This window comes from Macaca fascicularis, chromosome 11 (assembly GCF_037993035.2).
Source record: "Macaca fascicularis isolate 582-1 chromosome 11, T2T-MFA8v1.1".
Lineage (NCBI taxonomy): Eukaryota > Metazoa > Chordata > Mammalia > Primates > Cercopithecidae > Macaca > Macaca fascicularis.
This window is the reverse complement of record NC_088385.1, coordinates 134,221,675-134,365,853: the sequence shown is the minus strand read 5'-3', so window position 1 is coordinate 134,365,853 and position 144,179 is coordinate 134,221,675. Positions and strand designations below refer to the sequence as shown.

Here is a 144,179-nt window from a genome sequence, read left to right as displayed (position 1 = left end):
ACAGGCTGGGTGTGGTGGCTCATGCCTGTAATCTTAGCACTTTGGAAGGCCGAGGCAGGCGGATCACCTGTGGTCAGGAGGTCGAGACCAGCCTGACCAACATGGAGAAACCCTGTCTCTACTAATAATACCAAATTAGCTGAGTGTGGTGGCACATGCCTGTAGTCCCAGCTACTCGAGAGGCTGAGGCAGGAGAATTGCTTGAATCAAGGAGGCGGAGGTTGAGGTGAGCCAAGATCACACCATTGTACTCCAGCCTGGGCAACAAGAGTGAAACTTCGTCTCAAAAAAAAAAAAAAAAAAGAACAAAAATATAAAACCTATGTTAGCCAATATTTATATTCTCCTAGAGAGTCATCCTTTTCTCCTTTGAATATAAATACCAGTTTTAATTTGCGTGCCAAATTAAAATTTATTTTGATACATTTAAGAAATATCATTAAAATTTTTAAAAGATAAATGTAAAGAGGATTTTAACATCATTAAAATGCAGAAATAACTTACTACATAGGAATTACTTCTCTGATAAGCAGATGACTATATTTAAAGTATAAAAATACAAAGTAGCTACTTTGCTTAATCTCATTTACTTTGTAGTTTATCAGATTAATATTTTGATAGTCTGCTTGTTGCTTAAAAGCAAAGCAAACTAATTTGTGTAATTGTTGCCTTGGGGTTGGATTGACAAGTTTTTCCTGTTAGTTATCTAGAAATGTGGCTTTCATATATGAACAACTGTGAATAACATTGATAATCTTGTTAGCATTAAAAATTGGCAGAGAATAAGAAATATTTCATTAACTTCTCAAAATATGCATCACTTGGGAAGTAACAGTGATAACATCAGTGCTATTAACTCTAGAAGTCCCATCATAGTATTCTAAAGTTGAGTTAAAACTTCGTAATACAGTGCTCCTGTTTATCCTGCTGATGGCCCCGACAGGCACTCTCAAGCAATCCTACCAGTGTCTGAGGTAAAATGTGCTCTCAGAATCTCTCTCATTCCCTTCCCCAAGGATACTACAACAAGGAGATAAGACTATGCAGAGGAGCTCACCCTGATACGTGCTTCTGGTCTCAGACAGTCCTGCACAGATGGCTTGCTCTGTCTTAGACAACTCAGTGTGAAAGCTATAAAATCTGGCCAGGCATAGTGCAGAGTTCACTAAGGCCTAGGAGGTCGAGGCTGCAGTGAGCCATGACCATGCCACTGCATTCCAGCCTGGCTGACAGACCCCATCTCTAAGAGATAAAAGAAAAATTTAAAAATTTAAAATTTCCCAAATAGGAGACTCAGGACATGTCAAGATGGAACAGTTCCTTTGGTATAATTTATCTAAAAAGTGCAATAGTAATATATTTTTATTTAAAAATGCCAACAAAAATTATTTGGTGCATTTAATCCCATCATAAACCTACTGCTGCCAGCTTAGTGTCCTTTCTTCGAGTTGGGGTATAGCGGCTGACAAGGGGCAGCTGTCTGCTGCTCTGTAGCTAGTCCTCCTGTGGGAGGGGTCAGCCGTGGCCAAGTAAATACATAAAAAGAATGGTACCAAAGAATATAAACACACACACAAACACACATGCACACACGTACACCAACACATGTGCACACCCATTTTTTAAAACTTGCTAACTTTCTATGACGGTTGTAAACTTTTGGTATCTTATTACCTTCAGATACTTTCAGAAGTAAGGGTGAAGAGAACCTGAGTATCTTTCCAAGTGAAGGCTGATTTTAGAAAGTTGTGTGTAAATTTTTCAAGTGCTGGGCTTTCAGCTGGATAAAATTTTTCTTGCTGTTTTCTAATTTATATCCATGGATGAGGAAACGAAGTCTGTGGGATGATAGGAGCTCAGGACACATTGGAGAGGGTTCTAGTGATTCTCATTCCAACAACTTCTGTAGTTGATGATGGTGATCAAACAATATAAACATACAAAAAGATGAAAGAGTTTTATAACATATTGTATGAGAGATGTTCAACAGCAACCCAATGCTGTGGAAAAGAAACATAAATATGCAGTTAGAGAAATGTATTTTGAGTAGGGAGTGCAAGTGTGCTATGCTATTCATTGACTGCATCGATCATCTAGGCACCTTATTTAATTTCCATCAGTCATTCTCACCAGCCTTAATTTCCTCAGAGGAAGAGGCTGTCTTGTTCATTTTGTGTCAATCACATCTAAGATAGTGTCTAGTAGGTGGATATGCTACATTAGTAAGGATGGGCTAGGTTATGCCCTTGTAACAAACAGCTCCACAATCTCAGCACCATAAAATATAAACAACATCACAAGAGATTATTTCATGTTTCTGCCATACATCCGACCTGGGATTTTTGCTATTTGGAGGGGAGGCATCCTTACTGTAGATACCCACATTGACCAAAGGCTCAATCTCAACTTGAGGTGAAGTGTGTACAGAGTTAGGGAAGAGTAAGGTGGAGAGTCAAGCCCCAGAATTGGTTTATATGTGAGTTAATTCTCACATTTCATTGGCCAGAGACAGTTTCATGGCCATGAGTAAATATAAAGTGTTTTCAGGCAGCCAGCATTTGCCTCCACAAATACATGTGATATCAGCAGCTGCCCTGTTCCAGGAACCATGCTGGGTTCTGGGGAGGAAAGAGTGGGACATGAGCCTTACAAAAGAGAAATTTACAGTAATTTCAGTAGTTAATAGTAATTATTGGGAAAGTACAGTGGCTCATGCCTATAATCCCAGTGCTTTGGGAGACCAAGGAAGGAGGATCACTTGAGCCTAGGAGTTCAACACCAGTCTGGGCAACACGGTGAAACCTCTGCTCTACAAAAAAATACAAAAATTAAGGATATGGTTTGGCTGTGTCTCCACCCAAATCTCATCTTGATTCCCATAATCCGCACGTGTTGTAGGAGGGACCTGGTGGGAGACAATTGAATTATGGGGGTTGGTTTTTTTCCTTATTGTTCTCATGATAGTGAATAAGTCTCATGAGATCTGATGGTTTTATAAAGAGCAGTTCCCCTACACACTCTCTCTTACTTGCCATCATGTAAGATGTGCCTTTGCTCCTCCTTCACCTTCCACCGTGATAGTGAGGCCTCCCCTGCCATGTGGAACCGTGACTCCATTTAACCTCTTTTTCTTTATAAATTACCCAGTCTTGAGTATGCCTTTATTAGCAATATGAGAATGGACTAATACAATTATCCAGGTGTGGTGGGTGCATCCGCAGTTCCTGTTATTTGGGAGGCTGAGTCAGGAGAATCACTTGAGCCCAGAATTTTGAGGCTGCAGTGAGCTATGTTTGCAACACTGCACTCAAGCCTGGGTGACAGAGCGAGACCCTATCTCTTGAAAAACATAAAAAATAAAACAGTATTTCTGGAGACAAATTACAGTTACTGCAAAACATTCACCATCCCACAAATATTTGTGGGGGTCCACTCTACAAATTAGTCATTGGGAATATAGTTGTGTACAAGGGGCAAAATCTCTGCTGATAAGGAGATGATCTTCTGTGCATGGGTAATGGAAAAAATAAGATGGCTTCAGAGAGTTAAAAAAAAAAAAAAACCAGGAAGACAATAATTGGAGTACTTTACTCCAATTATTTCCATCACTTTACTCCAATTATGAATCATTTTTTACTTCATAACTTCACTTTTAACTTCATAAAGTAAAGTTATGGTGTTGCTTTAATTGAGTCTTCCAAGAAGGCCTCTCTGAAGAATGGACATGTAACAGAAACCAGGAGGATGTGAAAGCCACATGTGCTAACCTCAAGGAAAACTAATTCCAGAAACAGGGAACAGGAAAGGCAAAGGCACTGCCTGGAATGTCTGAGAAAGGTGAAGAAACCCAGTTTTTGGAAGGTGAAAGAGATGAAAATGGATGGAGTAGATTGGAGAGGCTGACTATAGTTGATGGTGTTACATGCATTGAGAAACTCATGGATAGGTTTTTATGCAAGAGAGTGAGGTAATGTAGTTTAAAAAGTCACCGTAAATCCTGTGTGGATAATAGATTGCCAGGACAGGAGTAGACTTGTGGTGAACTTAAGAAGCTACTGCAACAGTCCAAGCATAAGAATAGGTGAGCAAGGAGTAGGGTGGTGGAAATTAGGTGGAGAGAGGAGGGCATTTTAGTGGCTGGAATAATAAAACTTGTTCCAGCATTGGATATAAGGGTAAGGAAACTGCAAGACTGAAGGATGACACACGACATACTAGTAAGTGGCAGAATAAAACTAAAGGGAATTTTCAGATGTGCTGTGGATGCACAGAGGAAGGATTGTGGAGGAATTCCATGCCGCAAAATTCTAAGGACTCCCAGACCTCAGGACTGAAGTTGGAAGAATGGCCAGTAGAACGACTGACAAGCCCATCACAACACAAATGATGCCCCCATTTTGGCCTCAGCAGGTACTAGTCAGAGAAGAGGACAAGGTAGAAAAATCCATGGAGAAAGGATAGAAAGACCTTTGCACCCTTGGCCACATTGTCAGCTCCTCAGAGGTCCCCTGGCAGGCTGCCCTGTCCTCTCCTCTTTGGGCCCCTCGGTCTTCTCGTTCTGCTTAGGATGGCAGCTTGTTTGCAGGCACAAGCTGATAATCTGCATTAAGATCCTAGGAGAGATTGTGCGATGAGACTTTAGGAAGTAATGAAGCTCACAGGAGAGATATTAGAGCAGAAAAGTAGAACAAGTTCCAAATAAACACCAACGGCCACTAGAGAGGAGACTCAAATTACGTAAGTGAGACAGGTGGAATGACAGGAGTAGCGACTGTGGCATCAGCAGACCAGATCCTTTGGCTGGCTGGAGCAGCTGCACACACAGCTCCGATTGGGAACATGAGCCTGGAGTTAATACATGTTTCTTCTTCTTAGGAGAAGACTGAAATATACCTTTTTTTTTTTTTTTTTTTTTTTTGAGACGGGTCTCGCTCTGTCACCCAGGCTGGAGTGCAATGGCACGATCTCAGCTCACTGCAACCTCTGCCTCTCAGGTTCAAGCCATTCTCCTGCCTCAGTCTCCTGAGTAGCTGGGACTACAGGCGCGTGCCACCACGCTTGGCTAATGTTTTGTATTTTTAGTAGAGACGGGGTTTCACCGTGTTAGCCAGGATGGTCTCAATCTCCTGACCTTGTGATCCGCCTGCCTCGGCCTCCCAAAGGGCTGGGATTACAGGTGTGAGTCACCATGCCCAGCCTGAAATATACATTTTTAAATGTTAAATGCAGGGGTTTTAAAAAAAAAATTTCTATTTTTATTTTTTAAACTTTTATTTTAGATTCAGATGGTATATATGCAGGTTTGTTACCTGGGTATATTGTGTGATGTTGAGGTCTAGGGTACAAATTTCACCACTTAGGTAGTGAGCATAGTATCCAATAGTAAGTTTTTCAACCTCTTCCTGTCTCCCTCCCTCACCCCAATGTCTTTTGTTGCATTTTTATGTATGTATGTACCTAATGCTTAGCTCCCACTTATCACTGAGAACATGTGGTATTTGGTTTTCTATTCTTGTGTTAATTTGCTTAGGATCATAGCTTCCAGCTACATCCATGTTGCCACAGGGGACATTATTTCTTTCTTTTTTATGGCTGTGTAGTATCCCATGATGTATATCTACATTTTCTTTATCTAATCCACCAATGATTGGCACATAGATTGATTCCATGTCTTTGCTATTGTGAATAGTGCTGTGATGAACGTACAAATGCATGTGTCTTTTTGATAAAATTATTTATATCAATTTGGGTATATACCCAGTAATGGAATTGCTGAGTTGAATGGTAGTTCAGTTTTTACTTCTTTGAGAAATATCCAAATTGCTTTTCACAGTGGCTGAAGTTATTTACATTCCCACCAACAGTGTATAAGCATTCCCTTTCTTTTCTCTGGAGCCTTATCAGCATCTGTTGTTTTTGACTTTTTAATAATCACCATTTTGATTGGTGTGAGATGGTATCTCATTGTGGTTTTGATTTGCATTTCTCTGATGATTAGTGATGTGGAACATTTTTTCACGTTTGTTATTTACTTGTATATCTTCTTTTGAGAAGTGTCTGTTCGTGTTCTTTGCCCATTTCTAAATGGGGTTATTTGGTTTTGGTTGTTGATTTTTTAAGTGCCCTCCAAATTCTGGGTATTAGACTTTTGTTGGATGTATAGTTTCAAATATCTTCTCTCAGTCTGCAAGTTCTCTGTTTGCTCCCTTGATGGTTTCTTTTGCTGTGCAGGAGGTCTTTAGTTTAATTAGGTTCCAGCTGTCAATTTCTGTTTTTGTTGCTATTGCTTTTGAAGAAGTTAGTCATAAATTCTTTCTGAAGGCCAATGCCCAGAATGTTGTTTCATATGTTTTCTTCTAGGATTCTTATAGCTTCAAGACTTACATATAAATATTTAATCCATCTTGAGTTAATTTTTGTATATGATGAAGGGTAGGGGTCCAGATTCATTGTTCTGCATATGGCTAGCCAGCTATCCCAGAACTATTTATTGAATAGGGAGTCTTTTCCCCATTGATTATTTTTGTTGACTTTATCAAAGATCAGATGGCTGCAGGTGCACAGGTTTGTTTCTGGGCTCTCTATTCTGTTCTACTGGTCTATGTGTCTATTTTTGTATGAGTACCATGGTGTTTTCATTACTGTAGCCTTATAGTATGGTCAGGTAATGTGATGCCTTCAGTTTTGTTCTTTTCTCTTAGAATTGCTTTGACTCTTCAGGCTCTTGTTTGGTTCCATATGGACTTTAGAATACTTTTGTTTAGTTCTGTGAAAAATGATGTTGGTAGTTTGATATTAATAGCATTGAATCTGTACATTGCTTTAAGCAGTATGGGAATTTTAAGGATACTAATTCTTCCCATCCCTGAGCATGGAGGTTTTTCCATTCGTTTGTGTCATCTATAATTTCTTTTAGCAGTGTTTGTACTGCTAAAGATTTTTTGCCTTCTTGGTTAGATGTGTTCCTTGGGTTTCTTTCTTTCTCTTTTTTTTTTTTTTTTTTTGGTGGCTATTGTAAATGAAATTGTGTTGTTGATTTGGCTCTCAGCTTGAGCATTATTGGTGTGTAGAAGTGCTACCAGCTTTTGTACATTGATTTTTGTATACTAAAACTTTACTGAAGTTGTTTATCAGATCCAGGAGGCTTTTGGCAGGATCTCTAGAGTTTCTTTTTTTTTTTTTTTTTTTTTTTTTTTTTTTTTTTTTTTTTGAGACTGAGTCTCGCTCTGTCGCCCAGGCTGGAGTGCTGTGGCCGGATCTCAGCTCACTGCAAGCTCCGCCTCCCGGGTTTACGCCATTCTCCTGCCTCAGCCTCCCGAGTAGCTGGGACTACAGGCGCCGCCACCACGCCCGGCTAATTTTTTGTATTTTTTAGTAGAGACGGAGTTTCACCGTGTTAGCCAGGATGGTCTCGATCTCCTGACCTCGTGATCCGCCCGTCTCGGCCTCCCAAAGTGCTGGGATTACAGGCTTGAGCCACCGCGCCCGGCCAGGATCTCTAGAGTTTCTAAGTGTAGAGTCATATTGTCCACCAAAAGAGATAGTTTTACTTCTTCTTTTCCTGTTTGGATCCATTTTGTTTCTTTTTCTTGCTTGTTGCTTTGGCTAGCACTTCCAGTACTATGTTGAATTGGAATGGTGAGTGTCAGCATCCTTATCTTGTTCCAGTTCTAAAGGGGAATGCTTCCAGTTTTTGTCCATTCAGTATAGTGTTGGTTGTGGGTTTGTCATAGATGACTTTTAATATTTTGAGGTGAATTTTTTCAATGCCTAGTTTCTCAAGAGTTTTTATTACGAGAGGATATTGGGTTATATCAAAAGCTTTTTCTGAATCTATTGAGATGATCATATGGTTTTTGTTTTTAACTCTGTTTATGTGGTGAATCACATTTATTAATTTGCATATATTGAATCAACCTTACCTCCCAGGAATGGAGCTTACTTGATCATGGTGAATTAAGTTTTTGATGTGCTGTTGGATTCAGTTTGCAAGTATTTTATTGAGGATTTTTGCATCTGGATTCATCAGGGATATTGACCTGAAGTTTTTTGTTTTTTTTTTCTCATTATGTCTTTACTACATTTTAGTATCAAGATGATGCTGACTTCACAGAAAGTTCGGGAGGAGTCCCTCCTCCTCTTTTCTGGAATAATTTCAGAAGATTGGTAGCAGCTCGTTTTCTGTATGTCCAGTAGAATTTGGCTGTGAATCCATCTGTTGTGGGGCTTTCTTTTGGTTGGTAGGGCTTTTTAAAAAAATTACTGCTTCAATATTGAAACTCGATATTGGTCTGTTCAGGGTTTCAATTTTTCCTGATTCAATCTTGGGAGTTTGCATGTTTCCAGGAATTTACCCATTTCCTCTAGATTTTCTATTTTGTGTGCATGGAGATGTTCATAATAGTCTCTGAGGCTCTTTTGTATTTCTGTGGGATTGGTTGTAATTTCACCTTTTTCATTTCTGATTGTGCTTACTTGGATCTTCTCTCCATTTTTCTTTGTCAATTTAGTTAGTGGTCTATCAATCTTGTTTATCCTTTTAAAGAATCAAATTTTGGCTTCCTTGACTCTTTGTAAGGATTTTGGGGTCTCCGTTTCATTCAGTTCAACTGATTTTAGTTATTTTGTATTGGTTAAGAACTGGTGAGATCAGTGCTCTTTATGGAGTAGAAAACTTCTATACCTGGAAACTAACCTTCCAGGGTCACTCTTTTTCCCCTCTGCAAAAGGAAATTGGTCCACCTCATTTTAGCACACACACTATTGATATCTGAGAATCCACAGAGTAGTCTCTTTTCTGCAGAAAATGTCATTGTCACCAGGGGATTCTATGGGCTGGCCAATTTGCAATCGCTGTCCTGCTATAGTTATTAACTGTAGCCCTTTCATTTTCAAAGACATCCCAGTTTGAATGACACACTCTGTGGTCATTTTAATTTTAAAGTTCTTTCAGAGTCCACCTTTCTCAATGGATTTAACCTATCACTTGATTAACAGGCTATTCAGACACAGGTAGTCTGATGAATAAGGCTGGGGTGGCTGCCCTTGACTCATGGCCCAGGCTTTGAGCTTGAGCAGGGTTGGGTGTGCAAAAGGAAGAGGCATTAGGGCCAGAATGCCTGAAAGCCCTGGACAGTGGGAGTTTGCTTCTGCAGTGCTCAGAGGGGCTGAACTGCAGGCTTCAGGCTGGACAGGCCACTGGGCTTTAGGTCCAGGAAAGCTATACAATACAAGGGCCAAAACTCACCAAGAGGGTAATGTTTTTAAAAAGAGAACAAAGATCCAGCTTTTCCTTAAAACCTAGCCTGGCCTTCTATTCTCTTGGCAAGGTCATTAGCAGTTTCAGGTATCCAGTGTGTGGTTTCTCCTAAGCGCTTAGCCAAGGGTGCCTTAGCTGAGCTGGAGACAGGGGGAAGGAGGGAAGGTGAGGAGAGAGAGAGAGAGAACACACGTGCATGCCCATGGAAGTGCAGGCATGCAAGTGCCGTGAGCTCTTTCCATTACTGGGGGGTAAGAGCAGCCAATCAAAGCCACAAGCCAGAAATGGAAGCATTAAGCCTTTAATTACTTACTGCCAGGGTATAAGCAAAACTCTAAAACCCAAGAAAATGCCTACTCCCTCTGTGTCACTTTCCCCCATGGAACTCCAGAGTAGAGTGCGGGAAGGCTACATATCGCTGTTGAGGGAGCCCCCAACGAAAGGCTCCTGAAGTGTTATGGGCCCTGGGGCCTGGGGTGGAGGAGGAGCTTAGAATAGGAATGGGAAACTGCCAGGCACTGAGTCGGAACGGAAGCATCTCAGCGTTTCCCTCTCTCTCTGACCCTCATAAGGAGGACCAGGCAGAGGCCTCTGAAGAAGACCTGGGACCGGTGCTCAGATCAAGACCTACACATGGAATCACTCAGGCTGGGAATGGAACCATGAAAAGGCATGGCGAGCCAGGGAGGTTTGAGGACTTGAATGCAGCTCCCCGCAGAGTCTGCAATGCACTAGCTGTGTCCTAAAGCTGGTTTGAGGAGAGCAGCTTCCCCCACCCCAGTGAGGCCTAGCAGGGAAAGGTTTTATAATTGTCTTGTAATTGTCTGTGGTCAAGTCTTAACCTACTGTCCCAAGTTGTTGTTGTAAGGTGAGGAATCACAACACCCCTGTTAAAACTCTCAAATGGTAATCTGGTTATCTACAGCAGCAAGTCTCAACCTGAGGCCATTTGCTCCCCAGGGAACATTTGGCAATACTTGGCAACATTTTTTATTGTCCAAGCTTAGGAGAAAGCATGACTGTCATCTAGTTAGTAGGGGTCTTCCTGCTACAAAGAATTATCCAACCCCAAATAGCAATAGTGCCAAGGTTGAGAAACCCCACCTATAAGGTATGGCCTTATTGAAATGATAGGCAGGCATCTCCAGGTGGAAGGAATTGACAGATTAGCTACTTCAGAATCCTGAATACAGAGATGGAGGCACAAGGAGTGGGGTGACCTGCCTAATGCCCTGTGGACACTTGGTGGTGAGCAGGGTTCAGACTGAAAGACAGCAACAGGGAAGTCTTGCAGGCAGTAGTTGAGACTCTTCTCCAACAATAGAAGAACAGTGTGGCTAGACACAGCTGAGAGGAAGCACGCTTGGTGAACTATATTCATGCTGGGGTCAGTGCTACCTCTGCAGATGTGCTAGCTTAGGCGGTCAGCTGCGTGAAATCTGAGAAAGGAGTGATGACGGTGTTGGGGTTTTGTAGATATTTTTTCATGCTTCTTCCTTGAAAATATAAGCCGCACAAAGACTTCCCACCCGCATGAGGGCAGGGGAGGTGTCCATTCCTGCTGTCCTCAGAAGTATAGGCAAAGCGACTCATTCGGTTCTCATCTTGCCATCACTTTTGCTAACACTAACTTAGGTTCTTCAGTATCTCGGAAAGAGGAGAAGATGTGATAAATTTACTAGGCAATGCGAGATCACATCCTCTTTTCTAATTGTTCAGTGCAAACTATGGATCTAAGTTTCCATTAACTTTTTGCATTAGCTACTATCTGCCACCATCTTGCACTGTTTAGAAATTTTGAAATTTCATTTTGGTTTTCAAAAAAAAAAGAATTTTGATTATAATGATAGCTCAGGGCCTGGCAGAAAAAAATTGCACAACACCACAATGTGAAATCATAATCGGTCCTTACTCATAATTTTCCACAAGTGATCTATTTAGATATACATTTAAAAAAAGGAAGTACATTGATTATTTTGCTCATTTGGTTTTTGGTAGATAGTGCTTACATTTTTGATTAAAACTTTCCATGATGAGGGCAGAGAAGGAAATGGACATAGAAGAAAAAAAAAAAAAAAACAAGCAGGATAAATACTTGTACATTAGCAGTTTTGTTTAAAAGCTGTCCGTAAGGATTAAAAAAAATAAAAGCAGCCGGGGAAAACCTAAAAAATATAAATTGCAGCCACCTGCTTGCCTATTTCCAAAGGAAATGATTTTGTGAAGTGTAAATCAATTTCTTTGAATAAGCATTGTTGCAGTCTTTGCTGCTCAAGCTTCAACTAGCTTTTCTTACCACTAACCTTGTCCAGCCGTGTTCTGTGTGAACAGCAGGAGGTCACCTGCAAGTGGTCAGGTTTCAGGGTCAAAACGTGTGCAGCTGAGACCATTTAAAGTAACAACACCATTATCCAGATTTAGAGAAACCTGGAGAATCCACTGTGCTAATGGATTATTGATCTCAGTCCAGGGGCACATTTATAAGTCGTTGTTTTGGCCTGTGACTAATTACAGAATGGTGTGTAATGCTGAATTAGAGAGGAACAGAGCTACCGTGAGTCCTAAGCTTTAAAGTTGTATCTACAGGGTTGTGGTTGAGCTCACATCAAAGGCATCGGTCTGTAAAGTATACATTTATCACATCAACTCAGGAGTAGGACCAATCAGCAGGAAAGCAGAGAAACCGCATCTGATTATTTTGTATTTTTGATATATTTTGGAAATGCTATTTGTAAAGAACATTATTTCCCTGGATGGTAGAAATTTCATCACTTTCCATTTTTAATCTCATCTATATTTTCTACTTTTTTGTTTAAAAATATCTATGTATTCAAATATTTTCAAAGAAATAAAAATGTTTTGCAAAAGAATAGTGCTCACTAATTTGCAGAGGAGAAGTTGAAGTTCCGCCAGCAAGTAACATAATTGCTCACCTCTCAAACCTCTGGCTTATTGGAACGGAAGCTGATGGAAAAGCCTGCTCTTCACTGCTGTAATTAGTTTGTGTCCGTTTCTATCCATCCTTATTGGCTCATGCCTCACATGACATCATATTTTTTATTCTCCTCAAAGTTGCAAGTGCATGAATCATTGTTGAGCAGCTTCACATAAGCAGCAGCAAAGTCTGAATGACTTTGATTATTATTTCCTGATGTCTCTCATCAGAGATTCAGCTATTAATGTAACCAGAATAAGCTCATCTAGGCTTGATTGCACATGAGCAAATTCCACATCATGTCTGAGTCATCCATGATAAATGAATGCAGTTTTTGCAAAGTTAGTACCACTACAATACATGGGTTTTGCATATCATTGTTAAGGATATATTTGACTTAATTGTGAAATTTTTAATGTGGCTGCACTTCAGTGAACCACCCCGATCTATTTAAATGACTATGAAAAATGATTTGTCACTAAATGATTGATTTATTCTAGAAAACTCAACAGAGATGGTAGTAAAAGTACATTTGCTTTTGCTTTTTATGTTTTCAATGTAAAAGAAAATTTCCTCCTTCTACCTAAAAGTGCCTTCCAGGTTGTTGATTTGCTCAGGGCATCTTGAAAGAATTCTATTTGTCCACACTTTGAAATTAAAGTTTATTAAAAAAACATTCTTATCATTTCACTCCTAAAAATCTCCCTTTGGCAGCTAACAGAGCAATGTGGCATTATGGTAACCATGTTTCATACAAATAGCCGATTTTTAGGTTAGATGTGACCAGCAGGTGAATCTCTGGGAAATCTCAAGTTTAGATTAAGAAAGTAGCTAATTTTCAGCTGCATTGCTTTTCTTCTGAAGGGAAAAAGGATAACCACAGTAATTTTAAAAACAATTCAGTGGTGCTCATTAATAGGACCTTTTCATAGTCAAAACTCCCCAACAAGCACTGTCTTCATTATCGCCCACCCAGCAGGAAACGAAACTGTGCCCAAAGCTGTTATCCTCCTTTGGCCACTCTCACTGTCTCCAAGTTTCCCAAACCTGATGTTATCGGGCCAGTCGTGTTCCCAGCCCAGAGGATCTAACAAGACTGGTCTGATCGTTACTGCAGTGCTATTCCCAGTGACTGTGGGGCCACATCTGACTTATTTCTGGACAATGGGGCATAAGTCAGAACTGGTGAGCTCTGGAGGAAAATCCTTCACTTATTATTATTATTTTTTTAATGCACAAGTTATCTTTTTCTCTGTCTCACATTCTGTACTGCTTTGTATGCTGTGTGTGATGATGTGATGCCTGGAGCTGAGGCAACCCCTTTGGGACTGTGAGGCATTGAGGATGAAGGAGGAAATGACAAGTTGAGCATGTTAGAGTGAAACAGTGGAAGGAGCCCACATTTCTAATAACATCTTTTAGTTATTACTAAGCCAACCATGAGGTAGCCACTACTGGACATTTCAGTAAGTGAAGAACAAATGTCTTTTTATTTTAAATCACTCTGACTCAGGTTTTCTGTTGTTTATCGTCAAACACAGCAAAGAAGATATAACTTCTCTGTCATAGATGATATTCTACCAATTGCATTTCTCTTTCATCTGAATCCCCAGACAAATGGGTGGCTGCTCCAGGAACTCATGAACCCAACTCAACCTGACGCTCAACCTTCACCTCTCATTTTCTTCTTCCCCTGCTGTGGAAACTATGGGTCCATGGAACACAGTGTGACAACTACTGATGTATAATAAAATGTAACAGGAGCATTGTGGTAAATTCTTCATACTGATGATTGCAGCCTGGGGCCTTACGAGGCTTCACATTTGAATAAAATCGATCCCATAAAACTATTTTTACTATAATGACATTGTCGTCCAGGCATAAAAAGTATCAGAGCAGAAGTTCAACCTGTGTCTGGTTCTCTCAATGTTACCAGCAATGCTTAATAGGATGGTGTGGCATTTTAAAATTCCACACTAGGAATAGTTTGTGGTTAGTTTAGTATACATAGTGTTAAATTACGTTAAAAGGTAGGTGACCCAAATTAATAAGCTAGTTCCCTTATTATCTCACTTAATCTTTATAAGAAAACTATATTTTTAGGTATTTTAGTTGCCATTTAATGCTAATGCACATGACTTATTTTTAATAATTGTGTTTCCCACATCTGGATATAAAAACTTGTGCCACGGTAATGAATCCCCACCTACCAGTATCCCCTTATTAAATTCGAAATGTACTTGCTATGAGCTAAGATTGACTTTGTGTGAGATACATATTTAATGTACAATAAATACTGACTAGGACCACAACATTAAGTTAAAATGATGGAATGAGATAAAGAACAAAGATAGGTAACCTTCGAAAGAAGGCATATATTCAATGGTTTTCGTGGTCTTACAAAACCCTGTTGGCTATCTAGTCCAGATAACCTTTTCCTTAATATAACTTATAAAAATGTCTTTTATCTTTTTCTTTCATATATACATACATATATGCATGAATGTATTAATGGTGTATATATACATAAGTATAATTAGAAAATACATATGCTTGCATATTTTATGTAATATATGTATAATTAGAAAAAAGGGCACATTTTTCATTATCCTTTTATAATATTTATCAACATATTCTAGAGTATAGATGCATCTCCTTAGATGTTGCATAAAATCAGGGATTATTTACATTTTTTTATTTATTTCTAAAGCTTTTTTAATGTAATCCACTAAAGAGTAATATTAAAGTAAAATATACTCACATGTGTTCTGGTGCTAATTAACTAATGAAACCTATTTTTTTATGTGTAATGGGCACAAGGGGGCACAGTGTGGAATAAGGAAGCTGGTCCCTGCCTCTCTGTGTGCACAGGCTAGGGGAGAGAGAGAGTCCCATAACCATATGGAAAACTGCAGCACCTACAAGTCTATGCAGAAGAGGAACATGAAATGGTGGAATTGACACAATCCAGGATGTTGGGATGGCTTCTGAGGACCTCACATTTGACTTGGAGCCTATGCCGAAGAGGAATATGAAATGGTGGAATTGACACAATCCAGGATGTTGGGATGGCTTCTGAGGACCTCACATTTGACTTGGAGCCTGAAGGATAAGGAAGTGTTAACCAGGTGAAAGCAGGAGGCCAAGGTGCAGAGCAGAAGGAGCAGCCTATGCCAACGTCCTGAGTAAGGAGAGAGCATAGTGAGTATGAAAGACAAGGTTAAGGCCAGCGACGCACAAGGGTGAGTGTGAATGGGAACTTGGGGACCTTAACCAGAGAGAAAAGTGGGAATTGGGCTGTACGGATTTTTGTCAGCTATATCAAAGAGCTTTGTCTTTTTCATAAGTCAGTGGGAAGCCATGGAACCATTGCCTGTTTTGTTCAATGCTGGCTTTTGAAAAAATCTCTCTAGACTTCGCCTGTACATTTTCTGAACTTAATTTACCAAACCCTTGCTAAAGCTGCCAAATACAAGGTTCTGGGTAGGTATGGGAGAGCGAGGTTTAGATCCTGTTTTCAAGAGCTTCCAGAATGCCCTCAGCAACAGATTCATAGACCAGTGACAATAAGGCTACAGGACAGTTGAACACACATTGCCATAGATGCCTTTTCAAATGATCAATACATTAGAAAAGGCCACTGATCACGGAAAGTAAAATCTAGATATAAATCTGAACATTGTCTTGATGGATAGCAACTAGAATTCATAACACTCATTGGGACAGGATTACAGGAATTGTCCATTAAGTGACTTCATCATTTCATCAGTATAACAATCCTAGAAGGATGAAACAGTGTTGATACCCATTTCATAGCTGTCAGGAAAGAGGGCCGAGAGAAGAAGAATGATCTGTCTAGATTCACTAAGCCTGTCACAGGCAGAACAAGCATTCAGTCAAACCCAGGCCACTGCTGCCCCACACTGTCCACCCATGCCCGGTGGAGGTGGTCAAGTGAAACCCCATGATATAATTGGAGTATGGAAGCTGTCATGCAAAAAACAAAACAAAACAAAACAAAAACTGTTAAAGTCCTAAATCCAGTACCCCAGAATGTGACTTTATTTGGAAATAGTCCTTTCACATATAATTGGTTCTGATGTAGTCACACTAGAGTAGGAGGAGGCCCTAATCCAATATGCCTGGTGTCCTTCATAAGAAGACAGTCGTGGGAAGACCCAGGGAGAAGGTCTGGTGAAGATGAAAGCGGAGATTGGAGTGACGCATCTCCAAGTCAAGGAATGTCAAGGGTCTCCAGCACTCACCAGAGGCTAGAACAGGCCTAGAGAAGGTTCCCAGCACAGCATCAGCAGGCACTAACACTGTTGACACCCTGATTTCAGACTTTTGGCCTCAAGAGCTGTGAGAAAATAAAGATCTGTTCTTTTAAACCACTTTATTTGTGGCATGTTGTTAAGGCAGCCCTTGGAGTCTAATGGAAGATGAAAGGGTATGGACCAGGAAGACCAGAGTGGGGCCTTCAGAGGCTCACTGGGGCTCATTTTTGGAGAGCTTTGATTGATTCTCAGGGTCCGAGGAGCAGGCAAGATCTGGAATCAGAGGAGGCAAGTGACGAACTGTGTTCACTCCGGCAGGCACCACAGAGGAAGCTGGTTCTGTGTGGTGTTTCACGTGCTGCACAGAATTTATGCATCTTGTGTCAGGTGTATTCCTTTCTTACACATATTTTTATGCCATTTGAAATGCTATCCGTTTCTTAATTTTAAATTTGAATTGTCTATTGCTAATAGAAATACAATCGATTTTCAAAATATTGTATCCAGCAACATTTTAAAACTCACTAACGAGTTCCAGGAGATCTTTCGTGAAATAAAGACACATTTTCAAGTCTTTTACTTCTGTTTTCTTGCCTTATTTCTCTGAGTAGAATCTCCTGGACAATGTTGAATAAACTATTAGTCAGAGCTGGCATCATTGACTTCTCACCACCTTAAGGGTCTTTTATCTCTGAGTAAAAACTACTGCTAAGTAAAACTCTGCCTTTTACCTCAAAGGATGATGTTAGCTGGAGTATTTCTGTAAATACTCTTTACCCACTTGGGAAATTATTTATTTCCCATTATAAGTTTACTATTTCTTGTCTGTTTGTTTGTTTGTTTAACAGAAATAGATGTTGGATTTTGCCAAATGCAATTCCTACTTCTTAAAAAAATAGTTATACTTATTTCTCTTTTTCAGTCTGTTAATAAATTTATCACTGATTGATATTCAGAAGTTATTTAAAAAACCTTGTATTACTGGAGTAAACCATACTAGGCCATGATATATTATATATTGCTTATATATATTATTGAATTACATTTTGTTCAGAACTTTTGCATCTATATTAAGGTATGAATCTACAGCTGTCATTCTTATTTTATCTATGGCAGATTTTGGTGTAAAAATAATGCTGCCCTCAGAGAATTTATTGGCCAGTAAATGTCCTTTCCTCTTCAGTTTTCTAGAAGACTTTGAGTAGAATTGCTATTATTTATTTATGTATTTATTTATTCTTAACATATGGTAGAATTCACCAGTGGAGTCATCTGGCTGCTTTATGGGAAGGATTATCTTAAATTTATTTAATAAACTCAGATATTAATTTTATATATTTATTTCTTATTATTATTATCTGAGACAAAGTCTCACTCTGTCGCCCAGGCTGGAGTGCAGTGGCACGATCTCGGCTCACTGCAACCTTCACCTCCTGAGTTCAAGTGATTCTCCTGCCTCAGCCTCCCAAGTAGCTGGGATTACAGGAAGCACCACCACGCCTTGGTAATTTTTGTATTTTTAGTAGAGATGGGGTTTCACCATGTTGGCCAGGCTGGTCTTGAACTCCTGACTTCAGGTGATCCACCCTCCTCGGCCTCCCAGAGTTCTGGGATTACAGGCGTGAGCCACCATGCCTGGCTTTATACATTTATTTTTGAGTGTGCTTTGGTAGTTTGTCTTTCAAAGTATTTACATATTACAACTAAGTGGGTGCATTTATAGGCTTAGAGTTCATCATGTTTTGTTGTTACTATTTTACCATCTGTAGAATCTGCAGCGAGATGACCTCTCTAGTCCTGCACATTACCAATTTCTGTCTTCTCAGTCTCTCTCTCTCTTTCGCTCGCTCACTCACACACTCGCTCTTTGCTTCTTGGTAAATCTGACTAAGGGCTTTCAATTTTTCTGAAAGAACTAGTTTTTTTTTTTCATTAATTTTCTCTATTGCTTTTATCTTCAATTTTATTAGTCTTCACTCTGGTCTTTTTTCTTTCTTTTCTTCCGCTTATTTTGGGTTTTATTTGCCCTTCTTTCTTATTTTCCTTTCTCTGTTTGGGATTGTTTCCAAAGGTGAAAGTTTAGGTCATTAATTTGCGACTGGCCCTGCTTTTTTTCTAACACAGACTTTTTTATGTCCAGTAAACTTTGCCCAGGTACTGCAATAGCTCATGGCTATAATCCCAGCATTTTGGGAGACTGAGGCAGGAGAATGGCTGGAGGCCAGGAGTTGGAGATCAGCCTAGGCAACATATCAAGACCCTGTTCCTACAGAAATAAAAATTCTAAAAAGAACTGAGCATGATGGCACATGCTTGTGGTCCCAGCTAATCTGGAGGCTGAAGTGGGAGGATCACTTGACCCCAGGAATTTAGGGCTGCAGTGAGCCATGATCATGCCACTGCATTCATGGATTCCATAGGATGTTGGAAAATAGACCAACATCCTATCTCAAAAAACAAACAAGCAAACAAAAAAACACAAAATGAAACAAAACAAAAACAATTAAGCATTATTTTAGCAGTGTCACACAAATTTTCATGAAAAAGCTTTTCTCAAGTATCATTTTAGGCATGTCACACAAACATTGACTTGTTGCATTTCATTTCCATTGAATTCCATTTAATTCAAAATGCTTTCCAGTTTCTGGTTTAAGTTTCTTAAAATTGTGCTGTTCGATTTCCAAATATCTGGAAGTTTTTCATAGGTCTTTCTGTTACTGATTTCTAATTCATGTCCGTGTTGGTCACATAATAAAATTTATATTATTCAAATCCTTTTCAATTTCTTGAAGCTTTATTATGGGCCAGAATATGTTGTATATTAGGAATGTTTCGTGAGTGCTGGAGAAGATGTATGCCGATGCTCTTGGGTAGAGGGTCCTATAAAGGTCATTTGAGTCCAATTTCATTGAGTTGTTGAAGTTTTCTATACTTTTTAAAATTTTCTGTCTACTTGTATCAACAACTGAGAGAGTGTCATTAAACTGACTCTCTCTCTCTCCCTTCTGATTCTAATTCACAGAGAGATGATACCAAAGTGACCAGTGCGTTTAAAACTCTTTGTGCAGCAGGAATGACACCCGAAGATTTCTCATGATGGAGCCCAGACTAGATGGACCCAAATCTCCAGACTCCCAGCTCCTCTGTAAACCCCGTCCTGATTCTCTGAGTCTCTGAATCTTTTGTCCTCATTTTCTTTCCAACTGTCCATAATGCAGAATTTAAATAAAAGGTTAAATGTAATCTTTATAACTTATTATTATATTATTGAACAGTTTCAGGTTTCTTGTTCTTATATACAAAAAACTAATAAGTAGAACATTGTACACTTCTCTGAGCATAAAAAGTATACAAAATAAAAATTATATAAAATTAATTCGATTTTTACTTATGAGGTCTATAATTATTCCCTTCATGGCTAATTATCCTCAGTAGGAAACAAATGGCTTCCTACCTTCTTACTAAGTTGCAAAACTCTCATTTATTAAGAATCACTTCTATTAGTAATTACGAAATTGAATATGCCAGCTCTTACCAGATTTATGTAGATTGTAATAAGTCTATCTCTTTTCAGAAGCAGGAACAAAGTAGGGATTCATCAAATGAACTAAATCTAATCTAATCTAATTTTCCTTATTGAGATTGGTTCTTAGGACCCTTCTTTCATATTCTGGAAACTGAGACACACTTGTAAATATTAAGTGGTTATAAAAAGACGGCCTGTGACAGGCCTGCAATCCCAGCACTTTGGGAAGCCAAGGAGGAGAGATCACCTGAGGTCAGGAGTTTGAGACCAGCCTGGCCAACACGGTGAAACCTGTCTCTTCTAAACATACAAAAATTGGCTGGGCATGGTGGTGGGTGTCTGCGATCCCAGCCACTCAGAGGCTGAGGCAGGAGAATCACTTGAACCCAGGAGGTTGCAGTGAGCCGAGATCATGCCACTGTACTCCAGTCTGATGACAGATTGAGACTCTGTCCCCCGTTCCCCTAAAAAAAAGAGATGGTTGTGAGTAGTGGGCCTTTGCATTAGCTCCTGTCCTCACTTTGAAGTGCCCACCTACTCTCTTGGTGCCCAGCTGAATCTTTCATTTGTAGCATCCTGTATCCTACATATCATTGCTTAGTGTCAGGTTCACCTTCCTTCTGTAGAAAGACTCACAGGTGAAGTCTCCTTAATGTAATGAAGCCACTTCTGCACTTAACAGATGGTGGACTTGAGTTCGGTATATGTGTCTCCTTCCCGTGGGTGTGACATCTTTCACCAGATGTCAGCCTCTGCACCAGAACTTAACTCAGCAGCCGAGTTTGGAAGAAAACACAGTGCCTTCTCCGAACCATCAAAGAATGAGTCTGCCCAATAGCTAAAAAGAGCTACAAGTCACTGATAGCTTATATCTATCTGCTCTTTCTTAAGGGGTATTTATATTCAATCCTCCGATTAGAAACAAAAAACAAAAAACAGGTGCTTAACAAATAAGTGAAAAGAGCCAAGGATGTTCCTGAAAAGAGATGAAGAGATGTTGGTATTGATTTAGGCTATAGGCACCGTAAGTATACCTGAGGAAGGCTCAGTGCAAACCACTGGCTTCTCCCTTTTCTAAATTCTGGGACATGTTCACAGTTTTTGGAGCCTTATGTTGGATCAGGGAAAGTCTCAGCACTCCACAAGTTATCCTTTCACCCAAATGCTTCTTAAGAACATGTTTTTAGAATGCCCCACATCCTGGATTTAAACTCAAACTCTGATATTCACTACCTCTATAGCCACTTGAGATGTCACCTCCCTTGGACTCAGTTTCCCCTAGAATAAGGATTCTAGTGGTAACTTCCTCCTAGGACTATGATGAGGTTGGATTAAGTGAAAAAAAAAAAAAAAAAAGGAAAACCCTTAGCCTAGGTCTTAACAGAAACACTCCTGGTAATTATCCTCTCCAATTGTTCTGTCCAAATTAAACTCTATAGACAAAGCCTGTTGTTTGGATATTATTTTTAAATCATCATAATCTTTTGAAATATGACATACATAACTAAGTAAATGTATAAATATATATGAGGCAGTGTCTGTGCAATGACTGATATGGATAGGTGCCATTCGTGGTGACGAGAATCTGGGATAAATTCCCCATGACTGGTGCATGGGGTAGTTTGGAAAACAGGGGCAGTGGGGGTTCCCTGAGGGCCTAACTGGCCAGAGTGGGCTGGGCCAAGGAAGTGGGGATTGAGCAGGAGCTGGGTGTCAGGTAGGATGTCATGGGGACTGCTGTGAGCACAGGTGTGGGCTCGAGCGATTCAAAAATTGCAGGATTTCACTTTTAGGTCCCAGGATTTTCTCCAAAAGTGAGAAAATATGGCTACGTCTTGTCCATCTTTGGATGCAGTGAAAACTAGAGAGAGAAATGAATAGGCAGTGCACAGAGGATTTTTAGGACAGTGAAAGTAGTCTGCATGATACCACACTGGTGGATACACGTCATTATACATTTGTCCAAACCCACAGAATGGACACCACCAGGAGTGAACCTTCATGCCAGTTATGGAAATTGGGTCATAATGACTTGTTAGTATAAGCTTATCCATTGTAACAAGTAGACTACTCTGGTTAGGGATGCTGAGACTGAGGAAGGCTGTACCTGTGTGGGGGGAGGAGGGGTATGGGAAATCTCTGTACCTTCCACTCAATTTTGCTGTGAATAGTTGGCCATGCATGGTGGCTCATGCCTGTGGTCCCAGAACTTTGAGAGGCCATGGGGAGGGGGATTGCTTGAGTCCAGGACTTTGAGACCAGGCTGGGCAACATGGTGAGACCACATCTCTACAAAATATTCTTTAAAATTACCCAGGTAGGGGCTGGGAGTGGTGGCTCACGCCTGTAATCCCAACACTTTGGGAGGCTGAGGCAGGTGGATCATGAAGTCAGGAGATCAAGACCATCCTGGCCAACATGGCAAAACCTCATCTCTACTGCAAAAAATAAATAAATAAATAAATAGCTGGGCATGGTGGCACATACCTGTAATCCCAGCTACTCGAGAGGCTGAGGCAGGAGAATTGCTTGAACCAGGGAGTTGGAGGTTGCAGTGAGCCAAGATCATGCCATTGCACTCCAGCCTGGTGACAGCGAGACTTTGTCTCATAAAAAAAAAATAAGAAAAAAAGAAAAAAATTACCCAGCTATGGTGGCACATGCCTGTAGTCCCAGCTACTTGGGAGACTGTGGTAGGAGAATTGCTTGATCCCAAGAGGTCGAGGCTGCAGTGAGAATAATTGTGCCACTGGACTCCAGTCTGGGTGACAGAGGGATACCTTATCTCAAAAAAAAAATGTTTTATTAAAATAAAAATAAAGTAATTAAATACATGTATAAATACATAATTGGGAAGCAAAAATAAATAAAGTTTATTTTTAAAAAATGACTGTAGGCGAGTAGCAATTTGTGAATTTAAGTTGTCTTCATGGCCTGGAAGCCAAATGGGTTTGTAACTCCTTGGCAAGGGACTGGCATAGAGTGTGTCTGTGTGTGAGAGAGACTGGGAAGATGCGAGATGAGTAAAATGACTTCAGGCTTGGGGATGAAGTCAATTCCCTAATGAAATGACCAGGCAGTGGAAACAGTTCATTTTCTGGTCTCACGTTGTCCGTGTTTGTCTGTTTAATTTCCTCCACCTCTGTGTCCTCTATTGTGTTCTGTCAAAGCAGGAGCCTGCACCATACTCTCGTGAACTTTCTCCTAATAAAAGGAATCCCTTATCTTTGACAGGATATCATGGCAAATTATTATTATTATTATTGTTATTATTATTTGAGATGGAGTTTCACTCTTGTTGCCCAGGCTGGAGTGCAATGGCGTGATCTCAGCTCACTGCAACCTCAGCCTCTCGGGTTGAAGCTATTCTCCTGCCTCAGCCTCCCAAGTAGCTGGGATTACAGGTGCATGCCAACACACATGGCTAATTTTGTGTTTTTAGTAGAGATGGGGTTTCTCCATGTTGGTCAAGGTGGTCTCAAACTCCTGACCTCAGGTGATCTGTCTGCATGGCAAACTTTTAACTAACCAAGTGAGGAGGGAAATAATCATTGTGAGACTACTGACTATTGTTACACTCTATTAAATTTAGCAACACAGTCATTCCCATAAACGATTTAATACAAAAGGTCATGAAACATGTGGATGTTTAGATCTCAGGCTCCTCATCCCATAAGCTTTTTGCAGCTTCATTGCCTTGGCTGCTGTACAGGTTCCATTTAAATGCCCTGATAGAGGATTATGGCACCTGACAGATAGCCAATGTGTTTCCTGAAGTTAGTGCACATTAAATGTCTTGTCACTCTGCAAAAAAAATGATAGTTGTGCAGGCTTCACTTTGGCAGAGGTAACAGAGGCTTGCCCTAGGATCAGATGTATGTCTGTTTTCAGTTGCATTAGCTATAGCTGCTTTGAATCTTCTGTTTAGTCATTCATTAAAATTAGCACCTGTTTTCTGTCAGATGCCACAAGATTGTCAATAGATGCCACATTTATAGAATATACACAGGGCATGCTTTAGACTAAAAATATATTCGCTGCTTGTGTGAAATTCATATTTAAGTGTCTACGCGAATCTGGCAGCCCTAGCCCTCAATCGGTATGTAGTCTGGCGGAAACACCACCACATTCACAGACAGTCACAATGCAGTGCAGTCAGGGCCGTGAGGGAGAGACAGCAGTGAGTACTTGAGACACTGCAGCAGTGGCAGCCAAGCCAGGATGCTGGAGGCCAGAGAAGTCTGTCTTCAGGAGTTAACATACAAAATGAGGCACAAAAGACAGTAAGAAATAGGCCAAGCAAAGGAGCTGAAGGTGGGTCTTGAGAAAGGGAGGGCAGAAGGTATATCAGACATTCCCAGTGGGCCACCCTATCTATAGCTTTTGAAAAGTCCATGTGAATCTTCCACTCTACCATGAACTTATAACTTCTCATACGTGTACTTCTGTGCCTTACGTCTCCCCCTCCTACCCACAACTGTAAAAAGGTCAACTGTCTGACTGTTGGGTGGATGGGACGTCTGAAGAATAACAGTAATCTGTCCCCAGGAGCAGCCCTTCATGAATGACTCTTAGTGGGTGGAGTATAAGTACCCCAGGTCCTTCACACCTCAGATGGGAAAATTCTGAGACAAGTCTGCTGCAATTTTTCCTGACACTTCCTCACTCGAAGATCTGGTGATCCCTGTGGTTGCTGGCCAGAGAGAGCACCCTCTGGCATCTCTTTCTCTTATTCTACCAGGTTCCCATTTCTTGTCCAGTCTTTCCTGAACTTCTCAAATAAACACTCTTCACTTGAACCTGTGCCTCAGGGTTTGTTTCTGGAAGAACCAAAGCTAAGAGGTGAACACTGAGATAGGTAGCAGACACTGTCTGTGTAAGAACAACAACATACCCGCTTACAGCTAGCTGGGATATGGGATGTGGACAATGAGTGCCCAGAGGTCAGGCTGGGTTTCAGATACAGTAGGATATTTGGAATTACTCTTAAAATGGTGGGAAAATGTTATATGGGAATAATCAGAGGAGCAATATGATTAGATTAGTGTCTTACACATGGCTTTCTGCCAGGGGTTTGGAGGAGATGAAAGAAGGTAAAATGGAAGTACCGGAAAGCAAGTAGGAGCTGCTTGCAGCAGCCATGCAAGGGTGCAGAGGAAGTGCTGGGGTGCAGAAGTAGGCCGACAACACACCAGCAGCACCATGCAGACTAGGAGGATATGGGGACGATGGAGAGAAACGATGGAAACGCTGGTTCCTGCTTGCATGCTTGAGGAGACAGCATCCCTGAAGCTAAACTAGAGGCCATGCAGGTCTCCATTTGATGGGAAAATGTTAGAATTAACTGCTTATTCTTCACTGCCACAAGGAGGAATAGCATTCAGACAAAAAGTTTTCTCAGCAAGGCAATTTTACTTTCGGCAGAAAGGGTGCTACCCATCTTCACTCCTACCATGACAGCACCCCGAACAAAGGGAGACAGGACTATTTATCCCTTATGCATGCAGCCCCTACTGCTGTGTCTTATCTCCATTGGCTGGAGTTGGACCTCACAGTCTATGCTACATCTGATTGGCTAACAATCTAAAACTTTCCTAAATAGGTAAAGACAGAGAGGAACAAAGAAAAAGAGGAAGTTGCTCACAAGAAGGCTTATAGGAGTAATAACATTTCCAAATAAGGAAGGGACATAAGCTATGGGCTGGAACATGCCCGGGCACTTTCAGACATGCCTGATCAAACTAGAACAAATACTGAGGTTAAAGTACAAAGATACGTAATACGCTCATTCAATTAGACTTAATGGTTACCTAAGGCTCAACAAAGAGTTATTACTATAAAATAAAGAGGCTTGAAGAAAGTTAGTTTCTAAGAGAAGATATTAATTCTAACACTTATGATTTAAAGAAGGAAACTTCGAAGAGGAACTTTTTACTTTCCAGAGAAAACGGCCAGTCCTTCCTGCCCTCAAACATCTGGATGCATGTGGCTAACACTTTCAGTTCTATGACCTACAGATTCCAAATTTACTTCTCCAAACAGCCAGAGATTCTTAGAGATTACAAATTATTTGGTGCTAAATTCTACAAATTCTTCATGGCTGAACTCTCATCATCCATCCTTTTTTATGTCTAGAATATCAACATGGGTCACCTCCATTTAAACAAACTTTTCTCACCCTAGTTATAATATTCAGTCTCTTGATTTTTACAAGCACACAACACACAGATGTGTACACATGTCTATGCATGTACACACACACACACACACACACAGTCCTACTAAGCATTTCATAAGTTTAACTGCTCTTACTGAACATCTTGGACTTCTGAAAGGTAATTCAATATGTACCCATACAACCTTCAGATCTTCAAATACTTCCTCTACTCACTACCATACCTACATTTCTCTCTCCATGGAGATATGTGTGTGCACATACACATGTATGCAATTTTTTATGAACCGGTGAGAGTAAGTTGCAGACAACACTCCCCTTTACCCTGTAAAAATGCCAGTGTATATTCTTAAGCACAAGTATACGCACTTCCTAACCACAATGCAATTATCAAAATCAGGAATCCGGACATTGATCAAATACTGTTATCAAATTATCAAGTGCTTTTTGCACTAATGTAATGGTGTTATGGTGGAGAAGTGTTTGTCATATACCTCACCTCACTTCTCCACCTGATCAATGGGGAGCCAGCTAGTGGGGGAGGGGTGGTTGACTCTCAGGGTCTCAGATTCCACCTGCATGTCCTTTGCAGCCTGCATCTTGTGCTCTATCACAGGCTATTACCCTCAAGAATGCATCTTTGCCCCATGAATTATCTTCCATTCCTTCCATAGGACAAAGAAGGGACTCTGTAACCCAAAAGATAGAAGTATTTATTTATCTATTTATTTATTGAGACAGGGCCTTACTCTGTCACCCAGGCTGGAGTGCAGTAGTATAATCACAACTCACTGCAGCCTTGAACTTGAACTTCTGGGTTCAACCAATCCTCCCACCTCAGCCTGCAGAGTAGCTGGGGCTATTGGCATGAACCACCTTGCCTAGCTAACTTTGCTATATATATTTTTTAAGAGATGAGGTCTTGTTACGTTGCCCAGGCTGGTCTCAAATTCCTGGCCTCAAGTGATTCTCCTAACTTGACCTCCCAAAATATTGGGATTACAGGTATGAACTACTGCCCTTGACCGATAGAAACACTTAAATAAGTCTTGGGGTGCCACTTTGACCAAGAAATCTGTGATGATAGGTGTGATGTCCACTGACCTGAAACAATGAGTTTTTACTTGTCCAATGAAATATACTCACTCAAATTCATATCTCTTTCTCTTTATGTTTTTTTTTCTATATTCTAAAGTGTTCAGATTAAAATATTAAAAATATGGCCAGGTGCAGTGGGTCATGCCTGTAATCCCAGCACCTTGGGAGGCTGACGCGGGCAGATCACTAGAGCCTAGGAATTCAAGACCAGTCTGGGCAACATGGTGAAACCACATCTCTATTAAAAATACAAAAAAATTAGCTGGGCATGGTGGTGCACACCTATAGTCACAGCTATTCGGGAGGCTGAGGCACATGAATCACTTGAACTCTGGAGACAGAGGGTGCAGCCAGCCAATATTGCACCACTGCACTCCAGCTTGGGTGATGAGCAAGATTGTGTTTCAAAATTTTTTATATATATATATTATATATTTATATTTCAAAATATATGTGACGATATATTAAAAATACTAATTCTCTTCATATGTTCCTCACAATAATTAAGCTCCACGAATGCAAGCACCGCACTTGCTTTATTCTTAGTGTCTGTTAGCTAATCAATGTTTGTCAGATATTTGTCAATTGACAAAATCATTGAATAACGAATGCAAAACCAAGTACCTAAAGAGTTTCTTTAGCTTTATGCCTAGGCAGAGGACAAAAGAGAAAAGAATGAGGCTGTTGCTGAACATTATTTGGTGCTTCTCATGTTAATAAACCCAGCAGATGGGAGATGACAAGTGTTGGAAATTGTTCCTGGCCATGGTGTGTGTAACAGGGGGCCCTGCCTATGATCCTTTGAACAATTAAGAGTTTACTTGTAGTTTACTAAGCAGAGGATATATTGGGTTTTATAGCATAGGTGGAGAGGAAAAAGAAGAGAATTGGCCCTTAAAGTGAGTTTCTTCATCTGCTTATAATTCATGTCTTGGCAGCAGATGCTCCCCTGTCCTGACGTTTGTAGAAAAGACGAACACCAAGACGAAGTGGCAAGAGTTTCTTTTATCCTTCCCCCGTGCCCACTGCTTAATCAATATTAAAGTCCTACTGCCACGAGTGATGAATGGCTCAGCAGCCTCACAGCTCAGTGGCTCCTAGTGCCAGGTGAGCTGGCAGCTGCCACCGCCGTCCCACCTGTGACCCACATGTGTCTTTCCAAGATGGCCAGAAACAAACTTTCTCTTCAAATGTTGCTTTTTAGCCAATGTTGATCAACAAAGTTAATCAGTCATTAACCTCTGGGTATTCAGTTACATTTTTAGGCTTTATTAGACGGAGGTGCCCCAAAACTAAATTCCCTTTTTTGAAAGATACAAGTTGCTTTATAGCCAGTGATGGACACCAGGGTGGCTGTTGCACAGGGAGGAAGAGAAAGGACCATGAGATGAAGGTGCATGAGCTGGGGTCATACAACACAGAGCCTCTTCAACCATTCTTGAGAGACAGAGACAGAGACAGAGAGAGAGAGAGAGAGAGAGAGAGAGAGAGAGAGAGAGAGAGATTTAAATTCTAAGTGTAATGAGATGGAATTGAAAACTCTGAAGAGACAGAGTGTCATGATAGAACTTAATCTTTAAAAGGATCTTTCTGGCCTAGGGCTGAAAGAGCATCATAGAGACATACTATGAAACTGTGATAAACATCAGGAAAGGGTAGATCATGTGTGTGATGTGGTTTGGATCTGTGTCCCTGCCCAAATCTCATGTTAAGTTGTAATCCCCAGTGTTGGAGGAGGGGCCTGGTGGGAGGTGGTTGGGTCATGAGGGTGGATTTCCTTCTTGCTGTTCTTATGATAGTGAGTGAGTTCTCAGGAAATCTGGTTATTTAAAAGTATGTATCCCCCTTCACTCTCTTCCTCCTTCTCTGACCATGTAAGATGTGCCTGCTTCCCTTCACCTTCCACCATGATTGTAAGTTTCTCGAGGCCTCCCAAGCCTTGCTTTCTGTACAGCCTGTAGAGCTGTGAGTCAATTAAACCTCTTTTATTTGTAAATTACCCAGTCTCAGTAGTTCTTTATAGCAATATGAGAATGGACTAATTCAGTGAGGAATAGGAAGCTGGCAGTGGAAATAGAGACATGTGGACTAATTTGCAATCTATCTTTGATGATTTTAGTATCTTATTATATGTAAGGGAAGATTTAAAGCCTATTTCAAGTTTATAAATTTAGATACAATTAATAACTTATTGCTTTGATATCACGTGACATTACTGGGCTTTGGAATGTGACGGAGGCCATCTGGGGACCTGTCTGCTAGGTAACCCATTGGTTTTGGTGGCATACAGCTGCAGAATGAAACCTGAACATCTGCTACCCTTAACAACCTCCATGCTACCATCTCAGGCCCTGCAAAGTCTGTTCCTGGAGAGGTTGCTGGAAGGAGCCCCAGCACGTCTCCTCCTGAAGGTGTCAGCCACTCACACACTAATGGTCATACCAAAGGTGTTTTCTTATGATGTTCCTCATCCATGGACCACTGGGGTGCCAGAGTAGAACTGGGGATCCCTGCAGAGGCAGTTATAAGCACTGGCCCCTTCCCACTCTAACCACAGTCACATCTGGTGTCCCTGGCAGCCAGTCCATCTCACGTGATGGCATCTCTGTCCTTCCAGGTCAAAGTCTCTAACTCACTTTTGCCCCATTTCTTTCTCTCATACTGTATCTAATCTGCCAGGAAATCTTCTCGCCACCTCCTTCAAATGTATACAGATTCTGACCACTTCTCACTGCCGCCCTGCTACTCCCAGTTCTCATCCACCATGGCCTTTCCCCTGGATTCTGCAGTGTACCCATGATGGTCTCCCTGCTTCTACCCTTGACTCCTCGATTAGTCAGGGTCCTCCAGAGAAGCAGAACAGACAGGCCTGGATGCATCAGAGGAGATTTATCATGGGGATTAGCTCACAGGATTATGGAGGCTGAGAAGTCCCATGATCTGTGAGCTGAGGAGTGAAGAAAGCAGATGCTGTGATTTAGTCTGGGTCTGAAGGTCTGAGAACCAGGAGAGCTCTGTTGTATTCCAGAGTCCAGAAGTCTGAAGGCCCAAAAACCAGGAACTCTGACGTCCCAGTGCAGGAGAAGATGGATGTCCCAGCTGAAAAAGAGAGACGGAGAACTCACCCTTCCTCTGCTATTTTGAATTTATTTAGGCTTTCCAAAGATTAGATGATGTTCACCTATATTGGTGAGGGTAAATCCTCTTCACTCAGCCTAGCAACTCAAATGCTAATGTCTTCCAGAAACATCCTCCAGACACACCCAGAAATAATGTTTACCAGCTATCTGGGTACCCCTGAGCCCAGTCAAGTTGACAGAATTAACACCACATCCTCCATGACCCCATGCACACTCAAGGGTGTGGCAGCTGCCGGGGGGCCCCTCCTGGAACATGAGGCAGTGCCATCCCATTACACTCAGAGCAAAACTCAGTGTCATCTTACAGTCAGTCCTCTGTACCCCAGGTTTTGCATCTCAGATTCAAAAACACAGTATTTGCTGGATGCAAAGACTGCAGATTTGGAAAGCGGGCATGGGCATGCCCAGAAGTCAGCATCTGCTGGAGTTCCTGATGGATCCTGAGAGACTGAGAGACTGTATCTCTTTTAATATATTTCAAAGCTACACGTGATCTCCTCCCAGGCCTTTTTGAGCATTTCTCCTCCTACGCTCTTCTTAACTGTGTTCTCCCCACACTGACTTCCTGGCCTGGTCTTTCTGCGAACACACTGGGCCTGCTCCCCACTCAGGGCCTGGGCCATGCCCGTTCCCTCTGCCAGGCACTTGGTCAAGCTCAACAACTTCAAGTCATTGCTCATAAGTCACATCTGGCTGGGTGCCACGGCTCATGCCTGGAATTCCAAATCTTTGGGAGGCTGAGGTGGGTGGATCACCTGAGGTCAGGTGTTCGAGACCAGCCTGGCCAACATAGTGAAACCCTGTCTCTACTAAAAATACAAAAATTAGCCAGGCATGGTGGTAGGCACCTGTAATTCCAGCTACTCAAGAGGCTGAGGCAGGAGAATCGCTTGACCCCGGGAGGCGGAGGTTGAGTGAGCTGAGATCGCACTACTGCACTCCACTCTGGGTAACAAGAGTGAAACTCCATCAAAAAAAAAAGTCACATGTCCCCTGGTTTACCCTAACTGCATGGTTTAAAATTGAAGCCACAGCCCTGCCCAGCCTGCACGCACTCTCGATCGCCTTATTCTGCTCTTTCCTTTGCTCCACAGTACGCATCTCTTTATAACAAGGCACCTGAGTCACTTCTCCTTTGTTTCTGTTCTCCCTTTCGCCAGTCCTCAGAATAGAAATCCTACAAGTAGAGGAATCTTTGTGTGTTTGGTCCCTGCCCTCTCGGAACTAACATTGCTGGAGAGGGAGAGATCACACACACACACACATCTGTCACATGTGTATCACTTACAAGATGAGGAGAAAGGATGGGCCGTTTTCCTGGGGTTTAAGGCATACTATTTTCAGTAGGATGGTTAGAGAAGATGTCACTGGGAGGGGACATTTGAGCAGAGGCCTGCAGTCAAAGGGGAGGCTCTTTCAGATGTGAGGGAAGAACATTTCTGGTAGAGGCAACGGCAGGTGTGAGATGGGAATTTGTGCTGCCACAGTTATCGCCAGTGCCCTGCCCCACAGCTGCTGAGCCCACTTTCGAATCCATCCAGAGCTGTGGAGTTTCGAATCCATCCAGAGTCATGGAGGGCAGTTTCTTTGCACTTGGAAGCTTCCTGGATCCTTTTACATCTTTGCCTGGAAGCTTTCTCCAGCCTTGCAGAAGATGCTCAGCCTGGTGCGAGGTAGCTTGGAAATGCTGCCAAAAGCAACTCTCAGCCAAAGGGAGGGAGGAGTCCTGGACAGACAGCCCAGTGTCCCTGTCCCACAGAGGGTCTTTTCTGAGGCACACCATGCATCGTTCCTTAGAAGGTTCCCAGTGGAATGTGGGCCCCAGTGACATAGGAACAAACACGCTTTGACACATGCCTGTTGACTTTCTCTTTCCCCCATCTCACCTCTCCCATTCTCTCACTTGTGATTCTTAGGTCCACTTTCACCTCAACTAACCCCTGACAGTGTCTGCTTTGGGGAGAATTCCAACTAGGACATACGCTAAGTATGAAGTAGCAACAAGTGACTGCTCACCACAGATTGGAAAACAAAATAGAGTTGCCTAATCTCTTCTTTTCTGCTTGTCTTGGCTGGTGGTGAGGAAGCTGCATTTGGGTAGACAGGACGCAGAGACCAGACCCCTGGGGACAGGACAGGAACCAAGGGAGTCCCAGCAGGAGGAGTTGAGGAGCAGTGTCCAGCCAGTGGGTGTCTATGTTGTCCCTGCATGGCATCAGAGCCTTGATGTTCAGACTGAGGTTCAGACCTGGGAGGAGAGAACGAGGGGCTCAGAGGAAGCTTAGACCTGGGGAAGCTGAAAGGGCAAGCAAAGAGCCCCTGTTCAAAGATGGTCAGAGGATCAGAGGACGGGGCTTGGCTACAGGAAACAAGGCTGACATTCATCACAGGAACCACGGGGCAAAGTCAGAGAGTCCCTCATCAACCTATTGATCTGATGCAAATGCATCCAACTCATCTAAAGCATGGGGCTCACAGTGTACTTTGCAAATTCTGGATACATATTTGCTAGGTGAATAGGTAACTGTAGAGCAGCCAGGAGAAGTCGCATTCAATGCTTTGCAGTGGTTGAAAGTGCAATTTATCATCTCATTGCTCCACTCTTATTATCTTTTTTTTCCCCCAGAACTAGCAATAGCCAAGGCTCTGGTAATGCAAATTGGTATTAACTTTTTATTTCCTCAATATATCAGAAATTTAAGTAACTGCCATTCTTGTGTATTTATACAGGGTCTTAAGTGCATGTATTATTCATCTGGAGAAGAGTTCTGTCTGTGTTTATGTGTCTACAGCTCCACATTCCTAAATAGAATTCTATGGAAGACAACTTAAGATCTATGCCTGCCCACACAGAGCTAATCAACACAGCATTTAGGAATTTCACTGTATTCCGCTAGAGTGTCAGCCTTTTTTTTTTTTTTTTTTTTTTTTTTGAGACAGAGTTTTGCTCTTGTTGCCCAGGCTGGAGTGCAATGGCGCAATCTCAGCTCACCGCAACATCCGCCCCCCGGGTTCAAACCATTCTCCTGCCTCAGCCTCCCGAGTAGCTGGGATTACAGGCATGTGCCATCATGCCCGGCTAATTTTGTATTTTTAGTAGAGACGGGGTTTCTCCATGGTGGTCAGGCTGGTCTCGAACTCCCGACCTCAGGTGATCCACCCGCCTTGGCCTCCCAAAGTGCTGGGGAGATTCAGCTTTTTAAACATCCTCGTTGGCTGATGTTTGGCTCTATGTGGAATAGGGTGCACGCGTTTCTACGGATGGGGGTGGAGGCTGAGTGTTACTCTGAACTTCTCAGGCAGATATGCCTTTGTTCTCGGAGCAGAAAATGCCCATGGAAATTAAGAAGCATTGTCATCTCACGTGCTTCCCTCTCTCCCTCTCCCGCTACTCGCCAACTGAACATAGGATGAGGAAGGCGTGAATGTCTTAGAAAAACCTTGTTTGGTTAAAAAGATCTTGACATCTGAAGGGGCATATCAACTTCAACTTTCATCTCCTGAGATGGTACCAAAAAAAAGATGGAACACAAGTATTAAAACGAAGAACTTCAGATGGTTGCTTTTAACTGAAGTTGTCAGGAAATATAGCACTATCCAGACCATATTTCTCATTACCATATTTGCGACTGTTCCTAAAATTTCCACCAACACAGTCCCCCTTATGTTCCCAAAAAGCTCCCATTAAAATGGAAACTGACATCTGAATTTGGTCAATCTACTAACAGTTATTGAACATATTATTTCAAGTCAGTTTTTCCATTATGGAGCTTTTATCTTTGGAATGGCAGAGAGGGGTATTGAGGAAGTGACACACTGAATGGATATGTTTTGAGGTGGAAAGTGGTAAAAAAAAAAAAAAAGAAAGAAAGAAAGAAAGAAATCCAAAGTATCTAAATTCGTTTCTTTTGAAGTTTTCATTATTTTGACTTTCTAGTAAAGTTTTCCTTTGGTTAATATTAAAATGTGCATGTTCATACACTGCATTTTAGAAATAAAGGGAGGCGGACTGGTACTGGAGGGACCTTGCCTGAGATTTCTTCTGTTTAAAGCGATGAATCCTAACATATGATTGAAACTCGGGGTGTCTGCCATTGTGGTGGCAGAATCTACCACTTCTGTTTCCACATTAGACTAAATATTGCACAGAACACAGTGGCAAATAAGAGTGCTATCTTGCAAACTTGTAGCTAAGATTGGAATTTTGGTTTTCCCTATGGAAGAGCTCTGTGTGTGACTCTGTCTTTATATTTGAAAATGAGGGAAAAAAAATCTCTTTCATTTGATGATGAATTTTGTTTCTTAAGAGGGCCTTCAGCAAAATTCAACATCTACGAGATGTCCTTCGTGGAGCAACAGCTGGAATACACTTCATAGCAGCTGTTGAGATAAATAATTCACTGTTAATAGGTTCCAGGGGCATTCCTGAAACTGCCCACCGAGTTGGATAATGGTGCAAAGCAAAGAGATAATATTATGATTATTTATTCCCATTCAACCTTGCTGGTTTTAATAAAAAAGAGACTCAGGCTCTATTTCCTAATCTTTTGTTTGTTGTTGTTGTTGTTGTTGTTTTGTTTTATTTCTTTTTTTTTGAGACGGAGTCTCACTCTGTCATTCTGGCTAGAGTTCAGTGGCATGATCTCGGCTCAGTGCAACCTCTGCCTCCCAGGGCCAAGCGATTCTCATACCTCAGCCTCCCGAGTAACTGGGATTACAGGCAACCATCACCACACCCAGCTAATTTTTTATTTTTAATAGAGACAGGTTTTCACCATGTTGGCCAGGCTGGTCTCGAACTCCTGACCTCATGTGATCTGCCTGGGATTACAGGTGTGAGCCACCTCACCTGGCTCTATTTCCTAATCTATAAGTCAATCATGAACAGATGTACAGAGGAACATTGTATCTTTGCAGCCTTAATTCTTTGGTAGAAGATAGTACCATTTTGGTTTCACAAGGAATTTCTCCTTCTGTACTCAAGTTCATTTCATTTAAAAAAAATTGGCATCTATACTGTCGAAATCACCCAGTCTGAGGCTCAGTCATGCCATTTAAGATCTACAGCCAATTATGGAGTGGGGCAGAGAGAAAGTAGGAAGAACACACATGAGATGCAGGTTTTTAACTGACCCACAGCCACAGAAAAACGTATTTGTTAATATTTTGAAAGACAGTTATGCTTGCATGCACCTATCAGAAATAAAAATTTTTTACTGGAAGCATTTAAAGTGTAACACAATTGTTTGTACATTTTTTTTCCCATTTTTCAATAAACTAAGATGGCTGAGCATGTGGGCCTGGACTGGGTCTCTCCCCGCCTCTGAGAGATGATGCCAAACCCGATCTCTGGCTGTCTCTCCCCTCCTTCTTCCACCCCATCCCACATTGGGCTGCATAATTCTACAGGGACCTCCACTGACATTATCTCACAACAGACTTATTGCAAGACCACTCATTTATTATGGGTAACTCCTTGCTGCCTGTCACTTTGCTTAGGTTTCAACGTCAGTCAATGCAGGCACCATACCTGCTTTCCCGAGTGTCTCCCGCTATGTAGCAAGTGTCTAACGATCACCATATATTTGCAAGTAAATTTGTGAGGTCAAACGTAATTACATTTGCCTGGCATGGTGGCTCACACCTGTAATCCCAGCCCTTTGGGAGGCCGAGCCAGAAGGATCACTTGAGGTCAGGAGTTCAAGGCCAGCCTGGCCAACATGGTGAAACCCCATCTCTACTAAAAATACAAAAATTAGCCAGGCATGGTGGGCGCCTGTAATCCCATTGACCTGGGAGGATGAGGCAGGAGAATCGCTTGAATGCAGGAGGCGGAGGTTGCAGTGAGCTGAGATTGTGCCACTGCACTCCTGCCTAGATGACAGAGTGAGATCCTGTCTCAAACCAAACAAACAACAAATAAAATTATCCAGGTGTGGTGGTGGGTGCCTGTAGTCCCAGCTCTTCAGGAGGCTGAGGTGAGTGGATCACTTGTGCTAGGGAGAGGGAGGTTGCAGTGAGCCTAGATCACACAGCTGCACTCCAGCCTGGGCACCAGAGGGAGACTCTGTCTCAAAAAACAAAACAAACAAAACACAAAAGATAATGGGAAGCTTTGACATGGTTGTAGCTTAGAATATGTGCAAATAAAATGCAAAAATGTGTACCAACTCACTGAGGCATTTTGTTGAGGTGAATTATCATTTTCCTCATTGCCAGCAGGTGACACAAGAATAGTTTAAAACAACAGCGGCTTTTAATTGCTTACAGAACTTTCTGAATTAAAAGTCTAGTGTTGTGACTGCTTAAAAAATCTGATCCCCATGGCTGACAGATGCTTTAAGGTATTGACCCCATCCCTCCAGGCTCGCTGCTTCCTCCACTTTCTCCTCCTCCAGGCAGCCTTCCCTGACCACTGCAGACCATGATGGTCCTTCCTTTTTCTCACTTCCACGTGCTGACCCCACAGTTGGGGAAAGTACTGGCTTATCCCAAAGCTAAGGAGCTCCAGGGCCTCTACAGAAAATAGAAAAATTTCTTAACGTTACCCTAGTAAGTGGTGACAAATGTAGTGGCTAAAAACAATATAAATTTATTATATTACAGTTCTTTTTTTTTTTTTTTTCTTGATATGGAGTCTCACTCCGTTACCCAGACTGGAGTGCAATGGGATGATCTCGCTTCACTGCAACCTCCGCCTCCCAGGTTTAAGCAATTCTCTCACCTCAGCCTCCTGAGTAGCTGGGATTACAGACACCTGCCATCATGCCTGGCTAATTTTTGTATTTTTGTAGAGACGGGTTTTCACCATGTTGGCCAAGCTGGTCTTGAACTCCTGACCTCAAGTGATCTGCCTGCCTTGGCCTCTCAAAGTGCTGGAATTACAGGTGTGAGCCACCATGCCTGGCCAATATTACAGTTCTGAAAGTCAAAATGGTAACATGGTAGCCTAGTAAGCTCAAAACGTTACTCGTTTTGGCTGTTTTGTGTGTTACAAAGTATTGCCGATATCTTTTTTTTTTTTTTTAATCCTCAGATTGTCACTTATTTATCCAGAGGGATGGCCTTTGGTCAGGTCCCTGTATCTTTTTTTGACTAAATTGCATTAATAGTTGACGGTGTCCTTGCTTTCAATTATAACAAGATACATAGGTCCATTTTGTGCCTTTTCCGACCAATATTTGGAATCAGCCATTTCCTTTTGGGGCTCTGGTTCTCTTTACTGGTTAATAGCATTTAAAGATCACAGTCTAGGTCCTGGGAGTAGCCATCTTTTCCTTACTGCAGCAATGTGTTGATTACTATCAATTAATAGTAAGTCTTAAAATTGGGTACTGTTTCTTCCAACTATATTTTTGATTTTCAACATTGTTTTGGTCTTCTAATTTATTTTCTTTTCCATATATATTATAGAATTAGCATATCTATAACTATAAAAATCCTGGTGAGATTTTAACTAGTATTGCATTAAATTTAAAGATCCATTTGGGGAAAAGTAACATCTTTACTATGTTGACATGAATTCGTTCTCATTTTATGTAGGTATTCACTGATTCTGTTATCAGCATTTGTCATTTCCAACATACCAAACTTTACATGTCTTGTTAAATCTTTATCAATGTATTTCACTTTAGGGGAGCTATTCTACATAGCATTGGGGGGTGTGTGTGTGTGTGTTTTAATTTGGGTTTCTAATTGTACACTGGTAAGATATAGAAATATGGTAGATTTTGGAGTGTTAACCTTGTATTCTGAGACCATGCTAAATTCACGCATAAATTCTAGAAGGTTTTTGGAGATTACTTAGGATTTTCAGGCTACTCGTTCACCTCAGAAGGCTGCTCCACCATGACATTGCTTGTCCTGACCTCTGAGCCAGACTTGCTAGGCATTGCCTTTCCGGAAGATGGTCAGCTGTCATGGCAGAGAGAGACAAACGAGCAAGAGGAAGGATGCAAGCCTCTTACATCTTACACCTGGAAGTGACCCACATGATTTCTGCTCACATTTAATTGGCCAAAACAAGACACATGGCCACTTCTCAGTCAATAATTTTGTGAAGTGCTCTCTTAGGTGTATGCCTGGAGGGAGACAGAAAACAACATATTTTCCAAGCACCCTACTGTGGTGCAACAGAAGATGTTCGAATCTGTTAGGATTCCTTTCTGTAACATGGGCCAATCCTGGGAAATTAAAGGCCTTTGTGCTCTGGTTTTCTGGGAGGTACAGAGAATATGTTAATATTGCATCTTTAATTGACTGAAATGGTAGAAGTGTGTGTTTTAAGGTAGTGGTTGTCAAACTTGAAGAGCTTTGTAAAAAAAACAACAACAACAACAACAAAAAACAAGAATTCCCCAGGTGACTACTGCTAGATCTCCAGACTTCTAAATCTGGGATAGGACTCAGGAATCCTTGTTTTGGAAAGCTCCTTGAGTGTTTTCATTATTAGAGCTGGGAACCACTCCATGAAGGATAGAAAGAGACCTGGGCCCCGGGTGGTAATAAAGTGAGCTGACCTGCTTGCCAGACCCCGGTGACTTCCTCTTCAGGAGGAGCCCTGTCTCTTCCTGTAGGTGACTCCCAGGCTGTCTCAGGGTCTCTGCCTGTTCCTTCACTAACAGCAGCATTGGGGTAAACACAGAGGAGGTGGATGTCCCAGGCTGTCTCAGGGTCTCTCCCTGTTCCTTCACTAACAGCAGCATTGGGGTAAACACAGAAGAGGTGGATGTGTGCCGGATTCCAATGCCAGGAAACATTTTCTGCTGGATGTCTGTATCTCAGTATTTCCCTCAGACACAAGCACATTCAAGTAAAAAGCAAAGAAAGCCTCTTCAAAATTACGGTATGTTAAGGCAGAAAGAGACTAAAAGGTAGATTCATAACTATCTACCTTCTGTTTTTGTGGCTACCTGGATATTGAACATCCCCTGAAGCAACAGGACTGCATGAGCTTGGTGTGGCTCAGCCCATCTCCTGATGAAGATCCAGAAAAGAAAGACACTCAGAAAGCCAGGAAAGTGGAAGATTTTTTTTTCCAACCAGCCAGGCACCTGACAGTAATCAAAATCTGTAAAGAACAGGATGTGGCGCCTCCTCTGCTTGTTCAGCATGAACATTTTGTGGTGGGTACTGCAAATAAAGATGACTCAGACACAGTCTCCACCCCGGGTCACTCATAGTCCAGTGCAGTAGACCAAAGCTGTGAATGCTAAAGGGCAGACCATTGGCCCATCCAGGGAGAGCGGTAGAAGAGGGAGCATTTATTTGAATAGCTGGGATGCTACCAATCTGACAAAGGGGGAAGGTATCTTGAGAATAAGAAGCAATGTTTTCAAAACCCAGAGGCAGAATGGATAGAATGGGGTGAACGCAGTAAGGTGCAGAGTGTGTGATCAACATACTCATCAGGTCTCAGATGAAAGTGAGCAAGACCTACCTCCACTGTGATTAAGCCTATAAAGAAAGACATACATGAACACACAAATAAGGCAATGTCTTTTCTTATGCAGTTGAAAGGTACAAGAGGGGACCAGGTTATCAAAAATGTCTTCAGGTAATGGGATTTTCATATCTGGATCTATTTTATTCTGTAATTTTCAGGTAGACGCTTCCCAAATAAAACAAGATAAACACCTGCATCTCCAAGCTATTCATCTATCAGCAGAGAAAACCAACAGAAGAAACGGCAACTTCCCTCAGTATTCTCAGCAAAGCCCCAGGAAGAGATCTCAGTGGCCTTCAAGCCTGCCCTTTAAATACTCTCTAAGAGGTGTGACCTGATTGGTCAGGCCTGGGTTAGGTGACTGCCCTGCATCCTGAGGTTGAAGTCAGCCCCATATGAAGGAGATGCATGGAGCTGCAGGGATGGTGGTGAGAAGGGAGAAGGCGAATCTAAAAAAAAAAAAAAAAAAAAGAAAAATCAAGTGCTAATTTCAAAAGGGGGATTAATTGTGGTAAGAGAGAAAACAGAAACAAAACAAAAACAAGCAAGTCACAGTTGTCTACTGCAAGCAGGCAGTCACTAAGTAATTTTTTGCTATCTTGTGTTTATATGCAATGAAATTTTTCCCAATGTGAGGCAGAGGCAGATAGAAATCTGCAGAAATGTATGTTCTAGAGGGAAAAAGTAGGAGGAATGCAGGGCAGGTAAATAGTGCTGCACAGTGCGTGTGTGTTTGTATTCTTTTTGTTTCATTTTACTCTGCTTTGTTTTCTCTGTGATGAAAATAAAACATTGAAGCATTCACAGAAACAATGATGCCTTCTTGAAGGAGAACACTAGCTTGGCTCAGAAACCTGTTTTATTGCCCACCCATTGTTTACAACATTGTAAGTGTAGAAGAGGTGCAGAAAATATAAGGGTGCTCTTAAAATAACATTTGAAAGATTTTGTAATGTTTATAAATGGTATATAAATTTTCAACTCCACATATTAAGAGGAAAAAAAAGTGATAAATACTGGATGTCTTGGCCTGTTGGCTTGTTTATCTGTTTGTGGAAAGGCTGATGTAACCACCGGACTGTTCTTCCTGCCTGCTGCACAAACAAAATCAATTCACAGAGAGCGTGGCATTGCAGCAAAGAAAATGTAATTGACATGAGGCCAGCCACGCCACATGGGAGAGAGTTATTACTTAAATCAATCTCATCAAAGGCTGGTAGACTGAGGGTTTTTCAAAGCTGGTTTTGAGGCAGGAAAATAGGGTCTGGAGGCAGGGAACATAAGGCTGATTCACACTTCAGCTATAACAGGAAATATCCTCTCCATAGGGCGTATGCTGTAAATGACTTTGTAACTTTACTTCATCCTCCCCATTTACATAGGGCGTACCCAAAGCAACCAATGGAACAAAGAATTGGACAAAACGCACAAACAAAGCAAGGAAGGAATGAAGGGTTTTATTGAAAGTGAAAGTACAGTCCACAGTGTGGGAGTGAGCCTGATCAGAGGGGCTCAAAGGCCCCGTTATAGAATTTTTGGGAGTTTAAATACCCCCAAGAACCTGGACACCGTCCATCATTAACATATTTTGGTGACCCAGGAAGGAGGAAGAGGTAAGCCCCAAATTTGGGATTTATTCTTCTCCTTTCTCCTTTTCTTTTCTACTCCATAAAGGGGAATCTCTTTCTCTCTCCTTCCCTTTCCAACCTGGAGCCCTTGGTGGGCAGCATCTAAACATGGAAGTGACTTCAGGTTTCTGGCCATGGTCAGTGAAACTAAGGGGTTTCCATGTGGAGAAGCCTGACCGCCACCACCCGGTTCACTTAAGGAATGTGGATCTCTTTCATTGTTTTCCTCTTTCTTTTTCAGTCTTTCAATGGCTGTTTCCTAGTAGCTCCTTGGAAATTGAGGGCAATTGACTGGGGTCACTCCCTGGTATTGCCTGAAGGCCTAAGAATGAATAGGAATAATTGGCCTGCCCCGAAGGGGAAGGATCTGTTTTATATGTTTTCGGTGTGTGGTCCCTGATCCCTATATGTGGCACAGCTCAGAGCAAACTCGCACATGTTTCAGGTGACTGAAACCTTCTTTTCCTATGCTAAATTCTTCCCTTCCCCTATTCAACTGGCTAAGGGTGAAGGAAACCCACCCAGCCTCCAGTTCCTATCATTAAAGTTCATGGAACAAGAAGCATGGAAAAGCATGGCCTTATCAAATTATAAGGATGCTCACAGATGGGGATTACACCCAGGTATCAAAGGAAAGCTCACAGGAGGCTCTGGAGGGAACACATGCAAAGTGGCACCAGTGCCTACCTAAGGCCAGACACATCTGGAGCTCTAAGATTAGACCCCACAAGTGGATGCTCCAGGGGATCCTTTGGACCTCAAACTCTCCAAAGAGGATGTTCCTGGCAGAGGTTCTGAGGTCTAGTAATAAGCCCTCCTTGGAATTTTCTCTCACAGTTGCAATGCTGTTTGGCCCCAAAATTGCTTAGAATCTGAAGTTTACTGTCTAATTGGAAAGTGGGATGGAATTGCATATATTCAGGCTTTTGTGCTGCTGTTCTAAGCAGGGAGCCTGGTTCTAAGCAGTGACACCCTCCTTTGGTACTGTTTGGCCCCAGTGCTCCTTGGAGTCTGGGGAGGTTTAGCCTTTAAAAATCAAACTGTCTTGGAGACTGATGTACCCAAAATTTTGGTTGACAGCCTTCCTTGGATTATCTACTGGGGCAAAGTAAAACCGGCAAGCTTGTATTGTTATCTCATGGCCAAGGTTCCAAGCTATTGGCTCTTCGTTTATGTGTGTCTAGATGTGGTTATTTGTATATATACTTATTGTTATATATTGTGTCTTCCAAATTGGTTATAAGTAAAAGAATGCTCATAAATTAAATAAGTCTGAGCAATTTTCAAGTTCACGTAAGTATAACTTTACTAAACAAGTTGGCTTTACAATTATTGGTGGAATAAAAAGAGAAATGCCCTCAGAATTGTCAACATGCATTTTGTCTGAATTTTATGTTTGTCTTTGCTAGATATTTTGAAACGTTAGTTGAAGCTGGGAGCTGCTAGGGGCGAGTCTGCCTCCCCATTCTATTCAAAGTCTCACTGAGATAAATGCATATACGATTGCTTCCTTTGGAAAGGCTAATCAGAAAGTCAAAGGAATGCAACCATTTGTCTCCCACCCATGCTCTGAAAGCCCCAAGCCCCCTCCTCTCTTTGAGTTGTCCCCCCTTTCCGGACCAAACCAAGGTTCATTTGGCAAATGTTGATTGATGTCTCCCTTGTTAAAAGTAAAAAATTGAGTACAGTGAAGAGGATAGTTATTTTAAGCAAACGTTTTGTGTAAATTAAAATCTTAAAAGCTATTTTTAATGCTCATTTGATCTATGGGTCATTTCCAATTAAAAACGGGTTGTAATATGGAGAAACGTGTTTCTAAAATTGTGGAATTATTCTTCCCTATAAATGCCCATATTTAATAGTTCAGAGTTTGCTTTTTAGGGTTTCCCTAAAGTTTTAAGTTACTAAAAATAAAATTCTACTTAGCAGGTAATTCTGTATACAAAATGTGCCAGAAAGGCTTATGTTATTAGTGGAAAAAAGAATAATTTTGTCTAATTCAGAAGTTGTATAAAAGTTAGTTCAAATTACAGATTTGAAAACATTATTTATGAATCAATGTAGTAAGGAATCATTAAGTAGGGGAGAAAGGAGTGGAAAAAGTTTAAATAATAAAATATTCCTCAAAACCTGATAAAGAATTGGAAACATTTCGCTAATGAACATTTTCATAGTTAAAACTCTTAGTGTTGATTAAGGTAAGAAGTATTGTAAAAATGCATCGGCAGTTTCGCAATTCTTTTTTCACTACGGTTAAGCATGAGGCTGAATTTAGCGTAAAACCAATTTCCACACACATGCTTGCATTGCTTCCCTCTGTGTTTACCATTTTCCGTGAACAGTGCCGGAGTACTTGTTGGTCATGTACCTAAAGTGGATTTCTTGATTGCACAGAATGTCTAATGATACTGGTGAACTTAAGGATATTGAATTGTATATCAGGAATAGTCATTATGTGGGTTTTTGGGGGCCCTAGGTAACACTGCACTTTCCAGGGTAAGTTGAGTATGAAAATTTAGGGGTTTTTGTTTTGTTTTGTTTTGTTTATTTGTTTTTGCTTCTAGTTTTCATTGGTTTCCTGTTTAGTCTCCTTTGGCTTTGTGTGTCTCTCCATATAAACCCATGCTAGGAGAAGGCTTTTATTTGGTTCTGTGAATAGTTATTTTGTCTCCTATGCATTTCTAGCAAGTCATCATTCGTTCCATTTATCTGGAATTCCTAAAGCTACCTTTCTTGGGCTACAGGAATTAATGGAGCACACCAGCTTTTTATCTTTAAACAAACTTTGGCTTGTAGGCTTCCTGATACTTCAAGTGTGTAGAGTGTATTCTCACAAATAGAATTTGAGTCATATTTCTCTCTCTCTGCCTAATTTCTTCAAAATTTGTAAAGTGTTTGTGAATATTCTTGATTCATGGCAATGTGTTTGTTTGCAAACAGTCAGGCAGGGTCACCAGAGCTGCTCAGGGAGAGAGAACCCAGAAACCCGGCATGCAGACAGAAGGGTAAGAATTTCTTACATCAGTCTCTGGCCTCTTTCTCTCTGTGCAAACTGGTTAATCTCCTCTGTGAAAATTTAAATTAATTGTGTCACATGAGTCCGTGTTAAGAGAGTCCACCAGCAGACTTTGCGTGAGCAACAAGGCTATTTATTTCACTTGGGTGCAAGTCGGTTGAGTCTGAAAAGAGAGTCAGCAAAGGGAGATAGGAGAGGGGCAGTTTTATAGGACCGGGGTAAGCTGTGGAAAGTTACAGTTAGAGGTGGTTATCTATTATCAGCAGAGGAGGGGGTCACAAGGTGCATGATGGGGATATCATAAGACTCTTTGTCCAGGAGAAGAATGTCACGAGGTCGATCGATCAGTTGGGGCAGGGCAGGAACAAGCCATAATGGAATGTCATAAGGTTGGTCAATCAGTTAAGACAGCAGCTGGCTGTTTCCTCTTTTTTGCAGTTTTGGGCTGCCCCAGACGTCTTGGCTCCTGCAGGCCGTCTGGACGTATATGTGCAGGTCACAGGGGTTACAAGGGCTGAGCTTCAGCTCAGAGGCCTGATGTTCCTGTCTTTTTACTTATAAAATATGAAGTTATAAGAAAAGATAAAGAAAATATAAGTTTTACTGGGGATTATTGGGGTAGGGGCGATGTTTCTCGGGACTGCTTCAAGCGTGACCAGTGACTGCACAGACACCTTAAAGAAAATCTGATAGTGAGTTAAAAGGATTAGGAATTTAGGCTGTGGGGAGATCCTGGGGCAGAGGATGGTACTGTGGGGTTGTTAAAAGTAGCATTTATCATATAGAATTATTGGTGACGGTCTGAATGAGGTTTTGTATGATTGAGAAACCAAACAGAAGACACAAGGCCTGAATAAGAGAAGGAAAAAAACAGATATTAAAGGACTAAGAATTGGGAGGACCCAGAACATCCAATTAGAGTGCCAAAAGGGGTTCAGCATAATTATTTGCTTGGTGGGTGACTTTTGGGCCTCTATCCTTGAGTTTTTTTTTTTTTTTTTTTTATGTTGTCATATACCAGGCCAGATTGGTTTAGCTAAAAACAACACTCTTCATTTAAAAATATAGAGTCCTCCTTTTTCAGCAGTAAGTCGAGGCCTATTCCTGTCTTCTTCTATTAATAATGAGAAAAACAAAACAAAATAGTAGTAAAGTGTTGGTGTCATGAGGGGAACAGGAAGCTGTTTGGTCCTATTTGCAAATTGATTTTGTGGGGTGAGGAAAACTAGTGTACATGTGCCTGTCCAATTGATAGGTAGACACGTGTAGGCGGAGGAGCCACAGAGGAAGGGGAGACTTTTGTAAGGCAAAACTGGAAATGTAAAGTGAAAAGATGGCCAGGAGCAGCAAAAGAGGTGTCTTGCACCCAGACTCTTAGGGATTTAGTAAGGGCAGCAGCCATTAGAAGCTGTAACGGGGATTGATGGGGCAACTGGGTGGGGGGTGGGGCATTGATTTTTATGGTGTATGAGAAAGCGCATAGCGTCTACAAGCAACCTTTCATTGCTATTCATGGGGTTGGGTATAAGTAAACAAGAAAGGGGGCTGGGAGGAGAGTCTGAGGAACAAGGGGAAGGTAGCCAAGGATGGAGTGAAATGCAGGGCAAACGTCTTAAAGGAAATGAGAGGTTCTTAGTGGCATACTAGTGGCTTGTTACCCATATGGAAGAGGTTATGAAAGGTTGATAGAATGGAATGAGCCTGTGAGGCTGGAAGGAGGAATTTTCAGTGGGAGAGTAAGTAGGAGTGACTGATGAGAAGGTGAAAAACTGGCCATGAGGGACAGAAGTAGGAATACTGGCTGCTTCTTTAGCTGTCTTATCAGCATAATTGTTGCCTTGAGCAATGGGGTCTGAGGCCCTTTGATGGCCTTTGCAGTGAAGGACTCCAGTTTCCTTTGGAAGTAAAGCAGGCTTGAGAAGGGTTTTTATTAAAGAGGCATTAATGATGGAGGACCCTTGTGTAGTAAAGAAACCTCTTTCAGCCCATATAACAGCATGGTGGTGCAGGATATGCAAGGCATATTCAAAGTCAGTATAATTATTGACACGCAGTCCTTTTGCAAGAGTGAGGGCTCGAGTTAAGGCAATGAGTTCGGCTTGCTGAGAGGTAGTGGAGGGGGGCAGAGCAGTAGCCTCAATGATAGTTGTGGAAGATACTATAGCATAACCTGCCTTTGCTGTTGTGTGGCGATTAGGCCTGGTGGAACTGCCATCAATAAACCAAGTGTGATCAGGGTGAGGAACAGGAAAGAAGGAAATATGGGGAAATGGAGTGAATGTCAGGTGGATCAGAGACATACAGTCATGGGGGTCAGGTGTGGTATCAGGAATAATGCAGGGGCCAGCCTGAAACAGTAAGGTCAAGTTGTTTGGACACAAAGGCTACAGGGCGTGGTCCTGCCTCTTGTGTAAGAATTCTGACCACCCAGCCCTGTACTTCGGCTGTGTGTAATGAAAAAGGGTTGGGATGAGTTAGGGAAGGCTAGTGTGGGAGTAGCTTCTAGTGCTGTTTTTAAGGAATGAGAAGAGGAGTGGGGAAAGGATTTAGGATCTATGGGGTCAGCTAGGTTTTCTTTTGTGGGTTTATATAATGGTTTAGTCAGGATGGCAAAACCAGGTATCCAAAGGCAAAAGTACCTAAACATGCCTAGAAAGGAAAGGAGTTGTTGCTTTGTAGAAGGGGTTGGGGTTTGGGAGATTAGCCGGACACAATCAACAGGGAGAGCATGTGTGTTTTTATGAAGAATTATGCCAAGATAGGTAACGGATGAGGAAGAAATTTGGGCTTTGGAGGGGGCTACATGATATCCCTTTTAGAATAGATGTTGGAGGAGCAGGAGGGTGTCCTGTTGGGAAGATATGTAGGAGGGGCTATAAAGTAGAAGGTCATGAAAATATTGAATAAGATGAGAAGCAGATGCATGGAAAGAAAGTAAATCATGAGAAAGGGCTTGACTGAAGTAATGAGGGCTGTCCCTGAAGCCTTGCGGCAGTACAGCCCAGGTAAGTTGCTGAGACTGATGAGTGTCAGCATCAGTCCAAGTGAAAGTGAAGAGAGGCTGGGATGAAGGATGCAAAGGAATAGTAAAGGAAGCATGTTTGAGATCCAGAACAGAATAATGGGTTGTGGAGGGAGGTATTGAGAATAGGACAGTATACGGGTTTGGCACCACAGAGTGGATAGGCAGGACAATTTGGTTGATAAGGCACAGGTCCTGGACCAGCCTGTAAGACTTGTCTGGTTTTGGACAGGTAGGATAGGAGAGTTGTAAGGAGAGTTTGTAGGCTTTAAGAGGCCATGTTGTAACAGGCGGGTAATAACAGGCTTTAACCTTTTTAAAGCCTGCTGTGAGATGGAATACTGGCACTGAGCGGGGTAAGGGTGATTAGGTTTTAGTGGGATGATAAGGGGTGCATGATCAGTTGCCAAGGAGGGAGTAGAGGTTTCCCATACTTGTGGATTAAGGTAGGGAGACACAAAGGGAGGATGTGAAGGAGGCTTTGAACTGGGGAAAAGGGTGGCAGTGAGGTTTGGCTGTAGCCCAGGAATAGTCAGGGAAGCAGATAATTTAATTAAAATGTCTCGACCTAATAAGGGAGCTGGGCAGGTGGGGATAACTAAAAAGGAGTGCATAAAAGAACGTTGTCCAAGTTGGCACCAAAGTTGGGGAGTTTTAAGAAGTTTTGAAACTTCGCCGTAAATACCACAGCAGTTACGGGGACAAGGGAAACAGGCCCTTCAAAAGAAGGTAATGTGGAGTGGGTAGCCTCCATAGAAGTTAAACACGGGTGCTGTCCTCCATGAGGCGGTGCTGTCTTCAGAGAATTTTCCTATTTCTGTCACCTGGGCTCATCCCTGCGTGCCCTGATCTGCCTGTCCATGTACAGCTGCAGCACATGCGTGATGCCTGTCTAACCAGAGCGTTCTCAGCCATTACACTGACTCAGTGTCACTGTGGGTGGAATGAGATGACAGACATCCTGCAGGTCACAGAAGCACCGTCGGGTAAAATAAAAGCAGCTTCTGCTCTTCCTCCTCCAGTAGCTCATGTTTGACTCCCAAATCCTTCTCAAATTGAGAAATATGTGGGTGTTTTATTTCATTTTCAAGGTTTTTCTCAGGATTTGAAATCTCCTACCTAATAGTTACTGAAGTTTAAGAAAAGCAAAATACAAAACTGCCCCCAAATCTCTGTGCTGCTGTTAATGATCTCCCCTTAGGGTATGGTGCTCAGAAAACCAATGACTAATGATCAGACCAGTTTCTATCCTATCTTCAGGAACCATCTACATAGTTACCATGTTGTGAGAAGCACCAAAACCCCATCTGTAATTCTGCTATGGGCTGCCTGGTGCTGATTCTTAATTTTGCAACCCCTCAGCTCGGCACAAGAGATAGCATCCTATAGTTCACCTGCTGCCACTTGCGTAGGGAATAAAAATAGCAACAGGTCTTCCAGACTCCAGTGTCCAACCCCACACATTTTTAACACCCCTTGCAAGGAATCCATCTCTCTCTCTCTCTCTCTCTCTCTCTCTCTCTCTCTCTCTCTCTCCTCTCTTTCTCTCCCTCCATCAGTTCAAACTTTTGCACATGTGTTGGCATCTTTCATGCTTCTGTTAAACCAGAGTATAGTTTTTCTTGTCCAGAGGTTTAGAAGCAAAACAATTTGAGCTGCTAGAAGATAAGGTGATGACTTCCTGTTAGAGTTTATCCATTCTGAGGTTCATTTTTACACTTCTGTGAAAGTGCTTTGATTGATCTCCAGAGCAAAGACACAGCAGTTCCTAATTTGAATGTTTCAGAACCAATTGAGAGCCCTGGTTCAGCCACTGGGATACAGGCCAAGCTGTCAGAACTTGTTTTGCTTTGTTACAGGAGAAGGCTAACGTAGGTGGGTGTGGAGGCTGCAAGGCAGGGATTATACTTCCTGAAACTGCAGCCTTCCGGGAGGGGGTGTGAAAGCAATCACAATAGTGAACACGAAAAGTTTAATGGTGTTATTTGATTGAGACTTCGAAAGGTGAGACTGAAACACAGCACGACTAGTTCATAGGTTGCCTTTTTTTTTCATTATTTCTTTTTTCTTTCAACAGGTTTTCTTTTCTGTAGCAAAGTGACTGAAGTAAAGTGGATGTTAGGAGATGTGAAAATATGAGAAGAGCTGGAAATAAAGAAATAAAGAGGATCAGTTGTTCAAACATTATAAGCAGGATTTTCCATAAAAGAAAAGAAAGAGGATAGATGAATTGATTTGTATTTTTATTGATTATTATAGTACCATAGGTATCCATGGGCTTCTTTGATGGCTAAGAATATAAAACTAGGCCAAATATCATGGTTTCTTCCATTTAAAGCCAGAAAAACACCTTTGGCAGAAACAAAATTAGAAGGTGGAAAGTTGCTGTTGGATTGAGATATAATTACCTTGGATGTCCAACAACTTGTGGCAATATCATCTAGTAAATCTAAGTCAACACCAATCTGTTGACTTAGAAGTCCCCCTTCTAGGCATACCCCCAAGATAAATTTGTTCTCCAAAAAAAAAAACAAAAACAAAAACAGTGATTTCTTCATAAGAGCCACATCTGGAAACAACAAAAGTGTCCACAAATAAGAAAACAAATTAACACATCACAGTGTTCATACCATTGAATATTGCAATATAGCAAAAACTGAATATAGCAGTAGAAATGAAGTATTTCTACAAAGAGCAATATGCATAAATCTCCCAAACATTAGAAAAAGAGCAGGAGAAGCCAAACACAAAATAATCTATAGTGAATTATTCCCTCCATATGAATTCCAAAAATACCTAAAACTATTGGAGATTAATTATCCTCGCCCCTTCTCTGAAGGGAGAAGTAGCAGTTGGGAATTCATGGGGAAGGCATGGGGAAACATTCTGATATTCTGTTCATATTCTATAATCTGAATAATTAAGTATTTTGGAAGGGGTTACATAGATGCATAGCATTATGCAAATCTTCATCTAGGTATAGTCTCAAGATTTGGGCATGTTAATATATGAATGTTACACTTCAGTTAAAACAGTTCAGTTTCTTTTAATTCCCCTCAAATAACAATATTAGTGATAATAGCAATTACTGAAACTTTATTATGATAAGAATTTTGCATTAATTTCATCACTTTCTTCCTAGAATGAAGCCTATTTTATAGAAATTTTTAATTCCCAATTCACAGATTATAAAAACTAAGGTTTAGAGAGGCTGACCAAGGTTCCACAGCAGGTTAAGTAGCAAAGCCAGGACTGGAACCTAGTTTGCAGTGGAGCTGATCTTAAGGGAAGCAACTGGAAGCAAAGTAGATGCAACTGGTTGGTGTTACTCTACCTTCCTCCAGAAATGATGCAAATGTGTTTTCAGGAAGGCAGCATGTTTTATGTGTTCGTGTGTGTTTGTGTGTGTGTGTGTGTGTGTGTGCGCGCGCGCCTGCCTGTGTGTAAGCCTTCTATTGCCAACACTTTCTGCCTTGACTGTAGTCAAAAAAATGAAAACACATGTTCAATTTGACAAAGCCTATTTTGTGATACATCTCCTTTTTCTTGGAGCTGAGGACACAGGTGAGCCATGTGACCAATACATTCCCAACAAGTTTTCCATGCAGAGATGAGTGATGGCTAGAAGCAGGAGACATACACACTGACCATGACCTTGACTGACTACCAGACCTCAATCTAAGCAGGATAAGTCTTGATCACCCAAGGGCTTGACAAATGTATCTTTTTAACCACATCTTCTCCATAGGTTAGGTAAATAGGGATTATGTGGAGATGAATTATAGCAAGATGATTTTCAAATACTCAGATAAACATAAGTTTCGATAAATGTATGTTTCACTCCAAAAGTTAGTTATATATTGGATTCTTAGGACATGTTTAAAGTAAATTATTAAATTGCCTTTATTGGTTTTCATCCCCGTGGTAGTATTTCAACTCCCAGAAAGATATGGAAGTCCTTGGGAAAGTTTGTGATTTTTACACTAAACCAAGAGCACTTTTGGCACTTCATGAATAGGGATAGGGGATTTTGAATACACTAAAGTGAATGATCAGTCCCAGACAGTAGAGTCATGTCAGCCCAAATATCTATCATGCCTCCTCAGAGGATCTCTGCGACAGAGGCAATGAGGTACTCTGTTCTAGTTGGAAATGCCTTACTCCTGCAGGTGAAACCACTTAACAATCTTCTTATAACAGTGCAATTACATCCATCTATCTATACATGGATCATATATGTATATATATTTCACTATATGCGTGTTTCCAATCTTCCTCCTACCCCAACTCAACATTCCTGCATGCCTTGCCAAGTTTCCAATGTTTTCTCACATTCCTGAGTGTTCCTGCCTCAACAGATGTTCTTCTTTGTACTTTCTCAGAAGAGAATCAGGGGGAGAGAAGCTAAAATGGTAATGACAAGAGGCATATTTGCAGAAGATAATTTTTCAAAAAGTTGGGAGCAGAACTGGAACAGCTGTGGAAGAAGGGTCAAAGTTAATCCCCTCTTCCAAAGAGCAAGCATATCAAGTTGTTGTCAGGAACCATGAGTATTAGCAGGTGCATGAAGAGAACTGATACCAAGCTATGCATGTAGCCAATCCAACCAACTTTTTTCATACCTTTTGTTAGGGTAGAGTCCTTAACATGCTGATCAGAGAGGGTACCCATCCTATTCAGGGAGACATGGTACAAAGAAGCTTCTTGAAGCACATAGTCATCAATCAGGCTTACACATATTTGCAGGAGAACACAGGTGCTATCTTACATGTTTAGCTCTAGTTTATGAATGAGTAAAGCAACAAGTGATTTATGTGTCCTGTCAAATAAGAACCCCCCAAAAATGCATAATCTTCTGGTATCTCATATAATTCTAGGCATATATTTTATGTATGATACTGCTGATAGTCCCTCTTTTGATTTTTTTATCTCTTTATAGCATTGGTTACCATAGAGACAAACATAACACTGCCCTGGGCAATGCTTATGGAAATGTATCAGTAAAAGTGAACATCAGTTTATTAGGTAATGACTTTTCCTGTTTACACAATTAACTCTCAGAAGGTAGCCTGTTTATGAAACATACATAAATAAGCCACATGGGTGAAGTCGCTGTTCATGTGCTCAAGCATTCAGACGGCTAGACAATTAAAAGTAAATGACCTGTGCTATTATTCAATATTGACTCTTCTAACAATTCAGTATCTAGGTTGACGTATTTCTAGATCCCAATTACTCAGCAGCTAAATGTTTGAATTGTTTCATACTTAGCTTTCAATAACTGTGAAATATTTTCAGCCTCTCGTGTTTGAAACAGGCTATGAATTTTTGTTTGTGTTGCTATGGTGATCTATAGTGTCACCATTTTAATAACCACATCAAATGCAGGCATTAAGTAGCAATGTAATACCTCTACATAATTTAACACCAACTATAACAACCTGTGATATAATTGAAAATATTTCATAAGGAAATTTAAAGTAAATAGAAATAAATTACCCCAAGACTGAAACATAAATATTTGAGGAATGAGCATGAACACTGATGATAGAAAAATCCCTTTCTAATAATTGGTGCAAATCCATGGTTAGTTGTAACCAGACCAGTTTTTGTTTTCTATCTTGCAAATAGAGAAAATTAAACACATACAAATTATTAGGGCAGGAGGCATCAGGACCTTTTTCTACAGACTTCAGTGATGCATTTATAGTCATTAACTCTTGGATCATGGGTCATTAGTCCTTGGCAATACTGAAGACTGAAGTTGTATGGTAGATTCCTTAATGAGCTGATGAGAGGGAGACTCTTGTCATCCAAAGGAGATCTAGTGGCTTAAACTAGAAATGAGGTCATTTCATATTTCCTTCACCATGTATGTTTTCCTCCTGCTTGATGAAGAGACTTGCCTGTCTCTTCACAGCCAATTCCCAAGTGAAGATGAGTTGGCAACTGGTCAGATGTGGGGCCCTGAAACATGGACCACAGAGTGGGTGAGCCAAGGTAGGAGATACAGAAGGTGAAGCAAGATGCTGAGAAGGAAAAGAATAAAATTATCTCCTGAAAAACAAACATACAAATCCCTTTCTCATTCCCAAGGGAACCATTAATTTGATTCAAGAGTCCTCTTTTCCTTGTACTTCAGAAAAGCTGACCTAATTGCCAGCTCCAAGATGCATAAACCCAGCATCCTGTTGATGACAACGTTTGGTCCAAGGGTAAACACATGTCCTGAGTTGCCTCAATCAGACTAAAGGAAGGGACCTCATAGTTTTTGATTAGGGAAATGATTATTTTCTCTCTCCTTTTGACTCTCTGTGATCAAGTGAGCACATAGGTCAAATGAAAATTCTAGTGCAGGGCTCCCCAATCCCGGTCTATAGCCTATCAGGAACTGGGCCACACACAGCAAGAGGTAAGCAGCAAGTGAGCCACTGAAGCTTCATCTGTATTTACAGCCACTCCCCATCATTTGCATTACCTTCTGAGCTTCACCTCCTGTCACAGCAGTGGCAGCATGAACCCAAATGTTAACTGCATATGCGAGGGATCTAGGTTGCATGCTCCTTATGAGAATTTAATGCATGATGATCTGTCATGGTACCCCATCCCTCCCAAATGGGACTATCTAGGTGCAGGAAAACAAGCTCAGGGCTCCTACTGATTCTATATTATAGTGAGTGGTATACTTATTTCATTATATGTTACAACATAATAATAATAGAAATAAAAATATGCAATAAATATAATTTACTTGAATCATCCTGAACCCATCCCCCCAACCTGCCCCAGTCTGTGGAAAAATTATCTTCCATGAAACCAGTCCCTGGTACCAAAAAGGTTGGGGACTGCTGTTCTAGTGGACACCTGAACAGAGAGAGAAAAAGAGCCCTATGTATTAAGGATTTGGTTGAACAGCTGAAGTGACTGAAGTTGGAGGATTTCCTTCTTTGGGCTTTGCAATGTGAGCTACTGATTTTCGTGTTATTTTAAATAGGTGCAAGGCAGCCTTCTCAAGATCTGTAGCTGGAAGCAGCATCTTGTCTGCTACAAGGCTACAGCAGTCAAGTAAAATATCCATGTTCCCTTGATTCAAGGAGCTTTCAGCTCTAGGGAAAACATGACATCTTCATGGTCTGGCCTTGAGCCTGAGGAGCACTGAGAAGTCACTCTAGGGAAGATGCTGTTCTAGAAGAGAAGCAGGACCCTAAAACACCTCAGTGCACTCCATAAAATGGTTGGGGCAAGTCAGATGTGTGGCGCTGACTTGGAGGCCCTCTCTGGAGTGCAGAGTTGACTTGGAGGCCCTCTCTGGAGGACAACGAATGTGTTTCCTACATTATGACCCTTAAAAGAAAGACACATAGTGGCGATGTCAGTCAGTGTCCTTTTCGTGGTTTCCAGTAAACAGTTGGAATAATTTGTGAAATCTTAAGGCTAGTATTAACAAAGAACATTATTGCCACCCACAGGCCTGAAAGATAAACAAGACAAAGTGCTTCCTACAACCTGGAGACCGAGAAGGCTGCCAGGCAGGAGCTGTGATTGCAGCTGAAAGATGCAGCCAGTCTTTAGCAACTCCACATGGAGGAAGCCAGGAAAATAAATACTCAAATCAATCACAATTTCTTTTTCTGCTATTTCTTGTCCATGCTCTGAATTTTTCAAAATCGACTAGAAGCTAGAGAGCAAGGGAGACCTTTGGTGAATCTACTCTGAATATGGGGCACAGAGCAACGGGGAGAGAGGTGATCAGGAGACACCCAGTTTAGGTGCCTGCCTCTTCCTCATTAACAACTTTTGTTTCACTCAGCGTTCCTTTGTGCCCAGCTGAAAAACTGCATTCTCCATTCTCTTACATTTGCTGTGACTATGATGTGGAACTGGAACTAACAAAAAGGAAGAACAACAGAGGAGGTGCAAGAAGCAAGAGAGGGAAAGCACCGTGGTGGAACAGTGGCTGATAGTTTTCTGGTAGAATGGTATAAAAACATTTAATAATGAGCATGTTCCATATCCAGTGATTTTACTTATTTTTTAATTTTGATAGTTAAGTATTTAAGTGTTCCTTTTGTGCCAGGGAATGTATTGTGGACCAAAGAGTAATGAAATAAAGATGCTATTTCACTTCCTGCACTCATGGAATATGTTAATGTGGAGAAAGGGAAGACAAACGATATCCATATATCTATATTTATATATCCTTCTGATAAAGATGATGCCAGTAAAGCAAAGCAGAATGATGCCAGTAAAGCAAAGTAAAGCAAAGCAGAATGAAATGCATGAAAATTGCCAATCTGTAAGTGACAGATCTAAATAGTCAGAAAGAACCTCTTTTGAGGACAAATTGTTGGCAGGTAGCTGGAGAAGAGCAGAAATAACAGCTTTCCTGGGGCTACAGTTCCTTCTTGGAATGCTATCCACACATACAAACTTTTTTCCCCCTTCTTTATGTGGATCAAATACACATACCAAAAAAATGCAATACATCTTCAGGCTTGAGGAATAAAAGTTCTCTTAGAGAAGTTTAGGTCCACATTCACAAAATCCACAGAAATAAAATCCACATTGTTTAGTGCAAAGGGTTGGCTACTGGGAAAAGACTTGGCTGCCATATCAGGAGAGCCTGTGGAATTTATCAAAGAGCGTTGTTGCTTATCCTGTGGTTTCTTGTATTCACCAAAGCAATGTATCACCAGACGACAGAAGTAAAACTCTTCTCTTCTTTTTTCTCTGTGGTTCATTTAATGGAGATAAAGCCTCCCAGTACAGCAGCCAGTGAAGTGTACTCTTTCCTAATAACCTGATGAAAGACATGTGAAAAGATGGAACATAATTGGACCAATCCCTCATCCTGGAGCAAAGTCTAGCTGATTTCAGCAGGATTCACATATTATGGACAAGAAAAATAGGTACCTGAATTATAAGCAACGGAGATTCTGGTAGTGTTATCTAGCATTATTACAACAATGGCTGCCTTATAGAATGCATCACCATTGCAAGCCAGTTTATTGCCGCATTAATTCACAAAAGAGGGGCAATATTAAATACACGTAATATTAAATACAAATATTATTAAATACATACTTATTAGACATTTTTCAGGATTAAAAAAGTTACAAAGGTGTGTTTATCATAGTGCCTGGCATAGCAAGAGTTTTCTAATTGTGATATTGTTGTTGTTAACATAACTTATTTAACCTACACGCATTGTTAAGCATGTTTTTTTTCCTGCTAAATGTAGGGTCTTGACAATTTTTTCATCAGAAGAGGTGAATTTTCAGAATATCAAAGTTGTTCAGGCCTTTGTAAATCAGTCTGCTTAAGGATTACTTACTATCATAGTCAGTATTTGGGTATCTGAATTCAAATTGTGCTACTGATGTTTTACATACAGTTTAATACAAAACTTTAGACAAGTGAAATTCAACCAACTTTATATGAGCAAAGAACAATTCATAAATAAGGCAGCACTCCAAACCAGAAGAGGTTTAGACAGCTCCGCTCAGCAGTCGTAAGCAGCAAATTTGTACAGGCTGAACAAGTAAGCAAAGGAGAAAAGTTACTTGATTGGCCTCATCTAAGCAGCTGCCTTATTTGAGCATCACGCAATGAGGCATTTGCCTTATTTGGGCATAGTCTCGCTAGCTGGAAGCCTGTGATTTGCTGAAATCTGGCTATCTGCTACAAAAAATTTACTCCTAATTTAGGTTTGGGTTTATGTACTAAATCAGGCTGTGATTTATTATGCAGGAACTCAAAACACAGAAACCACCTCAGGTTGTCTTCCTGCTTACTTAACAGTGCTGACAGGTATGAAAGAAAATAGAATCTCAAGACCCCGAACTCACCACGCCAAAGGAAAGTGAAGCTGGGAAACTAAGTCACACAATACTGTCTTCCTTTTGTTTCCAAACAGCTGTAATTTCACAATCCTGTGTCCTAGATTCATCCAGAAGCCAGGTTCCCACAAAAAAAGAAGGTCACATATCTCCCCAGATGGCCTCCCTCACACATTGCTCCCAAGGAAATTCCTTGCCAGTTGCTGAATCTTCCAGGATACACAGCTCCTCCAGAAGTTAGCCCTAAAACAGTTCTGCTGAATCTCACTCTGACAATGTCAGTTACCAGCTTATCTTCATAGGACAAGGAGAATATTAAAAATCCACCATGGGCCTATCCCAAGAAGAACTCATTATTGACTTTCCTCTACTCCCTCTTTTCACATGTAAAATGCAGATTTACTAGGGTAAATGGAGCTTCACAAGAACGTAAGCATCTACCACTGCCTACCCTCACTTTTTTTCCTCTCCTACTTGCTGTTTCCCCTTTAAATACTGAGGTTCCCAAAACCCTCTTCGGAAAAAGCACAGGTCACAGATGCTCCTGTGATCCTGTATTTGTTCTAGACGTGACCTTGACCTTGGCTAAATAAGCCTCTATGGATTGAGGTCTGCCTCAGTCATGTTTTGAACACAGGGTTTGTCCAACACTAACTGAGAAGTTGGTGACTGAGGATACAGAAGACAGGACTAGCAATTCCCTTGAATAGGCAGGAGATGATAGCCTGCCCCATGCACAAATGACTGGTGAACAGGAGGGCTTACATAGGAACATGACCCTTTACCTATGGTAACGGGAGGAAAGCAGAGTTCACCACACAGAGCAGCAGGATTGACCTTGGCCACCTCTGCTGTCTCATAAAGTAAGCAAGGCCGTAGGGTAAAATTCACACAACTGAAGTCAGTGCATCCCCAGGTGTCTTCCTCCCCTAATGTGGGGTGTTGCTCCTGTTGGTTTTTCTCTGCGTGAGTCCTGACCTGGGTAACTTCAAGTCTTCTTGTTGTTTTTTTTTTTCATTTTTCCCCCTTGAGACAGGGTCTTCCTCTGTTGCCCAGGCTGGCATGCAGTGATGCAATCTTGGCTCACTGTAGCCTCCACTTCTTAGTCTCAATCAATCCTCCCACCTCAGCCTCCCCAGTAATTGGTACTACTGGCCTGCACCACCATGCCCAGCTATTTTTTGTGTACAAAATATATATACACATACACACACATATATACTTTTTATTTTGGTAGGGAGTCTTGCTATGCTGCCCACGTTGGTCTTGAATTCTTGAGCTCAAGCAATTCACCTGCCTCAGCCTCCCAAAGTGCTGGGATTACAGGCATGAGCCACCGTCCCAGCTACCCAAGTCATCTTGAAAGACCCCCTATTTGGGGGACTTGACCACCATGGTTTGGCCTTTGGCTTGAGGTTCAGGGAGCTATTAGGGACACCTCAGAAGGAACAGATCCTGCCCTCTGGGACTCGCAGGCTCTGGAGCTCCCTCTGCTTCAGGCCCAGGTGCTGGGACAGGCGTGCGCCTAGGCAGGGAGAGGGTGGTATCCGAGGCCCGTTTCTCCTAGCCACGCCTGGAGGCGTGGTTTCTGGGTCTGAATCAAGGTGCCCGCGCCTCGTCGTCTTCCCGCCAACTCCCAGCTCTCAAGAAGGGGAGGCTTCTAGGGGCGCACCCAACTCCCACCAGGGGCCAGGTCTCCCACGGGACGCCCTGAGACTCTAGGCGGCGGGTTTCTGGAATCCACGCTGGACATGGCCCGCAGCTAGACTCCCTCCCGGGCTGAATCCACGGTGTCGTGCTGCGGGTCTATACGGCCGCCAGCGTCCTCCCCGCCATGTCTCCACACCACGCCTGATTGGCAACCCGCGGGGCGATTACTTCGTCCGCATGTCTCCTGGAGGTACTGGGCACATCCTCCGGGTCCTGAGGCTGCGACCTGGGGCTCCGGGTCCTGGGGTGCTGGGGACCGCCCAGCAGCCCCGTCCTCTTCATCATCGTCCTGCGCTCGCCTGCAGCGCCGCCGACAGCTGCAGAGAGCAAGGCCGGAGACTATCCCGCGCGCAGGCGCACAGGGCGGCTAGGAGGGCGGGGGCGGGGCCTCATGCCGCGGTAGTTCGGGCCAGGCTGGTGGGTTCCCTTGCGCAGGCGCAGACGGCGAGGCTCACGTTCTCGCGAGAGGGTGGTGGTGGCCCCGGGTGCGTGAGAGACGCCTGCGCACAGGCGCAGATGGCGGGGGTAGGGTTGGGCGAGCGGTAGGGGCGACTTGGACGCAGGTCCGTGCTGCAGGTGCGTGGCCATAGGAGCATCTGGACCGTCCCTGAGGGGTTACAGCCGTCCCTGAGGGGTTACAGTTGATAATCTCATTATTCCTACAGTCTCTAAAAGTGTTTTTGTGTTTTTCTTTGTTTTGCTACAGATGTGGAAATGCATCTTGTTCCAGTACATCACATTCCAGGGAACAAAGAATTCCTTTACAAAGCCAGGTGTCGTCATTTTCTTAGAAGAACCACTGCAACGGTAATCAAAGTTGACTCTGCTGGAAAGGCAGGGGAGACGGAAATGATAACATAAGCAGCCGGCTGTGTCATTTCTAACATTTGCATCTTTTTTTTTCCCAGTAATTCATGCCCACGGCCAAGTTTAGAGTCACCTGCTTGTTTACCTACTCGCGCGCACACACACATACATAAAATATAGTAAACCCTACTGATAATTCAGAATTCCCATCACAGATTGCCTTTCATTTCTAATTAATGGAGACTTCTAAAGAGGGAAAGCTGTGAGGAAGCATTCCCTAAATAGCAAGTGCATACGAAATGTTTTTATTGCATGTAACTTATATGAAGGTGCCAACAGTAAGGCTTCATCAAGTTTTAGTTTATTTGTGGAAAACTGATTTCCAATTTAAGCCATTTATTAATTCCGTGTTTCAGAGAAAGTTGACCGAGCACTTGCCATGCTTCCGGCACTGTTCAAGGCAACAGGGTTATGGTCTTGAATAAGAGAGACAGAGTTCTCATCTCTAGACAGACTGGCAGTAAGCCCGAAAATAGATCAATACACAATATAATTTCAGATAGTGACGTTTTGCTACAAAGCCAAAAGTAAATCAAGGTGAGCAGATAGCGTATTTTTAGAGGAGGTGCTACTTGAGATAGAGACGTGAGGCTTACGTCTTACTCATGCAACCTGCCTTTCGAATGGAGGTGAAGTGCTGTACTTTGCATTGTTCTCATCCCAGGACTGTCAGACATTACAGAACAAAGGAGAGAATTGGCAATACTTGCACTGTCTCTTAAAGCTTCAGTCCAGAAATGATATTCACCACCGTTGCACATATTTCACTGGTCAAAACAAGCTGCAAAGCTAAACTGACCTTCAAACGAGGGAGAGCATGTAGAATCCCACCATGTGCCCCAAATAAGAGAAAGCTAGAATATGTATGAGCAGTCCTAATGATTATAACACATGAAAACATCTCCCCAAAATAACTGCCTGGAGAGGACAGTATACTCTTCTCATTTCCCTTAAATTGAAAGGCAAACTGGTTATAAATACAGAATATTTCAGGATGGTGCAGCCACAGTGAAAAATGTAACTCGAAGGAGAGGGGTTGGGGTAGTGGTAGTGGTGGTGGTTCTGCACATTGAGTATTTTCAGACTGCCACGACCTTTCTACGCCATGCTACTATAATTTGCATGTATAGTTATTCATGATCCTGTATGCTATGGAGGGCAACAAGATAGCATCCTAAGCAGTGGTTTACAGAGCAAGCAACTGTGAATTCCAGATGCAAAGTTTGGCATGAAGCTGGGGTTGGGAAATATAATCAAAGCTCCCACAGTGATAAATGAGGTACATAATTTTATGTCTGTCACTGGGTAGCTTTGAAATATTAACCATCAAAAACCTCTCTGAACTGTAAAGTTTTGCAAGCAGATATCTCTTCTGCGTAATGAAGGTGGAAAGAAAACAGTTACATCTGGAACAAAAGCATTGCTCATGAAGTGGAAGTGTAATTTTGTGTTGTGACAGTAATGCAATATTGTCAAAAACTCAGATCTACATAAGGAAAAAAAGATCATCAGAAAAAGATAAAACTATTGTTGTTTCTTGTAATTGGACTAAAAGGTAACTGTTAAAGTAATGATATTAACAATACATTGGGTGATTATAGTTTTTAGATAAGTAAAGTCAGTAACGGCAATGTCATAAGGGATGGGAAGGAAGAATCAGTCATATTATATTGGAAGATTTCTGTACTACATGTGAAATAGCATAATGATATTTGAAGGTGGACTTCGATTATTTATGAATGTATATTGCAAACTCTAGGGCAAGCACACACAAAAATTAAAAAGAACTATAATTCACATACTAAGACCAAATAAAATATGGAATCAAATAAAATGCCCAATTAACACCAGAAAAGGGGAGGGGAGGGGCCAAGATGGCCGACTGGAAGCAGATGCATTTGGAGGCTCCAAAAAAAACCACAAAAAACCATAATAAGTGTGTGAATCCTTCACTGGCAACCAAGGTATCCAGATTCTCTTATCAAAATTGACTAGAAGGGTGGTGTGACTCACGGAGAGAAGGAAGACCAGTGTGGCATGGCAGCCCACCTGAGAGCCACCGCGACCCCCTACCCCCAGCCAAGGGAGGCAGTGAGTGAGCATGCCACCCAGCCTAGGAAACTGTGCTTTTCCCATGTAAGTGTGCAACCCACAGATTGGAAGATCCCACTCGCGAACCCACCCCACCAGGGCCTAGCCTGCCAACCCTGGAACATGCAGATTCTTACAGCCTCTCAGCTGGAATCTGCTTAAGCCTGAGGAACTCAACTCCTAAGGGGAGGGGTGACCAACACCTGCTTCAGCTGCCTGCTCCCTAAGCCTTTTAGCTCCTTGGGGGAGGGGCAGCAGCCAGCACTGGGACTTGCAACTGCCTAACAAGCTAAGCTCCATGGGCAGGGGAAGGGCAGACCCATTTCCATAGCTCCAGGCTGCGTTTTTCTCCTGCTGGAGCCAAGGAGGCTGGACAGCTTGGTCCCAAGACTTATCCCCACAACTCAATGCACCAGCTGTGCCAGTCTGTGGCCAGATTGGCTCTTCAGGTCTAACCCTGACCCATCCTTCTTCAGTGGGTGGGGCTTCCCTGCAGGACCTCCAATAACTCCAGCCAGAGGATCTCCCTGGGCCTGAGCCCCTAGGGGGAGGGGTGGCCACAGTCTCTGCAGATCACAGACTTAGCCTCTCCTCCTGGTAGTTCTGAGGAATCTGGTCAGCCCAGACAAGCAGGCTCTTCCAGCGAAACACACCCTCTCCACCAAGGAACAAAGTGCTTCGTTAAATGGGTCCTGCTCCCTGTGTCACCCAACTGGGTGAGACCCTCCAACAGGGGTTGTTAGACACCCTATACAGGAGCAATCCTACAGGCATCAGGTTGGTGCCCCTTAAGGTCAGAGGTCCCAGAAGAAGGAACAGGAACACATTTTGGCTGCTCTCCAGCCTCCTTGAGTGGCATCTCCAGGCACAGGACTGAATCAGATGAATAAGACCTGAAGTGAACCCCCAGCAAATTGTAGCCGCCCTACAGGAGAGGGACCTGACTATTGAAAGAAAAACAAACAAGTAGAAAGTGACAACAACAGCATCAACAACAACAAAAACAACAAAAAGGCCCCCACAAAACCCCATCCAAGGGTCAGCAGCCTCAAAAACCAAAACTAGACAAACTCATGAAGATGAGAAAGAATCAATGAAAAAATGCTGAAAACCCAAAAGGCCAGAGTGTCTCCTCTTCTCCAAATGAACCCAGCATCTCTCCATAAAGGACACAGAACTGGACGGATGATCAGATGGATGAATTGACAGAAGTAGGATTCAGAAGATGGGTAATAAAAAACTATGATGAGCTTTCCTTTTATGAGCTAAAGGAGCATGTTCTAACCCAAAGCAAAGAAGCTAAGGACCTTGATAAAATGTTAGAAGAATTGCTAATGAAAATAACAAGTTAGAAAGGAATGTAAATGACCTGATGAAGCTGAAAAACACAGCACGAGAACTTTGGGAAGCATACACAAGTATCAACAGCTGAAATGGCCAATTGGAAAAAAGAATATCAGAGTTTGAAGACCACCTTACTGACATAAGACATGCAGACAAGAATAGAGAAAAAAAGAATGAAAAGGAATGAACAAAGTGTCCAGGAAATATGGGACTTCATAACAAGACTGAACCTACAGTTCAGTTGATTGGAGTACCTGAAGGAGACAGGGAGAATGGAAACAATCTGGAAAACACACTTCAGGATATTATCCAGGAGAATTTCCCCAACCTAGCAAGACAGGCCAACATGCAAATTCAGGAAATACAGAGAGCACCATTAAGACACTCCATGAGAAGCTCAACTCCAGGACACATAATCACCAGATTTTTCAAGGTCAAAATGAAGGAAAAATTGTTAAAGGCAGCCAGAGAGAAAGGCCAGGTCACCCACAAAAGAAAGCCTATCAGACTATCAATGGACCTCTCTGCAGAAACTCTACAAGTCAGAAGAGATTGGGGGCCAATAGTCTACATTCTTAAAGAAAAGAGTTTTCAACCCAGAATTTCATATCCAGACAAACTCAGCTTCCTAAATGAAAGAGAAATAAAGTCATTTCCAGACAAGAAAATCCTGAAGCATTTTGTTACAATCAGGCCTGCCCTGCAAGAACTCCTGAAAGAAACACTAAACATGGAAAGGAAAAATCGATACCAACCACTGCAAAAACACACAAAAATATAAAGACCAATGACACTGAAGAAACTACATCAACTAGTGTGCAAAATAACCAGCTACCATCATGATGACAGGATCAAATTCACACATAACAATACTAATCTTAAATGTAAATAGGCTAAATGCCCCAATTAAAAGACAGACTGGCAAATTGGATAAGGAGTCAAGACCCATTGGTGTCCTGCATTCAGGAGACCCATCTTACATGCAAAGACACACAAAGGTTCAAAATAAAGGGATGGAAGGAAAATTTGACAAGAAAACGGAAACCAAGAAAAGCAGGGGTTGTGATCCTAGTTTCTGACAAAACAGACTTTAAACCAATAAAGATCAAAAAAGACAAAGAAGGGCATTATATAATAGTAAAGGGAACAATTTAATAAGAAGAGCTAACTATTCTGAATATATATGCACCCAATTCCAGAGCACTGAGATTCATAAAACAAATTCTTAGAGACCTACAAAGAGACTTAGACTCCCACACAATAACAGTGGGAGACTGTAACACCCCACTGTCAGTATTAGACAGATCAATGAGGCAGAAAAGTAACAAGGATATTCAGGACTTGAACTCAGCTCTGGATCAAGTGGACCTAGTAGATGTCTACAGAACTCTCTACCCTAAATCAACAGAATATACATTCTTCTCAGTGCCACATGGCACTTACTCTAAAATTGATCACAGAATTCGAAGTAAAACACTCCTCAGCAAATGCAAAAGATCTGAAATCATAACAAACAGTCTCTCAGATCACAGTACAATCAAATTAGAATTCAAGATTAAGAAACACTCAAAATCCACAATTTCATGGAAATTGAACAGCCTGCTCCTGAATGACTCCTGGGTAAACAATGAAATGAAGGCAAAAATCAACAAGTTGTTTGCAACCAATGAGAACAAAGAGACAATGTACCAGAATCTCTGGGACACAGCTAAAGCAATGTTAAGAGGGAAATGTATAGCACTAAATGCCCACTTAAGAAAGCTAGAAACTTCTCAAATTAACACCCTAACACCACAATTAAAAGAGCTAGATAGGCAAGAACAAACTAATCCAAAAGCTAGCAGAAGACAAGAAATAACTAAGATCAGAGAAGAATTGAAGAAAATAGAGACATGAAAAACCCTCCAAAAATTAATGAATCCAGGATCTGGGTTTTTGGAAAAGTTACATAATAGATAGACCACTAGCTAGATTAACAAATAAGAAGAGAGAGAAGAATCAAATAGACACAATAAAAAATGATAAAGGGGATATCACCACTGACCTCACAGAAATACAAACTACTATCAGAGAATAATATAAACACCTCTATGCAAATAAACTAGAAAATCTAGAAGCAATGGATAAATTCCTGGACACAAACATCCTACCGAGACTAAACCAGGAAGAAACTGAATCCCTGAATAGGCCAATAACAAGGTCTGAGATTGAGGCAGTAATTAATAGCCTACCAACCAGAAAAATTTCAGGACCAGACGGATTCACAGCTGAATTCTTCCAGAAATACAAAAAGGAGCTGGTACCATTTCTTCTGAAACTATTCCAAACAGTTGAAAAGGAGGGACTTCTCCCAACTCATTTTATGAAGCAAGGCTCGTCCTGATACCAAAACCTGGCAGAGACACGACAACAACAACAAAAAAACTTCAGGCCAATATCCCTGATGAACATCCATGTGAAAGTCCTCAATAAAATACTGGCAAACCAAATCCAGCAGCACATCAAAAAACTTATCCACCATGATCAAGTCAGCTTCATCCCTGGGATACAAGGTTGGTTCAACATAGATCAATAAATGTCACATAAATCAATAAATGTAATCCATCATATAAACAGAACCAATGACAAAAATCACAAGATTATCCCAGTAGATGCAGAAAAGGCCTTTGATAAAATTCAACATCCCTTCATGCTTAATACTTTCAATAAACTGGGTATTGATGGAACATATCTCCAAATAATAAGATCTATTTATGACAAACCCACAGCAAATATCAAATTGAATGAGCAAAAGCTGGAAGCATTCTTTTTGAAAACCAGCATAAGACAAGGATGCCCTCTCTTACCACTCCTATTCAACATAGTATTGGAAGTTATGGCCAGGGCAATCAGGTAAGAGACAGAAATAAAGGGTATTCAAACAGAAAGAGAGGAAGTCTAGTTGTCTTTTTTGCAGATGACATGATTTTATATTTTAAAAAAATCATCATCCCAGCCCAAAAACTTCTTGAACCGATAAGCAACTTCAGCAAAGTCTCAGGATATAAAATCAATGTGCAAAAATCACAAGCATTCCTTTACACCAATAATAGGCAAGCAGAGAGCCAAATCATGAATGAACTGTCATTCACAATTGCCAAAAAGAGTGGAAAACACCTAGCAATACAACTAACAGGGGATGTGAAAGACCTCTTCAAAGAGAACTACAAACCACTGCTCAAAGAAATAAGAGAAGACACAAACAAATGGAAAAACATTCCATCCTCAAGGATGGGAAGAATCAATATTGTGAAAATGGCCATATTGGCTAGAATAATTTATAGATTCAAAATTATTCTCATCAAACTACCATTGACATTCTTCAGAGAATTAGAAAAAAACTATTTTAAATTTAACATGGAATCAAAGAAGACCTCGTACAGCCAAGATAATATGAAGCAAAAAGAACAAAGTTGGAGGCATCATGCTACTTGACTTCAAACTATACTACAAGGCTACAGTAACCAAAACAACATGGTACTGGTACCAGAACAGACACATAGACCCATGGAGCACAACAGAGACCTCAGAAATAACACCACACATCTACAACCATCTTATCTTCAACAAACCTGACAAAAACAAGCAATGAGGGAAAGGATCTCCTATTCAGTAAATGGTGGTGGGAAAACGGGATAGCCATATGCAGAAAACAGAAACTGGAACCCTTCCTTACACCTTATACAAACATTTACTCAAGATGGATTAGAGACTTAGATGTTAAACCCCAAACCATAAACACCTTAGAAGAAAACCTAGGCAATACCATTCAGGACATAGGCATGGGCAAAGGCATCATGACAAAAATGCCAAAAGCATTTGCAACAAAAGTCAAAATTGACAAATGGAATCTAATTAAACTAAAGAGCTTCTTCACAGCAAAAGAAATGATCATCAGAGTGAGCAAGCAACTTAAAGATTGGGAGAAAATTTTTGCAATCTAACCATCTGACCAAAATCTAGTAGCCAGAATTTACAAGGAACTTAAACATATTTACAGGAAAAAAAAAAAAAAAAAACAGCCCCATCAAAAAGTGGGCAAAGGATATGAACAGACACTTCTCAAAAGAAGACATTATAGACATTATGGAGCCAAAAAAACATATAAAAAAAAGCTCAACATCACTGATTTTCAGAGAAATTCAAATCAAAACCACAATGAGATACCATCTCACGCCAATCAGAATGGCGATTATTAAAAAGTCAGGAAACAATAGATGCTGGAGAGGATGTGGAGAAATAGGAACGCTTTTACACTGTTGGTGGGAATGTAAATTAGTTCAACCATTGTGGAAGACAGTACGGTGATTCCTCAAGGATCTAGAAGCAGAAATATCATTCAACCCAGCAATCCCATTACGGGGTATATACCCAATGGAATATAAATCATTCTGCTATAAAGACACATGCACATTTACTGCAGCACTATTTACAACAGCAAAGACATGGAACCAACCCAAATGCCCATCAATGATAGACTGGATAAAGAAAATGTGGTAAATATACACCATGAAATAATATAGAGTCATAAAAAGGAATGAGATCATGTCCTTTGCAGGGGCATGGATGAAGCTGGAAGCCATTATCCTCAGCAAACTAACACAGGAACAGAAAACCAAACACCACATGTTCTTATTCATAAGTGAAAGTTGAACATTGAGAACACATGGACACAGAGAGGGGAATAACACACACCAGGGCCTGTGAGGGGAGGGAACCTAGAGGACAGGTCAATAGGTGCAGCAAACCACCATGGCTCACGTATGTATACCTATGTAACAAACCTGCACGATCTGCACATGTATCCCATTTTTTTAGAAGAAACAAAGAAAAAGAGCATTAATAAGCATATAGAATTAAAAAACAAAAATAAAACCAGAAAAGGAAGAAGAAAATGGAAAAGAAAAAAGGAACAAAGGAATGGTAAACAGTTACAAACATGAAATATATATATATATATATATATATATGAATATATATATGAATATATGAGTGCGAATGGTCAAAATATACTAATTAAAAACAGAGACTGTTATAAACAGTCTACAAACAAACAATATTTGGCTATATATTATCTATAAGAAATCTACTTTAAATATAGAGAATCAGAAAAGTAAAGAGGTGGAGAAAGGCATACCGTGATAACAATAATCAAAAGAAAGCTGCAGTATCTATATTAATAATTAATAATCAAAAGAAAGCTGCAGTATCTATATTAATTTCAGGAAAAGCAGACTTCCAGGAGAAGCAGACTTCAGAGCAAGAAATATTATCATTGCTAAAGAGCAACATTACATACTGGTAAAAGCATGAGGAGTGAATGTATGCAAATCAGAAAATATTAGGAGTGCAGGCAATCACAGGATGAAATGCAGAACGTGCCAAAAAATTGAACCATATTACAAATATATGAAACAGCCCCTCTGAAGCTTCAGGGATGGGGGTTACTGACCTAAATTACTTTGGAAGTTAGTGGAGTCTGTAAAACTCAACAAAAGGTACTGCACAGAAACATTGTACTTTATTTGATAGAACTGTTTTTCACATGGGTTTGTGTTAACAATTGTAAAACCACTCTAATACGTATTCTGGAAAGAAATATGTAAATGGACTGCATACAGTGGGGTTCAGGTTTTTCACATTAAGAACTTACAGCTGAACAGGGAAGGAGGCTGTAATGATCTATATGATAATAGTTTAGAGCTGAGAGCATCAGTATGAAATAATATTTACTTTAACATAGATATGTCTGTGTAAGGTAGCATATGGATATATTTATAGATGCATGCATGTGGGTTAGTATATGCATATATATTTCTTTGCTCTGTCAGCTCAGAGGAAATAGAAACAACACCCCAATATGAATGAGCACACTACAGCCCCAGTGTTGGTTTCTAACATCACATAAATAATGGAAACTACTATCTTTGGAGAAATGTCTGACTTTATGACCAGGGTAGGAATTACGTATGATGATCCTGGAGCATCTCATAGTACAAGTAAGTAATGAAGAGCTTTAAAAAAATAATTGTGATGTCAACATGATGCAGAGCCAGCTGAGGGCTCCAAAGGGCCAAGCCTGGGACAATATGAGCAAAGAAATAAATAAAATAGTATTATAACCCAAATATGAAATTAACATCCAGGAGCGAACACTGGTAGAAATGACAATACATAACTGGGAAAGAATGGACAAATCTGTGCAGAGGCATTCCATGTCATTTATATAGACAGCCAGTCTTCAAGAAGTGAGCATAACTTACTGCTCCTTAAGCTTTGGGCTGTGTGTACTAACCTCCTTCCAAAGAGGAAAAGTATGGAAATCAGAAGGAAAGTAATTGTACAGTGGAGAATCACAATGAGCACTACTTTAACCAAAGGATCAAGTTTAATAACATCAGTAGTAATAAGTCACATTGATGATATATATCCTTGATATGATATGACAAGAATGGCACTTTACTGTGTGGTCTTTCTCCTCCAAACACGTAATTGCTGTCTAATCACAAGAAAAACATCAGAAGTATTTCAATGGAGGGACATTCCACAGACTACCCGACCATTTAAGGAATACCAGAATTTATTTTTTGTTGGTTAACTTTTAAGTTCAGGGGTACATTGTGCAGGTTTGTTACATAGGTAAACATGTGTCCTAGGAGTTTGTTCTACAGATTATTTTATCACCCAGGTATTAAGCCTAGTACCCATTAGTTATTTTTCCTTATCCTCCTCGTCCTCCCACCTTCCACCCTCTGATAGGCCCCAGTGTGTGTTGTTTCACTCTGTATGTCCATGTGTTCTTATCATTTAGCTCCCACTTATAAGTGGGAGCATGCAGGATTTGGTGTTCTGTTCCTGTGTTATTCTGCTAAGGGTAATGGTCTCCAGCTCCATCCATGTCCCTGCAAAGGACATGATCTTGTTCTTGTTTATGGATGCATAGTATTCCACGGTGTATATGTACCACATTTTCTTTATCCAGCCTGTCATCGATGGGCATTTAGGTTGATTCCATGTCTTTGCTATTGTGAATAGTGCTGGATATGAACATAAAAATGCAGGTGTCTTTACAATATAATGATTTTGAACTAGAGAAAAGTATTTTAAAATTCATGATGAACTGTAAAAGAGCCCAAATAGCCAGTGCAATCCTAAGCAAAAAGAACAAAGTTGGAGGCATCATGCTAACCAACTTCAAACTATACTACAGGGCTACAGTAACCAAAACAGCATGATACTGGTATCAGAATTTCTTAAAAGTGTAGAGCTTATTAATTAAAAAAGAGAAGTCTGAGAAATTGTTATAGGCAAGAGAAGGAGACATAAGTAATGTGATATTCTGGATAGAATAATGGAACATGAAAAGGATATTAGGGAAAATCTGAGGAAATCTGAAAAGAGAATGGACTTTATTTAATGACAATGTACTTGTATTTTGTCATTCATTGTGGTAAGTATATCAGGATAATGGAAGATGTAGTAGAGTAAGAGTGTATGGGAAAACTGTACCATCCAAACAACTTTCTGTAAATCTGAAACAGTTTGAAATTAAAAGGTTTATATAAAGAACAATAAACTTTAAACTATCAAAAAAAGAAAAGAAAAATTAGAATCATAATTAGAAAATAGGTTCAGGAAATGAAAGCCACTTGCTGTGTCTGACTCTATTTTCTCACAAAGCTTTTTGTTTGTTCATTTGTTTTTCTTAACTTACCATGTTTAAAGTAATTACAGTGATATAACGTGAAGGTCAGGAGTTTCTGTGCTGCAGCCTGAATGTGCTGTAGAAGCAAGAAAATTGCAAGGTATCAGACCCTTTTCAGGCAGAAATTTGTTTCTATCTAGGTGTTAAAATGAGTTTTGATAATAGTGGAAAGCTTGATGCTGTGTAACAAAGACCAGATGTGCCCTACATATACCCAGGTACTCCCCTACACTTCCCGGGGTCCTCTGATGGTAAGTTGGGGCCATCTGGCTATTCCTCACCTGTGGACTCAGCATGATTGATTTGCAGCAATCTTGGCTGAGGCAGGTAAGGACGGGCGCGCCTCCTGTGGATCACTATTTCACTCGCTGCAATGAAGCTGGACTTACAGGAGAAATCAATTTCAACTGCCTTAAGGCAATAAGGTCTCAGGAGTTCCCTGTTGCAGCAACTGGCACTAATTACTTTAATGAAGAATGCCTCATACTGACTTTTCCCAAGTCATTGAGCACATTCTATCCAATACAGGTATGAAAAGTGTGCAGGGAGCGGGAGCCAAAAATAGGATTTCTGAGCCAGAGCCTGTGACTGAGGTGAGAAAAGTAAAGGTCCCAGTCTTAAAATAGCCTGCACATTTCAGAATGACATTACTCCCAGCCCCAAGGAGGAACACAGCTCCCTCTATGAGGAGTGATGAATTATGACCATGTGGAGATGCATATTTCATAAGTCCTTCTACGTTTATGAATGGTGGCTGAACTGTAAATATAGCTGGAGCCAGAGTCTGACATTTCACACAAATTAAAAACAATGACTCCTTCTTTAGCCTTTTACTTCTAAGTAAAATAAAATATCATGTAATCCCAGCACTTTGGGAGGCCGAGGCCGGTCGCTCACCTGAGGTCAGGAGTTTGAGACCAGCCTGACCCACATGGTGAAACCCCCTCTCTAGTAAAAATACAAAATTAACTGGGTGTGATGGTGCATGCCTATAATCCCAGCTGCTCAGGAAGCTGAGGCAGGAGAATAGCTTGAACCCGGGAGGTGGAGGCTGCAGTGAACCGAGATCATGCCAATGCACGGCAGCCTGGGCAACAAGAGCGAAACTCCGTCTCAAAAAAATATAATAAAGTATCAGGGATTTCAGAACAGTTGTTTTCTTATTCTTTCAGGTAAGGCATATATTTAGTTGCTACTATGTGACAGGGACTGCGTAAAACACTGACAATTCAGGTTTAATAAGAGACATTCTTATTCCTCAAGGAGTTCATATTTTAAGAGACTGAGTAATACATAAGTAATTTAGATGTACGATGTCCAGTGCTACAATAGAGGTCTGCATAGGGTGCTAGGAAACAGAAGAGGCAGACTTAGCACAGCAAAGAGGTTCAGAAAAAGTTTTCAGAAGAGATAATGGCACTGGCAAAAAGAATGGAAGAGGAATTCCAGGTTGAAGATGTGTGAGCAAGAACAAACATTTGAAAAATTTTACTACGTAGGGACATGATTATCACATAAGTCACTTATGTAAGTATTACTATATATGATAGACTAACTTTTCTTCTATGTGTTAAGTGTTTAATTACATTTCGTTTGGTATCATGAGACTACAAAGTACAAGGGTAGGAACAGCATGAGATCATATTTAGTGGTACTGATCACAGGTAAAATTACACTTCAGTGATGAGGAAATATATGTGAAGTTAAACTTAGAAAACAATATGCATTTGATTAAAGGGCTTCTAAGAACACACTCTTGTGAAATGTATATTGGGAAACAGGCTGTTATTTAAGTAGGATGTATTATACCTGGAATTCTAATCACATACCTCTTATCAAAGAGTGTACTTCCATTATTAGACTGGGATGTCATATATTTTAAAGCTCAGAAACATTTTAAGAAATACCATGGCTCATGTGGTTAAAAACTAAACTTGTATTAAAATTACTTTTTAGATTAAAAAAAAATAAGATGTAGAATTGGAACCTTTGATAATACCTTTGACATATAAAGCATCTAAACAAATGAACAAGTAACAAGAATGGATAATGGACCCAAGAAGAAACATAAACAAGCACTACAGAAATGAAAGATGTTCAAGCTTACCAAATATCAAATATGTGTGAATTTTAATGACAAAATCACTATATGTTAGTTACATTAATACATATGTAGAAATACAATCATAGTCAAAAGTGTGAAATATATCAAGAGACCAACATACACAGATGCTGCTAGTGAGGCCATAAGTTAGTTCAAATGTTTTCTAAGACATTTTTACAACACATATCAAAAACTTTGGAAAATAGATGACCTTTAACAGAAGTCTCAGTTATTGACATTGCCTCCAAGGAATTAATCACATATTGTTTTTAAGAACTTCAGTTCAAATATCTTCACATCTGCATTGTTTATAATAGTGTAAAATTGGGGATAACCTAAAGATCTAACAATAAATGGTATTTTAGTCACATGCTGCAAATTAGAAGCCCAAAAGATAATTATAGCCTGCAGACACTGTTTGTTTATACAATTCAGTGATTTAAATTAATTTTGACTGGTTGCAAATACTTATATTTGCAAATGCCCATCCCTCTACATTTTGTGTGTGTGGTAAGAGGCACCCAATTTTATTTAGTGAAGACTTCTCCCCTATTCTCAGTCCATGTGATTCAGATGGTCTCCGTGTCCAGACTCAGGGATGGATCATGGAACCCAGATATGACTAGTCAGATGGCTCCCACAGTTATGGATATTATCACTGGATGGGCTCAGATTGGTCTAAGCAGAGTAAATCTTAAGTATTTTTTTTTCTGGAGCCACAAGAAAGAGATGATATCTTTTCTGTAAAACGTTGTAAGTGGATGGTATGTCCTGAATCTATCAGGCCACATCACATGGACTCACCCAGCCTAGCAGAAGATGGAATGAAGAGAGGGAGGAAAACTGAGTCACAAAGCCACAGGTTCTAGGCAAGCCTGCGGTCAGCCAGTTCAGACCCTGGTCTTTTCAGTGATGTGAGTCAACAAGCAACAACCTCTAGTATCTGTTTTTCCTTTTTCAGTTAAAACATGTGGAATTGGAATTTATGTTACTTGTATCTGTAGAATGTTCGAAGTGAGAGAGAAAGAAAAAAAACAAACAAAATGAAACAGAAACGTCCACCAGGGAACAAAATCCCCCTTTCTCTCACCTTCATTACTTCTTTACAAAGCCACACTGAAGCCTGCTCTCCCTGGCAATTGGCACCAATGACTGTATTTTCAATTTCTTTTTAAATCTATTGACTTACCTGATAATACGAAGATGGAGAAGACTCTAAGGGGAAGTCATTGCTGTAGTATGGCGGAAAAAGATCAGTGCATTTGCAATTTCTGAACCCTGAGAGATAATGATTCCAGCAGCCTGCAGAGATTTCTGAAATGCATAAATACAAACCGCAGCAAACCTTGGCCCACCCAGCAGGGAAGGGCCGAGTCTTCAGCGCAGAGTTAACTGGAAATGAGCAGAGAGAAACAGATTCTAGTGCCATGTCTTTATTAAATAGAAGGGTGATTTAGCTGGGCGCGGTGACTCACGCCTGTAAGCCCAACAATTTGGGAGGCTGAAGTGGGCAGATCACTTGAGGTTAGGAGTTCTGGACCAGCCTGGCTGACATGGCAAAACCCCATCTGTACTAAAAATACAAAAATTATCTGGATGTGGTCCAGGCACCTGTAATCCCAGCTACTCTGGAGGCTGAGGCCAGGAATCGCTTAAATACAAGAGGCAGAGGTTGCAGTGAGATGAGATTGCACCACTGCACTCTGGCCTGGGTGACAGAGTGAGACTCCATTTCAAATAATAATAATAATAATAATAATAAGTGATTTAGTAACATTGTAATAACAGTTCACAAAAGGGCATTGGGAATACAGAGAAACTTTAATAATTGCCACAAAACACAGACAACTGGAGATAAAATGAGTGCATACGATGATCTATTGGGGATTTGCATTGTTTCTCTTCTCTCTCTCTCTCTCTCTCTCTCTCCCCCTCCCTCTCTCTCTCACTCTCTTTCTCTTCCTCCCTCTCTCTCTCACTCTCTCTCTCCCTTCCATTCAATAGAGACAACCATCTTAAGTAACACCGGGCTCTTACTGAGAAAAAAAAATCTGCTTGTTTTCTCTATCATAAAACATTTAGTTAGTAAAGTCCAAGCAATTTTATCTGGTCCCCTTCAGATAGAAAAGAATATGCTACTTACCTGCCCATAACTTCATCCTCTCTCTATCCTCTGCCTCTGCAGCAGGGCAGCTCTGTTCTGAGACTTTGGTGGTCAACAGCAGCCCGACATCCTATGCTAATTAGGTACAGCCCCAAGACTGGCCATCCTTGGTTGGCTATGGAAACACTGACTCCATTAGCCTAGAGACTGAACTTTTCCCCAGAAAATAATAAAAACTGTATTTGTCTTTACATATTTTCTTTGTTCCTGTACATTGATCATTGATCCACCTCTGAGCTGAGGAAAGGGAAGCTGCTTTTTTATTTTTCTTTGAAACTGTGTCTCACTCTGTCCCCAGGCTGGAGTGCAGTGGTGCAATCTCGGCTCACTGCAACCTCTGCCTCCCAGGTTCAAGTGATTCTCTTGCCTCAGCCTCCCGAGTAGCTGGAACTACAGGCATGCACCACTACGCCCTGCTAATTTTTGTACTTTTAGTAGAGACAGGGTTTCACCATGTTGGCCAGGATGGTCTTGATCTCCTGACCTTGCAATCCTCCCGCCTCGGCCTCCCAATGTGCTGGGATTACAGGCGTGAGCCACTGCGCCTGGCCAGGAAGCTGCCTTTAATCACCTGTATTCCTAAACGGCTGAGATTAGATGAGGACACCAATGTTGACTCATCCAGTTCCTTCACTCAACTTTGACTTCCGTGAGGGCAGCATGGAACACTTTAGACAGAAAAAGAGGTAGAAATGAATAGTAAACTTCACTTGTAGGAGAAACTTTTCTTATTTTTCTTCTATGACTCCAATGTTGTTTTTAAAATAAAAAAGATAGATTTCATTTGCATTAAAAGAGATCCAGAGAATGCTTAGGCCTGCAGCCAGTGGCTCTTGGTGGGTCTGGTTCTCTGGATGAACACGTAGTAACGAATTTATTATTGCAGGAAATCCACTTCCCACCTTTGTTTCAGAAGCATAAATGTTCTTTATTGTACTGTGTTGGGGTGCTGCAGTGGCTGTTCATGCTAACTTGTGCTTACTTGCAAATAAGTTTGTGTATGTTTTAGGCATCACCAGGCATTTGAAGATTCAACCCTGTCACTGAAAGAGAGATTTTATTTTAACCCTATTGTGAGCCTTTCAGGCCTTAGGTGCACAGAGGATTTACCTGGAGAAAGTTATGGGGAAGGAGCTGGCCCCAGCTCTGAGGGCTCCTGTTCTTGTAGGTTCCTCACCAGCCTCCGGGGTTATAGCCTGAATCCTGCCTGGCGTCCTAGAGAGGCATAAACACCTATAATGCCTCTCTAGTGGGCTCTTCTTAGACTCGGGGAAGATCTCATTTTATGATGCTTGAGGAGTCTCAGTTTTCCCTTGCTCTGTAAGGCTTGGAAATGTTTCCTATTACATCACAAATCCCCACTCTTCCTTAGTGGACTTTGATTCCTGAAGTAGCTTGCATGTGCCTGAAACCGTGGAATGTCGTCTCATGCGACAATTAGACAGAAAGACTAGCATTTGCTTACTCTTTGTGCATGTAATTGTGCTGCCAACCTTTCCTTAGAGTTGTATCTTGTTAATATATTGTCGGTTGGATTTTGGCATCATTCTCAGGTTTTGGCAGAATTGAAATAGTTATGAGCTAGCTTTCCCCATTCAAATAAGACTGCAGAAAAAGGAAGGAAAAAATGTGAGTAAATCAAAGAGCTTTTCCTTTTCTCTGATTTTGTTGACTGCAATTCCCATCTCTTGGTTCAGCTGTCTTTCTCATTAGTGGATCCTGATGAAATTATGGAAGAAATTGAAGAGCTCTTGATACTCCTATATAGACCAATGAAAACAAGTCATTCGTAGGTGGTTTCTCAACACAGATTGCCGGATCCTTTAAAATCTGTGGTTCTCTTGCTCAGAGAGGAAACTGAGATCATCCTTCTCATTGTCATCAAGATACAGCAGGCAGAGGGTGCCGCCCACTCATCTGGGTGCTTTGACTGAAGTCCCAGAGGCCCTGCAGCCTCAGCACACTTGCAGACCTGCAAGGTTTCTCAGGGTTATTTCCTGGTAGAACATATTTCTCTTTCCAAGGCATTTCTTTGACTTATTCATAAATTTAACAGGTATCAACTGACTTGTGTCTGTGGCTTGGCCTTGTACAGGAGTTAGAGTCAAAAGTCAAGCCTGTGCTGCCCTCATGGAAGTCAAAGTCCAATGTAGGAGCTGGAAGAGTCAAGGGTGGTACCCTCATACTCCTTTTTTTGGATGGAGATGTTTTGCAAAAACAGCTCCTTTCAACACGTGCCCTGCCCAGAGAGTACCTGCACCATCTCATGTCAGTCCTAGACAGGTAGCCTCTTTGTTACATCTTCTGTCTTCTCCCTCCATAACTCATCACCACTCTGGATGCAAGGGAGGTGAGACAAAGCAGGAGAAGAGAAGCCCCCTCCCTTCTCCCACAGCGTGTCCAGAGGGGTAAGAGAGATTCTGGGTATGCAGGTTGTTAATCCAGGATGGCTTATTTAAACAGTAAACAAGAACATACACAAAACAAACAAAATGAAAACTTCATTGGACTTCTGTTGAAAATCCAGGAGACTATTATGTCTCAGGAGCCCACATTTCTATGGGGTGACCCCTGGCTGGAGCTGTCACCCCCTTAGACAGAGCAGTTGCTCCTCCTGTCACTGCAGCCTACTCTGCTGCTCTGGGTTCTGTCTTGAGCTGGATTGTGTGTGCTCATAATACGTATGTTCAACTTCTCACCTTCGGGACATCAGAATGTAACTGTGTGTGGAGATAGGGTCTTTAGAGCAGTCATAATTTAGTAAAAATGAGGTTGTTATGGCAGGTCCTAATCCAATCTGACTGATGTCTTTATAAGAAGCGGAGATTAGGACCAGACACGGTGGCTCACACCTGTAACCCCAGCAGTTTGGGAGGCTGAGGCCAGTGAATCGATCACCTGAGGTCAGGAGTTTGAGACCAGCCTGGCCAACATGGTGAAACCCCATCTCTACTAAAAATCCAAAAAAAAAAAAAAAAAGCTGGGTGTGATGGCAGGTGCCTGTAAACTCCGGAGGCTGAGGCAGGAGAATCACTTGAACCTCGGAGGCGGAGGTTGTAGTGAGCCGAGATCGCACCACTGCACTCCAGCCCAGACAACAGAGTGAGACTCCATCTCAAAAAAAAAAAAAAAAGAAAGAAAAGAAAAAGAAAGAAAGAAAAGAAAAAGAAAAAAAGAAGGAAAAGGAGATTAGGGCACAGACACCGAGTAGGCTATGTGAGGACACAGGGAGAAGACGGCCACCTACAAGCCAAGGAGAGAGGCCTCAGAAGAAAGCCACCCTGCAGACACCTTGACCTCAGATCTTCCAGCCTCCAGAACTGTGAGGAAATGCATTTATGCTGTTTAAGCCACCCAGTCTGTGGGGCTTTGTTACGGCACTTTGAGCAAATTAATGTGAATTTCCATGCCTCTTCCTTTTGACCCATGTATCTGATCTTCCTGGTGATTGTAGGCCATTTGAATGTGTGCTCTTTGATTTGAACTCAGTTTTCATTGGTTTAATATACAAAGTTGTGCAATACGCAAGCGTAGTAGGGCCTCCTAAAAAAGGTCCATATGCTAATCCCTGGAGCTGGTGAACATGTTACTTTGTACAAAGGGACTTTGCAGATGTGATTCAGTGCCTTGAATTGGGAGATTACCCAAAATTATCTGTGTGAGTCCCGTGTAATCATGTTTTCTAATAAGGAGAAGGATTGAGGGTCAGAGTCAGAGGAGAGGTGACCACAACAGCAGAGGTTGGAGTGTCAGGATTGCTGGCAGAGGGACCTAAGGAAAGGACTGCAGGTGGCCTCTGGAAACTGGAAAAGACAGCTAGGAGTAGGCTGTCCCCTGGAGCCTCCGACAGGAACACAGAGCCAGGAGTAGATGTTCCTCTGAAGCCTGCAACAGGAACACGGCCCTGCTGATAGCTTCATTTCAGCCACACAGACCAATTTCTAGACTCTGACCTCTAAAAGTATAAGACAGCAAACTGATAATGTTTTAAGCCACCTTGCTTATTTATTTGTGAACATGGGCATCACTGACTCGTCCCATTTGGATGTACACTGCACAAGGCAGGAATCTTGCCTATCTTGATTCACGCTGTGTCTGTGGCACCTAGAATGGTGCCTGGCACACACAATTACAAAAACAAAACGAAACAAACACAAAATGTTCAGTAAAGTCCTGCTAAGCAGATTATTCATCCATATTCCCCAGCCATGGTGTAGAGTTGACACCTCCATCAAGCCATTCTGCTCACTGGGAAAACCCCATGACTTGCACCTTTGCCTGAGGTTGGATGCAGAACCCTGTGGGTAGGAAAATAGACTGATGCTGTTGAGTGAATAATAATTAACTGAGTTCCATGTTTATTCATTTACAACACAGTAGGCTCTAAGTTAAGCATCTCTGTTATTTTGTCTCATTTACTTCTCAGGACAGTCCTACAATATAGGGACTTTGATCATCTCCAGTGTGCCTAGGAGACAGGCTCACTAGTGAGGAGTGATGCAGCCCAGGAATCACAGTGGTGAGTAATATTCAAAGTGCAAGACGTTGCCTGCATGTGGTCTGTGTGCATCTCCATGACCGTGTTGTATATGGCAGCTGCTGCGGGTTAGAAACCCCCTAGTGGTTTCGGAGTCCCAAGAGCTGAGTTTAATGTTCTACATCACTGCTGTGATACAGAATCTGATTGCATTTTTAATGGTTGGCCCCTCCCTTTCAAGCCCCACCCCTCACCTGCTCCGGTAAGAAAATCCAGCATCACCTCCCTCAGCACTGTAGGGAGTTGAGCCATGCACACCAGGACCTGTGCACTGGAGCCCACCCGGCCCGCCTCCCATTAGCAATCAGAGGCAAGGCTGCCCTCCCTCTATCCCCCACCCTCTGCCCCACTCAAGCCATGGGCTCCATTGGTACCAGGAACAATCCTGCTGTCCCCCAAAAGTCCCATTTTGTGACTAATAAACCATTACATACATTTTAGGTGCATTTTTGGATCAACAATCTCAACACTGGTCTCAGTATCCTAACCCATGTGGGGAGCAACTGGGGACAGGTAGGTCTGCCCTCCACCAGAAAACCACAAATCAACTACTTAATATCTGAGTTACCTTGCAACGAGTGTCACTAACCCACACCTTACTTTTCTGGATTGTAAAATGGTGAGAATGAAATTCCCTACCATAGAAGCTCCCAGGGAAAAACCCTCTTTGAAGCATTGCATGTAGGGTATATGGGGTATGTATTAGTTATGCTAATAGTGATGGCAGAGAAGAAACTCGTATTTAGAATTTTATTTTTTTACTCCGTAAAGCCATGGGAAACAGATGAGAATGATTTGGGCTCTTGCCAAATTAGGTTGAAAAAGAACTAACTGTCCTGACATGTCATCATGGCTATGGTTATTTAGGTCCAGTCCTCACTGAAGGACTGATGAGTTAGGCTGAACCTCCTTGAGGGCAGAAAATCTACATAAATTACTTGGAATTATTCTGCACAAGAGACTTGTTTCTTCTCTTCTATTGATTGATTTAAGCATTTATGTCAAGATGTCTCATGAATATTTTCTTTGTACTTTGGGTTACCCAAAAATATTTTATTTATTTTGTTGCATGAATTTGTCTAGCATTGGCCGCCGAGAGCTCTTTCAGTCTGTACCTTTGCATACCCCCAACAATGATTTTTTTTCTTTTGAGGACTTTCTTACTTTCTCACACAAGATGCTCCAGCCTCATTTTGTGTGTTCTCTGTCTCAGTTCTAGAATCAGTCATTTTCCCAGGAAACTGGGGTTCTTTTCATGGGAGAATGGTATTAGAAATCAACATCTGGATTCCAGGTGGGCTTGCTTCTAAATAGGTAGACCTTCTTTTTCTGTACTGGAGTTACATCACACACGCATTGCATCAGTTATGTGTGTGTGTTTGAGAAAGAGAAAGAGAGAGAGAGATCAGACAGTGCTGGGTATTGCTCTACTAAAGCAGCTCATGTGAGATGTACAGCAAATGCTTCCTCAACTTGTCAAGCCATTATCAAATAACTCTTACATATTAGTTTTCTATGCTGCCTAAAATCTTACCATAAATTTAGAGGCTTACAATTTATAAGCTCATGGTTCTGGGGGCCAGAAGTCCAGGCACACATGACCAGGTTCTCTGTTGAGTCTCACAAGGCTGACATCTTGATAGGTGTTGACGTGATGAGGCTCTTTTAATCTTTTTTTTTTTTAATTTTAAGTTTTTTCCGTCATCCCTGTGTCTCTGGTAATGGTACAGGACTTACGTCTATATATTATGTGACAGCTTAGACAGTGCCGAGGATTGTCTTTGCCTTGATGAGAAAGCATCTACCTCCTGGGCTTTCTTGCAGTCATTTCTTGCCCATTTTTCTTATGAAAAATATTTGGCTGCTCCAGTCACTGCACTTGATGAGATTAAAGTCTGTAGCTGTCTCAGGTGCAACTAACTAAAAACACATCATGACATCTTTCTCCAAAGCCATTTTTAGAACAAATTATTGAAGCCTTGGCACCCCTCCATGACATTCCCTTGGAAAGACAGCAGGACTCTGTTCCTGTCCTGGGACATGCCAGGTGAAGGCTGAGGATTGTTGAGGGAAGATAGATGGCTGAAAGCGGGGCCCTTCTCACCGACACACACTCCATATTTCTGTGTCTTATTTCCCTTTTAACTGCCCTTCCTTTGTGAAGCAATAAATACCCCCTGGTCTTATTGGAATGAGAGAAGGATAACCTCATGGGTTTTAGTGCCACAAAATGCATTAGTCGTCATGTCAAAATGAAATCCCTTATAATGAGCAGAGAAAAACAAGGAAGTGAATATTGGTGTGATGTATAGGCAAGGGAGATTTTTGTATCATACAAGCTAAAGAATAAACCATAAAAAATAACTTAGCTACAAAACAGTTTAAAATATCTGTTTATCACATTAGACCAAAATCAAAACTAAAATGTAAATGACATGTTGGGGAAACTATTTTCAAACTTTCTAACAAAGAATGAGTATGTTTAAGGAAATTTATAAATTAATCAAGGTAAAAGCAAATGCATCAAGTAAATAGATAAAGGACATTAATAGGCAAGTCAAAATGGAAAAAGTAAGGCAGTCAACATTTGAGAAAAAATACTCAGCTTCATTAGTTCTGTAATGAATATAAAATAGGAATGAGGAATAGTTACTGTTTTGTTGCTCAAACTGGAAAGTGGCTTTTAATACAACTCTCCTTTCTTCAAGTCGTGTTGAATTGGTCACTTTATGAGTAGTACTGTGTATGAATATCACTTTTCTTAAGGACACATTGGGAACTAGAATTGAAAGGCTTGTGAGTGAATATGCCATCTGACTCAGGAACTTCAGTGCTGGACACTTACTTGAAGCAAATTATCAGAGCTCCACAACAAGGATAGAGGCTACCAGGGAGATAGTGAGTTCCCATTTCAGAAAATGTGCAAGCGTGAGGGATGATTGATGAGGCTATTGATGATACCGGGAGAGGGTTGGGTTAGATGAATCAATAGTAAGGTCATTCCAAGTTTCAAATGTTATGACTCAACCACTCTCTCATCAAAACAAAAGTGTTTGGAAGAACATAAAGATATGGAAAGCTTTACATTATTATTATAATCAAAATAGCAGCAACACACTTGCTATGTGCCAGATGTTGTTTGAAGCACTTCAAAGGTATTTGCTTATGTAAGTTTTACGGCACCATGAGAGGTGGGTATTAACATCCTTATTTTATAGATAAGCAAAGTAAGTTACAGAGAAATAAAGTCACATTCATCAGGCCACGCGCGAAATAAATAGAAAAGCCAAGGTGTCAGTCCAGACAGTTGCTCTGTGCCACACACAATCTTAGGTCTTATGCCAGCCTGCCTCCTATTTGTTAGTTCTGCTGTAATTCAAGGTCTGAATAATTGTTTTTTCTTCAAAATAGGATCTGGAAAGTCACCAGGTCTGTACCACACTTTACAGTGTATAAAACACTTTCACCCAGAGTTATCTTATTTGATGCTTTCAGTAAGACATTGGAGTTGTCCCAGGATAAGAACGTCTCCATACTAGGGGAAAATGAAGTTCCAAGGAGTCATGATTTGTCTTTCTTTAGTTCACAGTGAGGTAGAGGAGATGCTCTCTTGTTAAAACCTTCTGTGTCACCCAATGGCATACAGGGTGATCAGTACATTTGCTTTATTCACGTTGAGGCTGGTGCTTCCAACAAGGGAACCGTAGGGCATTCAAAGCCTGGACTTGGACCTACATGAGCTGTTTATCCATGGGCCTTTTAAAATCGTACCTGCAACACTTCTCAGCCACAAAGGTGACATAAATACTTGTGTTTGCTTCTCATCCACACAAACCTGCACTATCCTTCTCAATTTCCGGAAAGTAAGGCTCTGCATGCTTGCTTCAGTTGTCTGTCGTAATGTAACAAACCACCTCTAACCATAGTAATGTGAAAGAACAACCATTTTAGTTCCTCATGATTCTTTGGGTGAGAATTTGCTCAGGGGAGAGGGGATATGGACCATCTTTGAGCCATAATAATGGGAGCCGTGGTTGTAATCATACAAAGGACTGGGATGACTCAGCTGGTTTCATGTCTGGGGTCTCAATTTGCCCTGTCCACTGGGTTCCTCGGTTGGCCACCATGTGGCCTCCCCACCGGGCTAGCTTAGGCTTCCTCCCTGCATGGCAGCCTCAGTGTGAGTTGACTTCTTACCTAGTGGCTGACTTCTCCTCCAGAAGAACCAGAAGCTGTAGGTATCAGAAAAGCTGGCTTGGAGCTGGTACAGTCTCCCTCCTATTGTATTCTACAGTCATGGCACGTTCCAGGCCAGCCAGACTCTAGGAAAGAGAAAGACACTGTGTGTTTATAAGTGGAAGAAATGTCATGAATATCAAAGCCCTGAAAAATAGATTTTTCATTAAAACTTTCATATGTGCAAGTAACAGACATTTGAAAAATTGCAAAATGTAAACAGCTGAAACTATTTTTTTCTCTCTTATGCCATTCCTGTTTGTCCTTCTAAATAGCAACTATATCTACACGCCCACATATATTTAGATTTTTCCTCTTTCACACAAATTGGAACCAATCGTATCTGTTCTTCCACACTTTCCTTTTCTTCTATTACCATAGTATTTCAGAATGCACACACATGTAACTACTCATACTGATACAGGTGATCCTTGACCAATGCAGGGATCAGAAGCACCAACTCCCCACATGGCAGTAAATCTGCACGTAATTTTCAACTCTTTCAAAACCTAGCTACCAACAGCCTTCTGTTGACCGACAGCCTTACTGATAACATCAACAGTTGATTAACACATAAATAGACTGGTATATATGTATATTTTATGCATTCATGACATACCTAACTTTTTCTTATTTTGTTTTGCTATTTATTGGTGACATGGTTTGTGAGGTTTCCAGATTGCTGAAAATCTCCAAATCATTTTGTAATATATTTATTTAAAAAAACTCACTTGTAAGTGGACCTGCACAGGGCATAGCCGTGTGTTGTCTTAAGGTCACCTTTGTCTATGTAAATATAATTTTATAACATACAAATACACATACATATATAAACGTATGTACCCATAAATACACACATGTATAAATATATTTGCTTATGTAAACACAATTGTTAGGACACACACAAAAAGGAAACAATTGTTTGGGCAAGGAACTAAGGGGCCAAATGACAGGAGTGGTAGAACAACGTTCATTGTACATCCTTTTCAACATGTTAACTTTGAGCCTTGTCGTATATTAATACATATATTTTCATATTTATCAGCATTTTAAGTATAAAATATAGCTCAGAAACATTTTCTGGTAAGCTTTGGGAAGTGGCTTTTTAACTGCTGAATAATATGTCATTTAATGGGTACACCGTCATTGACCAAACTGTCTCCTCACATCCTTAACAGCAACATTAAAATTTTTTTATTACCGAATGTGTCTTATGGACCAACTCCTAAGTCACTAAATATAATTTAGAGGAAGAAATCTATTTGTATACATTATTGATATAAGTATGTATTTGTTTGTGTATGAATAATGTAGCTCCTGGCCAACAGTATCAAACATTTTTAACATCAAATCAATGTTTATGGACCTGTCAGGTGATACAGCGTAATGGCAATGACAGAAGAGCCAGATCATTTTTTAATATAATCCCAGGTCTCTTTGAAAATTGAAAACACTTTTTCAATTAAAGAGTTGTCAGCAGGTCTTGTGGCTTGGCTGGAATGAAAGTACTCAGTTGTAAATTTATTTTAAACTCCTGCCAAAAGCATATGAACTGAGATAATTAAATAGGCTAACAGGAAACTGTAATCCCAAACAAGGCAGTGGGATGCAGGCGCAAGACCACCTGATGTGCCTAAGGCTCCCCTCTCTATTTAGGCACAGACAGGTGGAAGAGAATTAGAATTGAGCGCCCAGGAAAGAACCCTTGGGAAGGGTTTTATCTTGTTTTGTTTCTTCTGTTGTCCAATAAGTAGGTATCTGCTGTTTATGGCTTCTTTTCCTTTCCTTTTCAGATCACACCACCATAATGTTCTACTAAGAATGTCTTTCCTCCTCTAAGCAGTGCCTGTAAATAGTGGGTGATTCTTCGCCACCTCCCTGCTTCGGGAGTGAGCTTGTGACAGACCTGGCCAGTCAGCAAATTCTCTCCTGCTGATAAGACCGATTAGGTCAGAGATGGGCACGTGCCCTAAGTTTACCCAGTGAGGCTCAGCAGGAGCCTTCTGTTGGGATTGTTGGGAAGAATGTGGCACCTCTCTATTGGGGTGGTGGAGCTGTGTCAGTGAAGATACGCAGCTCCTAAACATCACCGATGGAGAGGGTTTGCTTGAGAATGAAGCCCATACAAGGAAAGACACATTGAGAGAGGAGACAAGCTTGCTGATAGTCTAATCAAAGAACCAAGGGATGCGCTAACCCTAGTCTTCCCAGTGACAACAGATTCATTCTGATTAATTCATTAATCAACTGTGAGCTGATTAATAGTTGATTAATTACCACGTTTTGCTGAAGGCATTCTAGTGGTGTTCCTGCTATTTTTAACCAGAGTCCTGTTGGATACAGTATACACAATTGTGAGCCCTCATCTTCTCTGTCTACCTCTAGGTACAGAACAGAGGGCAAGGAGGCAATGGGGCTGAGCCCCATCCCTGTGTGTACTGTTTTTGCCTTACTGCAGATAGCACTGCCTCGTTCTGGTCTGTGGCTTTTGTCTCTGGAGACGGAATCCTTGGCCCCCAACAGTATCTATATCCTAATCCTTGGGACCTGTCTCCTGGCACAGGAGACTTTGCAGGTGTGCTGAAGGTAAGGATTTCGAGATGGGGAAATTATTATGGATTATCCAAGCAAGTGCTAAATATAATCAAAATAGGGAGACAGGAGGATGAGAAACAAGACACATATATGACAGTGGATGCAGAGGTGAAAGGAAGGGAGAGGGAGAAAGAAGAAGAGAGGGAGACATTTGACTCTGTTGGCCTTGAAGATGGAGGAAGTTACTCTGAGCCAAGGAGTGAAGATAGCCTCTAGAAGCCGGAAGAGGCAAGAAAAGGATTTCTCTCCTGGAGCCCTGGCAGGGATGCTGCCCTGCTGACACCTTCATTTTGAGAATTATGACCTCCAGCATGATAGAGCAATAAATGTGTTTTAAGCCACTGTGGTTGTGGTCACTTGTATAGCAGTGATAAACTAATATCATCTCCTAATCATTCTTTCTGGGCCATCTGTGTCTCCCTTTACATTACTCTCCTCTCTGCCACAAAATCCTTTCTAAGACAGAGCTCAGGTCATGTCACACCCAGCTCAATGTTCCCCCAATGCATATGGAATAAGATTGGCCTACTGGCCTGGCATTTCACGATCTTTACCATCAGTTCCAACTCAGCTTCCCCCTCTTGCCTTCCTTCAGTCTCTCCTGTATACTGTGTCTCTGAAAGCTGCAGCATCTCAGTATTTCCTGAGCAACCCTCGTCATTGTTTCCATGATTGTTTCCTCCAGTCTGTGCATCTATTCTCTCTCCTTGCATCTCTAAATCTGTGTTGTCTTTCAGGGCCTGACTTTCATGGCACTGCATGCATGAATCTTTTCCCAATATTCCTCTCTAGTGAAAAAAAATTTTTCAATAATTTTGTGTCTCTCTTGCCATTCTTTTTGACTTTTATCTTCTGTTGCTGTAATTTATATATGTCAGCTTTCTTTCCTGTTACATAGGAGCCGGGTCTTTTGTATTATTTCTCAGAATGCCTAGCAAATACTATGTGTTAAGTATGTGTTTCTGGAATCTGCTTGTTCATCAGAGTTTCGTAAGGCACTGAAATATAGGTCAGATGCCCCCATGAGCCAGGAAGGTGACACAGAACAATGAATGAAGTGAACTTGTGAGCTTGTGGGAGACAATACTGAGTGGTGACTACTGGTCAACTGGAAAGCCAGGGTCCCTTCCAAGAGGAGCAGCTGCTTCTGTGCTCTATTCGAGACACACGACACTGTTGGTACCATTTTTAACGGTTCAGTGAAAGTCTAGCATCCAGAATTCTAAGCAAAACGTTCTTGTGGCTAGAGCAGCCTAGCCTGTGGAATGCTTTGAGTGACTTATTCCCCTGTGGAGATCCATGAATGCGTGGATTCATGAATGAATGGGAGCTTGGCTGGCCTTTTAAAACCACATCTCTCAGTTTGGACAGCACAGCTCTTCCAGGTGGCACCTTGAGATTTGTATTTGCAGGCAACTTGGGATGACTCATCTTGAAATGACCTCAGTTGTCATTTATCACAGCCAGAAGTTTAAATAGATACCTAATTGCACTGATGGTGATTATGATTCCTGGATAAAATATTTGGATGTCCTTACAAGCAAAAAACAAAATAAAAAACAAACTTTTTTTTTTTTTTTTTTTGCTGTTCTTTATTTGGGACACAGTTTTGGAAAAAGCATGGAAGGTTCCTGTAGATGAGAGGGGCAGTGTGGGTGGGTGAATTTGTAGGCTCAAAACCCATTCTTCTGTCATCAGAATATTATCAGAACTTGACCATCATCCAAGTAGAGAAACTACCAGGAGAAGATCAGAGGGATCAGCTCACAATTATCCAGCACCTATAAAATTCAAGACACTCTGTTTTCATATATTTGCTCTTATTTAATGGGTGTGCAAAGGAGCCCATTATTTTCAGTTTGAAATTATGCTCATGTAAACCTTCAGTTCTGATTTTAACAGTATGATCTTTGTAGAAGAAAGGAGTCTAATGATGTCGAGCCAAGCTATGGGTCAATTGTGTGTGTGTGTGTGTGTGTGTGTGTGTGTGTGTGTGTCCAGGCATTCATGCACTGGCAGAAAGAAAGAAGTAGAAAATAGAAGTCTACAATAATAAACATTGTTTTCTCCATTGGTGAAACTATATCCACTTTTAATCTCACTCTGTTTAACTAAACAATGTTAATATTTTAAAATTTTATTTGGGAGCAATTCTGTGAACCAAAATCTAGATAAAAATGCAGAATGTCCCAAATCAAAAGAACTAGAATGTTCTGTAGAAGTGGAAACTGGTTTGAGTTAGTGAGACGTTGCTTTTTTCTTTTAACTAAAATGGTTGGAAGGGAAAATGGTGCAATAGATGAAGGTGTAGTCTTCCAAATGAGACACTCCTGGTTTTGCTTTTGACCTTGAACAAGGAGTTGGTATATTTTAGCTTCCATTTCTTTATCTATAAAATGGGATAATAATACTAATACATAATGTATAGGGTGATTCTGAAGATTAAGTGACATAAAGTGTTTAAAGTAGGTGCTCAAAATGTAGGTATTAAGACATATTACAATATTATTATAATGCATTGTGGAACAAAGTGAAAACAAGACATATTTTGGAAAAACATTGCTTTGTTTCTTTCCATATGCAAAAATACCATAAATCACTCACTGATTTATTTTGGGTTAAAGTAACTTTGATTTGGACATGTGAATGATGTAATCTATGCAGAGAAATGGAGCAAAAGCTCAAGAAAGCATCTGGATTGTTTTTTCTTGGTTTCTTTTTATTTTCTTTGTTTCCTAATCTTTGCCTCACCTGTTCTTAGAGTGAGAGCTGAGTTGTCAAAAGAAAGACAACAAAATTTCTAGAAGTCTAAATGTCTCCAGGCATTGTTCTGTAATAACAGTCATTGCTAAAAGTGGAGGTCTCCTGCAGTAGCAGTGTGGGCGGGTGTCATCAGAGAAGCCTTGCTAGGATTTCACACACAAAGCCACCCTGCTGCCAGGCAAAACCCCAGGCTGAGAGCAAGAGCAGAAGCCAGGTCTCCGCAGTATTGTTTTGTTTTGGTTGTTGGTCTTTTAAATTTTTTTCTTTTTTACCTGTCTAATTGGGAAAATAGTTTGGATTAATAAAAATATTCAAAAAGAAATGATGTACAAAAATCCTAATTGTACACTTTTGCCCAGATTCACTTATTGTTAATATTTTGCTCAATTTGATTCCTACGTGTCCTTCCTCTCCTCTTCCTTCCCTCCCTTTCCCCCAGTTTCCCTGTAATGATATAGGTTCATTTGTTTTAGCCTGCTTGAAATGTTGTTTTTCCCTTCATCATTCCTATAGATTTAATTTTACTTTGGAGTACATATAACATTAATTTTTGAGTACGTATGATGTTCTTTCTACCTCATTCTCTCCACTTCTCCTGGGTAATCAGCTCGTTTTCTGGTTTATTCTTTCTTGAGATGGTTAATTTTATGTGTCAACTTGACTGCGCTAAGGGATCCCCAGATAGCTGGTAAACATTATGCTGGGTACATGTGTGAAGATATTTCCAGAAAAAATTTGCATTTGAATCAGCAGACTAAGAAAAGTTGCCCTCATCAATGGGGGTGATATTATATAATCCACTGAGGGCCTAGATAGAACAAAACGATGGAGGAAGCATGAATTCAGTCTTTCTGAGTTGGAAGATCTTTGTTCTATTCTTGGACATTGGAACTCCTAGTATTAGTCCTTCGGACTCAGACAGAGTCTCTCACCAGCAGATACGTGTTGTACCTGCACCCTGACCTCCTTCTGCCTCCCAGCCCTTTGGCCTCAGATTGAAAGTTACACTATCATCTCCCCTAGTTCCCAGGCCTTCAGCCCCACTCAGGTTTAACTACACCTCTGGCTTCCCTGGTTCTCCAGCTTTCAGATGCATATTATGGGACTTAACCTCCAAAACTGCATGAGCCAATTCCCATAATAAATCTCCTCTTAAATATCCAGATATAGGCTGGGCGTGGTGGCTCACGCCTGTAATCCCAGCACTTTGGGAGGCCGAGGCGGTCAGATCACCTGAGGTCTGGTGTTCGGGACCAGCCTGACCAACATGGAGAAACCCCATCTCTACTAAAATACAAAATCAGCCAGGTGTGGTGGTGCATACCTGTAATCCCAGCTACTCGATAGGCTGAGGCAGGAGAATCACTTGAACCCGGGAGGTGGAGGTGGAGGTGAGCCGAGATCGTGCCATTGCACTCCAGCTTGGGCAACAAGAGTGTAACTCTGTCTCAAAAATAAAATAAAATAAATATATATATATCCAGATGTATCCCGTTGATTGTGCTTCTCTGGAGAGCCCTAATACATTTCTGTAATTATTTCTGTAAATATATGCAGATATATGCACATTCTCCTATTTTTTCTTTTATCTTACATAAAATGTAGCATGCTATATAAGTTCTTTTAAATATATTTTTAAATGTGGTAAAATGCATAACAAAATGTATCATTTTAATTATTTTTAAGTGTACAGTTCTGTGGCAATGACTACATTCACATTGTTTGCAACCACCGCCCCCATCCATTTTCAGAACCTTTTCATCATTCCAGATTGAAACACTGTACTCATTAAACAATAGCACCCCATTCCTCCCTTCTCCCCAGCCCTCGACAAACACCATTCTGTCTTCTGTCTCCAGGAATTTGCTTATTCTAGGTACCTCATATGCGCATAATCATACAATATGTGTCCTTTTGTGTCTGGCTTATGTCAATTAGCATAATGTCCTTAAGCTACCGCCATGTTGTAGCGTTTGTCATAATACTGTTTCCTTTTAAAGCTGAATAATTTATAACGTCTTTTGCACTTACCTTTTAAATTGTTTGAAAGTTAACATCTCCTGGAGAGCATTCTATATCAGTTCATTAAAAAAATAAAAAGTCTGCATGTTTTTTAACAGCTGCAGAATACCCAACCGCAGTAGATAGCCCAGTTTATTCAACTGCTCTCCCATACTTGAATATTTAGGCAGTTTCTAATATCTTGCAATTACAAATCATGCTGCAATGCATAATCTGTGCAGATGTATTTTTTGTATGATTAGATGCATGTCTTTAGGATGAATTCCTAGAAGTGGCATTTCTAGGCCAAAACATAAATGCATACATAGTTCTATTAGAAATTGCCAATTACTCTTTCTCTGGAGTTAAGTAATTTGCATTCTTGATAGCAGTGTTGGAGAGTTGTTTTTTCCCCCTGACAACCTTGTCAAAAGAGTCTACGGTCAAAGCTTTTGGCTTTTTGTCAATCTGATGGGTAGAATATATCTCAGAATAATTTTTATTTTAATTTTTCCTAGTATGTGTGAAGTTAAACACTTTACATACAGTTAAGAGGTATTTTTTCACTTTCTGAGCTGTCCAATCATCATTTTTGCAAAATTTTCTACAGCATTTTACATTTTTTCTCATTATTTAAAATGTCTTTATGATTTTGGAGTTTGCAGTATATGTCATCAACATTTTTCCTGTTTATTATTTGTCTTTTTGTGTTCCTTATAATGGATTATTTTTGCCATGAAAGTAAATACACACACACACACACACACACACACATACATATATGTAGTCAAGTTTTTAATTTTTCAGTTACATATGGAACTTGGTCATAGTTGAAAAGATTTTACCTAGACCCAGATGATACAGGAATTCACCCTTTTTTCCTTTCCATTTCAGTCTAATCCATTTGGAGGATTATCTGGTGCATGGTGTAAGGAATTGATATCATTATAACTCTTTGAACAAATAACTATAATTTATTCTAACACCATTTATTTAAAAGTCTCTATTTTGCCCCCATGAATTGAATACAGTGGTAACCACATACTAGATATTTACATGCAGTTGTGGCTATTTTGAGACTCCCTGTCCTGTCCCATTGATCAGGCTGCCCCTGCGCCAGCTCCTCACTGCCCTCTTTGATTTAGTACCTGGCGTGACTGGTTCCCTTCCAGACTTGCATTTCAGTTCTTTCCTGGTTCTTCTGCTTTATTTCTTTTGCTATATAAATTTTAATATCAGCTTGTATAGCTCCAAGAAAATGTTCATTACAATTTTTATTGGGGTCCCATTAAAGTTATACATTAAGTCAGAAAGAATTGAAATATCAATGATGTAAAGATGCCCTACCTAGAACAAGGAAGAACATAGCTATTCTTCAGGAGAGTTTTATACTTTTCTGCTTGTTGGCTTCAAACATTTCTGGTGCATTTATTTTTATTTTTATTTTTTTTTGAGACGGAGTCTTGCTCGGTTGCCCAGGCTGGAGTGCAGTGGCCGGATCTCGGCTCACTGCAAGCTCCGCCTCCCGGGTTTATGCCATTCTCCTGCCTCAGCCTCCCGGGTAGCTGAGACTACAGGCGCCCGCCACCTCGCCTGGCTAGATTTTTTGTATTTTTTAGTAGAGACGGGGTTTCACCGGGTTAGCCAGGATGGTCTCGATCTCCTGACCTCGTGATCCGCCTGTCTCCGCCTCCCAAAGTGCTGGGATTACAGGCTTGAGCCACCACGCCCGGCCGCATTTATTCTTAAATGTATTTATTTCTTGTTGCTGTAATAAATGAGATCCATGGATTCATTTTATCTTCTAACTGGTGAATATTTGTGTCTATAAATGTTATTGATTTTTGTATGTTAATGTTGTACATTGCTCTCTTACTGAAATCCTTTAGCGTTTATGTTAGTTTTATCATTGATCCTCTAGATGTATGATCAGGTTCTCTGCCTATGGAGTTTTATATCTTCATCTCAGTCTTTATGTACAAATTGTTTCCTTTTGTCTAATTGCCCTAACTAGTTCCTAAAGAACATTGTGAAATAATAGTGAAAATTGTTCACATTCTTGCTTTGTTAATGATCCTAGTGGAGGTCCTTCTAGGGTCCCCTCATTATGTAAACTTTTGGCTTTTAATATTGAAGTGTATGGCGGGGCTCGGTGGCTCACGCCTGTAATCCCAGCACTTCAGTAGGCCAAGGCGGGTGGATCACGAGGTCAGGAGTTCAAGACCAGCCAGGCCAACATTTTTTTTAGTAGAAACCCCGTCTCTACTAAAAATACAAAAATTAGCCGGGTGTGGTGGGCAGGCACCTATAGTCCCAGCTACTCGGGAGGCTGAGGCAGGAGAATCGTTTGAGCCCAGGAGGTGGAAGTTGCACTGCCCTCCAGCCTGAGTGACAGAGTGAGACTCCGTCTCAAAAAAAAAAAAAAAAGAAAAAAAAGAAAAGAAAAAAATTAAAGTCTATACCCACTGTTTTTATTTTCTCAACTTTTTTTTGGTCAATGATGTGTGTTTTTCAGCATTTATTAAGAGAACCATTCTCTCTCTCTTCTACTCCTCCCACACCCACCCTTCCATCAGCCTGTCTGTCAGTTTCACACCTTCCAGGGGTTGAATAAGAGAGAAAAGAGGGAGGGGACAGTAAAGATCCTAGAAGTATCACTAACTTCCCAAGCTGGCTTTCCTCTCTGGCCTTGGTAGAGGTTGCCTCTTTCTCTTATGGGCACTTTCCCATATTTCTCAGTGGTTCCCTGCTGGACCCCAGTGACAATACCTCTGGTTCAGGAATGATTTGCTTTTACTGCCCCCTAATTCCTCGCTTGCTTCTATTCATCCTGCCAGCCACCCCACATAGATGCTCCCTCACAAAGTCTCCAGGTTGCTTTTACATGCTGCATGAGTAGGGGGACATCCATTCCAGTTTTCCCAAAACCGCCTCAGGCAATTTCTGGTGTCTTGGCATAATTATTAATATTCTCCTGTTCATTTTCAAAAGTCTCCCTATTTGGGCAATAAGAGGCCTGGCTTCCCTAGACGTGGCCACACCAGGAGCACAGGCAGACATGGCCTTCTTAGTTTTGGGGCACTCTGAGCACCCAGGTCTCTCCTCACAGGGCAGCCCCTAGACAGCTCTGCCACCAGACAGGTAACTAGGCCTCCTTAAGACCTGCATATTTCTGGGACAGGGCTCATATCGCAATCCACGGTGTCTTCCTGTTTTGAGCTCTTCAAGTGGTCCACCAGGCAGTAAATAAAGCACGTAGCATCTCCCCTTTCTCCTCACCTTAGGAACTACAAATCTCATCGAAGAGTTGTTTGTTGTTGTTGTTGTTGTTGTTGTTGTTGTTGTTTGTTTTACAATCTCCTCCATTTTTTTACAATAGCCTCTGGATTTTGGCCCCTAGGTTGCGCCCATCTTCACAGCAGGCTGGGACGCATTAGCATTTAAAAACATACCAGAGCAGATTCAAATTTTTACACATCCAGCTGTTTCAAACATAGCCCACATAAGCTGGTATTTAACCATTTAGAGCCGTCCAGTTTTTTGTGTTTTTTTTAATACTTTAAGTTCTAGGGTACATGTGCACAACATCTTGTCCAGCTTTGTATACTCTGCAAAACTGCATCCAACATCTGCTAGCCATAGATAAGACAAACTCAGGAGCTCTAAAGCCCCCCAAATGGCTCTTGCCTTTTGGAGGGCTCTGACCCAGAGACTCCCTACTGTGCTGCAGGACGACATCACCTGGACAGATGAGTCTCCCCTAACCCAGGAGTTCCCTTCTCCTCCTTTTTATCTGGGTGATGGGCCACATGCCACAACCTCTGGAGCAGCTGGTGCTGTGAGGGACTTCCTCTGTCTGTCACTGTGCTAGAGTGTTCAGCGGATAACCACGGGCGCGCTCCTGCCACCTGCTGGTAATATCTCCTCTCTTTTGAAACCCATGATTTCCCCATCTGCTCCCTCCTCCTGCCTCTTTTTATGTTTTTAAAAAGGTGAAAGGGCATTAGGAATTATTGAACAAGTTTTCAGATATTCCTTTGAAAATGTGCATTTTGGTCTGTTACTTTATTTTGAAAATCCTGATGTTTGGCCACAACGTCCTGCTTCACGTGTGCTGAGCATCTTCCATAGAGAGTATTGTGACATCACAAGTGCATTTATTAGCTGGAATGAATACTTAATCCGTGGGTGAGGTGTTAACCTGGGATCCCATTTAATACTCACAACAAGGAAATCTATGAACATGTACTTAGGTTCTAAAGGTGTTAAAGGAAAAGAAGTAAATCCTGAAAGCAGGCTGAGACCCCTGGGAATTTTTACCATCACTCATTGACAGCTAAAGATTTGATAGTGATGTGAAAGGAAGAACGGTTTGATTTTTCAAATGTCTGCTGGTAGCTTTTCTGTTTTCTTTGTTGTATCTTGGTAACTTTCATCCCTTATGAGGCATAGTTGTTACAGAGAACATCTTATGTATGCAACAAAACCCAGTGGACCATATACTTTAGAGTTATTCTAAGAGGTTTTCAAGGGCAATTTTGCTATATGCTGTCTTCCACTTGTATTCTGAATTTCGAAAATTTGTGTAAGGTACAAGAGTAGGAAACATGCCAGAAAAGAGAAAAAAGAAAGTAAAATGTTGTACCTGTGCCCAGAGGACTTCTGTGCTGAGAGGGGAGCTGGGCTGTCATTGCAGTTTTGTTCTAATCCCACTGTCTAAAATGACTCATTGTTCTTGGCTCACATGAAGATGTCAGTGTGCTGAGAGGTAAGGAGCGAAGGGGAAGACAGTGATACCAGATGAAAGAATAAGTCAGGTCATGCCCCGAGGCCTGGGAGGTTGTGGCCGGTGTTTGAATTTTGTTCTAATCAAAAGGAGAAGGCTCTGGAGGGTTTTAAGAGGAGGAGAGATGATGCTTGATTTATTTTTCTAAGTGATCCCTCCAGCAGCTCCACAGATAATGTATTGTGGGACTTAAATATCAGTGATCAGATGGATGTATTGAAAACCATGAAGGGCCGGGCGCGGTGGTTCACCCCTGTAATGCCAGCACTATGGGAGGCCGAGGTGGGTGGATCAGGGGGTCAGGAGATCGAGACCATCCTGGCTAACACTGTGAAACCCTGTCTCTACTAAAAACACAAAAAATTAGCCGAGCGTGGTGGCGGGCACCTGTAGTCCCAGCTACTTGGGAGGCTGAGGCAGGAGAATGGCGTGAACCTGGGAGGCGGAGCTTGCAGTGAGCCAAGATCGTGCCACTGCACTCCAACCTGGGTGACAGAGCGAGACTCCGTCTCAAAAAAAAAAAAAATTCATGGAAGACAGTTGACAGTTGAGAGATGTGGACTCAAGTAAAGTCAAGACAAGTGTTTCTTTCTAAGCTTTGCCTTCCGTTCCCCTTCTAAACCCATGGACAGCTGGGCACTGCTGTGATGAATGTAAATTTTAAGCACTAATGTTCTAATAAGATACGTACACTAATCAGCACTGTAGAATTGAAGATCAGGTCTTCAGGTAGAAGTAATTGAAGGCAGCATTCAACCCCCAAGCTATCGTTCTGACTGCCAGGCAAATTACACTATCAGACTGAAAGAAATCTCCAGAAGCCAGTTGCTGGAGTTGTGAATCTCTACACAGTTATTAAACTCACAATGAAACCTCATGAGAAAAAACATATTAATGTGGCTCCAAAAAGTTGCCTGGTTTCTATTTACTTTTCATTGTCCAAATAAAAGACTGTCTCTGAAATGAGTGAAGAAACTGAAATAAATATGTTGGTTTGGCCCTGGCTGCCCATCTACTACACTATCACACACACAAAATGCAACATGAGCATAAAAGGATTCTGGAAACAGCATACACAAAACTCAGCAATGCCAAAGTCTCAGTAACAAACCCCAATCCCCAGAGATGCCTCAGCATGGGAAAAGGCACAGAAAAGAAGGCAATGTTTATTCTTAAGCAAGTGGTGCAAATGAGTCTCAAAAATTCAGACATTTCTCCAAACTTCCTGGAAATTCCTGCTACAAACCGGTCTTTTAGGATATAGCAGGTCTGCAATCTGGGTCAGTTTCCTACTCTCAGAACTTTTCCTTCGGGTGTGTTCTTGTTTCATTTATTCATGCAGCAGCGTAGAGAGAATTTTTCCCCTTTGAACTTAAGCCCCTTGGACTGTGCCTTTCAGAGAGCAAAGCCTGCACCTCCTATTCACAGCAGGCTATTTTAATGTGTCTGGCATCTCACATTACAGTGTCTTGTTAATGTTTTTCTGGATGTGTTCTTCTAGGTGTGGCTGTCACCTGCTAAATAGTTTGAAAGCTATTAGCAGAAAGAATATGCAATTCTAACAGGTGCACAAGCGGTAAGCCTGGGGGTTAAATGTATTAGAGTCAGAATCTCACACTGTTCATGAAGCACATTTGCGCTTTCTCAGGCAATGTACATCGGTGGCTGGCTGGCAGATTGGAAGTTGGATAAGAGTATTTAGAACAAAACATGTGATAGTTAAGCTGTCTCTGAAATTCAACCTGTGAAAATATCCACTGGGGGCCATTAGAATTTCTAAATTGGGAAAATGTGGCAGTGTAATTGCACAGAAGCTTTGAATTAGGTGAATTCTGAGACGATCCCAAAGGTAAAAGTGCTACTACAGTGATGATCAGGAGACTCAAAAAAGTGTTTTCTCCCTGTGCAAAAATCGTGTTATTGGGATCGAGGGGTATATCAAAACATTACAAAATTCATTTAGACATGTTAACATAAATATTTTTAAAAATTCATTTAGACATGTTAACATAGATATTAGTTGTATTTGCTTACTATGTAGATAGGTAAGATTCTTTTTATAGGTTTGCTAAGACCACTCAGTCATAAAGAATTATCTGATTTTATAAAATTTATAGTTTTCATACAATATTATCTCATATTCTGCTCTAATTTAGTAGCATTTCAATTTCTTCAAAGACCTAAAATGCTAACATTCCCCAACTCAGATTAAGAATATCTTGTTTCAGCCTGGTGTGGTGGCTCATGCTTGCAATCCCAGTACTCTGTGAGATTTAGGTGGGTGGATCGCTTGAGCTCAGGAGTTCAAGACTAGCCTGGGTAACATGGCAATACCTTGTCTCTACAAATAATACAGAAATTAGCTGGGCATGATGGTATGTGCCTGTAGTCTCCGCCACCCGGGAAGCTGAGGTGGGAGGATTGCTTGAGCCTGGAAAATCAAGGCTGCAGTGAGCCATGATCATAGGTACTGCACTCCAGCCTGGGAGACCCGGTCTCAAAAAAATAAATTAATTAATTAAAAATCTCCATTTCATTGTGGAATTTCAGTAGAACCTTAAGAGTGAAATGGGCCAGGCGTGGTGGCTTACGCTTGTAATCCCAGCACTTTGGGAGGCCGAGGCAGGCGGATCACCTGAGGTTGGGAGTTTGTGACCAGCCTGACCAACATGGAGAAACCCCATCTCTACTAAAAGTACAAAATTAGCCGGATGTGGTTGTGCATGCCTGTAATTCCAGCTACTCAGGAGGCTGAGGCAGGAGAATCACTTGAACCTGGGAGGCGGAGGTTGCAGTGAGCCAAGATCATGTCATTGCACTCCAGCCTGGACAAAAAGAGCGAAACTCCATCTCAAAAAAAAAAAAAGAGTGAAATGACTTTCCTCACTCCCATTCCATCATCCTCCTCCACTTTCCCTCCCGTCTACTACAATTTTTTCCACTTTAAATAAGGAAAAAGTCTTTCTAATATTAAACTCCTTTCTCTGCAGAGAACCAGCACTTCAGAGTGATACACCCCAATCTCATTTTCTTGTCAAAATAATTCAGTCATTGCTGCTGATTTTTTTTTTTTTTTCAATTTCATTGATGACCCAAAGCCTAGGGGAATCACGACCTGGCTCGAGGTCATTTTTATGGGTTGAATTGTCCCCCCCAAAAGACGTGTTGAGATCCTAACGCCTAGTATCTATGACTATCACCTTATTTGGAAATAGGATGTTTACAGATGTCAAGTTAGGATGAGGTCATGAGGATGAGCCTTCATCCAATATGACAGGTGTCCTTATAAGAAAAGGGAAATTGGATACAGAGACAGAGATACACAGAGGGTAGACAATGGAAAGACACTGAGAGAAGATCACCATATGGCGATGACGAAGGCAGGATGACAGTGCTGCAGCCACAAGTGAAGGAACTGGAGCTACCCTAAGGTGGGAGAGGCGAAGAGGAACCCTCCCTAGGGGAGCCCTCCTTAGAGGCTTCGATGGAAGCATGACAACTGCCTACACTTCAATTTTGCACTTCCAGACTCTAGAACTTCTGTAGTTTAAGCCACCCAGTTTGTGACTCTTGGTTATGGCAGGTCTAGGGAACCAACGCAGGCATAAAACCGCACTTCCAGACTCTAGAACTTCTGTAGTTTAAGCCACCCAGTTTGTGACTCTTGGTTATGGCAGGTCTAGGGAACCAACGCAGGCATAAAACCAGTAAGTGGTCGAGAAGTAAATAACATGTGGATTCATATAACCCCAAAGCCTGAGTCTCACCTGCTGAACAACTCTGCCTTTTTGTTGAACATGCTCCCATCAAGACTTCCTACACGCATTAACTGTGATGGTTAGATGTGGGGTCTTCAAAATAAGCCAAACTGTGATGTCTGTACTCCACTGTCTTATAGGCAGGTTCGAAAACGAATAGTAAATCCAGAAAATATTTGTTGAATAGTATAAAAGTTATATCAATGCCTGTATAGAATTTTTTCAAGTATATTTTAAAAATCTTCTGAAATTTTCAGCAACTGGAGACCCTAAGTACATGCAAAGGGAAATCTACTTTTTTTTTTTTTCTTGAGACAGGGTCTCACTCTGTCACCCAGGCTGTAGTGCTCACTGCAACCTCTGCCTCCTAGGTTCAAAGGATTCTTATGCCTCAGTCTCTAGAGTAACTGGGATTATTGGCATGTGCCACCACACCGGGCTAATTTCTGTTTTCTTAGTAGAGACGGGGTTTTGCCATGTTGGCCAAGCTGGTCTCAAACTCCTGACCTTAAGTGATCCACTCACCTCGGCCTCCCAAAGTGCTAGGATTATAGGAGTGAGCCACCACGCTTGGCCTGGTAATCATTCTAAATATAGCTTCTCCTTAAACCAAGAACAATTTAGAAAGTCCTAACTAAATTCATCAGTACATATTAATTCTTATCTCTTAGTAGATTGGGAAGTCACTGAAGCATTGAGTTTGCTGTAATACACAGTGATTATAAATTAGTACTGGTTAATAACTTGAAATTTGGTTGTTCATAATTGTATTTCCAATAAAACAAGTTGTAAAGAACATACATTGCATATTATTTTAGAATCCAGTGTTTACATAGTTCGTTCAAGGTGTTTTCACACAGCTGTCTGATGTAGTATCCCAATAGCCACCTTAAGTGCCTGTGATCTAATAAGTGCTTAAGAAGTATTTGCTCCATGAATTAATTCTGGTTCATCATCTTTTAGGGTGATAGAAATAATAATGTAATACTCATAGATTTACCAAAGTGATTACCATTTCAAGTCCTCTTTATTTTTTTGATTAGGTCCATGTTTTCATCTTGTATTATTTTTTCTTCTATTGAATGGAGTTATCATTTCTTGTAGTGAAGTCTTCGAGTAATAAATTCCTTCAGCTTTTGGCTTTTGTAAATCTAAAAACGTCCTTTTGTGTTAAAAAAATAAGTATATATGAGTGCACACAGAATTCTAGCTTGGCTATTTTTTTTCTTTCTTTCATGTGAAAATGGTGTCCTGCTATCTTCTCATTTGCATTGCTTTTGACAAGAAACATGTTACAACTCTTAGAGTTCTTCCTCGATATATAACATTTATTTTTACTTTGTTTTTAAGATTTTTTTTCTTTGTAAACTGTTTTGGACAATTTGGTTATAATATTTCTTTGTGTATTTTTTATGGTTCTTGGGCTTGGGTTTTATTAAGCTTCTTAGATCTGTGTGTTTTATCATTTCAGTACATTATTCATTCAAATGTTTTTGTACCTCCTTATTTGGGGAACTCCAGTTACACAATTATTAGGCTGCTTCTCCTAAGCACAGTGCATTCTGTTCTCTTTTGGTTTTGCTTTCATCTCTCTCCCTCTCTCTCTGGTTAAGCATGGTTAGTTTTTTACTAATTTGTCATCATATTCACTAGTATCTTCTTCTATTGCTTACCATACGCAACATAATTGTTCATTTCACACAATCTATACTAGATATATATACACACATATATATACATATATATATATGTATATTTGAGATGTAGTCTCACTCTGTCGCCAGGCTGGAGTGCAGTGGTGCAGTCTCAGTTCACTGCAACCTCCATCTCCCGGGTTCAAGCGATTCTCCTGCCTCAGCCTCTTGAGTAGCTTGGACTACAGATGCCCAGCTAATTTTTGTATTTTTAGTAGAGACGGAGTTTCACCATATTGGCTAGGATGGTCTCCATCTCTTGACCTTGTGATCCTCCTGCCTCGGACTCCCAAAGTGCTGGGATTCCAGGTGTGAGCCACCGCACCTGAAGTCATCTATACAATTTTAACTTGTATCTTTTTTTCTTTCTTTTTTTTTTTTTTTTTTTGAGACTGAATCTTGCTCTGTCACCAGGCTGGAGTGCAGTGGCGCAATCTCGGCTCACTGCAACCTCTGGCTCCCGGGGGTTCAAGCTATTCCCCTGCCTCAGCCTCCCAAGTAGCTGGGGCCACCGGCACATGCCACCACATCTGGCTAACTTTTTGTATTTTAGTAGCAAAGGGGTTTCACCATGTTGGCCAAGATGGTCTCGATCTCCTGACCTCATGATCCGCCCGCCTTGACCTCCCTAAGTGCTGGGATTACAGAAGTGAGCCACCAGTCTCGGCCAAGTTGTGTCCTTTTTATGTTTTGTCTCCATGCCACATTTTAACACTTCTCTCCACTTTCTGTACACACTGAATGACTGTCATAATGTCCCTTTCTTCTAATCGTAACATATGTGTCAGTTTTAGATGTTTCGACTGAAGTTTCTTCTCATTATAGGCATGCCTGGTAATTTTTGATTGGATGCAATATATTTTGGAATGTATCCTTTTGGGGGATATATACATATATATGCTATGTAAAATTATGTAATTTATATAGATATTGAGTTTTGTTGTGGAACACAAGGTATTTGAAATAATTTAATCCTTTTAGGTAAGGCTTTTAACATTTATTGGACAGAAATAGAGCAGCATTAATTTAAAGCTAAGAGTTCATTGTAATTCAGTAAGAAGTGAAGACCTTTTAAGAGTATCCTACCTTGTTTCTCATTGAATTATGAGGTCTCTGTGTTTAGGTGATGGGCCAACCATGCTAAGCTTGCCTGTGGTATCGTGGTGCTGTCCTCTGGAATTCTTCCACATCATATTTCCCCTGGCCACAGTCAGTTTCTGCATCACTGTGCAGATTAACAGCTGGCTGAACAGCTGGAGGGGCCTCCGGAGATTTCTCTGTGGATCTCTCTCCTCTCCAGCTCTCTGCAGTCAGATGGCTCCTCTCTGAGTTCCCCCCCCCCACCTTTCTGTGGTCTGAAAACTTTCTCAAGGCAGTACATGTGGGGAAATTTGGGAGTTTACTTCATTATTTTCCCTTCTCTCATAAATCACTAATTTTTGCCTATATCTATGTATTTAAAACTGTTGTATATATTTGTCCAGTTTTTTTTTTTTTTTTTTTCCTGAAGGAGGGTGAACCATTTCCTACTAGAGAAAGCTCTTGCCTATATTTTACTTGGAAAAAAAAATTAAGTTGCATCTCACTGTAGAACATACACATAGACTCACACACACTCACATACACACACACATACTTTTTTTTTCATTTGGTTTCCTAGTTAATAACTCCAGATGCATTCTTTTGGTTTGGGGCTTCAACATGTCATTATGACCATTTATTGTGCTTCGTATGTTACATAGCACCAGTTTGGAAAGATGAAAATTACATATTTTATCTGCCCTTTGAAAATTCTTTAACTAGTTCTAAAAGTCATTTCTTATATATTTAATACCTAAGATTAAAAGGACTACATATGCAAAACAAGTAAGGTGAAATAAAATATTTAAATGCATTCTTAAAATAGCAGGGTGAAAATGCAGGCTATAAAATAGACAGTTTTTCAAGTAAAATTCTGACACTATAAAGAGGGCATCTGGCATACATTTGGATGTGAGCTAGGATACCACTTTAATTCTTCTTTGTGTCACCTGCAACAGTTATAATAAATGGATGATCTTACATTCCCGTTCATTTCTTTTTTATGTATTTTTTAATGTTTTTCCTTTTATTAATAATTTAAAAAATTGCATCACTGGCTAGATTACATGGAACATTCCCATTTATTTCTCAGTTTTTTAAAAGGAGGAACTGGTTTTTCTAACTTATCTCTTTAACCTTATTGTCTAGGTCAGGATGTAGACGGTAAAAGTTATCAATAATATTTGTTGACTGGATATATCAATAAGTAAATTCAGGGACAGACTATTCAAATATGTTGTTTTAAGCATCCCCCCAAAACACTAACCACTAGTTACCAGAGAAATCTGTCATTACCATCACCAGTTGCAGGCAGCTTCTTCAACTAATTTGAGCAGGAAAACACTCCTATTTCCTATATTACCTCTTAATTGATTCAAAAACAGCATCCCAGGAAACAATTATTCATAAATCAACATTAGTATGTGACACACAAATATAAGGAGGAATTATAACACAGCATTTAATAAAAAAAAAAGAGCACCAAGTTGGAAACAAACATTTCCAAGTATTCTTGTAAGGAATTCACAGATAGCAGAAGAGGATGTTCAGAGTTAGATAAGAAACACTACCTGTAAGACAATTCTTGGAATTTGGTTAGAAGAAAAAAAATGTATCCACTCTGTCTCTAGGCAAGTAATTGATTTTGTGGCAAATCTATTGTAGAACTAATTTTTAAAGACACAGCTTGACAAGAATGATTTCTATTTGAAACAAATTCCTTAGGAATCTTTTTTTCTCCTTCACCCCCAAAAAACAAAAGGCAATTCAGAAGTCTGATCTAATCTCCAATAAATGCATTTTGCGCTTAGTAGAGTGTAAGTATAGTAACAGTGAGCTTGACTTTAGACTCTGAGTGATAAGAAGTGGCCAATTTGGGGAACAAATGCTGTGGACAGAGACAGGAGTCTACACTTTCCAGCACTTCCCCAAAAATGTAATCAGTGTTCAGTGTCCCTACTAAGGTAGAAATGAGAATTCTTGAAAGGAGCTTATTCTAAATTCCCATTCCCATTATCCAACAAAATATACTTATTCTCTTAACACTCCTAGTTTGTCATTTATTGATAGCCAGTGCTTAAGATGGCAGAGAGTACAGAAAATGAATTAAATTCCCTAGTCCATAAGATTAAGTCACTCCCCTGCTCAAAAGCAACCCAATGGCCTCCCACTGACCTCGTCATACAAGCCCCACTTTTCACCATGGCCTTTGGGAATCTTCCTCATTTAGCCCCAATTAAATCACCTCATTCCCCATTCTCTCCCCGTTCTCATTTTGTTCCAGTCACACTGGCCTTTGTTCTGTTCCTCAGGCAGGCTGGGTTTCTTCTTAACTCGGACCCTTTGGGGTGATCATTCATTTTTCTTGGCATGATCTTCCATTCCGCCGTTGCTTGCCTCTTGGTCTTCATTTGGGTGTCAGCTCGAATACTTGCTCTCTGGAAAAATGTACCGTGACCACTCATATTCCCTACCCACCACGTTGCATTCCTCCATACCCACCTGCACTATTGCCACATAGTATTTGTCTTTTTCCAAAATTATTATAACACTTGTGTCTGTCTCTTCCAGCAAAACTGAGTTTAATCTGTCCTGGTCAGCACAGAAGTTTCAGAACTTAGAATACTGCTGGCCCAAAGTAGACCCTCCAGCAGCATTTGTGAGAATGATATGAAGAAAAGGAAAATAACCATTAAGAGCAGAATGGATGGATAAATTGTGGTATAATCATATAAAAAACACTCTATAACAACAAGAATAAATTATCCATAACTACATGTACCACAATGCTATGCAAAGGAAGCCAGGCACAAAGCAATATATGCTGCAGATCTTTTGCATGTCACAAAATGGTGAAGAAATAAAAAAAAAAATAGTATATACTGTATGACTCCACTTACATAAAAATGCAAACACAGGCAAAATTAATTCGTGTTGTTTGCAGTCAGGATGGTGAGTCCCTTTGAGAGGATAGGAACAGGAAGGAGCATGGATCAGCCCGGTCCTCAGTTGTCTCCTGAGCTGGAGCTGGCAGACCAGGTGTGATCACTTTGTGAGTAAGCCGCAAGCTTTCTACGCCTGTTATACTTTAATTAATTTGGCCTGAATTCAATATTGCATTTGCTACTTAAGCGTTAGATACTATTTTCCCATTTGGCACATCTGTGATGTCCAAGTTTTTCATATAAATATAAAATTGCATATACACACACATTTTATATGTGTATATAGAAATATAAAATATATAAAAATTATGTAAGTATATAATTTATATGTAATGTATGAAATGTTTATATGAATGCATATATGCAAATAACATATAAGCAAAATCCATAGTACATGTATATTTAATAATGATATTAATTCATTTCTATGTAAAACATAAATACATAACATATATAGGCTGGGTGTGATGGTGGCTCATGCTTGTAAGCACTTTGGGAGGCTGAGGTGGGAGGATCACTTGAGGCCAGGAGTTTGAGACTAGCCTCGGCAATAGTGAGATCTCATCTCTAGAAAAGAATTTAAAAATCAGCTAGGTGTCGTGGCGAATGCCTATAGTTTCAGCTACCAGGGAGGCTGAGATGGGAGGATGGCTACAGCGCAGGGGGTGGAGGCTGCAGGGAGCCATGATCGCACCACTGCACTCCAGTCTGGGTGACAGAACAATGCCCTGTTTCAAAATAGAAACAGATGAGGGAGGCTGAGGTGGGAGGATGGCTAGAGCTCAGGGGGTGGAGGCTGCAGGGAGCCGTGATCGCACCACTGCACTGCAGTCTGGGTGACAGAACAATGCCATGTTTCAAAATAGAAACAGATGATAGATGGAAGGATGGATGGATGGATGGATGGATGGACGGACGGACGGACGGACGGACGGACGGACGGACAGACAGACAGACAGATAGATAGATAGATAGAAGGATGGACGGATGGATAGATAGATGGAAGGATGGATGGATGGATGGATGGATGGATGGATGGATGGATAGATAGATAGATAGATAGATAGATAGATAGATAGACAGACAGACAGACACAGACAAACAATAGATGACTGGCTAGCTAGCTAGATAGATACAGGCAGATAAGAATTCTATCTCCTCAGGAAAATGTGCTTTTTGTTTTTATTTCATGATGATAGAGTAATTATGCTCTTGGAATTATGTTTGTCCTTTTACTGAGGGAAACTCAGGTGTGTCGGGTGCTGGGTTGGAAGAAATTGGAACGGTTTCTCCCTCTCTCCAGGTCTCTGGGGGTTAGGACATCCTAGTGATGCTGCTCCATTCTGTTAGGAGCCCTCAGTGTCCTGCAGAGACTGACTCTGAGCCAGTCTTCAGGGTGGGAGGCCCCTCCCAATGGAGCCGTCAGCCATAAAGCCACAGGCTGCAAGAAGCCTGTGGTGTTAATCTGGAACCAAGTGAACAATTAGAGAAGGAAATTTCTGCCCAGGGCAATATGGGTGGGTGTGGAGAAATGGGTCACTCTTAGCATACAATTATGTAAGCAAATACGTGAAACCCCAGCAATGCTACTCCTCCAAATTATCCTAAGTATATTTGGATTCAAATATTCAAAAAATATTCAAAGACTACAAACAATGCAATTATCAAATACATATATACAATAGCAAGAACAGTAATTAGTCTAAATGTACGCAATAGGAAACTAGATACACAAAATAGAATCGATTCATATGATGAAATTCAATAAATGCGTTAAAACAGATGTGTAGAAAAGCATTTAATACACAGGAGGGCTCATGAGTTATTGTTGAATGGAAACAGGATACAATGCAATATGTCCACCCTGATAATTACAGGTACATATTTATAAGAAATAACATAAGCATAGAAGAATATACAGTAAAAATGGTTCTTCTTGGTGAGTGTATAATTGATATTGAAATATTTACTTCTCTTTTTATTTTGTAAATTTTTAACAATGATGGTATCTTTTATATTCACAAAAGAGTATATGAAACTTATTATTTTTATAATGAAGTATTTGCAACTATTGATCCGAGGCCACAATTAAACTGTAGGTAATTAAAAAACATTTTAGCATGAAATGTCTTTTTTTTATTTATTCTTTTTGCATTTATACAAGCACTCTTCCCTTTATGGTCTATTTGAAAAATAGAATATTGACTCTATGCCATGTTAATTATATTTCTATTTTATTATTATTATCATTATTATTATTATTATTATTATTATTTGAGATGGAGTTTCACTTTTGTTATCCAGCATGGAGTGCAATGGCATGATCTTGGCTCACCGCAACCTCCATCTCCCGGGTTCAAGAGATTCTCCTGCCTCAGCCTCCCAAGCAGCTCAGATTACAGGTGCATGCCACCACGCTCAGCTAATTTTTTGTATTATTAGTAGAGGCGGGGTTTCACCATGTTGGCCAGGCTGGTCTCGAACTCCTGACCTCAGGTGATCCACCCGCCTCAGCCTCCCAAAGTGCTGGGATTACAGACGTGAGCCACCACGCCCGGCCTTCTATTTTGTTATTGCTATGTAAGAATAACTTACACATTTGACAGTAAAATATACCAGTGGTTAAGTTGACTTACCATGGCACCGATCAATCATTTAAAACAATAATAAAAACTAAAATTTCCTGGCCCCAGTGAAGGGAAAGTCACCAGCTGCTGGAGCACTGGATAAAAGCCTACTGAAGTGTGTAATTAAGAGATATTCCAAAATTCAGAAACACATCTAGATTTATCAGTCCATCCAGAAACCAATTTGGTCCCAATGAGTCATACAGAATGACAGTGTCTTAATTTTGGTCTTGCAACCAAACCCCAAGGTTACAGGTAGGCCTGAGCCAGGCAGGAGAAGGCTCTCCCCTCACCCACTAGAAATGTCCGGGGATGGTTGGGCACTTGTCAAATTTGCTCTCTAAAAATGATCATTGGGGCCGGTCGCAGTGGCTCACGCCTGTAATCCCAGCACTTTGGGAGGCTGAGGTGGGTGGATCACCTGAGGTCCAGGAGTTCGAGACCAGCCTGGCCAACATGGTGAAACCCCGTCTCTACTAAAAATACAAAAATTAGCCAGGCATGGTGGCACATGCCTGTAATTCCAGCTACTTGGGAGGCTGAAGCAGGAGAATCGCTTGAAAGTAGGAGGCAGAGATTGCAGTGAGCCAAAATCGCGCCATTGCACTCCAGCCTGGGTAACAAGAGTAAAACTCCGTCTAAAATAAATAAATAAATAAAATTTAAAAAGATAATCCAGCAGCCAGGGAGAGAATGTCCTGATGGTCCACACCTGTTAACATTTAAATTGTTAATTGAATGCAGGCCCCAAGGAGAAACAACTTCCTGGGCATGCATATTAGAGACAAAAATGGCGGAGTATGCTCTTCCGGGTACACGCCACTGAAAAAAAGGAAGAAAACCTCTGATGGGAATGCGTGTAACTGCCTGCACACACTGCGCATGCTCAATTCCCAAGGGTAAGGCGGGCTCTGCGCTTGCCAACAGCCCACCCTGTGGGCGGAATCATGGGAAAGAGGCCGGTTTCTGAAAGTCTTGGGATCCCAATTAAATGGGGCACTTGACCTTCTCTCTTAAACCTTCCCGTGCCCACTTGGGTCTCTTCCAAGGGCACGGTCCTTACTTCCTTTTCCAAAGCCTTTAAAATAAACTTCCATTCCTGCTCTGGAACTTGCCTCGGTCTCTTTCCCCGCTTTATGCCCCTCAGTCAAATTCTCTCTTCTGAGGAGGCAAGGACCGAAGTTGCTGTGGACCCATAAGGATAGACTGCTGGTAACTTGGGATGACTCGGATCTCTGCCACTAGTAACACCATTGCAATTTATTTCCTCCCTGAAGAAAAGATATAAATCATACTGTTCATAATGTTGCATTCTCCCTAATGGAAATTATTTGAAACCTAAGTACGTATTTTTCATTGCTAGAAAGGGGTTAATTAATACAGTGGCTGGATCACAGTTATCAATATCATGTTTCAAGAATCTTGGGAAGTCTGTTATAGTTGAGTGTACTTTTATAAAATCCCAAGTCAAGCTTTTAAACTGAGTCCCACTATCTGGTCAGTGGAAAATAAAGTCTCATTTGTGGTTTTTGGCTTTTCTTCCTGTTATCTGTGGTCCCTGAAACCACTCTAGCAAAGGGCACCTGAGTGGAAGAGGCTCATGGGTTAGTAGCATTGATAATGATGGAGCAAAATGGATTGACGTGCATCACCCAAAATTCTTACCTTCAGCTGTCAGATGACAGAGAAAGAACCTTGAACACAGTAATTGCCTTTTTTACTCAGAGCTTCAGTAACATTTTTTCTAACATAGAAAGTAGAAATTGGCATGCTAGTTTTGAGATTTTTATATAAAAGGTCATCTGTCCACAGCAAAGCAAACCTGGGTACATGGAGGTGATAATTACCTTCTGGCACCGCAGTCTCCTGAGATTGGCTCAGGCAGGCTTTTATTTTCACTTCATTGAAATTCAAGGCACAGTAACACGTGGGGCCTCTGAACTTAAACACCTGGTTTCCTAATCTATGTTATAACCCAGGCAGGGGAAATGGTTACTTACTCTTAAATGTGGAATTTTTATCTCAGAGACGGAGCCATCAAAATGTTATTTATGTTTTTCAACTTGGGATGCTCCATGATTGAGTCAGGAAAATGCCTTATTATAGAAGAGGGAATAAAGGACACAGGTCATTATGTCTCCTATTCATAAAAGGACTTCAGATGACTTTCCTTAAGCAAAGTAGTCTAAACATGGACAAGATTTCACAAAAAAAGTGACATTTTCTTCCTCCTTGCTCCTGATCTTAATAAAAATAATTTCTTATGCGCATTTATTTCTGCAAATAAAGAACTAGTTATGGAGAAGTCCCCAGGCACAAGGCATCTGTAGGATCCTGTCTATAGGAAGCATCTTACAAGGAAAGCTGAGACACAAGCATTGCCCTGAATAGACAACCTCTGTGAGCCTCCTTTCCATCATCTCTAAAGAGGATAGTGGAATCCCCTGACGCTGTCTCGTGTGAGCCAGGTATAAAGGCACAATAGAGAAGACTTAGTTTTGTGTTTTCATTGATTGTGGTTCTTGTCCCAACTGCCTTCCCCACCCAGCATTGACTAATTGTAATGAATGAGAAACATCTCACATTCATTTAAAATATTGCAACCCTTACATGGTGCCCTTACATTTTGCAGGTGGTTTTCTTTCACAGAACAAAGTCTAAGGGCAATCTGGACAGCATCTGTGTTTTGATGCAGGTTTGTACCCGTATGGTGTAATACAGAGTTGCAGGGAAGACGCCCATGGACCTACGGTGGCAGTTTCACCTGGAACAGGAGTTGCTGTGTTGAATTCTCTCCTAGGGAGAGTCTAAAATGAAGCTATTGGGTTGTCCAGCACATGACACCGGACCCAGCCCAGTCAATGGAATATTAATCAAGCATTCATAGAAGAAACAAACACGCTGACCATGATTTTCCACGATTTTGAAAATGTTTGTTATAAGTCTAATGAACAGTGAAAATAATATGGAAGAAGATAGGTGGTAGACTTTCAGTAAATATGAGAAATAGACTTGACAATTAAGGATCCTAAAACTTCTCTAATCTTCTGTAAAAATTAATTTTAAATCTTTGGAGTTGAATGTGTGTTGTGTGGGGAGTTTGTGGTGGGGATTGATGATAACTCATCAGTACACTTAGTGAATCATGACTATGACTTTGATCATCCAACTTTAGAGTGTAGAGGAGATAAACCCAAGGTTGTGCTGCTTGTTTTAGAAGCTGAACTAATTGGAAAATAGAATTTATCTGTCTTGGTATTTCCTCTGTGCCCAGAATAGTGCCTGTCATGTAATATGTGCTTAATAAACATTCAGTGACTTAAATAACTAAAAGTTCTTTAAACCCATTATTATGAGTACGTCTATTGATCGGGTTGTTTCCTCGGCATTTCCATCTTCATCTTCTGGGCACCCTCACATCAATTTTGTACGTGCCTGAGTCTCATTTCTTTTTTGTGACAAAAGCTGCTTTAAAAAATAATTGAATATGCCAGTGAAAGATGAGTGTTTAGGAAGTGGAGGAGGCTGTGTGACTGGATGTCAGTGGCCATCCAGGGAAGGCATGTCTCACCAAGTTGGCGAGCCCTGCCAGAATTACCTGTGGACCAGAAGTGAGTGTGGATGGATCCGTTACATTTTATCCCATGAAATGGGGAGGCCTGTAAAATAATTCATAGGTTGCCTTCTGCTGAGGGAATGCAGACATCTGTCTTTATCTAGATTGAGAAGGGTGAATAAGCAGATCTTGGTGGAAAGCTACTGTTTTCTTTAGTATCTAAACTTGAGATACAATGGATCTGTTCTCTAATAATAATTATTACTTAGATTGTGTCTGGAGTTTTCCACCCTGCCTTCCACTGGATGGAATCTATTTTTATGTATTCTCCAAACTGTGACCCAGGATTCTTACTACCTCTTTCCTTCCTTGCCTTTTTTCCTCCACTTTCTTCTTTTCCGTCTTTCTCTAATCCTTCTCCTCCTATTCTTTACCCAATTATGTTATGTGATGTCTAAGCATCCCAAACTGCATTGATTTAGGTCATTGCAGGTTTAATGTGTCTTCTTCAAACAATATTTTTTTTTTGTCATTGTCACTCAAAGTCAGTCTCTGAGAGCTCAGTAACACAAAAGACATTGTAAGAACTCTCATGTAAGATACCCTCCCTTTTATCAGACAGAAATATGGTGTTAGTGAAAATCTCTCAGCATATATGTTAGCTTATATGATAGCTACCACATGCCAACAAGGTTGGACCAATAAATTGATAGAGCTTATTGAGAGTTCATGTATCCATCTAGTGGCTCCCAAACCTTTGTGATTTGAGTTACTTGGGAAGTGTGTGCAGCACACAGATTTATACCTACTGCACCAGAATCCCCCAGAAGTTGATAACTGCAAAAAGTTCTCAGATGAAGCCAGTGCTTAGCCAGAGTTAGGGACCACTGTCTATGCAACAAAGGACTGAATTTTCCCAGAAGAGGGTGCTATTTTCCCTCATTGATAGACATTGCTACTTCCGACCTTGCAACTCACCACAAGGTTTTCCTCTTGGTGGTCAGGTCAGCTCTCTGCTTCAGATAAGTTATACTTCCCTGGAAATAGATCCTAGAACAATCACTTCAAGCATGCTACTCATCATGTGAGAAATGGTGGAGCTCCACTGTAAGAATGAACCAATGGAGGCAAGGTATTTATATCAAAAAGAAGCAATTAATTGCTCAGGGTAATCCCAGCAATCAAAACTAGGTTCCAATAAAGCTGCAGACAATTGAGGATGCCTGTGAAAATCATTTTATTCCACCTCTTTCATCTCAAGTGGTTTCCTGATATATCTTGATTGACATCCCAGGAGTGTTTAATACATGCAGATGTGCTCTTTTACCTAAAATACCAGGATGTATTTCATTGTTTGCTTAGCTAATACTGTTGTAAAAAAAAAAAAGAAAAAAAAAAGAAAAAAAAAACCCATTTTGAGTGGCATAATACAAACCTCACAGATAAATCCGAAGGATTTTTATAAAATGCCAAGCTTGAAAAGATTTAATTATATTGTTATGACTAATTTCATAGTGCAATACTGTAAGCATAGTGCTTATTGTTTTGGGGAGTTTTTTCTTCCTTTCTACATATACTATTTTAAGAGCAGTTATAGGCTTATAGAAAAGTTGAGTAGAACGTAAAGAAAGTTTCCATAGACTCCCTCACCCCTCTCAGGTCCCCCTGTTTTTTTAATGTCTTGCATTGATGTGGTACATTTGTTAACAATGGGGGAGCCAATAATCATACGTTATTATTAATTAAAGTCTGTCGTTACAGTAGGGTTCCCTCTTTGGGTTGTACGTTCTACAGGTTTTGACAACCACATAATGTCATGTATCCACCACTATAGCATGATACAGAATAGTTTCACTGCCCTAAAAATTCCCTGTGTTCCGTTGGTTTATCCCTCCCCGCCCCCAACCCTGGGAACCACTAGTCATTTGGCCTTCAGTTTTGCCTTTTGAAGAATGCCATATAGTTGAAATCAGACAGTATACAGCCTTTCAGATTGACTCGTTTTACTTAGCAACATGCATCTAAGTTTCCTCTATATCTTTTTGTGGCCTGAAAACTCATTCTTATTGCTAAATAGTATTCAGTTGTGTGGCTGGGACATAGTTTGTTTCTATGGAATGGCTTAGGTCTTTGAACATAGTATGGAATAATGCAGATCATAAGTTTTCTTTCCAAAATAGAATTTAAAAATGCTTTTTGATGTCCTTTGTACTCTGCTTTATCCTCTCATCTGCGAGCTGTCCCTTACACCCCAATAAGTTCAGATTAATTTAAATTAAACTCATTGGAGGTTTCTACCTCCATAATTGAACACAAAGAAGACAAAATAATGCAGAGATGCTTTCAAATAGGGGAATTTTTATTTGTGGAGATTTAGAAAACTACAGTTCTCAGAAAACATAAGTTGTGCTATGATGGGTCAGTTTAGAGTAGATCAATCCTCCCATTTAGAACAACTGAATTAATTAACTGATAAAATACCAAAGGAAATAAGGTTTGTTTAAAGCATTGCAAAGCTATCTGTTTCATCAGGTTTTGAGAAACATTGTCCCTAGGAGAGAAAGGAAGCACTTTAAGGTGAGCCCAGCATTTGATTCTGCCTTATCATTGAGATATTTGCTGACTCATAAGCAGTCAAGAGTAGAAACCTGAGATGCTAAATAGAAAGTGATACTAAAACGCAGCAAATGCCAGGCAGAGCTTTTACTGATCTTACAGTTTGGGGAAGGCTGAATGTACAGTTAAGGCTAGCCAGCCTATCAGTTAGGAAGGAAATATGGAAAAGTGAACCTGGCAATCTCTAAACGCCTTTGGCTCTCAAGATATTTCCTTATTTGTAATAAATAAAGACCAAGAGGCAAAAGAATAAAATAGGAAGCAGCAGTTAGGAGGCTGCAGAGATAGCCGAGCCTCTGCAATCCCTAAATGTGGAAGGAAAAACAGTTGGGTTCAGAACTCAACAAGAAACATAGCCCCCGGTAAATGACTCAAGCTTTATACTGAAAGATTGCATCCTATAAGCAAGAAAAAATAATCTCACAAGACTTACAAAAACTGAACACAAGCCTCAAGTCTTCTTAATCAGTTAATAGAAAAACAAATGCAGCCTGCGTACATACACACTAACTGCTTCCCAAAAGCTAAGCTCGCGCAATGCCATTTCAAAAAAAAATGTCTTATTAAAGATTTGTTTTAAAAACTATCAGGTTTACCAAAGGAAATTACCAAACACAAGAAAAATAAAATATTATTTAAAAACCCTCATAAACATATTCAGTAAAATAGATGATAAGATGAAAAATGTTAACAGAAAAGAACACTCTATACAACTATTCAAATTAAATTCTATTACTAAAATATACAAGATTTGAATTAATAAACAAATATGTGGGCTTAACAGCGTATTTGGCAAAACCGAGATGATGATTAATGATTAGGAATACAGGCCAGTGGAAAATGGTCAGATGGAAGAACAAACAGAGAGGAATCAAACATAAAAACATAGTGTGAATGGACATTAAACATATAAAAACATTTTTGGAATGGACAAATGGCCTGACAAATGTGTGTAATCAGTGTCAAAATTAGAAAAGAGAATAGAGAAGAATATTAGAGGAGATTCTGAGAGTCTCCCGAAACTAATTAAATACATTTTGCTTCAATTTTAATAAATCCTACAATGGCAGGGAAAATAAATACAAAGAACTTGGCAGCTAGGCTAATCAGAATAAAAATGTGGAAAGAAAAAAACAGAAGAAAGAAAAATAAACATTTTATTAAAAAACGAGAGTGTCTTACAACAGTCTTCCACAAATATACCCAGGCTTAGAAAGCTTCCAGAGAGTAGAAAAAAAAAAAAAAAAATCAACGTCACATCAACTCTTATACGGTAAAAGAGGAAAAACCTACACAGTTTCTCTATTGTCCAGCATAACCTTGGTGCCAAAACATGGCAGAAACACTATAAAAAGAGTTACAGGGCCAGGTGCAGTGGCTCACGCCTGTAATCCCTGCACTTTGGGAGACTGAGGTGGGCAAATCACCTGAGCTCAGGAGTTCGAGACCAGCCTGGCCAACAAAAGACATGTGCGAAAACATTCATAGTGAATATTGTGACTATATGTACAAAACCATTCATTTGCAACGTTCACTAGAGCCCCAAGCAAGAAACAACCCAATGTCCAACATTTCACCAGAGATGGTGAAACCCCGTCTCTGCTAAAGGCACAAATAAAAAATTGGCCGGGCATGGTGGCGCACACCTGTAATCCCAGCTCCTCGGGACAGGAGGCTGAGGCATGAGAACTGCTTAAGCCTGGGAGAGGGTGGTCACAGTAAGCTGAGATTGTGCCATTGCACTTTAGCCTGGGCAACAGAATAAGTTGTCTTTATTATAGAAATGGTAGGTTAGTTTATGTTTAAAAAGCCTGTCAATATAATCACTACAGTAACAGAATTAAGCAAACAAATAGAACATGATTCTTTCACTGAAGGAGAAAAAAATTTAATGAAATTTAACCCAGTATGATCAGTTACTCAGAGCTATCTGGGAGCAGAAGGAAATTTCATTAAATGTATAAAAAACTTGTTCAAAACATATGAAACAAAACCTGACTCAATTGAGGAAATATCGAAATTGTTCTGGCTGTTACAAGGAATGAGCGAAGGATGCCTGATATCACCACTTTACTCAGTATTTTCCCAGATTTATAAGAACTAACAGGTATAACAATTGGAAAGAAAGAGGTAACTCTGCCACTACTTGCAGATTGCAGGAGAGACTGCATCCAAAATGTCAATAATGTTTGATAAAAGCACAGTGAGGGGGTGGTGCCAACATGCATCCCACCAGAGTTGCTAAAATGAAGAGATTACAGATTCCAAGTGTTGGTGATGACAGAGCCACTGGAACTCTCATATACGACTGGTGGGTTCTGGAAAGCTCTCTGTCAGCATGTACTATGGCCAAAAATAAGCATGCACCATGACTCAGAAAGTCAACTCTTTAGTGGAATTTGACTCCACTTTACAAAAATGCTTACACATGTGAATCAAAAGACAAGTACCATTCATAAGTGAATGTTTTGACTACATGCACAAAACCATGTACAAAAGACATGTACAAAAACATTCATAGTGAATATTGTGACTATATGTACAAAACCATTCATTTGCAACGTTCACTAGAGCCCCAAGCAAGAAACAACCCAATGTCCAATAATGAGAGGGAGCATTCATAACATGAGATATGGTTCTATCATGCGAAGTATTGAACTACTGTCCCCTGCAATACTTAGAAGAATTTTGAAAAAGTAACCTGGAACAAAAGAGGCCTGGTAACAATGGGTTCACACTGCGGGTTACTGTTTGCATAAAGGTAATGGCAAGCCAAGTTACTTGGTGCTGGAAGTCAGAATAGTCGTTACTCTTTTGGAGATACTTGCTGGGGGACTTCATTAGTTCTTATAATGTTTCCTGGTCTTGGTGGTGGATTTATGGTTGGGTTTGCTTGTATAAATTTATCATAGTATGTATATAATTTGATTTTTGTACCTGTCTTAAAAACGTATCTTGTTTCAATAAAAAAGATGATACTTAAATATTCCTGGGCTCTATCCAGCCCAATTAAATTAGAATCCTCCGGGACGGGGGATAACTATATTTTAAAATCTCCACAGGTGACTCTGATGTGAATCCAGGTGTGAGGTGCACCTCTGTTTTGATCACTTGTGACGATGGCCTTCAAACTTGGTATATATCAAACCATCTGGGAACTTGGTGAGACTGTGGGACCCTGAGCCTCAACCTGCTTCAAAGAGGGGAGGCATGCATATTTTTTGGTAGCTTTCAAGGTGATTCTGATACTATATACAAAAGTTTGAGAAGCACTACTCCAGAGCCTAACATCCAGGACTCTGATTCTCAAATTGGTTGCACACTGTCATTACCTGGGAGGCTTTTAAAAAACAGAAAACAAAAACCACTGTTGCCTGTTCCCACCCCTAGAGATTCTGACAATTGTTATGGAGTTTGGTGTGGGAACCAGAATTCTTAACCTCTCCACAAGGTGTTTCTAATATATAGCGAAGTTTGAGAATCACTGATCCAGGAGAAATGTCTCTTTTCTGCATGTGTCTGCGTTTCTGTTTTAACATCATAGAACATTAAAAAAGAATATAATTTTTATTTAAAAATCAAATAAAAGACACTCTATACATTTGGTAGTTGATAAATATCTTTGATCGAATTTTTTTTCCTGAGATCTGCTGAGTTGCTGATAGTTTCTCAAAAAAAGTGCCTACATAATAAAAAAATTTAAAGAAGCTTATCTCTTTTATTAGGAAACCTAATATATGTATTAAGATAAAGCAGAATTGGAAAATGAGTTTTATTCCAGCCTGTCTTCCTAGTAGTTTTCAACTATCTTTTATTTTGTTTCAAATGCCATCACCTGTATTTTTCCAGAACACAAACACGTGTGTTCCAGAGCTGTTTTCCAGCTGAGTGTGGTTTACAGTGACGAAGCAGCGACTCCCTGTGGGCTCCCTGTTAATACTAAGGACATCCAGGAAACAACCATGGTCATACTGAGGTTGGAGGCAGGACTGGACTCAGGAGGCGGGGCTTGGACACTGGACCAAATTGAGGACTAGCTCAAACAAGTCCAGGTGGAGGCACCTTTCCGTAAGACACGCCCACTAGTGTGCCTGTGTCAGTTTACCACTGCCATGGCAACACCCTGAAGTTACCTCCCTTTCTATGGTAATGACCCACCCAGAAGTTACCACCTGTTTTCTAGAAATTTCTGCATAATCTGTACCTTAATTTTCATTTAATTAAAATGGGTACAAATATGACTGCGGAGCTGCCTCTGAGCTGATATTCTGAGCACACTGCCTATGGGGGAGCCCTGCTCTGCAAGGAGCAAAATCTCTGCTGCTTCAATAAATGTTGCTGTCTCACACCACTGACTACTCACCCTTGAATTATTTCTGGGTGAAGCCAATAACCTTCCTGGGCTAAGCCCCAATTTTGGGGCTTGCCTGCCTGCATCAATTCTCTCCATTATTTTCTTATTTCTCCCATTGCCTGGGCTCCAAATCAGCTAAATATGAAAACAAAATATGATTTCCTTCCCTCAGGAAATGCTCCAGCGCCAGAGGAGTAATAGGCTGAGAGCATTGTTAGCTGAGCATATCATGCATCTCTGAGGCTAAAGGTAGATCTTTCAGCTTGGAATTTGTCATTGCTGACTAATAGTTCACGCCATGGATACCTTAGTATCTCCACTGGAAATGATTTGGAAGAACGCATTTGTGTCTCCCGGCCTAGTTTCCCAACAAGAATTCTGGGTGGTGAGCTTCACTGGGGTGGAACTCTGGTGTTGTTCTTGCATCAAAGACACAATCTTCCATTTGTCACACAGATATCCCAAACCCACACCATGGCTAGGCATGGTTTTCATGGGAGCAAGCAAAAATAATTCCACATCATCAGGACAGAGTAAGCCTGTGTGCTCTGGCAATATTCCTTATGGGGGTGATCAATTTTTAACAGGCTGTAGGGTTGATGTTTACATTTGAGCTCTTGACCAATCTCTGAGTGTCAAAATGCTTTTCTGCACAGTAATCATTGAGAAAATGGACATTGAAACCATAGTCCTGGGACCTGTGTTCTGGCTGCTCATTCGCTGTGTGAACTGTCTCTTTCTCACTTTTCCCATCTCTGTCTGTCTCAGTTTCCTCAACTTTAAAATGGGAATAAAAGCAGATATTTACCAAGGACAGTAGTCATGAAAATTAAATGAGTCCATACATAAGCACTTAACAACAGGATCTGGCATGTAGTAAACACTCAATTGTCAGTTATTATTAAAATCATTATCTAGCTTAATTCTTGGCATATAGTAGACTTAAAAAATACTGATGTTGACTTATCATGTTAGTATCTGTTCACTTATTCAACTTCTAGAAAGTGTATCTGTGCTTTGATCACCCAAAGTCTATTCCCCTTCCTTTTGGTAACAAGGACTGTGTGCTCTTTGGAGATGAAACTCTCTCTACACAGGTAGAAAAGCCCAGGGGAAAATCATGTGATCCAAATAGATCACTGGGATTCTTTCTTCCCAAGCTTGAACATCAAAGGCTTGAACAAAGTTATTCATGAAATGGAAAAAAAATCCATTTAAACAAATTAATTCCTGCAGCATTGATTCCTGTGAACCATTCCTGGCTCTCCATGTATATCCGTGTACTCCCTCATGGCTGTTAAATAGATCTCTTTATTGTTGATGTCTGGGCTCAGATTCTGTTGCAAAAGAAAGACAGGAAGAAAGAGTGTGAGAGAGAGAAAGAGAGAGACTGAGAGAATGAAATAAAGGAAGAAAAAAGGAAGGAAAGAGAAAGAAGAAATAAAAAAGAATTAAGAAAGGCAGAGAGAAAGAAAGAGAAAAAAGAAAGAAAGAGAAGAAAAAAAAGGAAGGAAGGAAAAAAGAAAAGAAAGAAAAAGAAAGAAAAGGAAAGAGAGAAAGACTGAAGGAAGGAAAGAAGAGGCGAGAGGGAGAGATAGAATAAGAGAGAGGAAGGAAGGAAGGAAGGAAGGAAGGAAGGAAGGAAGGAAAGGAAGGAAGGAAGGAAGGAAGGAAGGAAGGAAGGAAGGAAGGAAGGAAGGAAGGAAGGAAGGAAGGAAGGAAAAAACGAAGGAAGGAAGGAAGGAAGACCTTCCCACACACATTCGAAAGAAGACTCACTGATAGCCTTGGGTTATGGACTATAGATGGAAGTAAACAAGTTTTTCCCAAAATTGTGACTAAAATTAATCTTGAATGGCTAAACCGAGCATTGCTCTGTAGACCTCATGATGTTAACATTTCACCATTTATAATTTTTTTAGTGGTTTTGGAACTACATTTTCCCCCCAAAAAAGCATTATCCTGTATCTTCTTCAGCGTCCCCTGGTGGACACAGCTGCTAAAGCGAAGCCTGTTTGCCAAGTGACTAGCTAAGGGGTCAGTTGCTGTTCCTTAGGTGGAGAAAAGCCAGGGGGCTGCAGCTGTGGCGAGTTCTCAGTACAGCTGTAATAGAGCAGAGAGAGAGGTGATAGGAACAGTCTACTTCAATCGCACTGGACACGTGAAGTGTTTTTTCACACGGTGATTCTTTGCTGAAGTTTGATTTCTCTTATTGATTAAAAGCATAATGAAATACCAAGAAACAAACACCAAATGCAGAACAGCTTTTAATTCTGAAAGGAAAAAAGCAAACTGCAATTTGGAAGCATAAAAAGGGTCTTTAACAGCCTCTGTGCTTTCTATTACATTTTCCTTGAGCAAAGTGTTGAATACATATTTGTCTGTTATATTATTTTTATATCTTTTTGTATGTTGATAATTTTTAATAACTTTTTCTTACCATGGAATGGGAAAACAAAGAGAGACTTTTATTGGCTAAGTAGTGAATAAAACAATAATTTCTAGGTGGATGATCTTTTCAATTTCTGCTAAATGAGTAACACATTTCTAAATGAACACCATTTTATTAGATGAAACACTCCATCTCACCAAACATATTCTTATTTACAATTTCCAAAATTTATTTATTAATGTTATGTGTGACTGGGACTTAACGACAGCTTCCATTTTTGCTCAGTTTTTTACTTGATCAGAAGCACAGAATTGTCAAAAAAAAATTCAAGCACTGTTTTTCACACATCTCTTGAAAACATGAATAGGCAGGAAGGAAGGGAGCTCAATACATGTTATTTTTCTTCCCCATCCTCTATGAAAGTGGTGAAGAGAAACATCACTCATCCCTGCCAGTGAAAATTGGACTCCAAGTGTCCAATTTTTTTGCCAAAGCCAAAAAATAACTTTGAAAGTAAATTATATTCCTTGCTTTACAGCTGAGTGACCTACTGAGGATTTGTAATTACATGCAGCACCATTTTAAAAGACGGAGTAGACTTCTGAGTTGAGATACTATGTTCTGGTATTCTTGTCTAAAATAGCTTCCACAAGAACCTAAATTTTATCGAAAAATACTTAACAACATCTTTTTCACAAATGAGTTTATTCAGACTGAACGCAAACACCTTGAAGGAATACTTTGCATTTAGTGTATGGAAAGGAGTATACCTGAGATCATTGAGCAAAATACAAAGAGCCCTAATAGAAATGTTTGTATCTGCCTGGACCACAGGGCCTCCAACTTGTTGCCCAGAGAGGAATTAGTCCCATAAGCACCGTATTAGGGAAGAGAAACCGGCCAAAGGCTGAACAATAGACACTATATGAGTAGTGAGGTGGTCACAGGAAATAAAACATGGATCTATATCTATACTAGTTTTGAAATATAGTGATCAATAACAGCAGTCCAGGCGGCGGGACAACCATGAATAACACAGATTCATCAAAACTCAGTGTGCTGTATTTACTTCCCATGCTGGGGAAACAAATATTTTAAAAGAGAGAAAGAGAGAGAGAAGGAAGGAGAGGAGGGGAGGAGGAAAGAAAGGAAGAACAAACATACTTTTGAGCATTTCATTGCCAAATAAATGCACAAAAGTATGTTTATTTCAAATGTTATTAATCACCATAGATTTTCCAGTGAAACTCCTTAAATTGGTTTTCTGGTGCTGTTGTAAGAAATCACCACAATCTTCATGACCAAAAATAATACAAATTGATTATCTTACAGTTCTGTAGGCGAGAAGCCGTACATGAGTTTCTTTGCCCTAAAATCAAAGTGTCAGAAGGCCGGTGAAACTTACGGAGTGTTCAAGGCAGAATGACTTTTGTGTGTGTGTTTTTCAGCTTCTACAAGTTGCCTGCATTTCGTGGCTTGTGGTCCTGTCCACCTTCAAAGCCAGCGACAGACACTCAAATTTTTATATTTCCTCACTCTGATCCAACTCTGCACCCTCTCCTGTCCACGTTATTTTAATTTTCTTTCAAAGAGTTATTTGACCATAGTGATTATGCTAAGTTCACCCAGATAATTCAGGATAATCTTCCTGTTTTAGTATCAGCTGATTAGCAGGTGTTAGAAATACCAAAATTGTTAGAAATAGATAATTGGTGCCACAAAGAAAAGTCAGCACGGAAACAAAAGATCTCCCAGCAAGGCCATCTTTACTTTCTACAGAAAGGATGCTCAGTCGCAGATGGAACAATGGCAAGAACACACCTGAACAAAGGAAAAGCAGACATATTTATCCCTTATGCATTTGGGTCGTCCTTACTGCTGTGTCCTGCATCCATTGGCTGGAGTGGGACCTCAGTCTTAAACTGATATCCGATTTGCTAATAGCCTAAAACTTTCCTACATAGGTAAGTGCAAGAAAGAACAAAGGAGAGGAAATTTCTTACGAAAGGTTTAAGGAAGCAATGACATTTCGAAATGAGGAAGGGGCATAGGATGTGAGCTGGAACGTGCCTGTGAGCATGTCCTACAGTTACATAGGATAGGGCTTAACAAAGAGTTATTAGCAGAAAGCAAGGAGGCTTGAAGAAAGTTAGTCTTTAAAAGAACTCATTATTTCTAACAATTATGATTTATTCTTTAACAAGAAGGGGAACATTGAAGAGGAAACTTTTTACTTTCTACAGTAGGCTTAATTCCATCTCCCTTAATTTCCCCTTGACGTGTAACAAAATATATTAGTATATTCTGGGGATTAAAACTTGAACAGATATGGAGTACATTATTCTGCCAGCATACCTCCCTAATGCATTTATTTCCATTGCAACACCCACAACTTGTCACCTTTTTTCCGCTGAGCATTTGGTCTTAGCCCAAATACTAGGGAGTCTTCCTGAATGTAAAGCAATGCCTCTTCTCACTTGGAAGAGAACGCTAGAGTCGAGGTGGAGCAGAAGTCACTGTCGGAATGAAACACACTGAAGGCTTTTCTATGACTATTTTAAGATAAATTTTTGTTTGTGACCTCCAGCAGCCAAACAATCCCCTGACCTTTATGACTAGTCATGGAATTTTCACCATTGGAAATTAACGTTCTTAGAGTTCTGCCGCTCAAAAAATAATTGCTTTTAAATTGCTCCAGGGAAATGTCTTTCTTTTGTGAATGCCTCATTAAGATTTTATCAATTCTGCTTTTATTTTTTTTCTTTTTACATTTAAATATAAGGATTCCTTAGGCATTTTCAATAAAAGTTAATGAGTTATACGAAATCTGGTTGTAAAGTGAAATTTCTTATGTTGAATGCTATTTCCTCATGGAGTTCTCCTTTATGAAGGTAGAATTACAATGTGGTTCTTCTCCTTAGCACCAAAAATACTGAAATATAAAGGGCAGCCTCAAGGAAATGTTATTCTTGGAGTATCAGTATGGTGCATCAGTATAAGTTTTTTTCAATATTAAATGAATAGGTCTCTTTACTGATACAACCTTTCCTTACATTCTAAATTGTACTTGACAGAGAATAACTCTTAGTAAAAGCTAATATATTTCTGAAACAATCTAATTGTTATGTTTTATTAAATAATAATGTAATAATTTATATAAAAACTTCGGATGGAAGTGAGATCTATTTTTTATTGTATAAAATGACCAAATTGATATTAAAAAGTCTAAAATTTTCAGAGGGCAGATGCTTTGTTTAACAATTCATCTTGTAGACTACTTAGCGTGGCTCAAAACTTAAAGTCCTAGATAGACACTTTTTGTGGAAATAAAATCTTTCAGGCTCTTTAGTTTTAAAAAATTATTAGATGACTCATGAAGGTTTTATGTGAATGTCTTCTTTGTCCCAAGAACACTATGTTTCTCTACAATATAGCCAATAAAAATTATGTTAATTGTTATAATAACTTTATTTAGTAGAAATCACATCTTTATTTTGCATATCATGATTCTGAGATAGTGAAAGCTTCAAACACTTGTCCAAAATTATTCAATTGTATATGCAGAACTGGATTTAAACAGGAATCACTTTAATTGTGTGAATTAGTTTCCATATATTAATATATCTTGCATATTTTTATGTCTTTTAATGCATTTCTCAAATAAGAAACAATAACTGCAACTATTATTTTTGCCTAACTAACCTTAGAAATGTTTTAAATAAATTGCATTTTTTATGTCTCATACGCTTCCCTGGTAGAAAGTTCTAATGACCATTTGTTCCATCCATTTTCTTAGAAAACATCATCTAAGTCCCATAATTGAGGGTTTTGTTTTCTGTAAGAGTGATTTTAAAAGACACTTTGAATATTAGGATTTATCAATAAGAATATACACTGAAACCAGAAAACAAATTTTAAAAATGAAATACTCATTTTATGAATGAAATTTTCTAGGATAAACCTAAGAATCTGTTAGAATTTTAAAATTAACCAATAAGTTTATAGAAATAAAACATAATAATCTGAAATCAGTGGGGAAAAATAAAAATTGAATATAGGAAACTTGATGAAGCCTTTAGAAGGCAGAGAAGCAGGCCCAGGTAAATATCTAATTAGCATTGCCTCTCTGAAAGTCCAGGTCTGCTTTTAAGATAGCATCTTTCAAACTACAGGTCACAGAATACCAGTGGTGTGAAATAAAGTTAATGGGCTGAAACCAAGATTTATTTTATAAATCAGATGGAATATGCTATGTCAGAATAAAAGATAACAGAGCCAAACAGAATAGAATGGAATGGAAAATATTTGACAGCATTGCAGCAGGTAAGGAGGGGAAATGTACATTTGAGAAATTTTGCTTTAGTATATGTGAGTGTACACATGGCTATGTGCACATATGTATTGGCCAAGGTTGAAAATGTATTTCTCTATGTGAGTTTTGGTTGAAACATTTTAAATCTACTTCTTTAGAGCTTATAACTGTAACACTTGATGTTCATATTAACAATAGAGAAAACCTAAGTATCGGGTGATATGGGTGAAGAAATAATACAGATCCTTGTTATTGAAGATTAAAACATAATAAAAATAGCAACATCCACACATCAATAACAATAATAGGCCAGGCATGGTGGCTCACACCTGTAATGCTAGCACTTTGGGAGGCTGAGGCAGGCAGATCACCAGAGTTCAGGAGTTCAAGACCAACCTGGCCAAGATGGTGAAACCCCATCTCTACTAAAAATACAGAAGTTAGTAGGGCCTGGTGACAGGTGCCTATAATCCCAGCTACTTGGAAGGCTGAGACGGGAGGATCACTTGAATCCAGGGTGCAGAGGTTGCCTGAGCGGAGATTGTGCCACTTCACTCCAGCCTGGGCGAAAGAGCAAAACTCCTTCTCAAAAATAATAATGATAATAATAATAAACATATAAAATTATCATGTGACAGAATTCCAAGTGCTTCACATTTATTTACACTAAAATCTCACAACTCAACTGTATGAAGTTCTATCATCCCAATTTTAGAGTAAACTTAAGCAAAAGGAAGCTAGCAAGTTGGGGAACCAGATTCAAAAACTGGGAGCGGGTCTGTTACCACCCCATGCGCCTTTGCACTGTTCCTTCCTGACCTCATGGAGACTGAAGGTGAGTTTGCTTTGGAAAGCAATGAAAGAAAATAGAAATGCTTTGACAATCTTATTAGCATGTGATTTATTGATATCAAGGATCTGTAGTTTGCAAAGTTAGGCCTCAGATCAAGAGAACAGGTGTTTTCTTAGAGACCAGCAGTTCCAATACCTGCCAGTAGCTTCTTGGAGTAATAGGCAGAGAAGAGTTCCCAAATGCTGGGCTGACCAAGTGGAAAAAGTAAAATGCTGCAAGTGACTGGAAATGTCTGCACAGGATATGAGAGAAGAGACTCGCTTAGCAGGTAATTGCCATTTATCCATCTGTTCATTCATTTAATAAATGCATTGTGAGGTCCTGGTCTGGGACTGATACAGTGGCATTGTGATATATCTCTGACCCCAAGGGGCAAAGTCGCTGTTCTTCTGAGGCTTATATTCAATTAGGGAAAGCTGGTTGATGAAACAAATACATAAACAAAGATGGAATAACTTTTTCAGAAATGATCGTGCTCTGAAGGAACGAGACACAGGAAAAAAACATACAAATTACTCATAACTAGAGGGGGAAGAGTTGCTGTTTTAGTTAGGATGGTCAGGAAAGTTCTTTCTGTGAAAACAATATTTTAGCAGAGCCTTCAATAAAGCAAAGGCACGAGAGAATATGTTCCAGGCAGAGGGAAAACCGACTGCAGATGTCTTTGGTGTCTTTAGTGTGATGCTTTGCAAATGCTCCTGTCTTGGACTTGTTCACTTTATGCTTCTAGTTTTAACTGTTAATTTGGGGCTGGAAAGCTGGGCACTGACATGCCAGCAGTAGTCATCCTGAGGGAGTGGGATAGTGGGGAAAGAGGAACCCCTTTCATTTTGTGGTTGTGTTATTGGTGAATAATACTACATATGCATTTTTATTATATTTAATTGTTTTCCAACAATCACATCATGCTTGTCTATTAGATGCATTAAATTACTTACTTTTTTCTGTTCATCACATACCCACTACCTTAGACTCAGTGCAATGAGTCATGGGACTGGCTGAGCAGATACTTACCAAACTTGTTTTCCTGTAACCAACAGGAAACATTTTTGGGCAATATTTTTTTAAGGAAAAAAAAGCTATTGATTTTTTTGCAAACAAGCACTTGTGTTTCCATGATTCGGTGAGTTAGGTAAAATCATCATAAACGAATGGACCCTGAATCCCTTGCTCCTGCCCTGATTTTCTGATGTGGTTGCCATGGAAACACAGGCACATTCAGGAGCTCTGCAGAGGTTCCAAGTTATGGGATAAGATAAATACGACTAACAGTGGATGGGCTGGTGCAGGTGACACCTGCAAACTGGGTCTTGCAGGATGGTGAGTGCCATCCATCACTTTGGAGGAGGCACTGGAGTATCAGCAATCCCGCATCAGTGGCAAGGCAGAGGCTGAGAATCCTTCCAGGAGGAGAACTCATGCTTTTCCCTGTGCACCCAGGTTCAAAGAGGACACGGTGAATGAGAGCGCTGCCCCAGAGATGCCATCTAGTGACCAGGTTCATAAACCGGGAAATTACAAAGCACAGATAGCTCCGGGACGGACAGTGCTTTTGGAAGTTCATAAAAAGTGGAATAGTTTGAAAACCTGATAATACGAATGTCGCATCATGGATCACTTTCGTAAATTTTTCTTCAGAACAATCTGTGGTTTTTTTTCCTGTCTGCTACTAGTATTATTTTCCAATTTGAACCCACGTTGTCTTTTTTTTATTTGCCTCTATAATTTTGACAAGGTGTTTTTAAAAAATTGACATTGATCTTTCTACCAGTAAGAAAGAAAGACTATGGTCATTTTCAGGGAGAGTTAATAACGCTTCAAAGTGCTGGAATGAGAGAATGAAGCAATCATCTCTCTCATCAGGCAGCTCCAAAGCATTAAGTCTACTCCAAAACAGAACTAACGCCCAGGTATAATTTTAGTGATGACCGAAACCTGAACGAATTGACAATTTCAGTTTAATTTATGTAATAAAAGGTTTTTAAGCATCCAGAACTCAAATAGATATTCATTATACATTTTATATTTCAATTCCAGTTTTTATTATTTTAAAACATTTTATTTTCTCCACTTAACAAAATGATACAGGGGCAGAAGTACAATCAGTTATCATCAGTTAAACAGGCAATTGGAATAGCGGAAATCAGGCCGGGTGCGGTGGCTTACGCCTTTAATCCTGGAACTTGAATCGCTTGAGTTCAGGAGTTTGAGACCAGCCTGGGCAACATGACAAGCCCCTGTCTCTACAAAAGAATACAAAAATTAGCTTGGCGTTGTGGTGCACGCCTAAAGTCCCAGCTCCTCAGGAGGTTGAGATGGGAGAAAAACAAGAGTCTGGGAGGTCCAGGCTACAGTGAACCATGATCACACCGCTGCACTAAAGCCTGGGCGACAGAGCAAGACCCAGCTTGGTGACAGAGCAAGACAAGACTCTGCCTCAAAAATAATTAATAATTAAATAAATAAATAAGCAATAAGCAGGGGAAACTGGATGCAGGGAATATGCAAATTATCTGCACCAAAATCCAACTCAGTTTACCAAATCTAACTCTTCAACAACAAGTATGCCAACTAGCTATAAATGCATTCGCACCTGTAGTTTGCAGTGTCTCTGAATGTGTCTCTCTGACTTTATTTGACTCTAGATTCTGGGTTTTGAAAAGATAAACCTAACATAATGGGGAATCAGCATTTTTGGCTCCTGTTAGGAAGCCATGGGCACAGCTACTTGAAGAAGGTGACTCTGCTATGACGTGAATTAGAAAACATGTGGCATTGCAGGTTTTGAGTTGTTCCTGCACCACTTTGTCGGAAACAAACCATTAAAATCTAAAATGGCATTTTCTCCAATTCCAGGAGTGTTTCAGTTGAGAAAAAAATGCTAATGTTAGTATCACTGAAGAATTTTCCTGCCTTTCACTAGGCCCTGGTTTAAGGACCACTTTAGATGCCAATAAAATGTTTCTTGCAGATGTTAATGAAAAACCTTCTGTTGAAGATGGAAAAGTTACTTGATGTGTTTTATTGCCCTAAAATCAAAGTGAAAATTAGCTTCTTATAGACTCATTGAAGGAGCTGAAGTAAACATGTAGTTCCAAACGCTATGACTGTATTTGGAATGAGATGATTGAGAAAGTATGTTTTTCTTTTTCAGATGTGTGTCCAATACTGATTCTGAGACTCTCTGCTCAGAATTAACCTTTGAGAGGCTGGGAGACATATGCATCAGTCTAACTAAACCAGAGAAATGTGAAAAGAAAACAAACAAATAAAAAATAAAAATAAAAGAGTCAATGAGCTAGGGATTGAATGGAAGAAAACATTCACTGCAATTGTAGGGAGAGAACATTTTTTTTTTCCAATTTGATGGATGTATTTGCAGAGAACCAAATCTGCCACTGAGAACAACTACAGAAGCTGAATTTAAAAATAATAATGTTTTGGCCAGGCATGGTGGCTCGTGCCTGCAATCCCAGCACTTTGTGAGGTCAAGGTGGGTGGATCACGAGGTCAAGAGATTGAGACCAGCCTGGCCAACATGGTGAAACCCCATCTCTACTAAAAATACAAAAATTAGCCAGGCATGGTGGCGTGTGCTTGTAGTCCCAGCTACTCAGGAGGCTGAGGCAGGAGAATTGCTTGAACCCAGGAGGCGGAGGTTGCAGTGAGCCGAGATTGCGCCACTGCACTCCACCCTGGGTGACAGAGCGAGACTCTGTCTCAAATAACAATAACAATAATAGTGTTTCAAGGTGTCAGGAAGATAAAAAGGCAGCTAAGATTCAGACAAGATCTTTTGAAAAGAAAAACTCATTGATATGAAGCCCAAACTCTTCTTGAAGTATTTTCTCACTGTGACTGCAAAAGGGAAGGACCCTGAGGCCAAGCAGAAGCTCAGCCTAAAGTGACAGCTCAGCAGAGCTTCTGGAAGCCTCAGAGGATTGAGAGATGGGAATTGGTGTTCAGACCTTCCAAGGCCACCAACTCCTGACAGACAGTGATCCCAGAGACAAGAAGAACATAAGGCATAAGTCAAAATCGAATCTCTGTTTGCCTGTAAGACATCTGCCATCTCTTAAACTCACCAGTGTAAGGTGGTAAGAACACAACCAGAAAGCAGCCTCTATAAGGCTGAGAAGCTGAGCTTAGGTTGTGCTTATAACATGGTCAAACATTAGTGTTGAGGCCTACTCAGAAGTTGGGCCTTTATGCAAATAACCTGGGCTCTCTACTGGGAGTACTGAATGGCTACGGTCTAGGGTTAACAGTGAACCAGAAATAACAAAGACAAAAATGAATATCGGGTTCAAGCTCAGATTCCATCACCTGTTGGATGTAAGACCCCAGATCAACTCAATCCATGGTTGGATGAAGGTTAACTGCACCCAATCTAACTGCAGGTCAAAGCTAAAATAAAATCTCTCTGGAAAAATATGACACCCAGAGTCTCCATTTTTTTATATAAATGTTCAAAATTTTATTAAAGGATGTAAGAACACCGAAGTACTTCTGATATACTAGACCAAGAGAAAAAACAATCAATAGAAGCAGACTCAAGGGTTACAATGATTTTTATTTTGTAAATATTGATTTAAGAAACATGATTAACGTATTTGACAAAATATGAATTATAGAGTAAAAGTAACATGGAAATTCTAGAACTGAGAACATAACTGCCAAGTACTCCATAATCTCTCTAATTATCTTTTACCTTGATTTAGAGTTTTTCCAAAGGATTAAAGTGAGGTTAGTAAACCAGGAAACCTCTAAGATCATTAAACCCCAGGATCTTTGACATTTGCCAGTCACTGGGTCTTTGAGACAGATGCATGTTAGTCTATGTAAAGTGTTATTCAGAATCAGTTTCTCTTCCAGTCTAGTTCTGGCCTCTGGTTGCAGACCAATTTTAGTAAATTCACATACATGTCAATAACTCAGTCATGCCTTAGTGAAATCAATGAGGTTAATCAGAATTCTGCACATACTACACTGTGGGGAGCACTGCTTAATACCATCCAAATTACGGCAAGCAATTGGGATGGGAGTTCAGAAAGGGAATGACCCTACACGATAGTGTGGTGAGACTTGAGCTTTCTTGGCTAGCATCATGGACAATCACTCTGTGAAGGAATGATTAATTTGAGTGTTCCTTTTTCCCATCACATGCAGATTCCGGGGGAAATTCTTCCAACTCTCCTCTCCTGCCTCTTTTACAGTGTGGAAATACTTGCCCAAATAAAACAAAACTAACAAAACAAAAGTAGCCAATCTCATGAAGCTCGTGTTCTATATATATAGGAAGGCCCCTGTGTTGGACTTCTAGCCCATAAAACTGTGAGAGGATACATTTGTGTTCTCTTAAGCATCTATGTCTATAGTAATTTTTTAAAGCAGCCATAGGAAACCAAAATGTGCCATCTACTTCGTAAGATTAAAAAATGAATCACGTATATTTATTTTTCTTTTTCCTTCTCCTGCCACCCTTTTTTTTTTCCCTTGAGACAGTGTCTCTGTTGCCCAGGCTGGTGTGCAGTGGTATGATCTCAGCTCACTGCAACCTTCACCTCCCAGATTCAAGCAATTCCCCTGCCTCAGCCTCCCAAGTAGCTGGAATTACAGGCACACACCACCACACTAGGCTAATTTTTGTATTTTTAGTAAAGACAGGGTTTCTCTGTATTGACCAGACTGGTTTTGAACTACTAACTTCAAGTGATCTACCAACCTTGGCCTCCCAAAGTGCTGGGATTGCAGGCATAAACCACCACGCCCGGCTAAATCATGTGTCTTAGAAGCGTGCCTGGCACATAATAAATTCTCCATCATCGTTAGCCACATAATTAATTGCAAAGTTGAGAAGTAAATGAGACAAAATCCCTAAAGCCCTTGGTACAGAGCCTAGAGCCTAGCACACAGAAGGTGCCTGATCAACGGTGTTTATTGTTACTTAAAAAGAGATCTTACTTGTGAGCTATAAGAGAGCATGTGGCTTTGTGCAGAGAAATCTTAGGACCCTCTGCCTTGTTTCTTTGCTTTCATAAAAATATTGAGATATCTAACTTAGCTGAGAAGCAACTATAGACTTAAAGAAGCATACTAAAAATGAAGTAATTTTTTGGAATTTAAAAAAAAAAAAAGGATGAAACAGAGGTCAGATTGCTCTTAATGCAAACTTCCCTGACCTTGGGATATGTTTCCTGAAAGCTTCAGGATCTTTTTCTTCTTGAAACATTTAAATGTGTCCCTTTTATATCAGTAATAGCGGCATTAATGGAGGCGGTCCGGGCAGGCAGGAGCAGGCTGGGTGACGTGAGTCCTGGCCTTGTCAAATGGTGTCACTCTATGGAAAGGCAGCATTAAATTTCTGAATGTCAAGTCAAGCAGTGTGTCCAACCTGGAAACGTTTTGCCTTACCACAGCTAAATAATTAAATACTGTCACGGCTCAGCGTGTTGCTTAAAGTTAACACATCAGGATTTACATTATTCTTAGCTACAGGCACATTTTTCACCAGTTTTAAAACCCTCACAATAACTAGACTGTCCTGTCCAGCAGGCCTTGTGCACACAATTTTCGAAGCATATCAGCTCCTCGAAACAAATATATTTAGTCAGAATAATATGTCTGTCGCCAAGCAAAGATGAATCATGATTTAATGGAGCTTGAAATTACTTTAGTCTGTAAAGCTCAGCGGGAAGATGGGTTTCACCTGCCTGCCCTGTCCATTGTTTACGTCTCCAACGTGACTCGCAGACATGCTCAGGGCTGAAACTAGGAAACCAGGTAATACTCATCTGTTACATAACAGGCCTTCCCTTTTTCCCCCTCTTTGTAGCACTGATCATGGGTTCAATTAAAACAGAATTTGTGCAATTTTCCAGGGGCCGCATCAACAGAGAAGTGACAAAAACAAATGAGTAAATCAGGTCGACTGCAGCACGGGAGGGTTTGTGCAAACCAGAACATGGTGATTTATAAATACCACTTGAAAATGTGATATATACCCATTTTATAGATAAATAGAGGTACCTGAAAAGAACAACTGCTACTCACAGAATATTAGGACCGTAATTCACATCTATGGTAATTTCCTAAAGTAGAAAATGTCTTTCACGGTCTGAAATATTCATGGCATACCATACCTATAACTCATGGTACAGTAAAAGACTTTGCCAGGCTGACTCCAATTTAGCAATACTGCATGCTTGTTAAAAATGATATAAAAAGAAAAGGGAAATGGGGAGCCTACTTAATATAGCCAGCTTTCTGATGACACCTAGAAGCACTAGTTCCTGTAGGAATGGGACATTTTATTTCTGTGTTTGTTTTGTTATCGTAAAGCATCATTTTTGTCCAACTTCCATATGTTATGGGAAGATTTCCTCTCATCTTAGACTTTCTGAACTCTCTTATTTAGGGAACCACTTGAATATATTTTGTTGAAAAACATATAAAGCTTTGGGTATGGTGAAAATTGGTTTAGCAAAACAGTTAAGTTATATCTTGAAAGAAATAAAGGAGAATTGGTGGATTTCAAGTTGCAGCTTCTAGGAACAGAGATGAGAGATGGAAGAGCAGGGAAGAGAGAGGAAGGGGAGGGAATGGATGGAAGGAGAGAGTGGGGAGAAAGAGAGAGCCCCTCTTACAGTCTGCACCTTAACTTTCTGAGTGACCTCCTGCTCCCCCCTCACCCTGCCCTCTAACAAAGGAGACACAGTTATACCCTATTATCAAGATTTTTATTGTATTTACTCTTCTTTTTTAGACCCTTTCTTTTCCCTTTCATCCTTAAAGTAAATCTGTGACACCTGTATTGCTTAAGTATCTCCTTTAGGTGATTAAATGAGATCAAGGTGGCGTCTATTACGACACAAACAGAACAAAACGGTCCTCTGATGGGAGGTACAGGAACCCAGAGATGGAGGGAGAGGTAGGGGGAGGAACAAGAGCAGGCGGCTTCCTTCCTCCCAGGCACAGAAGCGAAGGGAGACTGTGGTGCTGACATCCCCACTGTGTAAGGTGGGCTGAAGCCCTGTGTTTGGACACAGAAGAGAAAGAGAATCCGAGGGATACCAGAGGCAGGGCATCTGGTTCACACACAACATTGGTTAAATAAACATAGTACTGATTTTTACCATTAAAACTGGGTACCAAAAGAGCCATTTATTGGAGACGCTGTTTATCTGTTTACAATGCCTGTATGTCCTCGAAAATAATGTGATTTCTCCTTAAACACCTGGTTGGAGAAAGTCCCCAAAGGTACCATCCTGTATCTCCATGGCCTGATTAGAGGCCTTAAGTTCCAGGTGTCCTTTAATTTCACTGCTCTGCATTTCGCTCTCATGACCAAAGGGAACTGTCACAGTAATCGTATCACTATGTATTTTCTGAGATGATCTGAAGGAGGAATACTTTAATAAGACCTAAGTAGAGTGGGGCGTAATACCATTGGTTCAGTGTCATCTTACACATCTTCTGAAATATCTAGAGGAGAACAAACAAGTATAAATAAAAAGCAGACCCCTTTTGTCCCCAACCACTTGTGACATCTGGCTAGTAAAAGCCAATGACTCGTGGCGCCATACGTTTTTTTCCTTCCTAGTGGCCTAGGAAAGATGCTCAACAATTTTCATTACATTTGAATGTTGATGTCAGCTTGTCCCTAAGAATGAAGGGCCTTGAAGCAATTAGGCACAATACGGTCACACAGAAGAGTCTGTCCTGCTTCTGAGTTGCAGGAACCACTCCAACTGCCATCTAACCCCTGGGGCAAGTTCAACGAGGAACTGGCTACCTGAAGGAGCCGCCCCAGGCAAAACAGAGATGAGGATAATAACGTTCCACGTGGAGGAACCTGCAGGGAGAAGAGTCCTGCTTCAGCTTTGCCAAAGAATGGGGTGGTCTCTTCTTAGGGCAGCCACATGCAGCCAGCAGCGGTGGCGTTGAAATGGAAAAGGTTCCCCTGTCCCCCTCGCAGAGCGTGCGATGGGGTGTGCCCGCTTCTTCAGTGCCCCGTTGCTCAAACCTCTAGTGGCGCACACAAATGGGCAGGTGGTGGGGCTCCCAGCCCATGGCAGTGTCTCGGGGTGGATGTTTAGGGCTGAAGCCCCAGAGGGCGTGTGTTCCAGGGTGCTCTCTCAGTTCACCGTCTATAGGCGGCTTGTGTTAACCAGCTCAGTGAGACCCTCTACCTTGTCATAAGGACAGAGGGCTTTCTGGATCCCGGCTTCTTGCCTTGGTGTACCGGAAGAATCGGATCACACGTGGGCTTGGAGAACGACTGCAAAGTTGTATTGAGTGGAAGTTAACTCCGCTGACGGGAGAGTCAGAAAGGAGACGGTTTTCCCCTGGAGTTGGGCGGCTCCAGAAGGGAGATGGTTTTCCCCCGGAGTTGGGCCGCTGGGTGTCCGGGCTGTCCTCCTACTGCCCAGGTCAAACTCCACCTCGTCCCACCGGTCGATGGCCTGCCGGGGAGCCGGCGGGCGAGCCAGCGTCTGTAGGTGTGTTCTGCTGCTGGCAGGCTCTCCACGACCAGCCGCTTGTGTCTTCCACTGACGTGATCCTCTCGCCCTCCAGCAGCTTCTGTCTCTGCCGTGCTAGGGTCATGGATTTTTATAGGCCCAGGGTGGGGGCGTGGCGGGCCAGGACGGTCTTGGAAAACCAGGAGCGCCTATCCTCACCTAGTTCCCCGGGGCTAGAGGCCTAGCCGGGGACCCCGCCCTCTCCTACCCAGGGCTTTCCTTCCCGCTTCCGTATCATTTAAAAGGACCCTGCTCTTCCTTTCCCAGCACTCCGGCCGGAGTGTTAAACGGCCAGCAGGAATTATCCACTACAGAAGCGGAAGGGAGAGAATGGAAATGGCCGCAGGCAGCTCCTCTCCCCTAGACAGCTCGGGGCGCAGCGGAGTGAGCACAGTCTGCCGGACAAGTGCGGAGGACTTCAGTCCCCTCTGCTGTGCATTGCCTTTAGGACTCAAGTTGTCCATCTTTAAATAGAGGAAGGCGTTTCCCAGAATTACCACAATCAAAGTAGGTGAGAGCACTTAAGAAAATTGTGCACGGAGATCAGCTGCTGATATGTAAATACTGCTGAAGCTGCTTATTCAAGGTAATCTAAATTCCGCCCCCCCCCCTTTTTTTTTGAGACAGAGTTTCACACTTGTTGCCCCGACTTGAGTGCATTGGCGTGATCTCGGCTCACCACAGTCTCTGCCTCCCGGGTGCCTCCGCTTCCTGAGTAACTGGGATTACAGGCGTACACTACCACGGCCGGCTAATTTTGTATTTTTAGTAGAGACGGGGTTTCTCCATGTTGGTCAGACTGGTCTCGAACTCCTGACCTCAGTTGATCCGCCCGCCTTAGCCTCCCAAAGTGCTGGGATAACAGACGTGAGCTTTCAAGGCCTCTGTGCCTTGGAAGACAATTCCACGCATGGCCCTAAATTTCCGTTTTTAAAAGTGGACTCAAACTCTGCTTTCTTATCAGAAGACTTTTGTTTGTTTGTTTGTTTTTAAGATTCTACTCCTTTTGTATGCTCTGTCACTTTTTTGAGCTTTAAAAGCCGTCAACTTTTAAAGGAGGAAACAAGACCCAAAACATGAAATACTGGTGATTGTTAGTAACTCTTTCAGTGGTTGATGGCCAAAAAAAGAAAAAAGGATGTGTTTTTATAATCTATGGATTTTATTAACCGTCCCTACATCAATGCCCCAACAACTGCAATGACTGAAAAATATCTGTTCTGTTATGAACTAGCCAATCTACTTTGGAAATAGGTGACATCCTCAGGACCTGGGGAAAATGTTTGAGACAGAGGACGGGCTGGTCTTATTATTTATATCATTGTGAAAATGAACTGCAATTTATATTTCACACTCACCCATTACTCTCATGGCCCAGATACGTATTTGTACTAACCCAGAGATGATATAGAGGTAGTTGGAATATGCTTCTGGATTTATTAATTTCAACTCGAAGCCATATTCAAAAAATTAATTATCAGGAAATAGATGAAATAGCTAATAAGCATATGAATAAACTGTAAATGTTTTTTTAAATGCTAGATAAGAAAGCAATGAATGACCTGTCCTCTGTAATTGTAATTCTCAGAAAACCAAAACTCCTGGTTTTCCAAAACAACTGGAAATGAGATGGACAAAAATTAATGAAATCAAAAAACTAACATATACAACAAACCCCCATGACACAAATTTACTTATAGAACAAACCTGCACATGTGCCTGTGAACTTAAAGTTAAATTTTTAAAAAAGGGGTGCTGGGGCTGGGCGTGGTGGCTCACACCTGTAATCTCAGCATTTTGGGAGGCTGAGGGGTGGGCAGATCACTTGAGGTCAGGAGTTCCAGACCAGCCTGGCCAACATGGTGAAACCCCATCTCTACCCAAAATACGAAATTAGCCAGGCGGGGTGGCAGCACATGCCTGTAATCTCAGCTACTCGGGAGGCTGAGGCAGGAGAATCCCTTGAATGCTAGAGGCAGAGGTTGCAGTGAGCTGAGATCTCACCACTGCACCCCAGCCTGGGCGACAGAGTGAGACCCTGTGTTGGAAACAAACAAACAAACAAACAAAAAACTAAAATCTTTATAAGTCCAAACGAGAACTAAGATATGAAGAGGAACTCCACGTCAGGATCTAGAGGATTAAGAAGACCCTACTAGATCATCACAGCGTTTTATTATTTATTTATTTGAGACGGAGTTTTGCTCTGTTGCCCAGGCTGGAGTGCAGTGGCACAATCTTGGCTCACTGCAACCTCCGCCTCCCAGGTTCAAGCAATTCTCCTGCCTCAGCCTCCCAAGTAGCTGGAACTATAGGCACCTGCCACCACACCCAGCTAATTTTTGTATTTTTAGTAGAGATGGGGTTTCGACATGTTGGCCAGGCTTGTCTCGAACTCCTGAGTTCAACTGATCCACCCTCCTCGGCCTCCCAAAGTGCTGTGATTACAGGCGTGAGCCACCATGCCTGGCCAATCATCACAGATTCTGTGCCTTGAAAGACAATTCCAGAAAATGTGTGTGGGAAGCTCAGAGACTGAAGATGCCTTTGTCAGCTGTGCAAGACAACAGAACAAAGGTTTCAGGCTAGGAAGGGACTTGACTGGGGTCTCGGGTGTGTACCCCACACTTTTTTATCCAGACCAGGAAAGCCTGCCTCTTGGGACTAAGAATGAGGAAGAATTAGACTGTCCTGACTTTAAACTTCTCCTGGGTGCTGCTTCTACTTTCTGAAATAAGGACGACCTCTGTCTGGTGACTTTTCCTATCAAAATGTCAGCAGTGGTATTTATTATACTATTTAGTTTCATTAGTCACCATTAATTGTTTCAAGTGCTTTTTCAAAGTCATTAGCTGAAATCCTCCAGCTCATTCAGTGATGCTTTCAATTAATCCACTTAAAAAGCTCTTTGTATCACAACCCATATGTGCTTGTTAATGGGCGATTAGTGGGTAGTCTCCAATATTTTCTTCTTGAGACAATTCACTACTAAGCAGGGGTGGGGATCATTTATTTGTACACAACCTGAATGGATTATGTAGGCTCCTCTTCCAAGTAGTAGGAATCATAAAGATTTAACGGCCATTTTTCCATCTAAGGCTTCCCATGTTTTAAGGGAAAAAGAAGTTTGTATAGCTATGACATATTTAGTCTTTATAAAAACTAACTACAGTCTTCATGCACAGAGTTGGGGAAAACAGCATGAACACTGAACAGAAAAAAAAAAAAAATAGAAATAGCCCCGTGTACCACTTTGGAATATTCTTGCACAAACGTGAGATCCATCTTCTACTGAAATCTGTGCTCATCATGGTTTCATTCTCCAATAGCAGTCCCTTTGCTATCCAAGGTTCTTTGAACAGAAATCAGAACTGGTGAGTTCCATGAGGGTGGCCAGACATGGAGCCATTGGAACTGAGGTGGACAGGGAAAGGGCTGAGCTGACAGTGGGTCAGTCAGGTAGGAAGCCAGGCTCACAGAAGCCCAGCAGGAAGCTGAATACGAAGCTGATCTGCAGAGCTGAGTAACTGAGCATCCGGCTTCTGGAAGGAAGAACACACTACCTAAATTGAATTTCTCTTTCCCTCACTTACAGGGGAATTATTAACCTCCCCATACCTCCATTTCTTCATCCTCAAAATGGGGATAATAGTTTATCCACCTCACTGATTGGTTGGAACAATTGCATGAGATAATGTGTGCTTGGCACCTTCCACGCAGGCCCATCTGATCAGTGAACAGGGGACCTGGTGCCAACCCCAGGGCCTCTGCACTGGGTCACCTGCTTAGAGTCTCATCTTCCAGGTCTTTCCATGGCTGACTCTTCATTCAGATTTCCCTCCTTAGGGAGACCTTGCCCAGAATCTTTAGAAACTATTGTCTGGAGTTTATTTTTGTAATAATATTCACCAGTATCTGAAATATCATTAGTTTATTTGCTTATTGCAGTCTCCTCACCCCTAGAATGACCTCCCCTGAGGATCGGGATCATGTTTGTCTCATTTCGACTCAACCATCCCAGCATCGAGCATTGTGCTGTCACGACACAGTTCCCAAATCAAGCAGAAATTCCATGTGAGTGAATAAGTGGATCTGTGACTGCTGGGTGATGGATCAGCAGGGTGCGGGGCCAGGTATCAGCAGCTCCAACAAGGAGAACAGTACACTGAAGGAAACTACTAGGTTGATGCAAGAGTAACTGCAGTTTTTGCTGTTAGAAGTAATGGCAAGGCCAGATGCAGTGGCTCGCATCTGTAATCCCAGCACTTTGGGATGCTGAGGCCGGTGGATTACTTGCCGTGAGGAGTTTGAGATCTGCCCGGCCAACATGGTGAAACCCCATCTCTACTAAAAAGACAAAGATTAGCTGGGTGTGGTGGTGCGTGCCTATAATCCCAGCTACTAGGAGGCTGAGGCAGGAGAATGGCTTGGACCCGGGATGCAGAGGTTGCAGTGAGCCAAGATGACACCACTCAACTCCAGCCTGAGGGACAGAGGGAGATTCGGTCTCTAAATAAATAAATAAATAAATAAATAAATAAATAAATAGGCCTGGCTTGGTGACTCACGCCTGTGATCCCAGCACTTTGGGAGGCTGAGGTGGGTGGATCACCTGAGGTCAGGAGTTCGAGACCAGCCTGGACAACATGGTGAAATCCTGTCTCTACTAAAACTACAAAAAATTAGCCGGGCATGGTGGTGCGCACCTGTAATCCCAGCTACTCGGGAGGCTGGGGCAGGAGAATCACTTGAACCCGGGCGACAGAGGTTGCAGTGAGCCGAGATCATGCCATTGTGCTCCAGCCTGGGCAACAAGAGTGAGACTCCATCTCAAAATAATAATAATGATAATAATAAATAATGGCAAAAACCACAATCACTTTTGCACTAACCTAATACTTACAGAATCTCTCCTTTTCTTTTATCCATCAGAATTTTTGGGAAACTTTCTTATTTTTAGGCTGCTGTGTCAAAACCCTTTTGTCCTGGCAGGCCTGCCCCATCTTCCCCAGAAGAGAGCACTGCCGGTTTCCTATGGCTAACGGTCTGCGTTTGTGCCTTCCTTTTGAAACTGACTTTAGGAGAGAATGAATGGTGATAGCGACAGTAGCCACTTTAGCAGTAGCAGTAGCAGCAACCCGGCAGGGCTTCCCTGGGCCTGGTGCTGTTTCTACATAGTATCTCATTGCTTCTCATGATGGCTCAGAGAGGGAACTACCATTAGTATCCCCATGTTACAGTTGAAGAAATAGGCTCCCCAAACTTCTGAACCTTCCCCAAGGTCATGCCGTGGATAAAAATCAAGGTCAGGACTCTGAAGTCAGGCCACCGAACTCCAGAACTTCCACGCTTAACCCATGAAGAGTGTTCCAAGGAGACAGCTCAAATTGAACAAATAAAATAAATGGGATAAGTAGAAGGACTCATGTAAAGAAGGAAGTATATGAAAAACATGCATGTTTGTGCTCTTCTGATTGACTGATTGATTGATCGATTGATTTAAAGGAATCATGGAGACTAGAGACGGTGGGAATAGGAACAGTCTAAGCCCTGTGCAAAGGTAATAAATACTATTTTTTTCCCTTAGTAGTTTCCAGTCAGGAATATAGTATCATCATGAGCAAATATGATGTTTTTGTTTATATTTCACAAGAGAAGGCAGAAACCTAGAATTTGATATGACGTTTTCACCCCACTCCTCATTTTAAGTAGGTAATTAAGTGTTTTTAAACTTTGAACAGGCCAACACAAAAGGATTGAGACACCAATCATGGGGGGCTAATATGGCCTCGAGCTATCAGTTTAAATCTGTAGTTTAGGGGATTGGTTTAGGATCTGGGCTATGCTGAATTATCCCAGGAGGGCTGTCTGTTTTCTGTGTGTACAGTAAGGACTGGGGGGGCCTTGCTTCTGACTAAGTTTGGAAACCCACTTCATGAAGGTCATAGGAGTCTACTTTTACATTCACGGCATGGACTTCATATCTGAACCTAGAGGCGGATGTGGAAGAATGAACTTGTAAAATTGGCCGTGAGGCACAGCACATGAAGCCTCCTGGCACATTAAGGGCATTATCAGTCTAAGAGGATGAATGCTTTTCCCCTGCTCCGCTAATGTCTCAGCATTGTGAGGAATGTAAACCAAGGCTTTGACTTACAAATTCAAGAATGAAGACTAATGATAGGGAAAACGTAATTGTAACCCTTCCTTCTACCTTCCTCCTTCCTGCAGGCAGCTCTCTCACTGTTGCAGGGGCGTCCTTCCCATTAAGCAAATGAGCGTTCCGTGTGCAAATGGTGTCCTGGGATCTGGGCGAGATGATCCCTGTCTGGATACATTTTAATATTGCCTGTGTTGTTTCACATCCTTAAACATACTCTCGGAAATGTGTTTAGCAATCTAACAATTGAAATCAAGTTTAATGTAAAATTACAATGATTTTCTATAGGTCAAAAGGGTGCAATTAAATGTGTCTTTACTATATTGTTAAAAATCAAGTTACTACTATCCTCTGCCTGTTCGATTAAATGATAACATACTCAACGTATGTAAATGATGCAGTTTCATCATGAAGGAGTTGAGTCAAATTGAGGGACCGTGTGTTTTCAGTGAATGAGATCTATGAATCGATGAAGGCAAGAACTGTTCTTAGTAACAAATAGAGTCTTACTGTATTTGAAGAAAATTGTGTTGCCTTCAAATTAGGCTTTGTTATTGTTGCTATTTTTTTTTTTCTGTTTAATCAACTACAAAGTTTAAAACTCCAAAATGGCAGGTATCATACTTGTTCTGTAAAGCAATACCGTCCCTGAATCTTGTGCCCATAGCTAGCACTCAAATCCATATGTCGTTACATACTCCAAGTAGTTAGTATTCTGGGTACTAATATTTAACATTTCTAAGTGTCTTGGTGTTTTTAATGATGATTAATACAGCAGAACCACCATCAACTTGGAGATTAGCGTCGTGTATTCTCATCTTCCGTACATCTTGGATAAATCACTTCTCGTAGACGGTAAAATGAAGCCGTTAGAGCTTACTGGTGCCCCTGGGTAGACAGCGTGTGCCTCAGCTGCAATGAGAGGTGATTTTAGGTGGCACCAGCCTCCATATTAAATGGTATTAAACCATATGGTAAAAAACCATTTCCCATTAGTGTGCCTGGTTGCACGAAGCAGAAAATCTATTTGGTAAAGGTGTGTATGTGTGTGTGTGTGTTTTTAAAACTTTTTAAACCCCCTTTTTAACAAAGGGAGAGCCCATTTCGGCTCAGGGATGAGTATCTAGTTGGAATTTTTACTATGTTTATTTATTTCTATTGAATTTGCTTTAATGGCTAGAGATAGTAACTTTTCTATTTGCACTGCAAAAAGGACATGAATCTTTAAAATCTAGTGACCTTCCTGTCTGTCTCTTGCTGTAGTCCTAGGCTGTCTCAGCATGTGAACAACTATAGCCTCTAGGCTAGGCAAGAAATTATAGCTGAAGACGGAAACCGAAAAGCTGAGATAGCAGTTGAATAAGGAAACTTACATGGCCAAATGACCTTTCACCTATGGTGGAAATCATGTTTGTGATGGGAGGTTGTTTATAACCTCAACTTTGTGATAACTAACTTGCATCTTGTGGCATCAGTGACTTTATTCTGTATCTTCAATGCCAAATAAGTGACCTGACTTCACTTGTTGGTCACCAAGCAGCCCACTCCTTCAATTGGCTTTATACCTACAGGCCTTTGTGTAATTTCCTGGTGACTCAGGCAGATCTATACCTAAAAGGCAACAAAAATGTGTGTTTTTCCCATTATTCTCCTTACATGGAGAGAAAAAATCCTTTGTCTGTAATTCTCATTAGTCATTGATTACTCACAAGGGGCGGGAAGGAACAGAGACCCAGTAACAGTAGGGAGAAAACTCCTAAGCATGTTCCCTGGGGAAATACAGTAAGAGAAAATTCCCTGGTGAGCTTTTTGCACAATGCATTGCACTGAGAATTATAAAGCTAGAAAGCATCTTTTGATGGAATTAATTGCACATGATTTTTTAACTAGATGGAAATTGACTAGCAGATTATAGCTCCCTTATTACATTTAAGTGCACTCAGCGTATACTGTACAAATGCCACAGATAAACCATCTGCCTCTGCTAGGGCTTTTATTCATTATAAATA

The 144,179-nt window shown here is 40.9% G+C and overlaps 1 long non-coding RNA gene across 1 annotated transcript; it reads left to right on the top strand.

Annotated features, from left to right (window-relative positions):
- The first annotated feature begins 41,331 nt into the window (after positions 1–41,331).
- On the top strand, positions 41,332–87,094 carry LOC102120222 (uncharacterized). The gene is made up of 5 exons (XR_282348.5): positions 41,332–41,468; positions 59,777–59,877; positions 79,811–79,903; positions 80,363–80,434; positions 85,951–87,094. It is a non-coding gene; the product is annotated as an uncharacterized lncRNA (long non-coding RNA).
- Positions 87,095–144,179: the final 57,085 nt, after the last annotated feature.